The 144179-nt window shown below is 38.1% G+C and overlaps 1 long non-coding RNA gene across 2 annotated transcripts; it reads left to right on the top strand.

Annotated features, from left to right (window-relative positions):
• Positions 1–36314: 36314 nt before the first annotated feature.
• Positions 36315–97349, top strand: LOC144321634 (uncharacterized). Of its 2 annotated transcripts, none has more exons than XR_013387230.1 (2): positions 36315–36414; positions 97037–97349. It is a non-coding gene; the product is annotated as an uncharacterized LOC144321634 (long non-coding RNA). The 2 variants fall into 2 exon arrangements; XR_013387229.1 differs by having other exon boundaries at positions 36322–36414; positions 97023–97349.
• The last annotated feature ends 46830 nt before the right edge of the window (positions 97350–144179 follow it).

Raw genomic sequence — 144179 nt, forward strand, 5'->3', positions numbered from 1 at the left:
CTGTTTTAGAGACAGATTAAAAAAACACATAAGCAATTAATGGTGTTACAAATTGGAGAAGCAAATGGCAGTCCTCTTAATGCTAACCTCTGGTTCCTGCAATAAAGCAGAGATTTGTATAGGTTTCTTTGCAGTGCATCATTTAAAACATCATCTCCTAAGCGCTCATTAGTTCCGTTTTAGCCTAGGTGGCATATGGAAGGTGTCAGTTGTGAATATTTATTGGGATTGAAATGGACTCTTAAGAGGTGAATGCTGAAGGGAAGCATCTTGTGATATTAATAGAGCCCATATAAGTCACCCAGAGGATGACTGATCTGCTGGCCCTTCCCTTCTCTGTAGCTGGGGGGATAGTTCCTTCTGGGGGAGCTGCAGAACAATGCGGGTTATAACAGCCCTGCACCATCTCCAGCTGTTTGGACTACAGATACTTGAATTCAAGTGCAGGTTGGGGAAAAGTTACCTGGCAGAGAAAATAAGAGGCAGGTTTTCCCTCTCATTTATATGAAGAGTTGAACATGGCAAAGAGAGACTTCAGCTTTGGGAGTGCCCATGGGACATACTTGGCCTCTCTCCATTTCTGTGATACATCCGTCAAGACAAAAGGGCTCTTGTCTCAGAAAAAGTGCTCTGGAGGTGAACATGAACACAGCTGAGCTAAAGGAAGAGCTTTCACTTTGATTTCACAAATGCATGGAAGTAGCCAAAGACACTGAAGGTGCCTTGGACTTGCTACGAAGTTTAAAAATATACTGAATCTCTAAAGTGGACATGAGTGCAGTTAAATAGGAATTAATTCATAATACATTATATCAGTTGATAAATGTGTATATTTCTTTTTAATTAAAATATAATTTATTTACAGTAACATCTACCCTTTTTAGTGTGCAATTCTGTAAGTTTTGAAAAATGCATATAGTCATGTAGCCCACATTCAAACTGAAGATACAATAGTCCTATCCACTCCCCCAAATTGTGTGCCCCTTTGTAGTTAATCCCTCAGCCCCTGACAACCACTGATTTGTTTTCTGTCTATGGTTTTACCTTCTCCAGAATGTCTTTTAAATGGAATCATATAATATGTAGCTTTACTAGTCTGGCTTCTTTCACTTAACATTAGAACATTCTTTCACTTCATAGAGCATGTAAGATCTGTCCATATTGTTGTATGTATGAATAATTTGTTTCTTTTTTTATTGTTAAGTATTTATTCTATTTAGATGTACCACAGTTTGTCCATGTCCTAGTAGGGGGTTATTTGGATTATTTCCAGTTTTTGGTAGTTATGCAAAAAACACCTGTGTACATGTTCTCAAGTGAACTGTGTTTTTATTTCACTTAGGTCAATACTTAGCAGTGGAATAGCTGAGTAATAGGTAATTCATGTTTTACTTTATAAAGAAACTGTCACACGATTTTTCAAAGTGGGTGCACATTTTGCATTTCTAGTGCTTCACATCCTTGACATCACTTAATAGTATCAATTTTTTAACTTATAATTTAAAAAAAGATTTTATTTTTGACAGAGAGAGAGAGCACAAGCAACAGAGGGAGAGAGGGAGAGGGAGAAGGAGAGGGAGAGGGAGAGGGAGAGGGAGAGTCAGACTCCTTGCTGAGCAGGGAAGTGGATTGGATGTGGAGCCTGAGCTGAAGGCAGACTCTTAACTGACTGAGCCACCCAGGCACCCCTAACTTAACCATTCTAACGGGTATTTAGTGGTATCTCATCGTGACTTTAATTTACATTTCTGTTTGACTAATGATGTTGAGAATCTTTTACATGTTTATTTGCAATCTGTATATTTTCTTTGGTAGAGTGTTTATCTTTTACCCATTTGAAAGCAAATTGTGTTTTGTTATTCTGTTAGAAAAAAAATGACATTTGGCTTTTTTTTTTTTTTTTTTTTTTTTGCTAAGGTTGGAATTTTCAAATAGTCTGAGTAGATAAACCCACATCCTTACTCCCAGCCTTTAGCCACCAAAAATATACAGAGATCAACGTTTAGTGAAGATAGAGCCACATTTTCTCTGAGACAGTAGAAAACTATATATGGGGCATTTTCCTGGATGGCTTTGGAAATAAAAAATAACTGCTTCCATTTTCTCTAGGGGAGCCTACCACATCCAGTGACATGGGGTCATTAAGTCAAGTTCCCCTTATAGGAGAAGAAACAACCATAGATGGTTCTTTTAAGAGGGTAACTTGTTTTTCCTAGAGCTATAAGACACTAGAGGATTATAGGATTCTGGTTTTTAAAATAGCCCTAAGATTTCCTCAGGGTAAATATTGATTATTTGTGACTTGAAGTCTTAAATCAAGAAAGAAAACATGCTTCAGATGTCACTTTAAAAAAATAAGAAGTTGATGCATCTGTAAGAGTGACATAGCTCTTTCAGATGTAAGATATAAACAGAAGCAACCTGTACTACTTTCCCAATTGAAGAAAAAATAAATATGAAATATTTTATTGTTTTGATGGAATCTTTTTTAATGGACTTCTTTTAGGATTTTTTTCCAGCTTCCTCCTTGAGAACTATGTTCCTTCTCATGTTATTTCTCATGTTTCTCAGGCATGGACCTTCAGAGCCATGTTTGTAGTTCCTAACCCCACACACCTCTGTGGCCAGAATTGATGTAATGAGGGGTAGTTACCTGACTCAATCTGGGCCAACCAGGTCTTCTCTACTATCAAGGAGTCTTAGATGATGTCAATTCAGGTACTATGGCATTTCTTGCCATATGAACTTGGAATTAGGGAAACTCGTTCTATAAAAACAAATAAAAATGAGTCTGATTCTTGGAAAGGCCAAGATGAAGACAAAGACAGACAAAAAATCTGCTGAGATTCCTGATGGTCCAGACCTCAGGTTCTGTCCCTTCCCTAAGTCTCTCTGCACTCAAAAACCGTGAGATGCTTTAATATGCTTCCATTGAATTCCCTCTGAGACTGATAGTAGTTTGAGTTGACTAGTATTATGATCAAGAGTCTGAAGAAGCATAGAGTGATCTTGGCTAGGGAACCCTTTAATCTGAAGTGGCATCCTACAAAGAATTCTGGTGGACTTAATAATGCCAGATAAATAACTGGAATTAAGAGTGGACAGCCAGATTGATGGCAGGTCTCAGTGAAGAATTCAAAGTTTTTTATTGCAAACTCTAGTTGGGTTCCTAGGATCTTAGCTTTGGAATCGATCTTAAAGGTTTTCAGTTCATTTGTCCAACCTTTCACAGAGAGCAGAAGGCCTCTCTCTTGAATTCAGCAGATAGCCATCTGACCTTTAATTATATCAGCTGGCTAAATTCAGGCTCTATAGAGACCTAGAAAGATAAATACTATTTTGTTTTAAACTTCACATTTTTTCCCAGACCCTTTTCCAAATATTTTAAGACAATTACTGCTCTTAGCACTCTCATGGGATGTCTCTTCTCATTCACTCCTAAGGCCATCAGTAGATAATGAAAATTTTTTTGCCAGCAGGCATTCCAGTTTGAATTCAGAAACACTGATCAAATTTACTTCTTGCTTCTTGGTTGTGTGTTGATGACTCATGCTTCCGATGCCTTAGCTCATACCTTGTGCATTGTAGACCATTCATAGAAAATTCTGTGTGCTTGGGGCAAGGACATCTTTGATTGTATGAAAAAGACTCACCTTTTCTTATATCAGAAGAGTCAGCCCCACTACTTGGGGCTGGGTCACACAGGCTAATGGTGGGAAGGAGAAAGAGAAGGCACCTCTGATGGTGCCTCTACATAATAGATGCTCAACCTATTTAGTGAACCCAGTGAATTACTAGAGACCAAATCAAAGCTGTTTTTTCCCCAAACTGGAAAGAAAGCAACCTTGAAGATTGGGATTAGATTTCTCTCCCCTCACTTCAGAACAGTAGCTAATGTAGAGCCTACAAGAATAGCACCCTTTTGTGTTTTGTAGCCAGTTTTAAAGTGTCACAGACCAGCTGGGATTGGAAGTTCTCAGAACTCCGGAGGTTTTGGGCTGTGTCAGACTGATGAATTATGTAAAACCTGTTTTCCCTGAGTATTATTAATCATCCTCAAGCAAATGAAGACATGCTAATTAATTTGTGCTGGTTTTTACCTGCAAATGCCAAAGGAACTAAACCAAATTAAATCTATTCTCTTCAAGACCAGTACCTTGTTAAACACTCTATGACTTATCCAATTCAATTTGAAAGATGTGATTCTTTGGAAACTTGGTTTGCTTGTGGTTTCAGAATCCTAAAGGCTCCCTCTTGAAAGTGTAGCTCAAACAAAGTTTTATGCATATAACCTGAAAAGTGAATGATGGAATTCATTACTATAATTTACAGAGGAGGGATCCCTGGGTGGCGTAGCGGTTTGGCGCCTGCCTTTGGCCCAGGGCCCGATCCTGGAGACCCGGGATCGAATCCCACATCGGGCTCCCGGTGCATGGAGCCTGCTTCTCCCTCTGTCTCTGCGCCTCTCTCTCTCTCTCTCTCTCTCTGTGACCATCATAAATAAATAAAAATTAAAAAAAAAATAATTTACAGAGGACCCAGCAAGCACCAGACTGTATTAGATAGTTTACCTGTGTTATCTCCTGGGTAGGGATTACCTAAACCCAGAGGTAGGTATTATCATTCTAATTGTACAAATAAGGAGACAAAACTTAGAGACTGTAAAAAAATTTTCAAAGTCATACAAGTAATATTAAGTTGAAATGCAAACTTAGGTCGTCTGATTATGTAGTCCAGGCTTTTTAAAACCATATCATACTTCTCTCAAGGAGACAATCCACTGTGTATGTGAACTTTTCATCAGCCAGATGCCTGTGTATATTGTATGCTTTGTATTGCATTTGAAGAATTAGGTCTTCGCATTTTATTTCCTCTATTGGAGAAAAGTTTTAGGGAAAAGAATTTTAGGGTCTTTTAATGATTTTTTATTAGAACAGGATCAAATGTAATACCATTTCATTCTTGCTCTCAACTCCGTGTGTTCTCTAATGTTCCCAAATACCTCATTTCCTTTCGTCAACAATTTAAATACTATCTCTTAAATAAGAGATAATTTTCCATTCATGACCATGAGTTTGCCATTTGTACCATGTGTGCCTCTGAAAGTAAGTGGTCTCTGAGCATCCTAGTAGGAATCTGGGAGGGCCAAGAGAAAGGAACTAAAGTCAAAGATGCTGCACTGACCACAGATGGTTTGCAAGGGAGGGCACTGGGCACCATAGATTTTTGTTTAGTTCAGTGTTACTGGTTCCAAGAAGCAGGGTTCTGGCCTATGTGCCTTGGGTCTTTTGGGGGGCTTGGAGCCTTCTTTCTTTCATGCATGTTTGGCTGGTTGCTAGACATCTTTCAAGGACTCAAACACACTAGAAGTGCTTTTAAGAGGAGAAGCCCTTGGAGCACTTTACTAAGATGAAGAGATTGTGTAAACTCACGTGCACTCTGCTGCTTCTCAGGATGATATGAAAACCATTTTCACTTTTAGTTATTTCGTTTGTTTTGTCCTCCCCAAGTTATAGAAATACTAGTGTTTTCAATAAAGATTTCAGACTTGGGAACCTCTCCTCTTCATCATTTTAAACAACAGATATTCCTATTTTGTCAAAGAGCTGCTGAGACATTCAAAAGCATGTACTCCTGAATCTGTCACTGTGTTATGTAAGGTACATTCTTTCCAAGTCACTTTTTTTTTCTTCTGTGAAATGGGATGATTATTCCTGCCTTAGAGGGCTGTTCTGAATGAAGATTAAATGTGAATGAAATTAGCTCAGGGTCTGGCATACAGAGGATGCTAAAAAATGTTTTTATTTTCTTTTGCTAAAATGAAGGCTATTGCTTTTTATTTCTTAAAGTCTCTAGAGCCCTCCCTTATCATTCCTACCTACCATACATACAAACACACCACTTTGATGTGTTTTCCAGGCAAACATTTCGATGTAGTAGTGCTTGCAAATTGCAGTCAGCGTTAATAAGTTAAAATTTTCCTCCACAGTGAAGAACAAGAGATGTATGAATTAAAATTGCATTATATATTGTTAATTTTTTTTCCTGACTCTTATTTAAACCTCCTTGCATGCACACTTACAAAAACACATACCACCTCCTTACATTCTATGCTCCTCCTTCCCTTTCAGATGTCCTCACGACACATGCTTTTTTCACTGTTGGATGTACTTCTGTTGGAACCAGAAATAGTGAAAGTGTCCTCTCTGAAGTGGCACAGTAATGCATGTGTTGGGTAGCATTGTCAAACACTCACAAAAAATGAGAAAAATACTTCTACTGTCTCATGAGGTAGCCAAATGGGAACATGGCAGGGTTGGTGGGAGAGGAGTGACAAAGGAAAAAAAAAATATTGTTGCTCTTTCTGGAAGAAAGGGGATGAGTAGCAATGGGTGACTCTTTCTGTTCTTAGAGACTGCATTGAGAACGTCATCTGTCTCAGAAAGAAACATTTGTTTTATGAAAACAAATCCCTGAATTCTACTGCTCTCCATGGAGAAAGAGTACTAAACACCCTCACTTTTCTCCCAGAAGTTTCTCTTCTTGCTGAAATGATCTCTTTCTGAAGCATTTCTAAAATTCAAGACTTTGTTCTATCTTTTTTCCCTGAGCCATTATTCCATCAGTTCTACATGCCCCTGGCTTGAAAGTGTCTGGTAATGCCAGCCAGATTCTCTGTGTGAGTGAGGTGCTCACCTGACAACAGAAGATGGCCCTAATGATCCCCATCTCATGATATTCATACACTCTTGTGCAGTTGTCTCCCAGTGTGCTGTGGTTGAATTTTCTATCCAACAGAATATGGCAGAATGATGGTATATCATTTCTGATATCAGAATACAAGAGATGCTGTAGCTTCCAGTTTGGCCATACTCATTCTCTCTTAGATCTTTTTTTTTCTGGGGGGTGGGAGGCAGCAGCTTCCATGTTTTGAGGCCATTCTAGAAGCTCTGTGGAGAAACCAGTGTGGTAAGGAGCGGAGGCATCCAGCCAACAGCCATAGGAGTCAGCCTTCTTGATGCTGTATCTTCTAGCCCAAATCAAGCCTTCAGATGACTTCAGCAGCCCCTACTGGTAGCTTCATGGTAATTGCATGAGAGATCCTGAACCAGAATCATCCAGGTAGGCCAATTCCAGGTTCCTGACTCTCAGAAACTATGAGAAAATGTATGTTTGCTGTTTGAAATCTCTTAAAAAGATCTGAGTTCTTACTCTATTTGTAAGATAACAAATTAGTCTACCACAGTTTTATGGACACTAGTAGAAGTCACTGGACTCCTGAGTCAGAGACAAAAGACTTGTATATTTAAAGCAAAGCAGTCAGTGTGAGCACCTGTTTACACTGTTCTTCTTGCCCCCTAAATCCTATGGAGGTGAGGCAGAACTAGGCAGATAGATGCTGCATACACAGTGGGTTTGCCTCATAGCTGAAGAACTCTCAGCTTAGGAAACCCCAACCTTTTATAAGAGGGCTTCAAGAAAATCTGCTCAAACTTTACCCTGGAGAGCTATGTTATTTTTATTATATTGGACAGCAGACAATTCTGATCTCTGGCCCAGGGGGATACACTGTCTCCATCTTCCAAGGTTGTTTGCTATACAAATATCCTGGAAAAGATAATATGGACCAAAAACTGTCAGTGCTTCTGCTCATAATAAACACAAGGGGCCTAATGGAGACTTGTCTGACAACAGCCACTGAGTTTTGGAATAATTTTCTGTGCAGCAGTAGGTAACTAATACAAGGGGGACACCTGTGTTTGAACCTCACCTGTCAGAGCCACTACACTGATGGCATGGGTAGTATAGTTGTGCCTGTTGATAGAGAATGGGTGCAGGGTCTTTGACTTAAGGAAAGTGCAAGGAAGGTACAAGGTGCTGGTTTTGGAAGGTGACAGAGAGAGAAGAGGAAAGAGAAATGTAGGGAAGTGGTCAACAGATAGAATTGACTGGATTTGACATGCTTAGCTTCCTCTAGAAACAAAGATTTACCTAGGGAATAGATTCGTTAAAGGAGAGAATTCATTACTTAGCATCTTGCTCTGTTAAAAAAATCTCTTTTCATTTTTACTAGTAAACTGCCTCCTTGCAAAACACAGGGATATTTTTTTGTGGTTATTTTTCATGCTTTTCTTCTCTAGTGAAGGAAAATGAGGCACAGTTAATGTTGAGCCAATCCATAGAGAATCAAACTTAGAAAATTCTCTTTAAAAGGTACAGGAAAGAAATTACTTAAAAGATTATTTTTTGTTTATTTGTTTCATTCTATGGAAATGAGGGATCAAATAAGATATCTTGGGTTTTCTGCCTTTAGACAATATCTTCATTTTCTTCATGAAATCAGGGGAGACAAAGAATTGAGAGGGGTTTTAATTTGAAATGATATTTAGTTTTATGTTTAATTCAGTTTTAGAAATATAGTTTTAGGAATATTAAATGACATCCTTCATGGAATATCCAAATGTGTGAATGAACTTTCACTGGCCCAGAAGGAAAAGGACCTATGCTACTCAATAGATGGACTACTCCAGGCTTCCCCCAGGGACTCGCTGATTGGACAGGGCCCAGGGACGCTTTATAAGTTCTACAGTACATAATTCTATACCTAATTTTGCAGATTTTCATCAGGATCTCTCTACACAGGTACCCAGAGCAAGTTATACACTTGATTACCACTTGGAAATTTAAGAGATAAATGCAAGTTCTTTAATCTAATTGAAGTCTTAGTTTCTTTATCTTTTATGTGAGAACTACAGTACTTATCTCTCAGTGCTATTGTGAAGTTTACGGGGAATATAAAAAATAGAAAGGGATTATAGGGGAAAGGAAAGAAAATGAGTGGTAAAAATTAGAGAGGGTGACAAAACATGAGAGACTCCTAACTCTGGGAAACGAACAAAGGATAGTGGAAGGGGAGGTGGGCTGGGGGATGGGGTGACTAGGTGACGGGCACTGAGGGGGGCACTTGACGGAATGAGCACTTGGTGTTACACTATACATTGGCAAATCGAACTCCAATAAAAGAATATTGTATATATTTATTATATTTATAAGTAGTAAAGTAGATAAAGGGTGTATATATATATATTATATAGGTAAGTGGTAAAGTAGATAAAGAGTTTATTATTGTATTTGACTTATAATAAATGCTCAATAAATTAAGGCTAGTATTATTAATCTAAAGATGTCAAAAATGCTCCACCATGGGTTACATTATATCATTTCAAATGCAGTACAGTCTTCTTAGATGATAGCTGTCTCTAGCATGTCCTATTTGATTATATTACAGGTCAGTTCATAGTTCTCATTTGTACAGAGGTCTCGTTTATGTGGTGTTAGTATGTGCTTCCCTTCTCTGGCATATGGTTAAATCTCTCATTAAATGTTGGCTTTTTGATACTAGCAAAATAATAAATCCCATCACCTGACCAAACTTAGAAAAGCCTGGCTATTCTCAAAGCATATTGATTTTAACTTTTTCTTAAACAAGAAGGCTGTTTACAGAAAATTTCCCTAGAGACTAGAGTCCCTAATAAGTTCAACCTGTTTTGTGTCTAAAACCCACAAACTTGGTCCAAAAAGAGGCCAGGACTGTGAGTTATCCTGCAGGTGTGAGGAGGAATGTAGTGCCCAGAGTCTCTGCCCTTTTGCTAAGATCTTCCCAGGGGGCCCCTAGTAGTATAGCCAGAGGCATCATCACTTACACATATTATTCTCAGGGGTTGTCACAGTGGAGAAAATCATCTTGTAATTCTGGCAATGAGAGCAGGCCTTCAATATTCCAGGGGCTTTGTGATGCCGGGTCTGAGGCTGAGGGTGTGACAGATGCTGTGACCCAGCCACATTCTCTTGGCACCCGCCATTCCCAAGTATGCCTGCTCTATGGCTTCTGCAGTTGGGGACCTGCAAATCTTTCCTTAGGGCTCCCTCTGGCTGTGGGAGCCCTGTCAATCCAAGTCTGGGGAAGACAGGAAGTATGGGGGAATTAGCCCTTAGGACTAGGACTTGGTGAATAAATGCCAGGCTCCTTTGCCCCTCAGGTGGGAAAACTGCAAGATGTCTTCTGTGAAGTTTCCTAATGTGAGTGAGGCCCCATCTGCCCATAGTGGTGCCCATGCTTGGTAATGTTTCGTTATCTGCTTCCTTCTCTCTCGTCTTTCACTTCTCTATTCTCTTAACAGTGTTCACTAGGATCACCTCCCAGACAAACTCAAATCCTTGTCTCAGAGGAACCCAGCTTAAAACAAAAGATCTACTTACATTGCCTCACTTTCTCCATTAACAATTATAATTTGCCCTGTAGATGCTCATTGTCCAGAAACCCTCTTCTCTGTATCTCATAGGAAGGAGGGAAAGAAAGGACTTAAAGTCCTAACCAACCACTTTTTGAGTGGTTTCAAATCCTTCATATAGTTTATATCTCGTTTCAGTGCTATGATGTAGTATTTCCATTTTACAGAAAAGGAAACTGAGGCCATAGGATTAAGTATTTTGACTGAGGTAATGCAGTCTTCTAGATGGAAGAGATAAGACTTGATCCCACGCTTTCTGACTTTTTTGTCTAAAATGTTCTTGTTTCCAGTGTATTTCTAAAGCTAAGAAATGGTCAAGGGAGGAATAACGTACATTTCTGCATTCCATGTTATACATTTTTAAAAGGAGCATAAATCATATGATTGTTATTGTTTCATATAATGAGTAGGATAAAATCTAACCCCATCCTATGGCCTGTGCAGTCTTGCATGATCTGGTTTCTACTTATTTCTTTGATTTCACCATGTACCATTTGTCCCTCCCTATGCTGTTCCAGCCAAACAGACCTTTCCCATATTCATGCATGCACCAAGCTCAGCCTATCTTGTGGTTTTTGTCTTTGCTATTTCCTCAGCTTGGAATGTTCTTTAGATCTTTGTAGGGCAACCTCCTTGTCAGTATTCTAGTCTTTTGTGAGTTTGACTTTCTCAGAGAAGTCCCTGACCATCTGAGCCATCTGCTTCCTGCTCCCCTGTCCTGGCCTTGCCCCAGGAATCCTCTATCCATTTTTTCAAGTTTGTATTTAATGTACTTATTTCTTCTTATTTATTTCCTAACCCTATTGATGTGTAAGCTGATCAAAGGCAGGTACCTCTTGTCGTGTTCATTACCATTTTCCTGGGGCCTAGAACAGTGACTGGCACAGTTTTTGTCAATTGAATACATAAATGAATGAAGGTAGGGAAAATTCTGAGTATATATGGGAAGGATGTTAAAACAAATTTTGTGAAAAACTAAGATTTATTTACCCAGCTCTTTGTAATCAGCAGAATTAGTATAACTTGAAAGCAAATGCATCTTGCTGACATTTTGGAACCAGTTCACACGAATTAATACCAATCAGTTTAAGTGTGTGTTTCACAGCATGCCATTCAGGTGAGAAATGCTGTAAAGGGAGAAAGTGGACAGCTTCTTAGCTTCCTTTTTTCTGGCACATTTAACATCATTTCAGTAAACTGGTCTGTAGGTTTAATTAATGATTGTTCGAGGTGTGGAGTAGGAGTATGGAGAAAATCTTAATAGTCTTTTACGTTTGTAATTTACTTAAAGAACAAAGGTATTATTGCGGTTAAAAGGCCCACAGTTTAAGTCCTCCAAAAATATAGGTTTTTTGGCTTTCTTATCTCTTTTATTTTGATATTTGTAGCTTTGATCTATGAGCTTTTTAGGGGAAGTAAGAGGTAGAGGATGATATGCCTGTGCTCATGTATTTGTTTTAATGACATTGCTTGCTTTTCTGATTATGAGATTTATTTATATTCATTAGAAAATTTTGAAAGTAAAGAAAATCTAAAGAAGAAAGTAAAAATTATTCATAAATCTGTTCAGCAATGACTGCCAGCATTTTGATACGCTTCATCCCAGTTGGATTATGGATATCTATGTGTACTATAGTTCTTTGATTCTAAGATGCACTATCTGTTATAAAATGCAATTTGGTTTACTTACAGTATTTCCAGACAAATAATGATACATTTCTTTTTTACTTAAAAATTGGCAATTACATACCATTTTCTTCTTAGAAAATTGAGACCAAATATCCTTCTTATTCTGAGTCTAAAGTTAATTTAAAATCACTTTTGGCCAGCCATAGCTATACAGATCGTTCCTATTAGGTGCTGCTTCCCATTATATGTGCTTCAAATGTTGACCCTTATGACATCTTTGTCTACAGTCTAATGTCAAAATATATTTAAAAATAATGGGATTTTATCTGCATTTCCTATTTGGTTAAACTCATAATTTTTTCTTTATTGAATTACACATGACAAGTTTCTCTTGAAATTCAGCCAGAAGATTTTACTCATGGATTTTCAGTGTCCAAATAATAGTCCTTCATAATGCATGAATCAGGCACACAAATTCTTCCAGTTTTAAAGATGGCAAGATATATTTGGAGAGCTTGGACACTGTTCCCATATGCATTGCAAGAAATGACAAGTATGCCACAATTTAATCTATTTGGCAGCTCATAAGTTCTTTTTGATATAAATTATTAAATGCATCCTAATTTCAAAAAATATCAAGCTAACAACATGCACCATAGAATCAAAGATGTATGATATATATGTAACAATATGAATGTCTTTATTTCAGCATGGGGGTTTTCAAGTCTGCTGCACATTAGAGTCACATGGATATCAAGAATAAATCTATGCCAAAGTCACACCCTCAGAACCTTCCAGAGAGGCTCAGGGAACAATATTTATTTAAAAAGCCACACACAAAAAATGACACTTCTCAGTAATTCCAAGGAGTAGACAGGATTGAGAACCCCCATTTTGAAGGCTGATAGACCAAGATTATTCTTAGGGTAGGAACTGTCCTTATTTGGGAAAGGAAACTGTCCTTATTTGCTTGACAAGCAGCCTGGGACAGGGGGCAAGACGCAGGGAGGACTGTTGTTCAGCATCTCAGCTCTAAAGTTGACAGTTAAGTGACTTACCTTGAAAATGACAGAATTTATTTTATTGTTCTTGAAAGAGGAGAAGTAGAGAGAAGGGAAGGTGAGGAAAGATGTGCCCATGAAATATGCAGCTCGGTGATCTAACAGATAAATTGCCAGTGGACTGGCTAAAAATGATTTTTTAAAAATGGTAATATTTCACGTTCAATTTGAAAGGGTTTGCATATTGTTAAATGAACTTATTATCCACTTTCCAAATGCTTGATTCTATTATACTCTTGAGTGCTTTGTGTGATTTTTTTCCCCCGTGTTGGTGGAAATTGGAGAAGGAGCTAAACTAAAATCTTAAACTCTGGGTTGATGAAGGACAGAACAGAGTAGGAGTCTATTGTTGAAGTGACTGAATATATAATATATAATATAATACTATATAATATATAATATAATACTCTTCAAGGAAATCTTAGAGGGGGTTTTATTTTTTCATAGGGCATGGAATTAATTGTTTAAGCCAATTTAGTTCAATATGTAAATCCAGGGAATCTTCACTTGGCATGCGACTCAATACACACAAACATGTATTCATATTTTAGAATAAATTGGATCATACCGCATACCCAGTTTTGTATCCTGATTTCCTCACATAATATAATGCCATAAACATTTCCCATATCATTAATTATTCTGAGTTTGAATTTTAATTAATACTCCATCTTATAATCATACTATGATTTATTTAAACATTATCTTAAGAGATATAGTGTAGGATGATGTAAGTACTAAGATTCTGCAGCCAGATGCTCAGTCATCACTATACCAGCTGTGGTGCTTGGGCAGGCATTCCCACACCACTGCCTCCATTGCTGACACAATATTATCCCTCACAAAAGGTTTTGTAGTTTCAATGGCTATAAACTGTGCATAAGCGTTTTAAATTTGTTTTTTTGATAATTGGTGAGATTGAACCCCATTTCACCCACTCTTAGCATTTTACCAATTTATTCTCAGATCCATTTTTCCAGCTTGAAATGTTAATTTGATGGATATATGTTCACATTGCTCTGTTGACAACAAAAAATTATGAATCATTAGAGAGAGCAGATCTGCCTCAAACAAAGGATGTTGGTTTGACAAATAAATTACATACCTATTTCTTTGAGGGCAAGTATTCCAAAGTTAGTTACAAGTGGGATCAAACCCACCTGAAGATATTTTGATGAAAAATCTAGTCAAGAATAAGGTAGAGAAATACTTGGGAGAAGAAGAACAGAAAATCAGTGAGCTGCTTAGAAGGTCCTATTAGGATCTTATTAGGGAATGATTTAGAATAACTGAGCATCATCAGCTTCATATTAGAGATGAGCACAGTACAGAAGGTGCTGTCTGGTACCCAACCTGCCAGACAATCTGGCCAAGTTTACTGGGTTATGTGTGGAAACCATGGAAAATAGCTTATACTCCATCTAATGGCTGCTTCTCAGCAGATCATTTCATTAACAAAATCTCTATAACTTATTATTGCTGTATTTTTTAGTGGAGAGTTTATTAAAAAGAGGTTATGCTCCTTGCTTTCACTTTTTAAAGGAAAAACAAGATGATATTTCCTAAGGAAGTCCTTTTATAGAGGTTTGCTGATTCCTGCCCATCCCAAGATAGCTGTACTCGTGTCAGGCTGCAGAATATTCTTATGGCCCTCTTCCACCTCTCTGTCCATGAGGAACCCATTGACCCATACCACGTTTGCAGAGATGTCCTGAGGAGAAAGGGTGCATCTGTGAGCCTGAGAATGAGAAAAGATTGAGAGGAAAACAGAAGAATTGACAGCTACTTTTAGGTGAGAGGGAACAATGGAGGGGGAAATTTATGAGATGTTAAAAGAAAAATCCTCCCTGACTTAGCTGGCCAGTCAGCCAGCGCTGTGAGCTAAAGCAGGAAAAGATGGTGAATGGACTTTCAGTTCAAGAGGGAGGGCTGAGTCTGAACAGGAAGCTTTTAAAAGAGGAGGTGGATGGTCCCAGAGAGACCTAGATACTGTTTGTTAAAGATACTTGGAGAATATAGATTATACTTAAAAATAGCCAAGCTGTACAGGTCAGGCTTCGGCTCAGAGGAGAGGAAAGAGAAGGGCCATGGCAGAGATCAACAGCCTTGGAAACAAACGCTTTCCGGCCAGCCAAAAGGCATGATCAGAGAATAAGAAATAAGGACCTGTGAAGGGTGGAACTTCTGCAAGGGAAGAACTGGAGGCATACGGGGGATGGGTTAGCAAAGACACAGCATCTGGCAAGAAGTCTGGAGGGGGGAGTTGAAGCTGTGCCCTATTGGAGTTTAATAAAAATAATTTATTCTTACTTTGGAATCTTTCAAACCCACAGGAAAGACTCCTGCTCCATCTTATTTTCTGTTTTTACACTCTCACTTTTGACAAAGTGTCCAAAAGAAGGTTGCAGCCATTACAAGTTACCTCTAAATATAACAGCATGTACTTCCCAAATACAGGACTAGTTTCTAGGAAACCACAGCCCTATCACTGCACCTGAGAAAAAAACATTAATTCAATACCATTTCAACAGAGTCCAAGATCAAATTTCCCCAGTGGTCCCTAAAATGTCTTTTGTAGCTGTTTCTCCCCGTCTCCCCAGATCCAGGATCCAATCAAAGTTCATGCATAGCATTTGGCAGTACTGTCATTTTTAGTCTCCCCCAGCCTAGGAGGGGTCATTACCTTCCTTTGGTTTGTTGTTGCAGCTTTGCTTGAGTCTTAAAGTCAGGCTTATTGAAGAATAATTTACATAATTATCAATATATTTTACAAGTTTACTCCTTACAACTCTATGAGTTCTGATAAATGTGTACAATTGTGTTACTACCACCACAGTCTAGATGAAGAATGGTTTCATTCCCCTCCGAAATTCCTTCCTGTCCTTTTGCTGTCAGCCCCTCCTCTCCCTGAGTCCCTATTCATCTGGTTTTTTTTTTTTTCTGTTCCTATCATTTTGCCTTTGCCAGAATTATGACCATCTTAGCTTTCCTTTTTTTCTTTTTTTAAATTTATTTATGATAGTCACAGAGAGAGAGAGAGAGAGAGAGAGAGAGAGAGGCAGAGACACAGGCAGAGGGAGAAGCAGGCTCCATGCACCGGGAGCCCGATGTGGGACTTGATCCCGGGTCTCCAGGATCGCGCCCTGGGCCAAAGGCAGGCGCTAAACCGCTGCGCCACCCAGGGATCCCCCATCTTAGCTTTCCTTTGTAAAGATTCATTTTTTTTCCCTTTGTAATGAATAAGTGAATTTGGATAGGAGGTTACTTTAAGTTCATGTGAATATTTTGTTCTCCAAGAACCTTTTGTTCTATTCACTTCAGCATTTACTGATGATTTTGCCTGAATCACTTCTTATATTGGGTTTCAGAGTGGTCATTTACATTTTATCATTTTTTCCTTATTTTTTAGCTGGCATTCTTTCTTTAAGAGGAGTTTTTCTCTCTTTTTCCCTTTCCACTTTATTTTGAATCTCATGATGGACTTAACATTTTTTCAGGTGTTATAATTCATTACCATCATTGTTCTTTTTTGACTATCAATTATCAACAGTGGCTGTCCCCTTGGGTCAGTTTCCGGGCTCACTAATTTTTAAATACTTCCTTACTTTTTAGTACAACTTTTTCCAGGATCATCTTGTATTTTACCTGTCTCAGACCTGGAATCAGCCATTTCTCCTAGGAATGCTGGTGACTTTTTTCTTAGAGAATAGTACAAGAACTAACTGCTAATTGTGCTTCATCACTATTGAAATTTATTTGTCGTAGTGCCTTTTCAGTGTACAGTTAGGATTTTTTGTTGTTGTTGATACTTCAAACTCAAAATCAAATAGACCCTTACCAGATCCTATTTTATATTTTTTTCTCTTGTTCTTAACCGTATACCGTGGTTCCCAACATAATAAATATATTTTCTAATTTCTCTATCCTAGAAAATTCAAAATGTTTACAGAACTACAATATCATTGCACTATCAAGAATAACACTACTAAGTACAATTCAAGACTACATTATATTTTCCTTGTCTTTAAGGAATACCCAGGGTAAGGACTCTGTTTCTAGGGGGCTCAGGTGAACCTCAGTGCAGGCTTTTGATTTTACTGACTTTATAAGCAGCATAGGACTTGGGAAGACCTCTAGTCTTCTCAGATAGCTAGAGAAGGATCTGTAATTGATTTTTCTTTTTCTTTTTAAATTTTTTTGTAATTAATTTTTATAAATTATCTGTAAATGATTCATTGAAATATATATATTTTTGGTATTCTGATCAAGTTTTACACTCCAATTACGTGAATATTATAATTTGAGACATCATTTGCCTATTAATGTTTCTTGTCTTGGAGATTGCTTCGATATTAATATAGCCACACCAGGTTTTATTTTTGCATCCTTTTACTATCAAACTTTCTATATCTTGCTGTTTAATGTATCTCCTATAGGTGATGGATGTATCTATGCTTTGCTGATGGTGATGATTTCATTGTATACTTAACCTCCAAACTCATGGAGTTGTGTATATAAATTATGTAGAGCTTTTTACATGTCAATAATACCTCAATTAAGTGGCTTAGAAAATATATCTCCTATAAGTGGCTTATAGTTTTTTTTTTAAGATTTAATTAATTAATTTATTTGAGAGAGAGAGAAAGAGAGAGCGTGTGGGAGCATACACGGTGGTGAGGAACAGAGGGGGAGAGGGAAGGAGAGAATCTTTAGCAGACTCCATGCTCAGCAGAGGTGGGCAGGGGCCTTGATAACACAAACCTGAGATCTTGATCTGAGCCAAAACCAAGACTGGAATGCTTAATGAACTGAGCCACACAGGTGCCCCAACATGTAGTTGGTTTTAAAACCTGTTTTCTTCAATCTTCAACTTTTAAGGGTTTCATTCATTTCCATTTAATGAAGTTACTAATACATTTGAGCTTAAAACTATCACTTGACTGTTTTCTATCTGTTCAATAGGCTCTAATGTTTTGTTGTGGCTGTTTCTATTTTCTCTCTTCTTTGTTGTGTTGATGTAATGTTGTCTCTTGCAATGCCTAGTTTTTCAGTTGATGTCAGTCATTATGAATAAAAATTGTAGAGGTAATTTGATGCCCTGAATGATGTTATATTTCTCCAGAGAACTACTTTTGTTTCTGGTAACAGTTAAAATAAGGACAAATTACTTTCCTATAACAAGGAAATGAGCTAATCCAAAGCTGTGCTTTGGTCTTATAAGTGCTGCTCTATTTTTGGTTCACCCTTACTTCAAGGGTATATACCTTGGGGACCCTGAATGAAAACTTAGGGTTTACCAGGACCTCTCTCTTTTTGGTGTATTCTGAGCTCCAATTTTTTTGCATTCCTAGCTCCTTGAAATGGTCAGCCTCTCAAATGCAGCTTTCAAATCAACAAATCACTTAAGGGGAAAACTGGTGTCAAGTGTTGGACTCACCCTCCTGCTGAACCTTTGTTTCTACACTTGCCTTTTCCTGAATTGATTCTGTAGTTCTCTGGTGACTTAACCTGTTAATACCCCTATGTCCAGATTTTTCAGTTAGAGAGAGAGAGAAAGAGAGAGAGAGGGAGGGAGAGATATGAAGTGTTGGTCTGCAGCAAGCTATTTGTTTTATTATGGACTAATTATTCAAGTCCAGGGATATAATGAGAAATGAGTTTTTTCTTCCATATAAGTAGTTTGTCATACTTTGGAATATTTGGCCTGAGAGTATTTTCTTAGCCCTAGGCTCTCTCCATCTTATGTGACAGTGTTCACTTCTTTTAAAGTTAGAATTTTGGCCTGTGACCAGAGGTGATAGAGGCAGAACTGGAGGTCATTATGTAAATATCTAGAGGAACTGTGTTTTAGTGACAGAGCTCAAAGTCAAATCTACAGTATCAGCAGGGAAAACTATCAGTGCCCAGCAGTGATGACAGTGTTTTTTTTTTTGTTGTTGTTGTTGTTTTGTTTTGTTTTTAAGAGAGCAGCCTTAGAACATACTTTGAGGTGTCATTCCTGGCGGCAGCGCCTCCAAATCTAATTTTCAGCCTTGTTGGTAATTCCTTAAATGCTATAAATTGTTCAAACAAATTCCTTTTATAAAGGAAGTCAGGTAGGTAGGATTGATTGCAACTAAGAACCCTGACTTGATATATGAACTTTAGACAGAGAGACAGACTCATAGGGTATAAACATAAGGAGCTTTAATGACCATATTATCCTCTAAGAACCAGAGGCAAAGGAAAGTTACGCTCCCTAGAAAGATGGTGGTTTAGTTGATAGTATTCCACCTCTCTAGACAGGGAGTAGGGTATGCTGACATTAAAGAAGGAATGGAGTAATACTATTCCAGGGGGCTTCAGGAAAAATCAGATTTGTCCTCATGTGGCAGGGGAGGAAGATTAATTCCATTGATGATTCTTAGCACATACAGCAGTGTTACTTTGGGTCCTCCAGGAAGCAGGTGGCAAGAAAGAACTAGAAGTGCAAGAAATTTATTGGAGGAAGAACCTGTGAAGGATAAGTGGGAAGAGTAGGTGGGAAGAGCCTGAGAATATCATGCACACCTGACACCGTCAAAGGAGCGAAGGAAGGACAATTGGTTAGGAAGTCAGACTGTTGCGCAGTTCTGAGGAAGTCTCAGTTAGATTTACCAGGAACTCTAATGCAAAGACTGTCTATTAAAAGGAGTCCTATGTTGGTCAAGAATGGGTGCCTTCTGTAGCCACATTGTGCACAGTGATTGGCTAGGAGCAGCTTAGGGATGGCATGAGCTTGGCATGAATGTTGCAATGGATCCTGATGGTGTGATAGCTGGAGGCCATCAGCCTACTACTCTTCTAGGAGCAGGTTCTCTCTAGAAGGGTGCTCTGGGTAGTGCACTCCCATATGTGTGACTGTCACACATTACTAGCAAGTTTTGGGGAATGTATTCAATTGTCTTAGATGATCTAGGGGGTGTACTGTTGAGACACAAGTAATTCACCAGTCCTTTGAAATATGTACCAAAAGGCAATCAAACTCTGGTGTTTCCAATATAATTAAGTTTGGACTGCTATGTCAAGTTTCTAACTTTCAATTTAGGGCATGAAGTTTCAACTACCTCCACGAACTGTTCAGTAATGAAAAAAGGAAGGACTATTACAAAATGACTTGCCTTGTAATTAGGGTAGGAAGGGTGAACAGGTTCCAAACACCAGGGAAATGGGCATTCAAAATTTATTATATGCATTTGGTGAATTTTGACAAATACGTATACCTATGTTTATATTCTCTCTGGCACTTGGAATTGTCAGAGTTTTTAATTTTAGTCATTCAAATGAGTGGGCAGTGATATTTCTTTGTAGGTTTAATTTGCACTTCCCTGATGAATAATAATGATGAGCATCCTTTTTGGGTTTATTGCTCTTCATATATCTTCTCTGGTGAAATGTCTTTTCACATCTTTGGTCCATCTTTTATTGGATTGTCTTCTTATTTAGTTGTAAGAATTATTTATATTCCAGATACAAATCTTTTGTCAGATATATGTTTTGTGAATAATTACTCCCATTTTGTGATTTCCTTTTTTAATATTTCATCAAATGTGTCTCTTTCTTTTTTTCTTTTTAAAGATTTTATTTATTTATTTATTTATTCATGAGACACAGAGAGATAGAGGCAGAGATATAGGCAGGGGGAGAAGCAGGCTCCCTGTGGAGAGCACCAAGCAGTACTTGATCCCAGGACCCCGGGATCATGACCTGAACCAAAGGCAGACTCTCAACCACTGAGCCACCCAGGTGTCCCTGTCTTTTTCTTTCAAGGACCAAAAGGTTTTTTAGTTATGATAAAGTCCAATTTATCAATCCTTTATGGCTCATGTGTTTTACATCTAATCTAATCTAAAGAATCTTTGTGCTCACCCCTAGTCAAAAAGATTTTTATCTTATGTTTTCTTTTGGAAGGATTGCCTTTTTAGCTTTTACAGTTAAGCCTAAGATCCATCTCGAGTTAATTTTTATATATGTTATAAAGTAAGAGTTGATGTTTATTTTTTCTCAAATGTGCATCTATTGTTCCAGCATTAGTTTTTGAATAAACTTCCCTTTCCTCATTAAATTGCCCTAGAATCTTTGTAAAAAACCAATTGGCCATGTAAATATTGGTTTTTGTTCCCTTCCTTTGATCTGCATGTCTGCCCTTACACCAATACCACCCATGTAGGTTTCTGTTACTTAAAATCATCTATTGAGAGTCCTCTTTACTTGTTCTTCTCTTTTAAAATTGCTTACTTTTAGAATCAGCTTTTCACTTTTACTAAAAAAGCATTCTGGAATTTTGATTGGGATGACACTGTTTCATTGGTCATACTGGGAAGAACTGTTATCTAAACAATATTGAGTCTTGAAATCCATGTATGTTGTATATTTCTCCAATTGCTGAGATCTTCTTTAGTTTCCCTCAGCAATGCTCTGCAGTTTTCTTTTTTTTTTTTTTTTTTTTTTTGCTCTACAGTTTTCAAAGAAGAGCCTTGCGTACTTTTTGTTAATTGTATTCCTAAGTGTTCTGTTTTTTTGGGTATTATAAATGGAATTATTTATTTATTTATTTATTATTTATTTATTTAAAAGATTTTTATATATTTATATATATAAATTTATATATATAAAGATTTATATATAGTGTTTATTTATTCATGATATATATATAGAGAGAGGCAGAGACACAGGCAGAGGGAGAAGCAGGCTCCGTGCAGGGAGCCCGACGTGGGACTGGATCCCTGGTCTCCAGGATCACACCCCGGGCTGAAGGCAGGTGCTAAACCGCTGAACCATGGGGGCTGCCCAGAATTATTTATTTAAAGATTCCATTTAATGATTATTTGCTGCTGTATACACAATATAATTTATTTTTAAATATTGATTTTGTTTGCTCCATCTTACCAACTTAGTTATTAATTGTAGTGAGCTTTATATAGATTTAAGATTTTCAACATAAGCAGTTATATTACCTGCAAAAGGAGACAATTATTCTCCCTTAATAATTTTTATTGCTTTTATTTCTTTTTCTTGTTTTATTGCTGCTTACAAAGTGGTAAGAACACATATCCTTGCATTTTTCCCAATATTAAGGGAAAAGTATTTAATATTTTCTACTATACATACTGTTAACTGTGTTTTTGTAGTTGTCTTTTGTTAGATTGAGGAAATTACCTTATATTCCAAAATTGTGAGAGTTATTTTAAAAAAAATCATTATTGGCTATTGAACATTGTCATATACTTTCACTGAATATTTTATTTTATTTTATTTTATTTTATTTTATTTTATTTTATTTTATTTTTTTCACTGAATATTTTAAAATGATCATATGCTTTTTGTACTTTTCCCTTTTAGTATGGCAAATTAATTGCTTTTTATGTTTAGCAACTTTGCATTTTTGAGAGAAACACTACTTGGACTATCTAGTCTGTTAATTGTTTAAAGGATTTTATATGTGAGAGATAATGGTCTGTAATTTTTTTATGGTGTCTTTTTTAGATTTTCATGTTGGGGTTATGCTAGCATTAAAAAATAAGTTTGGAAGTGCATCTTCTTTTTCTATGTTACGGAAGATTTTTTTTTTTTTTTTTTTTTTTTGTTACGGAAGATTTTATGTAAAAGTGGTATTTCTTCTTTAAATGTTGTATGGAAATTGCCAGTAAAATCATCTGAGTTTTGTTGGTGGAAAGACTTTTAATGAAGAAGTAAGTTTCCTTAATATAGTGAATGAGATGTTTTTGTTCCACTTTACATCATTTGTTAACTTATATTTTTAAAGAATTTTGTCCACTTCAACTAGGTTGTTGAATTTATTGGCATAAAACTGATAATAATATTTCTTATATCTTTTTAATATCTGTAGGGTTTATTCTGATAACTCATTTCCTTCCAGATATTTATGATTTATGTTTTTTCCTTTTTTTTTTTGATCAGTCTAGTTATGGCTTTATCAATTTTATTGATCTTCTTAAAAACAGCTTTTGGGGCTTACAAATAGTCTTTATTGTTTATATAAGTTCTACTTAAATTATTTCTGTAGTTATCTTTATCACATTTAGTTTATTTGGCTTTTCTGTGTTTTAGTTTCTTGAGTTGGAGCCTTAGGTAATTGATTTTAGGCCTTATCTTCTAGTATGTGTTTAAATCTGTAACTCTCCCTGTCATAGTTCATCAGCTTCATTTCACATCTTTATGTTATTTTTTCATTACTATGGAGTTTGAAGTAATACTAATTGTCCTTATGATTTTTTCCTTGAAGTATGGATTATATAGGAGTGTGTTGTTTGATTTACAAATATTTGGGCTTTTCCTAGATATTTCATTATTATTGATTTCTAATTTAAATTCATTTTGTTCAGAGAATATATTTTGTAAATTCTCTTAAATTTAATGAGATTTGTTTTACAATCTAGCAAGTGGTCTATCTGATGAACGTAATATATGCACTTAGAAATAATATAAATTCCTAAACAATTGGGTGTATGGATCTATAATGTCAATTATGTCAGGTTGTTTGATAGCATTTTTCAGATTTTTCTATGTTATTACTAATATTTTTTGTCCATTCATTTTAACAATTACAGAGAGAAGAGTATTAAAGATTGTTATTGTGGAATTGTCTGTTTCTTTGATTCTAATAATTTTTGCTTCATGTATTTTGAGGCTCTGTTATGAAGCATATATATATTACTGATTATTATGACTTTTTGATAAATTTACCCTTTTATTATTATGAAATGTCGCATTTTATTGCTATAATACTTTATCTTGAGATTAATTTTATATAGCTTTCTATTGCTTATTGTTTGTGTGGCATAATTATTTATGTTCATTTGCTTTCATATTGTAGATAGCATATAGTTCATTTTTCTTTTTCTTTTTCGTCCCTTCTGATAATCTCTGTTTCTTAGCTATAGTGTTTATTAGCATTTTATATAATGACTGATATTGTTGGACTAAGTCTACTGTTTTATTGTCGATTTTCTTTTTGTCACCTATGTTGCTGGTCTTTTGTTTCCTGTTTCATGCTTTCTTCTAGATTATTTGAATGTTTTTAGAATTATATTTTAATTTATCCATTGGCTTTTTAAATATACCTCCTTGTATTATTTTTTAGTAGTTGTTCTATAAATTGCAGTACATATTCTTAAAATTTCTTAGTGTATTTAGAATTGATATCATACCACTTCACATAAAATGCGGAAAACTTGAATCCTATAAGTCCATTTATCCATACCTTATGCTTTAGCTGCCATACTATATTTCTGAATATATATTTTAAGCACCTCAAGATAATATAGTTTTTGCTTCAACTATACACATTTTAAAGAAATTAATAGGAAAAACTATGTTTTCTTATTTGCCATGATATTCACCATATCTGTTGTTCTTTATTCTCTCTTAAAGGTCTGATTTTCTCTTTGGTTCCACTTTCATTCAATCTTAAGAACTATTTTTGTTTATTTGTTTATATTTCTTATAATAGGGCTCTGATGATAACTAATTCTCTTAGCTGTGTTTTATCTATAAATGCCATTATTTCACTTTAGTTTATATTCTCTGATTTCTTTTTTTTCTGTGAGTTTTCCCTTCACTTTCTGGTGACTGTGGTGCCCCATACTGATTTGTGGTTTTTCATTACAGAAGTATGGAAGGTTTTTTGTTTGAGTTTGGTTCTCTATGTTGCCTACTGTGATGTGCTCTCAGTATAAAGCCAAAAAAATGGAAAACACATCATGTCCTAGTCTCTCCTCTGAACTTTTGACTCATCTGTAAAATGTTCCTGATTTTGTCTGCTCTGCACAGCCTTTAAATAGTTGCTGTCTGTGTGGAGGTTGGTCTATCAGTTTACTCCATCATGTGAGGATGGGAACTCTGCCTCATCTTAATATAACTATGGTATCCTGAAAAAGTGGCCTAAAAATATAGTGCTCCCAATATTTTAAAATCTCAGAGTTAGAGATTTTTGTAGGGATCTAGTGTGACTTTCCCATTTATTAATGAAGAAATGGAGATTCCTTAGGATGGAATTCATTTATTCCTTCATCAACAAATGCTTTTTTCAGCACTTATTGTGTGCCATTTACTGAGCTGGGTGCTGAGACAATAGAGATGACTTCCTCAAGGGCACCGAGGCCTTGGCAGAGCTGGAACTGGGACTTATGGCTTCTATTTTCTAGTTTATTGTTTTTTTTTTTCTGCTGCTAATGAGGAGAATGAGAGAGGGAGGAGAGGAGAAGCCCTCAGGACATAGACTGTGGTCATCAAAGTGACTAAATTTTGGCAACTTGAATCAGATACTGGGCCACAACAGCCTGAAGTTCTTACAATTTTTTTTTCTGTTAGAGTCAGTCTTAGGATCTCAACCTATGTATGCAGAAAATCTTTCTCTATGCTCATTGGTGGTGGAGTGAGCATGTGAGATGTATCCCTAAAATCGAAGTTCATCCTTCACTTAGCATAGTATCCTCCAGGTTCATCTACCTTGTTGCATATAGAAGGATATCCTATTTCTTTCTTTTTTTAAAAAGCTGAATAGCATTCCATGGCATATGTATATATATATATATATATATATATATATATATATATATATATTCCATGTATGTGTGTGTATATATATACACACACGCACATGCCACATTTGGTTTTTCCATCATCCACTGATGGACATGCTAAGTGAAATAAACTAGTCACAGAAGGACAAATACTGCATGATTCAATTATATCAGGTGTCTAAAATAGTTAAAGTCTTAGAAACAGAGAATCAAACTGTGGTTGCTAGAGGGATTAAAGGGAGGGAAAATTGGAGAGTTGCTTACCAACAAGTATAAAGTTTCAGTTATGCAAGATAAATACATTCTAGAGATCTTTTGTACAATTTTATGCCTAGAGTTAACAATACGGTATTGGGTACTTAACAATTTGTTAAGAGGGTAGATCTCATGTGTTTTTATCATCATAATAAAAATATACATATGGAACAAATAATGGCAACAACAAAAGTGTGTATTAAAGTTCACCTTAGGCAAACTATCTGATACCGCTTGAGGAACAGCAAGTTTGAGGTTTTGAGTGTAATGAAATTATTATAATTTGCAAAAAGAAAGAATTGCTTAGCTTTCTACATGTATATCTTCAGACTTGGATCTTGGCTATTGAGTCACTGCCAGGCTCCTATCCCCTTAGGCTTGTGGATTACTTTAGGCATCCTGGAGCTTCTGTCTTCTTCCTGAGCGCTCACTGCCACATGGCTGATTATGTGCTCCACACTGCAGGCAATAAATAAACCCTCTTGATCATGGGGATGGTTGACCTGGATGACTTTGATTTCTTTCCATGTGAAGACTTAGGAATTGGCTCTATAAAAAAATGCAGAGAAATAGAGGGACAGAGAAGGAGGGCTTAAACCTTTCTGTTGGACTTTTTCAATTATTCATGGAAAATCTATATTCTCTGTTATCGGCTTTAAGTAAAGCAACTTTGTTTTTCCTATTGATCATGCAATTTATTATCTTTATTTAAACTCTTCAGGCAATAAATAAATAGCAGTTGGGGGGAAAGAAGCTTTTCAGAGAAAGTAATTTCTTAGGCAAGTAGTTTAATCCTTTTAAAATTAGGCTTATAAACTTAAGGATGGTATCTGATTATTCTACTTGATTCTCTTTTAAAAAGGACTCTGGTCTTGATTTCTCTGTTTTAGCTGAGATCTTTCAGTTTTCACTTCTCTTTTCACCAAACTCTCTTTCCATTATATTCATAAATTAATCTACAAAAAATAGCAAAATATATTGCAACTGGGAATAAGAAAGCTTCTATTTGAGTAATAGTCTCATTTCTCTATTACTGGCTCATGAATACAGTTTACTTAACCTCTTTAAGCCTTATTTCTATCACCAGTAAAATTGGGACAGTAACATTTGCCCTTTCTTCTCCATGGTCAAATGAAGATTGCAGAAGATAACCATGGTGATGAAAACAGTTTTGTATAGTAGTTCACTGTTTATTAAATTATTTAACATTTTTATTTCCTCTAGGTCTCCTGATGCCAAATCTAGTGGGGTTTTTTTTCAATATAGAATGTATACTATTATAAAATTAGAGAGTTGTATGAGATGTTCTTGAAGTTCTTTTTCTGATTTAAGATTCTGTGATTTTATTACAGCTTTTCATATAGAATTTTTTTCAAGCCAGAGACTGCATAATTTCTGTTGTGCTTTCCTCTTGCATCCTGGATGAACAGCCTTTCCTGTGCCCTGTGTTTTATTAGTGCACCTCATTTGGAGCCATGCTGATATTCTCCTTGTGCGTTTCATCTGTGCCTCCTGGCTTCATTGTCTATGGCTAAGCTATGGTGGGGTTCTTTAGATTTACTCTGTCCTATTTCCTTGCTGGATTGCTGGATAAGTGTCTCCAAGTTTTCTTCATCAGGGAGAAATTCTCATTTTCTGTACTGAATCTCTTTTTCAAAAAAACAAAACCAACCAAAATGTGTCTCTTCTTGATGACAAACATTGGTTTACTACTGTACAGTAATTTATAGGAACTTTAATAGGCTCTATGGGATTGAAAAATCAACAGATGAAGATCTGGTTCTTTTCTTGGGGTGTGTGTACAATTATAATTTTGTTCTTTACTCTTAGGAATGCAACACAACATTGCCCAACATAGGTTTAATATCCTCCAGAAAACCTCAGCTTATTATTCTAAAGCAACACAGGTGCTTTTGAATTTAAATGCATCTGAAACCAAAATCCTCTGCAGATTATTATAAATGATACTACTAAACTATAAAAAGGCCATGGTTCTGTTTCATGCCATAGCAGCATGGTGCTGGTGAGTGATTACAGGTTTTGTAGTTAGAAGGCTTAGGTTTGCATTTTGTTCAGCAACTTACTAGCTTTATGAACTTGGGAAAGTTATTTAGTCTCTCTATGCTTTTATCTCCTTATCTCTAAAATTGGATGATGATAATAATAACAACCTCATTGGTTTGTTGTGATGGCCAAGAGACTACCTAGGTGTGAGCAATCCCAGCTAGACTCATGGCGGAGGAGAATTAATTGCCATAAGATCAATTACAACTGCCAGAACGGATAGCAAACAAGAGGAAGAAAGGAAAGGGATAAGGAGATGAATGGCAAAGACAATGAAGAAATTACCAAGCCTTACAGAATTTAGCAAAGAAAGAACAGCAACAGGGACAAGTTGGAAAGAGTAGATTATGCTGGTTTTTTACTCTGGGCCAGCTCATGGGAAGGGAACTTTGAATGACGGAAAAGAGAGGGACAAGTTGAAAAGGACAAAATGAAGAGAAAAAGGGAGAAAACAATGAAAATAGGTGAGCAGAGAGGAAAGAAGAGCTAAGAAATTCTCTGTGGCCTTTTGGGGTCCAGAAGAGGGAGCTAGAGGCAGAAAAAAAAAGTGAGGTATTTATTGAAATCAGGAAATTGCTTTACGGTTTCCCAGAAAGAGACTGTGGTGAATCTAAGGAATCTCAATGTGTGAATCAATATTGAAGAAGTCCAGAGTTTAGGTGAGTGTCTGTTTAGCAGAAAAACAGCTGATTTTTTAGAATATCTCATGTGAAAGATGGACTGTTGAGGGGATACTATGAAAATGTGACTTGGACTAATGGCCTAAACAACCTATATAGTATCTCCAGGGATGTCTCAACCACTTATTTATTTTTTTAAGAATAGAGGGTAGATGTAGGAGATGATGTGACCTGATTACTGTTGTAATAAATATAGGTTTAGCATTCCCTCTAAGATGTGTGAAAGGGGATTTTTGATAAGTGAGAGGTGAGGATGATCATCTGCTAAGTGTCCTTCATTAATGGCACAGAGTTTTAACTAGTACAAGGAACAGCCAAAAACATCTCCATATGGATTATGTTATTTCCTATATGTGGTGTGTAGCTTGAGAGAGTTCCTCTGCAAAGTGAACTAGAATGTCTGCTTAGGAGTCTCTGGTGGATAAGGGTCTCAAATTACTACTGTGAATATTCTTTTGGCCTAAAGTGAGATTGCAAGATACCCCATTGTTGTACGTACATATTGTTTTTTCTTCAATCACAAGAAAGAATATACAGTACAAAATAAGGTTGAACTGGAGGGTATTATGCTGAGTGAAATAAGTCAATCGGAGAAGGACAAACATTATATGGTCTCATTCATTTGGGGAATATAAAAATTAGTGAAAGGGAATAAAGAGGAAAGGAGAAAAAATGAATGGGAAATATCAGAAAGGGAGACAGAACATGAGAGACTCCTAACTCTGGGAAACGAACTAGGGGTAGTGGAAAGGGAGGTGGACGGGGGTAGGGGTGACTGGGTGATGGGCCCTGACTGGGGCACTTGATGGGATGAGTACTGGGTGTTATGCTATATGTTGGCAAATTGAACTCCAATAAAGAAAATATTAAAAAAAATAAGGTTGCTTTAAAATCAGTATGTTTAGTTATATTAGGCATTCTATTAATTCTGTCCTTTGGAAGAAATTTCTCTTGAAGACCTGACCCTATTCTAATCTGGAATGTATTCTCTACTGACATTTATCTTCAGTATTATATTATGGATTTCCTTCAACTTTCTCTTGGCTGATTCTAGATTTTGTAATGGCATTTCCTTTTTCTTTTCTAATTTATGTCCTGTTTTTGGTGGCATACATGCCCAAGCAGTGCTCTGATAAATGGTACTTAGAAGGAAAATTTTTTAGGACCCTATATGTCCCCAAATATCTTTTTCCTGATATTTTAATTGATAGTTGGCTGAGTATAGAGTTCTAGTCTGAAAATAATTTTCCCTCTGACTTTCGAATGCGTTGCTTCTTTGTCAGTTGGCTGCCAGTATTGCTGTTGAGTAGACTAAAATCAGCGAACTTTATCCCTGTGGCTTGTTTTATATGTCCCATGAACTAAGGATAGGTTTTACATTGACAGAGTATTGTAAAAATCAACCAACTAACCATGTCTTGAGATAGTCAGATTCTTCAAAGAAAATTCTCTCAAGGTATTGTCTAGAGAGTAATAGACTTATTACCACTGTTCTGGGAACAGTGAGGGAAGAGAACTTTGGGATTCTAAATTCAACATATAAAAATTCCCTTAGCTCTGTTTTCAACATGTTTCCTCCTATGCTGGAGGTCTCTCAGTCAAAGGACACTCTGTTTTACTTTTTTCAGGGAACTAACAGTTCTCAAGTGAGGTAAGCAGGGCATTCACTAAGCCGCTCACAGAGGGACAGGAATCTAAGGCTCTAACTGCCTTTAAAACAGACTTCCAGCCCATCATTTTACTTTAGCTCTACTTTGACCTTACTTCCAGTATTTGTATTGCCAGTGTTTGAACTTTTTAGGGGCTTACAGGGAAAATCGAGTTGTTCTTCTGCTTTCCCACTATTAGCATAGGATTCCCATTTCTCAGTTCTTGGAAGTCAGACATCCCACCTGCTTCCAAAAATGTTTCTTTAAGATTTTATTTATTTATTTGAGAAAGAGAGAGAGTGCACAAGCAGGGGGGAAGGGCAGAGGGAGAGGGAGAGGGAGAGGGAGAAGCAGGTTCATCACTGAGCAGGGAGCCTGATACGGGGCTCAATCCCAAGACCCCGGGATCATGACCTGAGCTGAAGGGAGCTGCTTCACTGACTGAGCCACCTACACGCCCTCCCAAATTTGTTTCTATTGTCTTCTGCTTTCTTTCCTATTCTCTTTATCCTTTTAGATTTATGCCTCAAAAATACATTTATTATCATGGTAGTGGAGTTTAGGAGGGAAAAAAAGTAAATGTGTGTTCTCAGTTTCCCATCATCCAGATTAAACAAATCTTAACATTTTGCCATAGTTGCCTAAGATTTCTTTCCTCGAAAACAAAACATTACACAATCAGTTGAAACCCCTTTTGGCCCCTCTCCAGTCTCAATTCCCTGCCTCCCTCCACCAAGAAAACCACCATCTTGAAGTCAGCTTATATCTTTCTTTTCCTTTGCTGCACATGGATGTATCCATTAAAGTGTAGGCTGTTGTTCCAATGTCTTAAAGTTTGAATAATTGGTGTTATATTATGTTCAGCTTTATGCACTTTTCTTCACTCCACATTAACTATCTGAGATATAGGCATGGTGATAGATTTAGCTCTAGTTCATTCATTTTTACTGCTTAAGGATATTCATTGGGTAAATACTGTCAAATTGCACTCCTATGCTTCTACTAATTCATATTCCCACTAGCTGTATATAGGAGCTCGCATTTCTCCACATCTTCTCCCAATACTTGGTTTTATAACATGTTCTTCAGATGTTAGGTGGTGATAACATGGGTTGTATTACCTATGAAAATGTAACATTAGAACTCTATATCTTTTCCAGAGACACACAGATTAAAACAGAAAGTAATATAAGGTCTGGGGATGCTTGAATTCTATTTGGCCTGACTTCTCTGTACCTTAATTTCCTACAATTCTCTTTGATCATGACTGCTGCTATTCATGAGAATACTATGCTTTTATTTAAATGAACAGAGTTTGAGATGTGATAATTTTGGGATTTGGGTACATAATGTAGGGGAAGTGTAAAAGTAGTCTTCAGACAGATGGTGATGCTGGTTCTAGCAGTTCTACTGTCTCTCATTATCTTTCAACTTTCAGATGCTGATGCCAAGGTACTCATTAATCAGTGAGACAGGGCTAGAAGACTAGCTCTTAAGAAGTGGTTCACTGTTTGACTTGTATGTTTCCTGGTGTGAGCACGTCTCCAGAGAGACAGCGCAATCTGGCTGCTGTGATAGCAAAGTCTGTGTATAACCTTTATTAACACAATCAACTCACCGTTGCTAAGGGGGAAATACCTTCCTTCACAGAGATTTTCCTTCACTTTCCGTATCTTAAGCAGGGCTCTGCCAGCAGAATGTAACAGAAAGTTTAACATAGCTTACCCATATTTCGGCTCTTTCCTAGCTAATAGAAATGAAGTCTCAAGACCTCTGGGTATTTTACTAATTTGTTTTTTCTTTTTCAGAGATCACTGAAAATAACATCTAAGAAAGTGAAATATATGGAACTTAAATGACAGACACACCTTATAAGGGAATAGCAGTCATAAAGCAAAAAATATATTTTCAACTTCCTAATTAGATCTTTCCTTTTTAGTATTACCTTCACGACTACATTTCCAGCATTATTTACTTATATGTTCTTTCTTTTTTGTTACTTTCCTTTGTAATTGAACACACAACCAGCTGGATCATATCCAGCAAGAATGCAATTCAGGTAAATAATTTTTTCTGCCATTGACATGCCTGATGCGTTCCCTCTTTGTCTCAACTGAATTAAGCATATGACACCTATACCTTTTATTGCTAATGTCAGCTATTTAATATTTTTTGTTTACTCATATTTATAAAATAATATGGAAAGATATAAAAATTTTAATAATTGCATAAGTAGTATTGTGTACACAATCTTAAAAGGCTTCTGAAATGGAACCATTAGCTGAGAGGTGCTTTGGATATATGAACATATTTTGATATGAACAATGTTCATATCTCAAAATATTTTGAAATTTGGCATGGAAATATATCTCATCTATTGAGATTTGGTGTGGAAATATATTAGTATTACATATTATATGTGCACGCACACACACAAATATGTGAGTTGTTTGAAAAATGAACGCATGAACATCGAGCCCATAGGGACTACCTCTCTCATCCTTTTGTTCCCTTTTGATCTTCTTAAGGCTCAAGTCTTTCCCTTTCCAATCATTGGTATCCATTTCATTTTCATGAAATAATTTATTCTTATCTCTGCTATTCCTGATGCCTTTTACATTGAAGCCCATTTGACTATCCAATGTTGGTCATACCACCAACTCCTTGTGAAGGAAAAATTGAGGGACTTACAAATAAGCCTCAGAGCAACTTGCACCCCAAAGGATTGGGACAGGCTGGTGACGTTAATTTTTTCTGACTCTTGCCTGCTGAACATTAGGCATAAGAAGCCTGAAAGATGACACCAAGGGTCTTAGTGCCCCAAATAGCACAAACAGATAGCATTTTAAGTTCCCATATGTATAATAAGGCATCCTCCAGGAATCTAGAAATATAAGGAATAAGATTGCTGTCTGAGAGTTAAACATTTAAAACAAACAGGTAGTGAATTTTTTCTATAAGAAAGAAAATGACTCCTTTGTTCATAAGACCAGACAGAGAAGGGTGCCTGGGTGGCTCAGTTGGTTAAGCTTCTGCCTTCAGGTCAGGTTATGATCCTGGGGTCCTGGGATTAAGCCCCACATTGGTCTCTCTGCTCATGGGGAGCCTGCTTCTCCCTCTTCTCCCTGCTTGTCTTCTCTCTCTCTCTCTCTCTCAAATAAATAAAATCTTTAAAAAAAAAAAAAGACCAGAGAACTTAGTGAAACTATTAACATATCAAAAGAAGATCTATATCAAGATGTGAGGATGACTAAAGCTATTTTGGAAGAGAGAGAGAGGGAAGAGAGAGAGAGGGAGAGATGCACGCATGGGTGAGGGGGCGGGGGAGAGGGGAAGAGAGAGGAGAGAGAGTCTGTCCAGTGATTTGATATATCTGGTCTCATGATCTGCCTATTATAGAGATAAAAACATGTTATTTCAACCTAATGCTGTTAAGCATCCAACTCATAAAACTAACTCACCTTGTTTTGATTCTGTGTTCACCAAGTTACTTTGTTTTTGCTATTTGGTTTCCTGAGTAGTTAGTGTATCTATAGAAGAGAATACCTGGACCAGTTGGCTAAGTGTATGAGTATTTTGGCATTTTGTTTCACTATAAGTAAGTAAGTAAGTAAATAAATAAATAAGTAGGTATTCTGGTTTCAGATATTAGACTTAGAGTTCAGTCAATTTAAGTCCAGCTCTGAGTAGTGGATTTTTAGAAAATTCGTTAAGGGCATGCCACTCTTTGAGGCTACTTTTGAAATAGTTGGCTGGTGACATACCCCTCAGATCATGGGTATAGTTGATCAAGCATATCTATTGAGCACAATGCCTTCAACCCTAAAGGAACAAAATGTAGCAAGAGAAACAAACTGTCTTTGAGGGATTAGACAAATCAACATTCAGCTCTTTTTTCACAGGACCAAAATGTGCTATATACAGGTAGTCTCCTTGTCACACCTCCACTCTTCCTTCTTCTTCCATGTTTTCTGCTCTCTCATTTCAGTTACTTTAGTCATTTCCATGGGCCAGACTCTCAATCCTATCTCCTTTTCCTTCTCTGAAAGTAGTTGTTAATGCAACCACCAATTTCCACGAAAGACCTCTAGTCAAAGGGCAAATATCAACACCAGGGATTTCTAGTTTTGCCTGTCACAGGAATTAGGGCTTTATGGGACTCAAGGGGGCCCAATTGCTTTTCTGAGGCAGGGTGTAAAGGTCTAGGCATGGGTCAAGATTCTGCAGTTGAGGGGCTTTTTTGGAGCAAAGAGGAAGGCTAGAGGCAATGAGAACCTCTGGGCAGCCTAGGATAACTCCCTTAGACTCTCCCTTCCAGTTATTGCTTTAGAGGGAGAATCATGTATGAGGGGTCAGATCAGTGAGAAGGATTCTTTCAAGACAAATGAATGCATACTGATTTCTTCCTATCTTGATTCTAGCAACATTAGTATCCCTACAGATGTTTTTAAAAAACTAAACAAATGGGGGAAAAATAAGAAAAGAAAGAAAAAGTTCCCAGGATAATGATAATTATTCAAGCATATCAGAAAACATGATCTTCTCAAAATAATAAAAGAAAACAAATTACATGTCAAAAATATGCCAGACATTAAAATTAGGTAATTTTTACCTGACTGCTGAAAATTGCCAATCTTCCTAAGCTCTCTGTCTATCAGAGTTTTTGTGTGTTTTTCTTTGGTCTTTATGTGTAAGATTGTAAAAGTGTAAAGGTCAAGCTGAAAGCCCAGGTGTCAAACCCAGGTGATGAATCTCAAGTGCAGTTGTGATGCTGGTTGTGGGGCACAGTGCTGACCCCTAGGCTTGGAGACTATAGTTTCATATTCTCATCATATGAGGTATTCTAGTCTTCACTGGCAAAATCTCAGAATCTTTTACTAATAAAGCAAAAGCTTCTGTGTCTTGGTTTATAAGTAATTGAAATAGCAAAACTGAATGGATGCTGCTCTTACAAATGTCACCATTCACTCAAAAGATAGGTTAGAGGGATGGAATGACATCAGAGTTTGGCTTCTGAAACTTACTGCCACTGTGAGCAACTGCCTATCCTCAGGAGGTCACCTAGACATAAAGTCATTTACTTGTGTCTCAAGCTCTGCCTCTGGGATGTGTGAGCTCCTGGGCAGGGAAGGCAGCTCTGAACTTAGAGGCAATTCTGAACGTGAGCTTGGGGGACAGATTGCCCAGCCTGTGAGCTCTCTCTCCTTCCTGAGATTACATTCCTCTGCCTACTGCATTTGCATGGTGGGTCTCTGGAACTACATCTTCATATATAGTCCAACTTCCCCTACTCTCCTCCCCTCCAAGACACAGGGGATGTTTGACTCAAGTTAGACAACAAAATCTCTTTCCTGGGAATTGGAGAATTTGAACTTAAGGAAGTAAACATTACAGTGTAGTCTAATACTGACATATGGATGAGAAAGAAAGAAGCCTGTTTCTTCTTTCTCTCAGAAAAAGGCAAGAATAAAGAAGCTTTGCAGAAAAGGGCAGACACAAGAAATGCAGAGACGATACTTCTTCAGATTCTCCAACTTTCCAGTTGCTAGCTTTCGTCTCATTAAGATCTATGTTTTTGCCTTTGGATTTAATGAGACACTTCTATATATCCTTATAATAAAATTCTCCTTTGGTTTAATGCTTGAATTAGTTACTTGTAGTACAAAGAATCTTAATTAATAAAAAAGAATAAACAGAAGATTACAGAGTATCAATGTTTTAGCCTTTCTCAGTAAAAGTCATTTGGCTTGAATTTAAGGGAAGTTTTTTTTTTTTAATATTTTCAATATTTTATCTTCAGGAAATTGGGGTCCATCTTAAAAGCAATATGTTCATTTGAAATGTTTCTTTGTTTTTTTGAGAAACTATTAATAACCCAAAGGGGCATAATCAATAATATGTCAGAATCAAGGAAATGCTATATATTACTGCAATATACTTAGTGTTCCTCTTTTTTATACTGACATTCCTGGATTTCCAGATTCTTAGACTGTAAGAAATGGCTGACCTACTTTGAGGACTTGTGTCAAAATGATTGTGCTCGTAGAATGGTTGGTTTCATTTCCCTAAGACATCTTATTTGACCTGGGCAAAGTTTTCTTGTATTATTTTCTTCTCTTAAAGTGAAGGCAATAAAAATGAAGACACCTGGCTTGGGAATCTTCACCCATCACTGGAGCCACTGCCACTTGGAAGGAGCCGGTTGTCTCCCTGGACCTGAGGTAAGGTTTCCCACTTAGTGATTCCCTTCTTACAGACTACACCTGCATTTTCATTTTTGCCTGCCCCATTGGATGGTAACAAAAATACTTGCGACTTTTCAGTGTTACTTACCTTAAAATTAAAAAAAAAATCAGGAAACTTCAAATATGATATTGTTTAACAAATACAATGACAATTCTTTGAAATCTGACTGCTTTGGTCCTTAAATAGATACCATTACCTTTCATTACTTAGAACTGCCTCTGAGGATGGTTTGCAATTTAAATACGTAAAACCACTAGAATGAGTAATAGGAAAATCAATCTTTATTCTCTCAGATTAAATAAACTTGCTCATGAAAAATACCTTATGTGGACACCAAAATGTAGCTAGAGCTGTTTTTCTGGAGGTCATTAGACAACAGTGGATAAATCTTTTAAAGTAGGTGATTTCTTTTTGTGGGAAGGCTGATCCATGGGAGCCTAGAAATTCTTGAGTTCATATCCACATTCCACTTCAAAGTGTTTCAGTGGGGAGATGGTGGGCTTTGGAAGCAGAGAGGCTTTTTATGAAGCTTGGCTTCTGTAATAGCTGGCTGTATGTTTTCACACAACTCACTTAACCTCTGAACTTCGGATTTCTCAGCTGTGGCATGGTGGTAATATTACTCATTTTCCGGGATGCTTATAGAGATTAGAGAAAGTGAGAAAAACTGACCAGGGTACCACCTGTCCTGCAATGTATCTCCTCAAAATCGATATCCTATGGATGGGTCTGTGTGGTGGGACCTAAACCACAGGTCTAATCCCTGACAGCAAAGGATATTAGGATTAGATTTTTAAAAAATTCTATGTTGAGAAGGTAGGATTCACAATGTGGAGAATTATCAAAAGATTTTGGCAGCCAAAGATACATGTCCACTCTAATATCTTAGGTATGTTAGAAGCATCTTACTCCTATCTCATCAAGCTGTCAGGGCCGATCCTTGTAATCACAGTAATGGCCACAGTCATCAAGATTCCCAGGGTCTATTTTCATCATGTTGCCACCTAAATTAGCAAGACATAAATTGAAAATATAGCTCATGTTTTACCTTTTTAATGATTTATGAAGGTCTTTTCATATTATTTCCCTTTTTTCTCCTCACAAAAGCCTGGAAAATGGTCCTTATGAGCTTCATTCACGTATAAGGAAGTTGATCATCAATGAAAGTATATTTTGTTGAAGGTCATTCAGCTAATAATTGCTAGGTCTAAGGGTGCTATAGAGATTTTACCTAAATTGTTGTTTCTAACTCAAAATTTATAAATGGTTAAGAAAACAGACTTTTGGGTCTGATCCTTGTGGGTTCAGATCCTAGCACTGCTATTTATGTCTGCCACTTAGCCTGCTTGAGCTCAAGTTTTCTCATCTGTGATTGATGGTAGCATCTACCCTGTAAGATTATTATGATGATTAGATAAGATACCATAACTGGAGCACTTAGTGCAGTGTCATGGTAGGAAGTGAGTGACTCCTGTGTGATATCATTTCTGTCATCAGGATAATCATCATTTGTATTCTACCACACCACCTTGAGAGAGTTGTGCATGTATATCTCTCATATCCTCATGAATGTGTACTCCAAACAATCCTAGATAGAGGGAGAAAGCTTGTTAATAAAGTGCTCAGGCAGACAGGACTGTAACTCTATTTACTGACTTTTAAATTACTGCCATTTTAAAGTTGTAAGCAGTTTTTTTTTTCTCTAGGAGGGAATATTTATTCACTCTTGAGCAGATTCATTTGGTTGTGGAAAAGGCCACCAAGTGACTCCTTGAAGGTATTTAGATATGTGGTAAAACTCCACTCTATTTGTGTGTCTCTACCAATTTACAAGGTTTCCAAGGAAACTTTGAGTTCTGATGGGACTTGGGCAAAAGCCCTCCTAGGTTAGAGCTCCAGAAATGTTGTCATAAACTGTAAGAAGAAATTGTCCTAAGAAAGGGAGAAATGTGAATGCACAGTCCCAAGTCAACACCAGGGCTGTGACTGTTGGTGAGTGAATTCCTGGGTATAGTTCCTGGGTCATGATGGAAACTATGCTCCAGGATATAGTTTGCACCAGGGAAAAGATGGGTGAGATGAGATAACTAGGAATATAATAACTGAAATTCCAGGTTGAGTTTGAGTGGGGGCATCCATGGTTGAACCTGATAGTGGGGCCTAAGGAGCCACTACAGGGAATGGTGCTGGGGCCATCAGATTTGAGAACCTCTTTGATTTGGGTGATGACATAGTATTCTAGTAACAATAGTGGCAGTGGAAGCAAACGGGTAAGGCTTCCAATTCCCAAGTTTTTCTAGTGCCAGTTTTAATGAACAAAGCTTTTGTTTCCTACTAGTGCCTTCCTGGTTTGGTAATAGTGTCAACATAGGCGGTAAATAAGTCATTTCTTTGGTTTGATTAGACCCTTACCTTCATTCTTACAGCAGGAGAATCCAGACAGAATCTGAGGACTGAGTAAGCTTATTTGGGAATTCTGGTCACATGGAGAAGGGATCTCTTTGTATGAGTGTAGAAAACTTAGATTTTCTGCTAATCTGGATATGTGGGGATTCAATGGCACTGTAATTTGTATATGAAAGAAAAATGTAGTTTTTTTGTTTTGAGCCCACTCTGGTAAAGTCTGGGTTACATATATAAATAGTGATTATGACTGTGCTTGGGAAACAATCAAGTGCTATTGATATTGAAGATGGTGGTATATCAAAAACCAAGGAAAGTTCTCAGACTCATACTAAACAGTGAAAGTGATGATTTTTAGCACACACAAGCTAAGTGCCACTTGGAATTCAGAAAGTGGCTAAACTGTCTTTTAAGGTTCAGCTGCCAAATGGAAGGCTCACAAGAGGGAAAGAACCACATTGCCCTAACTCTGCATTTCTGGGGTAGCCCACAGTTTGAGGGGTCTGCTGAAAGAGCATGGACTCTATAGTCAATTGTAAATGAATTCTAACCTTTCTGAGCCCCACATAACCTTTCTTAGTCCCATTTGCAAAATGGGAATAAATATCCCCTGCCCTTTTTTTTTTTAGGGAGAGAAAAAGTGGAGGGAGAGACGGGGGGGCAAAGGAGAAGGAGGGGCAGAGGGAGGGGGAGAGAGAGAATCCTAAGCAGATACCATGTTCAGTATTGAGCCTGATGTAGGGTTAAATCCCATGACCCTGAGACTGTGACCTGAGCTGAAATCAAGAGTCAGACACTAAACCAACTGAGCACCCCAGGTGCCCCTAAACATACCTCTTATGGCCCTGGTGTGGTATAACACAGGAAGGGGGTCTAGTATGGTATCTAGCACATGCTGATTTCTTTCATCCCTTTCCCCTTTACTGTGGTCAGTAAGTGCGAGGGAAAGAGGTAGGACTAGAGGCCAGTGAACCCTTTCTTCATGCCACTGGCAGACCTCTGACAGACTTTTCTGTTGATAATTTGATAGTTTTCCCCAACTTCTACAAATGTAACTACTCCTTTGGGGATTGTATCCCTTGAAAATTGCTAGTGGAATTTTGGTGATTTGGACTAATTTACTGGTGTGTTATAGGACAAAGTTAATGGGATCATGGGCTCCATTTCCACACTGACAGTTTGCTTGTCATAAAACAAAAATCTGTTTCAGGCCATTGTCTGCCTTCTTCATTCTTGACAGCTGTGGGCCTACAGTCAGTTGGTGAGGGCACTGCAGTGAACTTGCTGCATGCAGTGAAATTGCATTTATCTTGAAAGGGAGGCTGGGGAACAGTGAGGCTGCATAGTGAGGCCAGGCATGGGGCAGCCTGCCATTACCAAGGGACTAAGTGAACCATGACAGACCCTCCAAACCTGTCATTAAATGCCAGTCCGGGAGGAGGGTTATTTTTCAGTTCCATTTTATAAAAGAAAAAGCTGAAGCTCAATGTGGTTAAATGACCTGTTGAAGAAAATCAGGAGCAGAAATAGATAAAATTCCATGGCTTTGGAATCAGAGAGTTATGTACAAGGCAAGAGCCCAAGGCCACACCTCCCTCTTTTCCATTAAGGCAGACTCTTTCACTGCTAAATTTGTCTTGCTTCTTTAGACTTGCACCGAAATTAATAAAGGTCTACTTTCCTAATTGCACAATCAAAATAAATTATGTCCACAAATTAGAAGTCAAGGAAATTGCATGTGCATTTTGGGTGCTCTGATAATGTCCTGTAGTAAATTGTTTTCATATAAATTGCATGCTTAATTAATCGCTTTCAAAAATGCCCATGTATTTTCCTGCAAATACATCTCTGCCTGCAATTCATAAAATACAAAGACAAATTAAATGCTGATCCCCACATAAAAGTGTCGCCCTTGGTGTATCCTGGCTGCGCTCAGTCATTCTGCCCTCTTTCCAGGGAATGCAATAAACCTGGTGAGCCTCTTCCTTTCTGAGTTGCCCCTGGGTATCTGATTCAACATATTTGAGGTCTCTCTTAAATTACAGCCAGACAAGGCAATAAAGTTAATGTGTGCTCCATAACAGGTTGTGCAGAAAATCTGGCTGGCTCAGGTGACTCCTGAGACCTCTCTCGGGCTGAAAGACAGCTCAAGACAGTGAGCTTTGGGAAAGCTAGCCACGCTAAAAACAAAAATAAATACAATGCTCCCCAACATTCAAAATAAAAAAAACTTTCTAGAAAAATGCATGCATTATTTTGATGAAATTACAGAAAAGTATGAAAAAAAGTTGCCTTCCATAATCCCAACACCCAGATATAATCATAGATCATCATGTCCTCTTTGAACAGAATACTAAATGTTAGAAAAATGAAAATGATCATTGGCCGATTTAGTTGATTTGTTTAGGAAATTATTTTTAGTGATGAGTTTGGGCTTGTGCAATTTTCATTAGTTAGAGAATATGTCCTCTATTTCCAACTCCCACATACAGTATGCCTCAGTAGGCAAAAGTTAATGTTTAGAAACGACCCTAGTGTGGTTTGCCTGCTGCAAATCCTTCTGCTCTGATTTCTAGAAAGGAATTGTGCTAACTAACAGAAAGTGAAGGGAACGCTTTGCTAGATATTAGAATTTATTTGCCAAAAAGAATTCAGTGCCCGAAAGCTTTGTTTTAAAAAATATTTCCACCCATGTTTTTGATACAGGAGCCCTTCCTCTGGCTTCCCCTTCAAGTGACTGCTCACCTAGTATTATCTGAGGGGAGAGGTGACCCAGCAGAGCCACCCTCATCAGCCAGCACAGCTTGCCTTGAGCTGATAATTCTTGCTGCTGGAACTTAAGGGCTTGTCTTTGGAAAGCAAAGAAAACACAAGTTAGAAGGTGCTGAGATGGTCCAGTTTGTAGGGTGTTTGGGCTTAATGTGATTATTTATTCCTATGGAGTCATGACTTGTTCGGTGAAATTGTAATGGAAGAGTCAAAATGAGGATGGAAATCCATTTGAAGTGTTATTTCCAGTGATCGCCAAAAACAACAATCAAAACAAAACTGAATACCCTCCACTGATGTATTTTTGTAGATGTTGTGAACTTAGCTTTGCTTCTGGCTCCAGTGCTAATTCTGGATGCACCATGGGAAACTTGGCTTTTATAGGGACCAGTTCCTCCCTCAAAAAGCAGCATCTGAACTGTTGTTTAGAGTTAAGAAGCAGCCATCCCCACACACCAAGCCAATGACTGTACTGAGAACTGTGGTTGACTCAAGCACCTATGGAGGCAGAGGTCCTTTCAGGCTCTACTAAGGTCTGAAAGGGAAGTTGTTTTAAAGTTGATTCTGCTGTGGGCTCTACAAATGTACCAAAGTGAGGAAAAAGGTGACCAGAGGAAATTCGAGATCAAATTATATATAACTCTCATTCCTTCTCATTCTTGCATAACAGAAAAAGAACAAAATGAAGCGCCAAATCATTAACTATTACCTCAATAAATTATTTTGTCATAAAATGTTAAAGAGTATAAATATTTATTCATTTGAGATTTATGCACGTGGCATGTGCCTGAGCATGTGAGTACACATACATGTTGAATAGAGTATTGATTCTTAAAAAATTTTAAATTGAAGTATAGTCAACACACAGAGCTACATTAGCTTCAGGTATATAGTGATTTGACAACTCTATATGCTCACATGTGTAGCTACTATCTGTCACCAGGAGTGTTAATTCTTTTTTTTTTTTTTTTTTTTTTTTAGGAGTGTTAATTCTTGATAAGCTTATGAAATTAGCAAAGTTTATATTGGGTATTTTTCTAAACCATCTTTTTTTGGTCATTCTTTGTCTTTCTTGGCCTGTTAAGCCCCATATTCCCATTTCCTTCTCCAACCATCCCATCGAAGCTTGTTTTTTGTTTGATGTCAGTGAGTATCCAGTAGATGAAATGGGTGTTGAATGCAAATATGCTCTTCTTTGGAAATTTAAAATCTGTAAGCATGATGTTTTACAATTATTCTGTGTAAAATATCTAGCACAGAAGCACACTAATGCCCATATAAATCCAGTGGTTTCCAACTTGGTAATGTTGGTCCTTCTTACAGTCTGGACCCTCAGGCCTCGTAAGGGTAAAATGATGAAATTTTCTCTGAGGAGAGGTGATTCTCTTTCCACTCTCCCTTTCTTAGGGTGTCTCCTTGAAAACATAATAGGCTCAATAAGAGGCCTGACCTTTCGATTTTACAATGCAAATCATGGGCCTTCTGACCTTTGGAACTGTAAATACATACCTCTGAAATTACTCCCTCCAGAGACGTACAGGAGAAAATGACAAGGTGCATCCATTTATCTCTCAAGCAGAGAGGAGAAATTGTCATTGTTTTTTCCATTCCATTCACTGTATAAATTTGTGTGAAATTCTATCTGTACTCTGTAGTCACTTTTGTCCTATTTTACATGTGTGTAAATCTGATAATGCCTACTTTTTAATAATTGCACTTATTCTCTTTTATATTAATATGGATGAGTCTTTTGTTGGCAGGATTATTTTACTTCCCCAAAAGCCTACAGCAGCTTCTAAGTATAGCTATGCCTGTGGGCTTCTGGGTACTTCTTTAGAAAAGAGATGTTTGAGTGTGGAATGATTAATATTACATGCATTCAGATGGTGATATAGCTGGAAATACATCCCTGTGGTTGCCCATGACTGCTGGCAGGCTCTTACATTTTGGAAGGAGTGAATATGCTTAGGATTTATAGACGTTCTAAAGAGAACCAGTGCTTTAGAAAGAGGAGTTTCAATTACTTTTGGTGCATTGTAGGTACTCAGTAAGCATTTGTCGAATGGATGAATGTGGTGAGTGTGAGGTAGGTTTACTAGAGGTCTGTCTTTTCAAGGTAGTGAGGGACCTCTTGGGACAAGGGCATTGGTGTGATGAGCTTGGCTTTGTTGTAACCCAGTCTTGGTTGTCAGAGGAAAGGGATTTTCCAGGTAAAGTGTGAAGGCTGCCAACTCAAATCTCTCTCTCTGTGGCCCAATTTCAGGAATTCATTTCTGGTTCAATAGAGATAATTTATGTGGGTAAAATATGACAAACTTACTCCACTAAAAACATCACAAAGCAGAAGAGCAGGAGAGAGTCTGTTTTCTGGCTCCTCTTGAGTAGGTTTCACGTAGCAGAGAGGTAAGCGTCATCTTTCCCTTCAGTCTCTGTGGGCCAATGCTTAGCACATTGAGGGCTCTGGTATGGTGCCAGAGGTGACATAGCTGCCTGGTAGGAGGACCCTGATTTGTGAGCACATATGAAAACTTCCCTGGGACTCCTAGAGATATATGGGACACTAAGGGATTATTGCATAGAAGACTCTGGTCCTGTAGCAACAAGTGAAGTCTATGTGATTTGAGTTGTCATTGTCACAGTAACTATTATCATACTTTCAGATGGATAAGTCCAAGGTGAATTTGTATTTTAAAAATAAATATCACATTCTTCCATTACTCTCTTTAGACAGGAAACCTTAGCACTTGAACTCAGATTCCCTTGTATCTGTTTAAACTGCAATAACAAGATAAAAATTCAGGTTTTCTCAATCCCAAGCCTGTTATGAGCACAACAATGCAGTCTGCCTGGTGCTAATGAAAAATAATATTCTGTATACCCTTTTCCTTAGACTTTTAAATTTCACTGTTTTTAGTAGAGACAAAGGAATATGATTTCACCATGATTCTTTAACACCTGCTTCCAAACCAGGATTTCAAGGCAGCTAGTTCATGGCCTTTACCTCTATCTCTCCCGCTCCTCCTCCCCACTTCCATCCCTTGTTAAAATTTTTAACTCCACCGCCAGACACCATATGAAACTGAGCTCCATGCATCTGTTTTTTGTCATCCCAGTTGACAGTATATTTTCAGAACTCTGGAATTTCTGCTGTTGCTTAATCTTATTTCTGGGAGCAGAATCTATGAAGCTAGAGCAGGAAGCAAAGTCTGTACAGTTTTCTCTGGGATTCTGTCCTAAATTTTGCCTCTTGGAGGGGTGGGGGCAGCTGTCAGTTTAGGTCTGTCAGACTATGTACAGGGTTCCCTGGAAATTCCAGCAATAATGGGACAATGACTTGTTAGGTCTCTGACAGTGGTTGAGAGTGGAGGGTTGGGTGGAACCTACGAAGAAGGTGTCTGGTTTGAGTGAGTCCCAGTTTTGGAACAGGATATAGAAAATCAGAACCAGACAATAGTGGAAATGCAGGAAGCATGGCACAAGTGTAAAATTAATTGCAGGAGTTTACTCAGTTGTGTAAGTCAGCTTTCTGAGACCCGTAAATTATTGCTCAGAGAACGCAGAAGAGAAGGCAAATTATTATCAGGCAGGCATATAGCTCTTCAGACACATAATCAATTTAAATAGGATTTTCTGAACAATATACAGTACTGTCCTTCATTCTCCAAGAGGGTGTTTCTTACTGGGAGTGGGAGTAGGTGTAGGGTGAAACGCATAGGCTTCAGTGCCACAAGATCCACAAGTGTCATGAGTATGCTGATTCATGGCAAAATCTTAATGTTTTCTGGCCTTGGCTTCCTGTTCTACAAGATGGGATTAAAAACCACCATATTATCTATCTCCCTGGATTGCCGTGAGGAGCAAATACATTCCCATGTGAAAGAGTCATATGGTAGCCAAATAGCTGATCTGCCAGACCTGATCGGCTTCTACCCAGCTCTCCACTCTCAACCACCTTTAGAGGCCTAAGAAATCCTGGTTCCATGATTACCAGGAAGTTCCAGGGAACCTGGTACATGACAGCCTGAGACTTGACAATTGCTCCCACTCTTGTGCAAAGCAAAATTTAGGACAGGATCGCAGAGGGTTCATAGACTTTGTTTCTTGCTCTAGTTTCATAGATTCTGTTCCTGGATGTCAGCTTAAACAACAGTAAAAATAGTAAAACGCTGCCCTGAAGGTGGTTCTGTGACATGTTGTGCTCATGGATAGAGCCCAAATAGTACCCAGATGCCACCTCTACTCTTTCTTTCCCAAGTGGAAGAGATTCTACTCACTTGAGATATCAGTTGCTTCTTGAAGAACTTGGTACCTTTGGTGGCTTTGCCTCTTTCAGGCCTTTGACCAAATGCAAAATAATTTTGTGGTAGATGTCAACTTTTCATTAAATAAATTGTCCATGAAGTTCCTTAATGGTCAGGTTCACTCTACTCCTCAAAGCCTGTTTCCTCATCTGTAAATGGGTGGTATAATGACCATATGGCAGGCTTACTGGAAGCATTAAGTGAGGAGATGCCTGGCCTGTCAGTATGTTCCACAAGTATTAGTTTCAGTTTGAATCTCTATGTAACTTTTTTCCCCTCAGCATTAAATTTTCGTTATGCTTTATTTTCAGTAGTTAATGAGTGTTTGTGACTCCTTATGTCTGTAGCTAAAAGCTAGATTATAGATTAGTTGTGATAAATACTACTTACCCTAGATTTTCTGCTACAGTGATTTCTCCTTTCAGTATTATCTCTTTGTTCTACATCTTTTGTTCTTTTTATCCTTGTTTTAATGATTCTATTGTATGTGCCATGGGGTTTGTTTTTTCCTTAGAAGCAACACAAACTTTAATGGAACCAGGGACATAAAAGTACTAAATAAAATGAAGGAAAAAAACGAAGGACAGAAAGGAAGGAGGGAGAGGAAGAAAGGAAGGAAGGAGAGAAGGAGGGAAGGAAGGAAGATAGACTGATCTTTTTGGCTCCCTGTGGTCCTGAACTCTTTTTTTGTGAATATTTTTCAGCGAATGTTTATAATTGAAATCAGCTGCTGGGCTTCTTGACAGCTGCCTCTGCCTCCATGTGTGGCTGTTTCCATGGACAGTTTGTTGGAAGGTGGGCTTTCAGGTCTCATCAATAGGGTTGCCCCTTTCCTTTTACCTTGAGCTCCTTTCTTTCAGCCAAGCAGGCTGCTCCATCAGTTGTTTTGTTGGCAGTCTTGCCCCATGCTTGTCCAGCCTGGCAACTCCAAGCTAAGTTTAGCAATGTCCCCATCTCCCTATCCCCACATACTGTTTGTTGATAGGGGGACTGATTGATACAAAATTAGGCTTGATTAAAGACTTAAGTGTAGATTAATATATGAGATCAGACATTCCCTGCTGAAGGTAAATCACCCTCTTTAGCAAAAAGTTATCTATTATCTTGTTCTTAAGGTGGGATATCTGTTCTTGACAGAGGGACAGGAACAACTGTTTGGCTTTACTGTAAGCTCGTGAACTCAGAGAGAGAGCCTTCTCAAACTCAACATAAGGTGAATGTGAAAGGAAAGGTTAATGCCCTTTTCCTTATATGATACATAACTCATTCTACAGTTTGTAAATGCTATAATCATTTCTCCTATTTTTTTTCAGTGTAAATATTGAATGGATGGGTCTTGGCAGGAAGAGGGAACCAGGGTGGCAGATTTTCCTGGCTGCCAGTATCAGGCATCTTAATGATGGAAAATGGATTAAGGAGAAAGCATATCAATACACAAATGCTGAGTCTTATATAGAAACTGAAGCAAGTTGCCAGAGTGCCCTGGGTTGCGTACTCTTGGAGCAGAGCAGCCAAGCCCTGAGGGGCCTCCTAAAGGAAGAGTCAGAAATAGAAGCAGACACACTTGCTGTCAGAAGGCACAGAGTTCTCTGGGGAATGTTGAAAGCGTCAGGGCGACCTATATTTTCCATTTTGTTTCAGGTCTTCTGGTAAGGGTCTTGGAATTCTTGTCCTAAATCTACTTGTCATTTGATTGTAAATGGGCAGGGGTGGAGTGGTGGGGATGAATGTATGTGTGTGTGTGTAGACAGTGATTTGTGTTCTAATGTCCTTAGTGACTGTTAATGTTTCACATTCTTCATTTTGCCTTTAGGATACTATGTGTTTGCAGGAAGACCATAACTATCCAAGGACCATCCTCATTAATCTCCCTATCAAAATATGGCTAGCAGGAAGTACCACCTACAAAGCACATAGCATCTTAAAGGCAAAATGAAGAATGTGAAACATAACAGCCGTTAGGGAAGTAGAGCACACAAATCTCCCTCTGTCACATACACACACATTCATTGCCTCAACCCCACCCTTCTGCCTATTTATAATTAAATGGCAAGCAGATTTAGGATAAGAATTTCAAGAGCCTTATCAGAAGACCTTAAACAGAATGAGGAAAAAGTTATTATATAATCACATAATTTATATAATATATAAATATAAATAGTGTATTATATATACATGCACATGTATAGTTTGTACACAGTAGCTGTTATTGTTAAAGTTAGAGTCTATTTAAATGTATTATTTCATTGTGAAATAAAAAGATGGTGGCTGGCATAGTGAGTTGAGCTTGATTACAGCAAGTCCTGCCTATTTTTCTACTTGTGGGTTCTTCCATGATTAACCTCACTAGTTGCCATATTATGCTCTCAGAGTAGATTCATCAACTGTCCATTACACATTACCACATACAGGTGCACACACACATACACTTAGCCAGTCACATTATCACCTGCTCATTCATGCCAGAAATTCCTTTAATAAGACACAAAACCTGAAGGGACTATGCATTAGCTTCTGTCTACCTAGTGTGACTGTGTGAAATAAGATTTCCTGAGAGCAGTTTCTAAGGGAGAGATGGCATTGGGCGTTTGAGTAGTAATAATGCCTTTCATTTGAATAGCATTTTATAATGTGCAGAATATGTTCACATATCTCAGTTATCCTTACCTGCTAAGATTGGGTCTTTTTGGAGGTTCCTCCCATCTTCCACTAGATTCCATCCTGGAAGCCCCCCTGGAGCTTAGTTGTTTTTATTCCGTAAAGCTGCTGTAAGACTTTAGCCTTTGTCCATCTGTTGGGTATTTCTTCTTTCTAATACAGGCTACTAAAGAAGCCTTCACAGTGACCCTCTCCACTAAAATCATGGTGAAGGCTCCATCCCTCTCCCAAGACTTAGATCACAAAGTCAGTGCATGTAGACCTGTTAGGAAGAGGTAGAGGGATTACTTTCTCAGTTTTTAAAAATGCCTTTTGGAGAAACCAATGTAAGATAAGAATTATCTCAATAGATTTTCCTACCACAACCCTGAACAGGTAGATGCAGTCTTTTGTGAGCAGTTCTCTCAAGTTAAATCATAATGTCAGAGGATAGCAACTATGGCTTTATAAGGTTGGACTACAAGAAGCAAAGGTATCCATATCGCCTGAATTATTTAGGCTCAGAAGGCAACTCTGCAAGCTCCATTGCTGGTCTTTATACACACACACTACCTGAGAGAGTGCAAACTAGGTTTCTCAAGACTGAGGCCTCTATTTCTAAATGTCATTTAGATTGCATCATATGGATAGAGTGAGGGACTTCATATTAATTTTTAATTGAACTTATTTGCCTCCCAAACTTGCTTCTTTATGCTGGTTTATCATGGTCCATGGCATTGCTATCTACTCAAGCAATTGATAAAACTACAGCATCACCTCTGCCATTTTGCTTTTGTTCCAAATATCCCTTGAAAACCCAATTTAATCTTCTCCATGAAGTTTTCCACAAGCACAAGACTTTTTTATTCTTCTATTAACATATTTGTTAACAAGTCCACTATATATGTCTTGATTTCTCTTTCCCTATTGTCTTCCTTCCACTTGAGGTCCTTTGGTGCAAGTCTTAATGCCTTTTTCACTTTTGTATTCTTCTGCCACCAAGTACCTAACACAGTGTCCTATACATAGCCTGGGCTCATGAAGTTTTCTGCTGTTCTAGCAGCAGGTGTTAAGATAAATAAAATAACTTAAGCTGTTCTCATTGTTATCTTGACAGCACTCTGAAATGGCTTTCTTTGACAATCTAGCCTCTCGAAATGGAATGCTTTCTATAGAGTTTAGATTGCAGGGTACCCCCATGATGCCCTGTGCTCCATGTTTATACTGCCTTCTCCCTGCTGTATAGGTCTCTCACTTTCTTCCCAATGGTTGTGAAATTTACAACAAAGGGAGGAGAGAGACAGGAAGGCCATGATTTGTCGGTTGTTGCTCTCATACATTGATTCCCTGAAATGTGTTGTAGGGCTTCTTGTGTTACCTTACAGGAGATGGCTTCCACTACATGCCACCTCCCTGGATAAACTGTTTGCCCTCTTGTAGACACAGGTTTTAAAGAATCATATTGTAGATTCTTAAAGGTATTTATACAAGATGGCCTCCTAGATCCTCAAGATCCTGTTAAATGTGCCACTTTTGAGCTCAACTCAGCTGGGAAATCTTTTCTTTTGTACAAACTTGGGAAAAAATCAATATAAATAGCTGTGAGATACTGAAATGAATCCCCACTCACCTCTGCTGTTTCTTTACATGTCATCTGATTCCTCCTGAAATAAAAATGGTTTTTGCTTTCACGAATATTTTACAACACCAGCTACAGTGGGAACAATTATTTTTCTCTTGGAAGAAAGTAAATGATAATCTCTGAGTTATTCAGATAATGAAGGTGAAAACTTAGTTTCTGGAAGACCTAAGGGTTGTGTGGTTTGGGTTAAAGGATCCCCTGGTGGGTATCTATGGTGACATCTTTCCACCCTCCTGGAATGTGAGTCATGGACTTCTCACAAAATAATGAGACTGTGTAAGCACTGACCTCTAAGACAGCTCATTGGAAAAAAAAAATCCCTCTTCACAGAATGTTTATAAAGAGACTATTTGGCTGTTAAGCAAATACAGTATTTAATAGGCCCAGAGTGATCTGCTTACATGGGAACCTATAATAATCAGAAAAAGACCATAGCAGAACATTAAGAAATTAATATGTGGCTTAGACAAGCAATGATCCTTGAAGAGAAAAACAGTTTGTGGAAGTCAAAACAAATGCCACCTGCCACAGTGACTCTAGGGGAAGATCTAGAGTATGGTCTCTTCTGGAGTAAAAGCAGTTTTCTAGTACCTTGAACAGCCAGCTGAGGTGGAACACTGGAAGAAGGAGTCAGCTCTTTGGTTGTTCCCTGGGTAGTCATCTCGTAAATCAATGGAAATGACATTGTACAAGTTTTAGCAGCTGGTGTTTTTATGCCACCCAGCACATTCCCAGTTCTGTGGCACCCTCTAGATTTACATGGAACCTCAGAGGACCTGTGAGAACCACATTACTCATTTAGTGTACTTACACTGTGTCAACCTCAGCATCCATGTGCTTAATGTACATCACTTTGTCCAATGGAAGGTATACATATCTATAATCTCCATTTTATAGATAAGAAAATGGGAGCCCACAGAGGATAAGAGACTTGTCTAAGGTCTCATAGCTCTTCAATGGTGGAATTAAGACTCAAACATTGGTTCTTTTTAGTTAAAAGCCACTGAATTAGAGCTCTCACTATATGGTGAGCAGAGAAAGGTCAGAGTTGCTGGATAAGTAACTTCATATGAACAAGTCATTGTGATGGTACAGACATGCTAGTGAGATTGAAGAGCATCATCTTTGGTGATCTCCAGGGACAACAGCCTTTCTGAGTTGACGTGAATTTTCCTGACCCTTGCCACTACCACAGTGACATAGAACAGCAGATAGTTGAGTATTTGTTGATTTGAGATGTTTGCCTTCTAAACGAACTTCCATATGACAAAATTCCCACATGAAACAGCAAATTTACAATATATTATGTAATTGCATTCTAGGACAAAATAATTGTGAGGGGAAAAAACTAACATATAATTTTTCCCAGGTGTGACATTCTTCCGTTAATTTGTTCAGGTCACAGACTTTGTTTTGCAAATGGAGATAATGGGTGATGGGGAAAAAAATTAAACTGGTTTTCCCAATAAAGCTTGAAAAGAATGTTTGAGAAGAGACAAGTATAGATGGTCTGGAGCTTGGTAGGGATGGAGAGAGCAGATTTGGAACAGCTGTGATGATGAGTGCTTGGGTGGGGTGTGGAGAAGAAAAGAGAATCCTTTAGACATCAGTTATATCATGGTCATCTAAGCTTTTCTAGAATTGATTTTTGCTTCTCTTGGATGTGGCACTCCTAGGAATTGCCTGTGAGGCATCCAGGTAGTGGTTATTTAAACTAGGTTATTAGAAATGCTATCCTCACCTGTACACAGCCCTTTGTAACTTAGTAAGCATTATCACCCTCGATTCTCACAATAATACTAGGATGTCAGGAGGAGCAATACAAGCAAGTTCATTTCACAGAGGGGTTCATGGAAGTTTTAGAGACATTCCTGCAATCAAAGCCTTTTAAGAAGCCAGGCCAGTACAAGAGCCCAATTCTCTGATACCTCTGCTAATGGGCTCCTCTGAAGGCTTCCTTTAAGAATACAAAAGCAAAAGGCCATATTGGGTCAGTTCAGTGGTTCACCCCACCAAATATTTCATTTGAACAGTCTGGACCCAGGGATATTTTGCAAAGGAGTATGGCAGCTGCCTCTGTAATATCAAAAGTTGAGAGTGCATCCAGACACCTCAAACCTCTTCAACAACCAGTAAGATATTGGGCATCACAAATTTTCCAAACCCTTCTTGAACCTATTTTCATTCTTGGCTTGTTCAAGTCTTTGGGAGTAACAAGTTCCACATGTTTACCACCTGCTGTGTGAAGAAGTACTTCCTTTGGTTATTATTTTAAATGACTGCTTTCCAGGCTTAAGTGCTCCAGTACCCAAATACCTTTCCCAAGCAGTTATAGTCCCCAGGATGCAATGTCTGTCTGGCTCACAGCGCTTGGCATGCACGCTTCTGCTGCTGTTGAGGTACACGTGGTAGTTTTATTTGCAGTATCACAGCATGAGGAAGTGTGTGCCCATGGGCTTGCTTTTGGGGTACAAATACTGCCTATATCCTGGAGTAAAAGTTGGAATGTGACTTTCCCCACAGTGCCCTGACAACTTGAAAATGTTAAAGAAAGATCATATTATGAAACTTTTCCCTTTTCTGTGACTATGTCCTTCTGAAAACCTTCACTGTTCTAAGGAATTCCATGCTACTCCAAATGAAATAACTACAAAATCATACTTGTGTGAATGTGCTATTCCGGTTTGAATCCTTTCTAGCAACTGACCTTGCTAATGTGAACATGTTCATATGGTTAAGATTAATGAGTCAATTATTTTTATACAAGCTATCCCTCATGTAGGCTGTTTTCCTTGACTTGACTATGTTAATTAATAAAAAGCATTCAATCCTCCTTCCATTGCAGTTTGTGGTTAATCAGGCGCAATTATCAATAAGGTTATGGTGAATGTCTGTGTGCTCAGGCACCTCTAATGAAAATAAGATATATTTGGCTATGAAGAGAAGTACTTAAAGTTTCTCTTCAGTGAGTGCTTCCAGAAGGAAATAAGGCTATGGATCTTGGAAGGCACAGGCTGCCATTATAAATATAGTTGTGTTTTTAATTAAATAAATACTGAAACGAATGTGATTGAATATGAGATAATCCATTCATGTGGATATTATTTCATGTCATGCCTTAAATTAATACTTCCTAGGGCTTGGCTTGGCTCTTGCTAGTTGAAGAGTGGAGTGTGCAATAAATACATAAATACACAAAGGCTTGCATGCTCGCATCTACCTGCACCAGAGCTGTGAAGTGACAACATAGCTTTAGGAAAGTCCAAGATAAAATTTCAGAGTTGCAGAGAAATTTGGGTAGCAATTACTTATGTCATCAAAGATTTCCTTGCTCTGTGGGTGGTTGTAAAGAAGTAAATTTACATAAAGCAGTTTGCTTAGTGACTGGCATATAGTAAGCAGTTAGAATATTAATCATATTTATTGTTATTACCAATGTGGGTTTTTTTTTTTTTTTGGCTTCACAAAAAGTCATTTTTCACAGTTTAGGAGGCTGGGAAGTCCAAAATCAAGGTGTTGTCCAATTTGCTTCCTGGTGGTTTGCAGATGGCCATCTTCTCCTTATATCCTCCCATGGTGGAAAGAGAGATCATCTTGTTTATGTCTCTTTTACAAGGGCACTAATCCCATTCATGATAGCTCTATCCTCATGACCTCCCAAAAGCCTCACCTCCAATAATATCCGATGGAGGATTAGGACTTCAACATATGAATTTCGTGGGGATACAAAAATTTAGTTCATTACACAATTATTACCAATGTTCCCTCTTACCACTTTTAATATATGATTTGATTATCATATCATTTGTGAGGACAAACTCATATGTGTCTTAAAAGGGGACACAACTCTTATATGAAATGAAACATGCTTGAAGATGGTTTATTTTTAAGATGAGATAGTTGAAACAAGCGTTTCAAGACCCTATTGTGGTTGGTAGATATCAAGCCTTTAAAAAAGTAGTAAGTTGAATTGATAAATTTCTGGACTTGTGTGTTTTAGGATGGACAGGTGAACTTAGTGAGTGATTAGTTTGGCTTCATTTATAGATTAAAATACTATGGATTTTAAAATGTCATTAGCTTTTGAGACTGAGGATATTTGCAAATACTGAATTGTTATTTAGAGGAGAGATATTTCTTTAAAGCTGTTTTTATATACATATAGAATGAATGGCTGTTACTAAATTTTTACTCCTGTCTGCTGCCATTGAAATTATCTTAATTAAGGACAATGATTCATTGCCCAGGGAGAGGTAAGGCATGGTATGCTTGTGGAAACAAGACATTCGGTTCATCCTTCGGTGTAAATGACTGCTACTAGAACCTTTCCTAGTTGCCCTTCATGATGGGAGAGGGGGAGACAGAAGAAGGATATGAGAAGCTAAAGAAGAGTTTGGGAAGCTGAGGACAGACCTCACAAACTTAATAAGACCAGTTCATTATATCTCCAAGAGTGCAGGATTGCCAAAGAGGTTGAAAAGCTTCCTGTGACATCACTCATTCAGAAGGCATTTATTGAACACCTACTCTAGTCTAGCGTGTGTGCTGAGAGCTGGAGTTATAATAATAAAGCATTGGTAAAGTTCCTGCCTTTAAGGCCTTGCAGTTTATCAGAGGCGGATGGGACAGACGTCTAGGGAAATGCTGCATTAGGTAAAGCAGTGCCACATATAGTGGGACACAAGTAAAAGAATGGTTGATTTGACATGAGGTCGCAGTGGTGTATTACATCCAGCTTGTATCAGTTCATGAGAGCTGACTATGGATATCTCTTTCCAACTATGTGTTCAGTGCTGTCATGTAAGTAGCTTAAAGTCTACCTTAGAGGGAATAGTAACACTGCATCAGCTGGCAAATACTACAAATTAGGGTCCCCCCTCCACTACCTGCAGGGAGCTAGTTGTGAAACATTTATTAGCATGCTATTGCCTGGGGGTGTAGAAGGGATATATAAGGAGAGGTATTACAGAGAAAGGGATTATTGGGCTAAATCTTGTAGAGCAATTAGACAAATAGCCATTGTTGTATTTTTAGGAGAAGAGTTTGAGGAGGTTTTTTTTGAGGGGGATGGGGTAGGAAATTTTTTTTGAGAAAATAGGGGAAAATAGAACTTGTATCAGAAACATTTCTGATGATTATAAACTATAAAGTTTTATTGTTTTTAAAAAAACTTCTTTTGTTTTCATATTCTAACTTAAACTCTAGTTAGCATATTACAGTGCAATATTGTTTTCAGGAGTAGAATTCAGTGGTTCCTTACTTACATACAACACCCAGTTTTAATCATCAACCGATCCCCTGAGGTCAGATTCTAGGCTTTATTCATCTTTGTGTATATATACACATGCACAACCTTGCACATGATAAACAGGCAATAAATGTGTCTTGCATGAATGGAATACATGTTAATATTCCTTAAGCCTCCTCAATTATCCTATCTGGGTGGGCTCAACCATCTTCACTAACTATATGCCAAACACTGTGCTAGGCACTTTATATAATTTCATGTATCCATTTTAGAGAAGAAACTAAGGATTGGAAAGGTTAGGAAATTTGTTGAAGGTCATAGAGCTAACAGCAATAGAAGCAGTATTTAAACCTAAGTTTTTTGCTCCCAAACCCCACAGTTTTTTCAGCTGTCCCATATTTCCCTTCAACTCGGGGGCCATTTGTTACATGTGGATGACAGTAAGTACTTGGGGAGTGAGGGATCATCAGGGACTGTGGACGTGAAGTAGATGGTCTTTAGCTTAAGAATTACTGGTTTAGGGGATATTGCATCTCTGTATTTGACTCTGTTGGTGACATTTACGTTAGCACCTTGGCTGATCTATGATAACCTTTTCCATGGACTCCTAATCTGAAATGCAACTTGACACACTTATATAGTACACCAGAAGGCTGAAGAATGAGGTTTAGATTTCTTTTCCTATCCCACCTTCAATTCAGTTACCAAGAAAAGATCTTTTAGATCAAAACACTATATCTCCCCACCCGCAGAAAAGATGTCAGACAAAAATGTTGAGAGATAATTTTGGATGTGGTGCACTTGAATACTGCATGCAAGGACCAAATATGACAGATATAAGGTTTAGGATTATCTATAAGTCAAAAATGGAATACTAAATTTTGGTACATCAACAGCTTGCTTCATGCTACTTAGCCATCTTATGACCTCCGAGTTAGACTGTACACTATTTTTATTTCCATTTTTCAGACTAGGAAATTAACTCTTACTCTTTAAATCATAACTTGAAGTGACTCACTCACCACTTATGTGTATTGCATTAAAAATTCTCATAATGGTGGAAAAGAATACAGAAGAAAACCTGCACAGAGTTGCATTTTGCAAGTGAGGGATTAGAAGCTGAAGAAGGGATAGGCTTAGTATTAGATATTTCCATATTATAAAAATTTGTAGGGTATAGGGACCATGTGAGTAATTTCTGGATAACCAGTAGTTAAGGGAGCAGCAATTGGGTCCCCTTATATTACCCTGCACTAATAGAGTTCTTGGTTGGAAACCATCCAAGATTACTTTGTTTAAATTAAAGAGACGAGGAGCTTCTGGAGGCAAAGGCTTATGGAATCCAGACAGGTTGGACAACAGGTTCAGGTAGTAATCAAGGGACACACGGAATGGCTGAAGCACTATTATGGGAGGATCCTGCAAAGGATACTTGTTTGCCAGCTGGGGACTCTCTAGTGCTGCTAGCACTATAGTCAGTGGATACTCATCATGCTGATGGATTATGTCTCCCTCAGACACTTGCTTCCCTGTTTCTGGATCCTCTAATCCACCACAGCCACCATGTTTCAGATCCTCTAATCCACCACAGCTACCATGAAAAATCTCTGACTGATTCCACACTCTTATTCATCTATGCATACATATGTGCATTCATTCAGTTTTTTAACTTTTCTTCTGAAGATCTATGGGAGATGGCGTGGGAGCATCTGCTTGGTGTTATCAAGTCACACAGCTGCATTCTAGCTTCCTGGGAGGATAGAGCAGAATTATCTTTCTCTGATTTCCCCAAGAGGAATTGAACTCTGTCTCCTACCAATTCTGTGATTCATCCAAATAGGTGTGGAGTTTAGATGCTGGGCAGTCCTAAATGAGTGATGTTTCCTCTACATATCCTCATTTTTGCATAGAAATGTGCCTAAGAGAAGCTGAGACAGCCTTGTTTATATGGAACACTGTTCAAACAAAGCATGCTGTTATACTAATAGCAATGAGTCTAATTATGACACATTTATTTCTCTAAATCCACAGCCCTCCTGAACCTATTATGTACACAAAGTGAATTTGTGCACGCTCTGGATTTATCTGATTCAAGCGAGGATGCTCACATGCAGGCTAACTTCTTTCTCACTGTGTGGCTTTGCAATTCAGAAGATGTAAAGAGGTTTTCCCTGGCTTTCAGCCTCCCTATCTATTTTGATCATGGAGGTTAATAATGCTGAAAAGCACTCAGAGTATATAAGACTGCTGAGGAAATGAGAGTTCTATGTTTTATGGCTGGGACATGACTGGTAATGTATCTACCAAGAAAGTTGCCATTCAGAATTCAGCAATGAATATTGGATTCTATCATTACTCCACCACTTCTCCCTTCCCCCATCCCACCCCACCCCAATTCCTTGGTTCCCACTCGGAAAGGGAGCATTCAGAGCCCAGCTCTGAGCATCCTGGGGGCTTCTGTCTTTATAGGGCTCTGCCAGTGTTGCACCGTGGCTTACTATCCTGGTTGAACATTGGAATCACCATGAATTATTAAAAGTCCTCATGCTCAGGTGTCCCCCTAAACCAATCATATTCGAATATCTGGAGAAAAACCCAGTTGTCAGTATTTTTTAAAGCTCCCCAGGTAGTTCCAATGGGCATGAAAGATTGAAAATCACTGTGTAGCACAAGCCCCTAATGTCTACATGAACCAGACTGACTTCAGAACGAATACCAGGCTGTAGAAATGGAGACACCCTCCACACTCAGTGCCTACTCCACCTACCCCCACTTTTTAACAGGATTGAAATGGCCATTCCTGAAATAAGTACTATGCAGCAGGACAACAAACATGGATTGCATTCCAGTTTTCTAACTGATGTGGTCCTGGGCAGGTCACTTTAGCACTCTGGTCTTCAGCTTCCTTGCCTGTGGTAATTTCTGCCTCACAGTTATTTGAGGGAGGATTATATAAGAAACTTCACTTCAATTTCTTAATATAGTACCTGATACACACTAAGAGTTTAATAAATCCTAGGTAGCTTTATTATTGTATAGAACTTAAAGTTTTCTTTTTTTTTTTAATTTTAATCTTTTTTTTTTAATTTTTATTTATTTATGATAGTCACACAGAGAGAGATAGAGAGAGGCAGAGACACAGGCAGAGGGAGAAGCAGGCTCCATGCACCGGGAGCCTGACGTGGGATTCGATCCCGGTCTCCAGGATCGCGCCCTGGGCCAAAGGCAGGCGCTAAACCACTGCGCCACCCAGGGATCCCGAACTTAAAGTTTTCAGAGCATTCTCATATCTGCTATTTCCCTAGAATTTAAGCATCATCCTTTGTAATAAACTAATCTGGAATTTACAGCACCATTTTAGAGATAAAGACACTGTGATTCAGAAGTGTGAGTGAATTGCTCATGTTCATTCAAGTGGCATCATGATAGTAGGACTAGGACTTCACTGCAGGTGCTAAGTCCCAGATCAGCATTTTTTTGTTACCCTAAGTTTTCTTGCAGAGGGGGGTCAAATGACAAGGGGAGACAGGATAACATGGAATAAGTGAGATAGGGGAGTGTCTGTTGACTGTAGATGGCAGGAGAAGAGACAGATACAGGGAAGCTCCTATACCTTGGATTTAATTTCCACATGTTGACATTATAGTGACTATAGAATTTATTCAAGAAACTCCTTGATATGTCTCATGCTTCACTGTTGGAACATTATAGGGTTTGAGAGTTGAGTGGGGAATAGTAGAAAGCTGTTGTACCCCACCTCTAGGAACAGAACAGGGGTGAGAGAGTAGCTAAAAAGTCCATTATGTTACTTTGAGTCACTACTATCTGATGTGTGTGTGAGTGTGTGTGTGTGTGTGTGTGTGTGTGATAGTCTTATATAAGCTTAAGAAAAGAGAGGAGAAGAAAAGATAGGAAGTCTAGGGACAGTTGTCAGAGTAGCTAAAAATTCAGCTCTCAGAATCAGTTAGAGCTAGATGACCTATCAGTTATGCCTTGAGAAAATTACCTAATAGCTTTGACACTTGGTGTGCTCATCTGTAACTTGGGGTAATAATGATACTTAGCTCAAAACATTTTATGAAAAATTAAATGAGTGAAATATGTTAAGTACTTGGTCTAGTATAAGATGCACAGTTGGCTCTCAATAAATGTTGGTATAATCAATCAATACCAATCCATCAATCAATTAGGGTTTGGAATTCTAAATCTGGGAACTTGGACATCAGTCCCTGTTCTCATATTTTTAGATCTCAATGTTAGATTGACCTGTATCTCCATCAGTTTCTCCATCCATGTGATGGTAAAAATTTACCATTGTTAAAAATCATTTCACTTATCTTCTCCTTAAGTGCCACTTGAGAAGAGAAAAGTTAGCATGAAGTTGTCTTTGTAGGAGGAAGGAAGATCTAGAGAGTTTTTAGATTTATTATTTAAGCACAAATTCCATAGCCTTAAAATGGCCTGAGGCTAGTCATTATTTTTATAGTTAAAAGTTTTTCTTCAGTTTGGTGTCCCATCTATTTAGTTGAAAAGCATACTTTTAACAAATATATGTGATATTTATGGAAGGGTGTAAGGTCATATTGACATACTGATAATTTCTCAGCTTTCCAGATCTGTTGTTTTATTTGCCCTGTTACAATGTCTCTTGGCCTGTGGCTCTTTCACAAAGTGTGCTAATGGCAGACAGCACTCTATGGGATGCACAACATCTTTTGTATCAGTTTGCATGTTAGACAGTGGTCAGAGCATTCTGAGAGAAAAAGAGACAGCTGACAGTGAATTATGAGCCACCTCCATGTGAAGGGTTATTTTGAGAGGGAGACTGGGAGTCAGGTGTGCTATGGATAAGGCTGAGGGCCTTGGAATTAGCTTCCTCTGGGCCTTATATCCTGGCATTGTCACTTACCAGCTGTGGAGACTGGACTAAGATGCTTCTCTGTACCTCAGATTTCTCATCTCTAACATGGGAAAATAATAGTAAAAGCCTTGTTGAGGATTAGATGAATGAATCCTTTTAAAGTGTTTAATGAAGTTCTTGGTACATAGAAAGTATTTTTAAAGTTGCCTAATTTTTAACATATGTAGAAAGTGATAACTTATTCTTCATTTTCTGGTGCAGTATCAGAACAAAGGGGAAGAATCTAATATTTACTGGCCATCTTTTAATTTTCAGGAACTTTACATATTATTTCTTCAAATGCTCCCCCCAAATATTATGTGATACAAATTCTTAGCCCTATTTTACAGATGAGCAAATTAAGACTCAGAGAGGTCAATCAATTTGTTTAGTGTTCACACAATTAATAAACTATAGACTCTAGCTTTAAACTTGATGTATGTGACCCTAAGCCCTATGTTTTTTTATCCTTACTTGAATAGTTTGTATTGAATGAGATTGGAAAAATGCAACCCATTTACCATTATGATTAGCACCAAATCCAAGACACAACTGATGATTTTATTGAATAAGCCAGTTATAGGGATCATGTAGATCCAGTAATGATTCAGCCAAAAAAAAAAAAAAATGCTTCCTTCTACTTGAGATTAAACAGTCTACCAAGAAATGTAGTAGAATCTGCTTCTGTAAGAATTATTTAAAAACAGGACAGGTGATTTATCTCTGCCTGTTTTATCACTGGCCTTTGAGGGGACAATGGAAAAAAAAACCAGACTCTTGGCTTTTCTTCCTCATCTACTCTATCTCTGCAATATGTTGCATAAAACATTTCTTTCTTTCTTTTGCTAAGCAAAATCTGGGAGTAACTCAGTACATAAAACAGTATAATTGAAACAAGTCAATAGTAATAACTAACATTTGTATAATCAGTTTAGAGCTTCCAGAGCTGCTTAAAACTCGTATCAACTATGGGAAGGAGGATGGACAAGTATTATTACTATTTGCTTTACTTTTCATGTAAAAAAAAGAGGGTGAGAACTTAAAGAATTTACCCAATACCCTGAGGATAATAAGTAACCAAATTCAAACCTGAATCTATCCAACTCTAGAGCCAGAGCTCTCAACCCAAGACCTCGCTGCTCAATGTAGGTCCCTGGACTAGGACTAACAACTACTCCTGGAAACTTGCTAGAAATGCAGAATCTTTTATTCCATCTCAGGCCCATGTAACCCAAATCTACAGTTTGGCAAGACTGCCATGTGATTGGAATATTTGAATAATCTTCTCTGAGAAGAGCTGATTCTTAGGCAATCCCACATCCCACATTTGTAGCATTAGTATTAATCATATTAGCCTGAAAGCACAAAGCTGGCCATAAGAAAGATTTCACTAGCCTTCCACTGAATATTGCCCTCTCCCTCACTTTAAATAACAAAGAGTAATTTACTTTCAAGCATAAAGCAATCTTGTTTTTAGTTTCTCTTGCTCGTATCTTTGAGTCATGTTTTGGGAGTTTTGAACGACTAAATTTGGGTGAGGTGGTAGAGGTTGCTCAGATAGTAGTACTGACCCAGGTGGAAAAGGAGTCCAAGCTACAAGGTATGGAATCAGGAAGTACTCTGGTTCTGCAAAGCTTAACCTGAGAGGGCAACATAATCCATAGCTGGCTTTATCTGAAAACCTTCTACAGGTTTCAAAGCAGTTATTTCTGGCTCCCTTAGAATTGGGATGTACTGAGGTCAGATGCCCCCCATGAGGGGACCCTCTTCAAACAGCATCTGGCTAGCATCATTCAACCCCAGTAGAGCCCCAGAGAGCCTGAGCTGGCTTTCTTTGCCCAATTCCTGGGTTTCTTTTCTTTAAAGAGCCAGCTGTGTTTCTAAGAAATGTGTGCTGTCCAGATGGGCTCTGCCCATGAGTTATATAGCACTGCTCACCCCTGGAAAAAGTGTCCAGGGAGGGCCCAGCAGCCTGCTGGCATTGTGACTCTGGGTAGCAGGCTGTCTTCTTCCTCGGATGTGTCTCCATCCTCTACCAGATGATGCTGGTGAGTGAGGAAGAGCATGCTTTAGCACATTCTTGCCCTGCTGTAAAAACAAGGAATTTATGAGCATGGTGGTTTGAAAAGAGGGCCTGGGGAATCATTACTGAAAGCATAAAAGACTAATTTTCCCCATAAAGTGGCAGCAATAAATGTCCTGTAAATATGGGCCTCCACTGACTCCTTCTTCAAAAGCATATTTTTACCCTCAATCCAGTAGAGTCGTCTATTTCATGTTAAAACAGAGTAAATGACATAGACTCAGTGGCTACTTTTACACACTAGAAGTGAAGCCATATATACTAAGGCAATGGAAGATAACCCAGGGGGGACACAGTAGGCTCTGGCTGCCTCCAGTCTGTTAAAGAAGGAAGAAAGGAAGGGAGGAAGGAAGAAGAGTATGGAAATGAGGAGAGGCTGTCAAAGGAGCAGTGAAGGAAGCCACCAGTGTGTGCAAGTCCAGAAAAGTAGCAATGATGAAATACAGGCATTGCCCTCCTGAAATCTAGGATTCTGGGAGGATTCTTCTGATTTTCAAAAATTAGGAAAAACAGTATCTTCGTAATATCTATTTATGAAAATTAAGCCAAAATCTGAATGTAAGTTCCGTAGATTCTCACCAACCTCCAATTTCTGATTGTGACAGAGCATTTGAAATTGAGTTTTGGAAAACTTAAAAATTTTTGCTTTCTTTTGCATGGTCAGCAGATCAATGAACAGATGCTGAGGTTTTGGGATGTCAGCCAGGAAGGTGATCTTTGCTTTTCTGAGATGTTGAGAGATTGTGCAGCCAGGCAATGGGTCCATGGGGAGAAGATACTGCTCATAGGCTACATTCCTGGGCGGGTGGGGGTAGGGAGTGAAAGCTGTGCTGGCTCGGTGGCTAAGGAGAAGGAAGGAGCAACATGTTCTTTTGTTGTCAGTTAAAGGATCTCTATCAGCAGTTAATACTGGTTTAAAAATGAGAAAAGAGAGTTGGCAAGTAGAGTGTTCTAGATTATTTATCTACACTATGCCGATAAACCTATAAATATTTTTTCTTCAAATTTTGCTTTCTGAGAGTAGGACATGGGGCTGACCAAGGAATTCTAGAATGAGATGTTCCAGGTAATGAGGCTCTGGATGTTAGGTATTGGGGTGGGGAACATAAAATGGCATATAGCCTGCTTTGCTATTGTCATCTCTATGTCACCTGGCTAAAAAGTCCACCTTAATAGGCAAAATGACACAAAGGTGGGGAGAAACAACTAAGACTATGGACTGTGAGGTCAGACATGCTGGGCACATATCTCAGTTCCACCATGTAGCAGCTAGGTGATATCAGGAAGGACATTTACTTTGCCTGTGCTTGAGATCCCTCATTTGTAAAGTGGGGCTAATAAGAGGGTTGGTGTCAGAGTTAAAGGAGTTAATATTTGTAAATGATTTATAATAGTGCACATAACTTCACTGACTGTTGAAGTTGGCTACTAAGTTATTATGAGTTATATATCCCACGTGCTAGGTATCACATGGAGGAGAATATCTCTTATAATAAATGGGCTATGTGTTTTTCCACATATACTTTGGAGGCATTGCTGACACAAGATTGTGTTTATTTTTTGATCAGTGAAAAACACAGATTTTTTTCAGATGAACTCAGTGAGTGATAATATGATTCTGACAAATTGGCTTCTCCCACCCCTACTTTATCATTCTCATGCTTTTAAAGTGACATGACTTGAGATGATTGAGGATTATGTATGTCCTACTTCATGGGTTTTCTGGTGACTGTGCTTAAATTCCTGATACTTGAGTTTTGATTTGTTCTACTTTTCCATTTTTCTAATGTTCAAACTATGATCTGTCCTCTTCCCGAGGTGCCTTCATTTATCGGCACTTTCTCAGCTGCCTTGCAGCCTGTCCTTGCCCTGCAGGACTCATGTTTCCTCATTCCACAGTGGGAACACATCTTAGCCTCCACTCTCTCAATCAGCATCTTTGTCCTCTTCTTCCTTCATGACATTCCGTCACCTCCCATGCTGGAGTCTTGCTTGGTCTTCTGTCTCTTGCAGGAGGAACCTCTGTGAGACTGTCTCTGAGAGATATATGAGATATTAGGAGGTGAGGGTAGTGCCCTACCAGGCATGATGTAGAGGAGGTTGGTGCTGGGGCAAGTTACTTCTGTTTCTGGGACTGCCACACCCACACTTGCTTCTGTGTGTGAATGAGGGGAGTGACAAGCCTGCCACTCTGGAGTCCTGGGAAACAGGTTGTGTTAGAGGTGTCATCAAGTGCTTCAAGCTGTTCTTAGGATTACAGGGGGTTAAAACAAAGGGTAGGAGATGTCCCTCAGCTATAAGAATGTAAACAATTACAAACCTGTTTTGTTAAGAATGAAAACAATTAGGAAAATCATATTCTAAATTATTAATTATGGTCTATAAGAATAATAGGAGCTTAGAGATGGAGAAAGGGCTGGAGGCTTCAAAGAGAGTGAGATCTGAAGGATGAACTTGCTTTAGGTAGGGGGACTTGGGCAGAAAGGAGGAGATATTCTAGGTGACAATGGAATGTGTAGGGTGTTTGGAACAGTGTCCATGCTGGTCTGAAGGGCTCCAGGTGGGGTGAATGGTTATAATAATAGCAAAATTCACTTAGAGAAATGTAGTGCTTCTGTTTCCTAAGCAAATTCACATGCAGTATCTGCCTGGAAATGTAATTGGTTAGGTTGGAGATCATAGAGTTGTGCTAAAGCGAGATCATAGATCGTGAAAAAGTGGAGTCAATGAGTTTGGTCTGTCTGGCTCTCTTACCCTGAATTCATGGATTCTTTGTCAAGAGGAACCAGTCCTAATTGAACTCTTTTTCAGGTATCTGGGATCTTGGCCTTAGTTTACTGGCTCTGTGCTTCTATTTCTCTTCTATTGCCTTCCTTCTGCTTTGTTTCCAATAACTCACCATGGATCCAAATGTGAGCTCAGGTAGAGAATGCAAAAGACCTGTACCAATGCTCTTTCTTTCATTTGTTTACAAAGAAAGGCCCATCTCTTTATAAACTATTGGAAAAAATGAACACTTTTTTTTCTATCTAGGAAGAAGCACCTGCTAGCATAGTGGGGTCTTGTTAAAGAAAAAAAAAAAAAAGAAATGCATATATCACCTTAACTCCATGTGTTATTATTAGCCATCATTTTCAACTTCTCAGAGTGCTGTCACCCACCCCCCAAGGACCTTCATTGGACTGATATTGGCACTGATTCAGATTACATTAGTGTAAATTTGAGTTTTCCACTGCCTGCTGCTTAATAACTATCAGCAGTTCTGTCCCCATAGTATCATTAGCACCTTCTTCCTCCAGGTGCTGACTAGGGGCTGCAGAAAGGCCCCAAGCCTACAGCAATTTACACCTATTGACTCTCCCTGCAGCTAATTCATCTTCATGATCTGTCAAATTCTTCATTCAATTCTTAACTCTCTCGCTACTCTTATGGAGTTGGCTTGTCCAGAGTCCATTGATTTTTGAGCCTTATAATAAGGTTAGGGAGGCAAGGGACTTCGCAGATCATCTTGTTGACATCTTCTGCTTTCTAGATGATATAAGTGAAGATCAAAGAGGTTAAGTGATTTCTCTGAAGTCATACAGGAAGGAATTGAGGAGGGGCAGGGCCTACACTCTGTTTCCCCTAATTCTCATTTCATATTTTTCTAGTTGCCTTGACTGTAGCTTGGGACTCTGCAGGCACCCCCATGACCTAGCCAGCTTTTGGACATGTGGTCCCTTGAGATAGAGGCCACAGTATTGAGGGTTAGTCTCTAGGTTGAACTGTCACTTTTTAATATAACTGAAAAAAGCTACAATCAGTGGTTGCAGAAATTTTTATAACGTTGTAAATGTGTTATGCTCACCTGATTGTACATACTAAATTTCTATGGAGTCTGTATATGTTATCATAATGGGTCAAATGGTCAACCTTCACTTTTTCTTTCCTTTTCTCTCTGCATCTGCTCAGTCATCAGTCCAGCTGAGCACTTCCCTTTGAAAGTATTTCTTATATTCTTTCCTCAGTTCCTCCTCTAAAATCTCTCTCCTGTTTCAGATCCCAGTGAGCAATATCATCTTAGCTGGTATCCCTGAGCCCTCCACTCTTGACTCTGTAAGCCTGTCTTCCACACTCATTCCAAAGTCATGGTTTAAAACCAGTCCTGTCCTTTCTCAGCACATCTTATAGGTGATGACTTCTCACTTAAACACAAGTCTCTAAATGGGGCTACCAAGACTCTCCAAGAGGGTGTATGTGCATGGATGGATTTTATTTTACTTATTTATTTTTTAATGGATTTATTTATTTACTTATTTGAGAGACAGAAAGAGAGAGGGAGAACATGAAGGGGAGGGAATGAGAGAGAGGGAGAGAATCTCACACAAACTCCCCACTGTTTGTGGAGCCCAATGTAGGGCTTGATCTCATGCCCCTGAGATCATGACCTCAGCCAGAATCAGGAATCAGACACTTAACCAATTGAGCCATCAATGTGCCCCATGCATGAATGGATTTTAATTTTTTTAAAATTATTATTTATTATTTTTTTAAAATTTTTACTTATTTATGATAGTCACAGAGAGAGAGAGAGAGAGGCAGAGACACAGGCAGAGGGAGAAGCAGGCTTTCTGCACCGGGAGCCCGATGTGGGATTCGATCCCGGGTCTCCAGGATCACGCCCTGGGCCAAAGGCAGGCGCTAAACCGCTGCGCCACCCAGGGATCCCTGAATGGATTTTTAAAAATCAGTTTCCGGGTCTTTAATATCTGAACAAGTTTGCAATCACAAGATTCTTCTACTCCTTACAAAACAAAGATAGGCTTTTTACTCATCCTAAATCTTACTTTGGGGATCCCTGGGTGGCTCAGTGGTTTAGCGCCTGCCTTTGGCCCAGGGCTTGATCCTGGAGTCCTGGGATCGATTCCCACATCTGGCTCCCTGCATGAAGCCTGCTTCTTCCTCTGCCTGTGTCTCTGCCTCTCTCTCTGTGTGTCTCTCATGAATAAATAAATAAAATCTTAAATTTTTTTTTATCTAAATCTTACTTTGGTACATAGCCCTAGGATATAAAAACCTGAATATCAAAGGGATAAATTGAAATATTGGTTTTTAGGAAAAACTTCCTTTAATGGTTAATCACTATACTTTGATCTGTCAGCTGAAACAGTAAAAGGTTAATGATTCTAATTCTTTTGAATGTAACTAGAATGCATGGGGCTATCACATTTCTCCAGATAATTGTATACAAACTTAGGATCCATATTTTACATTATTTCTCTCAGATTTAGTGTGCTTTATCAATGTGGTAGTTAAAATCTATTTATCAAATCATAAAATACAATATTTGTTTCATAAGTAGTCAATTCTCATTTTATAAAATGTTTAACGTTTTCTATGGCCTTTTGTTTAAAAAATAAACCTATGATGAAAAGGTTTAAATATGTGTGAGGGGCATTGTGGATTTTTCTTTCCCCAAATTTTCATTGTGACAAAATTTTAAGCATGCAGAAAAATTCAAAGAATTATACAGTAAACACAGTATATGCACCACTTAGACTCAATAAACCTTTAATATATTTGCCTTATCACATATACAGCCATTCATCTATGTACCCATCAGTCCACCTTGTTTTTTCCAATCAATTCAAACTAAATTACAGACATGAGACACACATTTTTTTGTTATTTTAGTGGGTATATGAGCAGAAAAAGTTTGGGGACCATGGACTTATACAAGGGAGCCCAAATACCAAAAGGAGCTGGTTCTCTGTGGTGGGCAGGACGGAGTCTTTGATAGACAGTGGTTATCTTGTGCTTCCCTTTTTGCTTTGTCCTTGGAACTTGCTGCATCCAATGCTCTAGTAACATGAAACTGGTTGAAGTTCTCCTGCACCAAGGTGATTAATGACTCTTTGTCATGGTAGCATAGACTATTCTCTCTGCCTGGGGTTTCCTCCCTGCCTCCAGGCTTCCCTGTCTCACTTCAGCACATCCCTTAAGACGTAGCCTAAGGGGCACCTTCTACATCAAAGAGGCTTAAAAAAAAAAAAAAGCTTGTTGAATTCTACTGAATATGGCATGGGGAAAATTATTTCCTGCATTACATATCAGGTGATCTGAAAGTAAAACCCTTCCCTCAAAGTTTTTTTCTGCAGCTCTCATATTTTGTTGTAATGTATTTTTCCTCTTGCTCCTATTAGCAAGTAAGAACTACCTGTGACCTGAATCTCTTATAATTTATATTTGTATTAAATTATATTAATTACTATTAACTACATTTAAATATGTTTGTATTTATATTCTTGTATTCCTTGTCTTTTTAGGGGCGGGAATCCGAGGTCCAGGTCTTACCAATACCAGCAGTGTAGCTTTCCAAGGTCATTTCATTTTTCTGGATCTTAGTTTGCTTATCTATTAAATGGAGGTAGAAATACCTGCTCCACCTAGCTCATGAATATTTTCTTGAGTATCGGATATATGTGAAATTATATTTCCAAGTGCTTTGGAAATAGGAAGTGGTGGATATTCCAGGTATTTATATGCCATATGTAGCATTGCTGCTGAAGGTCAGTGGTTTGGACACCATGGTTTTGTTCATCAGCCTGTACAATCATTCTGGCCACTCCCTCACCCCTCACTTCTCTTTTCCTCTCAGTTCTCCCACATGGTGGCCCTTTTCTGTCTAATCTCAGCATCAGCTGAATCCAGTGAGTGCCCTCCATATCCATGACCTAGTGAGAGCCTGCAGAGAGGAGTGTGGAGTACTCTGATCACAACCAAATTTGGGTCTCAGTGAGAAGTTTTATAGGAAAGCTTTACTACATTTATGTCGTGCAATCCCTGGTGACAATGAACCATACCTACAGTCATGTCTGTGCCTATTTCTTAGCCATCGCAGATCAAAGATATCATACTTCCTGGTGTCAGTTAGGATTCCCTCAGTACAAGTAGCAGAAATCTGAAGCAGCTGGCTGAATTGGTAAGGACATTTATTTCCTCATACAGCATGAAGTGGAGAGGCAGGGACTCCAGGATGGGTTATTAGTTCATTGATGCGGTTGTTAAGAGTCAGTCTTCTTCTATTTCCTGCTCTGCTGGCTGCTCCAAGTACCAAATCCTGACAAGATGATATTCAGAGACAGAAGAAAAAAATGGTCTCTTCAGTTGCTCCAAGTCTTGCAGTGTCATTGGCCAGAATTGTATCACGTGTTCCTTCTTGAAGAAACCACTGGTTGGGGGAGGACTGAAGATATATGAAAGGCTAGACTAATCAGAATCCACCCCTGTACCTATGGATAGGACAGCCCCTGTTCAGGATCAAGGCTACTTGAACAAACAGGAAGAAAGAGGATAGATTTTGGAGAGGCAACCAACAGCAACTGCTAAATGTCTTCTTTCTAAATTGGCTAATAACCTAAGGGAAATTGGGGAGTTTGGTTCTGCAGAAGGATAGTGCAAGCATGTTTTGCTGGTCTATTTTTTTCTTCTCCCCTTTACTCCATCTTCCCTCTTCCCTCTTTCTCTCTCTCTCTATCTCTTTTCTCCTCTTCCTCTTCTTTCTCTTTTCATGACTGGGCATTTTGACCAATTATTACTATTTTAGCTACCAAATTACTAACCTCTGCAATTCCATCAACTTATATTATCTTTTCATTTTATCATCTTAAAATATTTCTTCTTCAATTTGCTCTCTCAGATCTTCTCTCAGAATTAATGTCTATCTCCTATGTACTTCCATAGCATGCTTTGGTTAACTCTTAACACAGATTCCCTTCTGCAAAGCTATTTTGGTAAAATTTGTTTTTCCAACACATAGTGAACAAATAGAGCTCAGGGGTTATTGGTTCTCATTTCAGTTCCCTGAGCACCTTTCCAGTGTTTCATACATAGCAGGTTCTTAATAAATGAGTTCATTTGAGAAAGGGGCTTTTGTCTGTGGCCTTGTATAGAGTAGATGTGGTCAGGAAGTAGTCTCTTCATTCTCTTTTGATAAACTTAACCATGACATTGGTTCCTTTGCTTCTAGATGCTTTTGTCAAAGCTTTTTTTTAGACTAGCCTACAACCCTTCTAAGGATTAAAAACCAAAAAATTAAAAGGCTCTGTGATTTTCTTTGGCCTAATATAGAGTAGGTTTCAACCAGATGCATTGATGGCATTCCCATCCTTGTGATAATCTCCTCCAGTGGATCTAGCCCCCAGTTTCTGAAAAAGCTTTCCTTGAGATGAAAACAACTATTTTCTTTAGTTTGGGGGTTGTTTTACTGCTTCTTTTTCTTCTTTATTCTCATTGCAGAGGGGTTTTTTTTTTTTTTTTTTTTAAACCACTGAACTTTGGCTTCAATGAACTTTGAAAACTCAGCCCCCAAAGCTTAGCTCCTTTAGGAAGACTATGCTTTGCATTCATCCTGAGATACAGACCTGAGCAGCCAAGAAACTCCCTTGCAGGAATCAGGGCTAGCATAACACCAGAGGGCAGTGATATACTTCAGTGGAAAAGATTTCCATTTCTGTTTGTTTTAGCTTCTCTTTTCTTCAGAGCTGCTCATGACTGTAAACACCTGACACATGAATGTCCTTTCCAAGTAAAGATTTGGTTTGTGATATACTGAAAGAGTACTGGATTCATCATGGGGCTCTACAGGATCAGGAAGGTCCTTTGAACTGATATATTCTCTTTTTTTTATCTGAAAAGTTGATTGGTAGCTATTGAGTCTGAAATGGGAAAGAGAAAGTTATGATGCGGTTTCATTCTATTCTTGAATGGACACCCCCATAGGTCATATGGGAGAGACTAAGAAAGAAAGAGAGGGAGATGTGTTCCCTGGTACTCTAACATAGTGTGCCCTGCATAGAAAGTGTACATAATAGCTAGGTTCAAAGAATAATCCAGGAAATTCTTCTTAATCCATAAAGTGCCTCAAGTTGTAAAGTATCCTATGTCAGTGTAGAACTGTAGTTATGGAATGTTTTGTGTTTAGTACTTATATAGTACTTTATTTGACCTTAATAATACTGAATGCTATATTACTATCCTCATTTTATGGATGAGGAACTTCCTAGTTCACAGTATCCAGCAAATAGTAAGTGTTCAGTAAATGTCTATAGGATGAATAAGCAATCAGAAATAGTATGTTCAGTATCACATGGTATTGTGGTGAAGCTGGGCCTTCAGCACAGGTCTTCTAAGTCTCCAGTCTGTCCAGGGATCTTTCCATCTCCATGTTTTTCAAGCTTGCTCATGGAAAGACTTCAGTGTTGGAGGGGAGCCAATGAATCAACTGTGTCTGGGGATATAGCTTGAATTTGTTCTCTGAGAGATTTCTTTAAAAAGTCCACACTTTATTGACTTAAAATTTATTTTCCTCCAAATAAATGTAGACATGCATGTTAGAAAAGAGCAACTCAAACAATGCAAATTTATATAAAGTAATCACAGAGTTAACTGCCATTTACAGATTTTGTGCACATCTGGGTTTTATTTTAAAGGTTCATGTGAATTTAGCCTTCTATCCCATATACTCATCTACATGTCATGTTCCAAATGACTTATCATCAAGTACAGCTGATTCAGGGAAGATATCCATGTGTATCCCATGACTCTGGAGTCCCTGGTATTTTATGTCTTGCCTCTGTGGGAATAGGGAGTATCCCAATTTGAGATCACTGGAGTCCTGCTGCTGCTTCTGCTTCTTAAGACTCAGCATGGATTATGAAGACCAGCCTAGAATTAACCATACAAATGACACTGTTCCTAGGGGGAAATATATGCTCAGTTCTCAACAAATGAATGTTTGGAATACTAGCTGGGGACTGTGTGTCTGTGATCTCAGAGTAGTTTACTTTCAATCTCAAACTTTTGTGAATCCAGATTACACAGGCAAGCTATCAATTCCTCCTTTCCTGCCTGTCTCTCACTGGCATCTCTGAAGATTGGGAGAGGAAGCCTGATGGCAATGCCTTGTGTTGGCTGCCACAACACCACAGGCTCACAGCCCTGAAAACAGCATGCCACCTACCATTCCATGCTATGATTCTCTCATCAAACCTCTCCAGCTTCTCTGAGTCCTAATCCACTTTGGTGTTTCACTCACATCTCCTTCTCTCTGCAACTGCCTTAAAAGTCAGTAGGTAAAGGTCTTTGCAGAAAGCAGTGAGGGTTACACTTTGCTGTTTTTCAGTTATACTTGTGTAGTCAGAAAAATGGGCTCCAGCTTTGAGTCAGGAGTAGGTGAAAGTGGTGCTTCCTCCTTTATCCTCATCTTGTTCTTACCTGCTCTTGCTGAGTATCAGTTTCTGAGGATAGAGCTCAGACTTTCTCATCTCTCATTTCTTCTCCCATGTCATCCCTCAAACTGGGATGTAGCAACAGGGATGGTCTGACTTCACTGGGGGAGGAAATCACTCTTATTTATATTTTGAAAGGGGGGAGGGAGGGAGGGAAACAAAAGGTCAGTTCAGTGGGAAATAAACTGAGAAACATCCCCTCATTCCTGACTCAAGAAGATAAGTATTGTGCACGTGATGGAATTTTGGATAATTCTCTTGCTTGATTATGTCCCTGCACATTTCCGGAAATGGCCTATTTGTCTAGTCATTGCCTCCCTATTGTGTTAGGCCCATCACCCAGGCATGCCTTGGATGATTAAAAGCAGCACATGTACTAGGTCAACAATAACACAGCTCTTCTAAAAATATGCATGCGTCCACTATGGTGTCATTGTATTGAGAGCCAGGAAAATGAATTCTACTCCCAGGAGAAATAAAAGGGAAAAAGAATCAACAATGTGATTATAACTCACTTTCCCCTTAGTCTCTCTTGTATGTTTTAGAGTTTCTGGCAAATATTTTTCCTTCTATCCACTGTCTTGGTACTTTTCATTAAGAAAAGCTAGTACCTGCCAAATGGTGTGGTCCTGTGATCAGAAGAGTATGATTTCCTCTCATCTGTTTTACAAGAAGGCTTTTGAAGTGGGGAGAGTTTGTGTTTAAATTAAAATGTCACTGACAAGCATGGGAAAGTATTTAATTAATGTAATGACCTTCTGTTAATAAGGGGAAATATGACCTGAGAGTCATTGGAAGAAGCTACCTGAACTGCGGTGAAGTCCACTAAACAATCTGGCTCAGAAATAGTAGTGACCTGGAAGGAGAAGAATCAAGAGGACAAGTAACATTTATTGAGCACTCACTATGTGTGAGGCACTGGATTAACTTTAAGGATTTATAGCCATTAACTCTGTAACTCATCCTGTGAGGAGGGTATTCTTTCCCCCTTCACTTTATAGATTAGGAAACTGATGCTTCAGACAGTTCAATGGCTTTCCCAAGTCACATAGCTTGAAAGAGGGTAGAGCTGAGTTTCGCACTCAATTCTGGTGGACTATTCCCATTATAACACATAGAGAGGCAAGTGTTAATTTAGTATTTGTGATAAAGTTAAACATATATAGGCAAGTTTCATATGATGTAATTTGAGGATTCACAGGAGAATCCGTGTTACAAAATACTTTTTCTATTTGTCTAAAGTTTTACCATTAGAGGTATATTCTCCTGGCTTAAATGTTAATTTTTAAAAATAACTGAAGAAAAATATTAAGGCCTTGATGATTTACAATTTGATGTTTAGTGCTCTTTTAAGAAAAGGCCAAATCTTGAGAAAATTCATAGCTGCCAGTGGGCCAAGATGGGGTGGTGGAGATGGGATGGTAGTGGCAAGAGCTATGCCAACCAGTGATAAGCAGAGGAAGGGACCAGCCATGTCACTGCTTAGATACTGGAAGTGTTAGTAAATTAGTAAGAAATATGGAGGTAGAAATTTTATAACTATTTCACAAATTTTTAGGAGCTCAGAGTCCTCAAAGAAGTGCCTGAAATGCTGGCAGAAAGAGGTGAGAACTTGTTCCAGTAGAGGCTCAGACTAAGTGTATTGGTGGGGATGGAGGACAGGGTTAGGATGAGATCATCCTCTCTCCTAAAGTCCTCTTCTGAATTCTGCAGAATCTGTCACCAGTACCCTCTAGCCACCCTCAGGTTCAGAATCTAGGCCATTTTTTTCTTCTGGTCTATTACTTGCTCCCTTCCACAATAAGCTCAGGTGCGTGTGCACACACACATCCTTCTTCGCCAATGATACTTTGAGATCTACTAAAATCTTGTGCAACTGATGGTGAATGGCTTTCTTCAGGTTTTCTAGTACATAGCACTAAAGTGTCTATAGGTGGCACTCTTAGCTCTGATCAGAACTCTCCCAACAGGAATTTAAACAGGCTGTGGATAAAGTACAGATGAAGCTGATTTTAGCCATTGTCCTGGCTCTAAGACAATGAGGCCAAAGTAGGGCTCAGTGTCCCTTTGGCACCCAGAGGGGCTTTCATCAGGGTATTCCCTCAGGCTAGACCCCCTTTACCCAATCTCATTTACCAGTATACCATCTCTTTGCTCCCAATTTCTGAATAGTTAGTTAACAGCTGTGTGTTACTGTGGTTCGACCTTAGGGTTCACCACACTAGCTATCCCCTGGTAGAAATCCTACGTGTTTGAATACCTTGCACTGTGATTTTGGTTCCCCACGGAGATCCTGTCGGTGGGGGTACAACCCTCTGGGTACACCTTCCTCCTTGAGAGCAAAAGTTGAGTAAGCACAATCACTATGAATCTATACCATCCCACCCCCACGTCATTGATGACTTGGTAGAGTTTCTAAGCCAAACTTGAGGTAGGGTGGCTCTCCACTTCCCTTTTAAAAACCAACCAACCAACCAACCAACCAATCAACCAACCAACCAACCATCCAACCAACAACAAATAGCAACAAGAAACCTTAGAAAGGATAGGGGGGAAATCCTCAATTCTTTCAACTGCATTTGTGGTTCAAATAGAAGCAGGGGATGCTATAACTGTTCTGACAGGGATTGAGAGTATTTTTATGTTGACAGACGCACACACATATGGGAACCACCTGTGGTACCACTTTAGAAGGAAGACTTCCAGTTGACCAGGTCATTAAAGCCAGGTGTTCTTTTTTGCATGAGTCTTAACCTCCATTTGGGGAGAAACCTTATGTTTCGCTCAGACCAGATTGGTCCCACTAGTGAGAACAGGCTTGTGCTTTTGTGGAAAGAAAGACTATCCAGTTTTTGTTTGTTTGTTTGGTTTGTTTTTGTTCTTGTTTTTTAAAGCCTGGTGTTTATTGAGAGCTGATGACAATGGATATGTTTTAGACCTCTAATTCTGCTTCTGTGGTCTCAGAAGACCTGGAAGTGGATGTTAAAGTTTATAAGCTGCCAGTGGCCCAGAGCCCCAATTTGGGGGAAGTAACTGATATAGTGAGTAAGATGGTGCAGAGTGGGAGAGAGTTATATTGTGAATTCAAGTTTGAAAGAGAAAAAAATGAATATTTCTTCTCTACACCTTTCACTGTTCTGATTTTTTTTCTGTTTATGCTACCAGCATTTCCTCAAAGCTAAACATTTGAATTTCCTGCATCCTCCTTAACCTGTATTTTTTGTATCTGATCAGCAGTCCCGTTTTACTTTGTCCTATAAACACACAAACACATACATCCCTTAGCTTGAGTTAACATCCCTGAAGCAGTAACCCTCAACCACTGAGAAAAGGGAGTTGGTGAACATATACAACTCTAACCATGCCCCTCTTCCCCAATGGGCTACAGAGTGTTGGCTGAACAAATCCTGTGCTTTTCCACTTCTTCCTGAGTTGTTTCCTCTGACCTGAGCACCTTCCTTTCCTTTCTGTGGATAAAATCTCCATTTATCTTTTAAGAACTCACAATTTATATCTCTCCTAATATATAAATATATGCTCCCTTACATGATCATTTTTATGCATTTGCCTCATTTCTTATAGAAGACTATCAACTCATTGGAAATATGTTGTCTTTTATCTTTGCATTTATCATAATGCCTGGCACTAGTAGGTGCTCAATAAATATATGTTGACTAATACTAAAGTGGGTGGTCAGGTTGGAAGTTGTTCAGTCTGCACATGTCTGGTTCCTTACTGCCTGACACAGTGGAGGTAGAACATTTCTAATTCTCAGGACTCCAGTAGATCCAAATCTGGTTCTTATTCAGTTAGTTGAAAGATTTCAGGTATTTTATGGAATACCTCTGTTCTGCAAGTCTAAAAGCTGAGAAGCAGAGTTTGATTTTTTGAGGAGAGAGGGGTGGCTTTAAATCAAGTAATTGCTATACCTGTGGTGCCCGAGCCTTTTGTGTTATAGCTGGAGCTGACCTTTACCAAATGTATTTTTAGTGATCTCAGAGCACATTACAACCTTTCTTTCACACCATCTTGAGTGAACCAGAATGGTTACTAGGGGATTTTAGAGGGATCCCTAAGTGGGGTTATATAGAAAGGATTGACTGATGGAATATGTGTGACTTGTGCATGTCTCTAAGGGGTCAGTCATCACACATACTGTCCTCCTTTTTTAGAAGCTAGAATCACTAAGATGGTCCAAGACATGCTTGCCAAGACTACAGGACTGCAACATTAAGAGTATCTCTGCTGTGAATAAATGCTTCAGTTGGGTCCCTGCCTTTCAGCCTGTGCTGTGTTCATCACAAATGGCTACCTGGAGGTCAAGCTCCTAGGGTGAATAGTCAGAACACTGCAGTGAACTGTTCATAGGGTCCCAGATTCCTCAAGTTGGGAGTATGGGGTGGACTTGAACCCTTCACAGGCCATTCTAGCTTTTGTTGTCTTATGTACATAAAGTGAGACTATGTGTGTTCTATATGGTGTATGGTTCTAAAGCCTTTTGAGACATAATAAGACTACAGTTCTAAATTTCCTCAAGAGAAATAAAATGAAAAAAAAAGAAATAAAATGATGTCTACAGTAATTTTTGTCTATATACCTACATATCACAACCAAGGGGAGACAGAGTTTTATTTTCCCTCTATTATTATTATTATTATTATTATTATTATTATTATTATTATTAATTTTATTTTCACCGTTCCTCATATTTGTATGCTTCTGAGGAAGAGAAAACTTGATTCCCAGCAAGTCTGGGAGTTATATTTCTTTCTTCTACCTAGACTTGGATCATGTAGCCAAAAAGGAATCTTCATTTTGGAATCATGAGTCTTTCCCCTTCTCTTTGAATATTTACACTTTAATTTATAAGTTCTAGTAATTGGATGGTGGTCTGTATTTTTTTCCTTTAGTTTTATTGAGGTATAGCTGACATATAATGTTATATAAGTTTAGTACAATGTAATGATTTGATATATATATATAATACAAAATGATTACCATAATAAGGGCAGTTGGGATGCCTAGGTGGCTCAGCGGTTGAGCATCTGCCTTTGGCTGGGGTCGTGAACCTGCAGTTGCCGGATCGAGTCCCACATAGGGCTTCTTGCATGGAACCTGCTTCTCCCTCTGCCTCTGTCTCTGCCTCTCTCTCTCTCTGTGTCTCTCATGAATAAATAAATAAAATCTTTAAAAAAAATAATAAGGGAAGTTAACACATCCATTACCTTACATAGTAACAATTTTTCTTTTTTTGTGGTGAGAACTTTTAAGTTTACATTTTTAGCAACTTCTAGGTATATAATACGGTATTATCACCTTCAATCACCATGTTGTACATGTTGTAAATTCCCCAGAATTTATTCATTTTGTGACTCTGTACCACTGAGCAACATCTTTCGATTTCTCCTAACCCCTCACCACCCCCCCCCCTTGGTAATGATTCTTTGTTTCAGGGAGTTTGACTTTTTTAGATTCCACATATAAGTGATACCTTACAGTATTTGTTTTCTCTGACTTATTGCAGTTAGCAAAATGACCTTAAGTTTCATCCATGTTGTTACAAATGGCAGAATAATAATCCAGTGTGTGTGTGTGTGTGTGTGTGTGTGTGTGTGTGTATCAATCATATTTTTTCTTTATCCATTCATCTGTGGAGGGACACTTAGATTGTTCCCATATCTTGGCTATTATAAATAATGCTACAATGAACATAAGGGTGTATGTATCTTTTTTGAGATAGTGATTTCATTTTCTTTGGATATATATCCAGAAGTAGAATTGCTGGATTATATGGTAGTTCTTTCATTTTGAAAGGAAACTGCATACTATTTTCCATAGTGGTTATATCAATTTATGTTACTATCAACAGTGTACAAGTGTTCCCTTTTCTCCAATCCTCACCAGCACTTTTTAGCACATGTCTCTTTGATAATAGTCATTCTAACAGGTGTGAGGTGATAGCTCATTGTGGTTTTGATCTGCATTCCCCTGGTGTTTGGTGATGTTGAGGCCCTTTTCATGTACTTTTTGGCTATTTGAGTATCTTCTTTCAAAAAATGTCTATTCGGGTCCTTTACCCATCTTAATTAGATTATTTGTGGATATTTTTGCTATTGAGTTGTGTGAGTTCTTTATATATTTTGGATATTAAACTCCTTATCAGATGTATGACTTGCAAATATTTTCTTCCATTCTATTGTTTGCTTTTTCATTTTGTTGATTATTTCTTTTGCTGAGCAGAAGCTTTCTAGTTTGATGCAGTCCCACTTATTTTTACTTTTCTTGTTTTTGCTTTTGGTTTCAAATAAAAAAAAATAATGCCAAGACCATGTCATGGAGCTTATTGACTGTGTTTTCTTCTAGGAGTATTAGGTTTCAATTCTTTTGTTCAAGTCTTTAATCTGTTTTGAGTTAACTTTTGTGTATGGTGTAAGATAGTGGTCTAGTTTCATTCTTTTTCCTGTGGCTGTCCAGTTTTGCCATCATTTACTGAAGAGAATGTCCTTTCCCTATGATATATTCTTTAGATCCTTTGTTGTAAATTATCAACCATATATGCATGGGTTTATTTCTGGCCCTGTATCCTGTTCCATTGATCTATGCATTTTTTAAAAATGCCAATATCATATTGCTTTGATTATGATAGCTTTGTAATATAGTTTGAAATCAGAAAGCATGATGTCTCCAGCTTTGCTCCTCTTTCTTAGAATTGCTTTGGCTATTCAGGATCTTTTGTGGTTCCATATTAATTTAGGATTGTTTTTCCTATTTCTGTAAAAAAATGCTATTGAATTCTTTTTTTTTTTTTTTTTTTTTGCTATTGAATTCTTGATAAGGATTTCTTTGAATCTATAGATTACTTTGGATAGTTTAAATATTTTAACAATGTTAGTCGTTTCATGAGCATGAGATATATTTACATTTATTTGTGTCTTCTTCAATTTCTTTCATCAATGTCTAATAATTTTCAGCATACGGATCTTTCACCTTTTTGGTTACATTTTTTCTTGAGCATTTTACTATATTTGATGCTATTGTAAGTGAAATTATTTTAGTTCTTTTTCAAATAATTCATTGCTAATGGATACAAATGCAAATGATTCTTATATGTTGATTTTGTATTCTGCAACTTTACTAAATTTGTTTATAAGTTCTAATCTTTTTTGGGATGTGTGTGGAGTCTAGAATTTTCTATAAATAAGATCATGTCATCTACAAACAGAGACAATTTAATTTCTTCCTTTCGATTTGGATGCTTTTATTTCTATTTCTTGCCAGACTGCTGTGGTTAGGACTTCCAGTACTGTGTTGAATAGGAGTAGTGGGAGTGGGTACCCTTGTCCTTTCCTGATCTTAAAGGGAATGCTTTAGGTTTTTTGCCATTGACTATGATGTTAGCTATGGGTTTGTCATATATGGTCTTTATTATGCTGAAGTATGTTCCTTCTATACCCATTTCTTGAAGGTGTTTATCATGAATGGATGTTGAGTTTTGTTACATGCTTTTTCTGCATCGTTAAGATGATCATATGATTTTTATCTTTCATTCATTAATATGATATATCACATTTATTGATTTATGTATGTTGAGCCATCCTTGCATCACAGGGATGCATTCCACTGATCATGGTGTATGATCCTTCCAATTTGCAATTGAATTTGGTTTACTAGTATTTTGTTGAAATTTTATCCATCTATATTAATCAAGGGTATTAGCCTGTGGTTTTCTTTTCTTGTAATGTCCTTACCTGACTTTTGTATAAGGGTGATGTTGGTATCATAAAATGAGTTTGGTTGTATTCCCTCTTCTTTAATTTTTGGGAAGAGCTTGGAAAGGATTGGCATTGATTCTTTATAAATGTTTGGTAGACGTCACCAATAAAACCATCTGGTCCTGGCCTTTTTTGGGAGAGGGAGAGAGGTTTTTGATTACTGATTCATTTTCCTTACTTTGTTTATAGTTTCTATTTCTTCCTGATTGACTTTTGGTAGGTTATATGTTTCTAGGAATTAGTCATTTCTTCAGTATAGTTGTTTATAGTAGTCTCTCTCTTTTTTTAAAAAAATTATTCATGAGACACACAGAGAGAGAGAGAGAGAGAGAGAGAGAGAGAGGCAGAGACACAGGCAGAACAGGCTCCATGCAGGGAACCTGATGTGGGACTCAATCCTGGGTCTCCAGGGTCAGGCCCTGGACTGAAAGTGGCTCTAAACTGCTGAGCTACTCAGGCTGCCCCTATAGTAGTCTCTTATAATCCTTTATTATAAGTTGTAATCTCTCCTTTTTCATTTATAATTTTACTCATTTGGTGCTCTCTTCCTCCCTTGATTAGTCTAGCTAATGGTTTTTATCTTCAAAGAGCCAACACTTAGTTTTGTTAATCTTTTCTGATTCTTTACTTGATTTAATTTTATTCTAATCTTTACTATTTCCTTATTTTTCCTTGTTTGTATGACATTCAATGAATGCTAGTTCTATTCTTATTACATCTTGGGCATGAGGGTGACAAAACCTTGATAACACATGAATATGTTCTGACATCATGGAGAATTTTGGAAAACACTTGAGGTTTAATCTCCCTAAAAACCTCAAAGAAATAATCTTATATAGTAAAATAATAAATAACTTTATATTCTGACCACAAAATGCTGTTTTAGGCCCCAAAACTATCAGAGGGGGAAATGTTGAAATTTATAAGAATTTTCTCATTGAGCCTGGAACCCAATTTTTTTTTTTTAAATGATGGCTAGAAGCAGGAAAAAGCTGCTATTCTGAAGGTGTCAGCAAGTTTCCTGCTTCTCTAGAGGTTTGAATTCACCGTTGAGGGCAGATTTCTTTATTGTTCTGGGAAAAAAACAACCAAAACAACAAAGACAACCATTTTCTGGAACTTGATTGTGCAAAGATAAATCAAAGATCCTTTTTAGATATGGGAATCTCTAGGCCAGAAGTCTCAAACAAGTAGTCTACTTCCATCAATATGGTTTTTTTTTTTTTTTTTTTAAGATTTTATGTATTTATTCATGAGCGACACAAAGAGAGAGAGGCAGTGACATAGGCAGTGGGAGAAGCAGGCTCCCTCCGGGGATCCTGATGTGGGACTCAATCCCAGGACCTCAGGATCATGACCTGAGCCAAAGGCAGACGCTCAACCACTGAGCCATCCAGGTGCCAACTGTCAATATGTTTAATCCACTAATGATGTTTAAAAACATCTAATATACCAAAACTGGGAGATGTCACATAAAGCTTCATATTTTCCCTGAAAAGTCAGAACAATCTGGGCACATATCCTGGTGTTCTCATGTGGAATCAATGACCTTGAAACTAGATATAGGCCACTCCCTCTTTGGCTGACCCTTTGGGTTGCATGGACATCACTGACCCTTCTTCACTGGTTTGTGTTATCTGTCTTGGATTTGTAAGAATGTGAGTTTGGATTCTACATGTATACAAGAAGCAGCTAAACTGTTTTATACAGTAACATAAAAGGTTATAGTTTATATCTCCTGAAGCACAGCTCAGAACCCTCTGAAAACCCTCTAAGTATCTCCATTGCCTTACCAAATAAGGCCCCAAATTCAGTGCTCCACGATCTGGATACTACTTTTTTTTTTTTTTTCATTTCCTTTCCCCCCTCTATTATATGGTTCCTTCTATGCACTTCTGTATTTCCTCACACCCATGACTTTATTTGAAACTAACAGCAGCCACAACTACTGTTACTGGGTGCTTATGTGCCAGGCCTAAAAATTAAGGCTTGTTTTATTCCATTCAGACTGCTACAACAAAACATCAAGTCTGGGTAGTTTTTGAACAACAGAATTTATCTGTTACATTTCTGGGGGCTGAAAGTCTAAGATCAGGGTGCCAGCATGGTTGAATGAGGGCCCTCTTCCAGGTGTAGACTTCTCACTGTGTCCTCACATAGCTGAAGGGGGCAAGAGAATTCTCCAGAACTTTTTTTTATGAGGGCACTAATCCCACTTGTGATCTAATCACCCTCAGAGGTCCCACCTCTGAATGCCATCACATAGGGCATTAGGATTTCAATACATAAATTGTGGGGCAATACAAATATTCAGACTGTAGCAGGGCTATTACTCCCATGTTACAAATCTTGAAATTGAGATCAAGAAAAGTGAGATAAGGGATCCCTGGGTGGCGCAGCGGTTTGGCGCCTGCCTTTGGCCCAGGGCGCGATCCTGGAGACCCGGGATCGAATCCCACGTCGGGCTCCTGGTGCATGGAGCCTGCTTCTCCCTCTGCCTGTGTCTCTGCCTCTCTCTCTCTATCTGTGTGTGACTATCATAAATAAATAAAAATTAAAAAAAAATTAAAAAAAAAAAAGAAAAGTGAGATAAATTGCCAAGGTCACACAGTGTAAAGTAGCGATGCAGGGATTTGAAGTTTGATATGTCTGATACCACAGCTCACTGTTTCCAAGATACCATATTGCTTTGCTTTGTTCTCTGCTAGAAAAAATCCTTCTCCTTGCTACTATATTCTTTTTTTTCTCCCATTTAAAAAATAAAGATTTTATTTTATTTATTTGAGAGAGAGAGAGCATGAGAGTGAGAGAGAGTAGAGGGAGAAACAGACTCCTTGCTGAGCAGGAAGCCTGAGGCGGGACTTGATCCCAGGACTCTGAGATCATGATCTGAGCCAAAGGCAGATGCTTAACTGATTGAGCCACCCAGGTGCCCTTTGCCACTGCATTCTTGCTAATCTATCAACTTTCTAATTTCTAAGTTGGTCAAATACCAACTTTTACAATAAGCCTTCTTGATTTCCTCTACATTTCCACTTGCCCCATATACTCCCCCACTGCAACCACCATATTTCTAAAACAGCCTCAGCTAAATTGTGTCTTCTTTTCCTAAATAACCAGAGAAATTGGTGTTTACCTCATGGTACTAACTACATTTGATTATGTATTGTTTTGTTTTTTAAGAACAATATCTGTGTCCATGTGCCCCCAAAATACTTAGCACGTGCTTCATAGGTAGCAGAGCTCCAGTATATGTTGGGGGTAAGAAAAGAAACTTAAAGATGGTTGTTACTCTCTTCTGTGTCTGTTCATTTTGTCCTGTAGCTTTCCCAAATTACAGGCAGCTCAGTTTGTTTGCCACAGCCCAAAAGAGCCAATTGGAAATGATAGCCAATTCTGCTGGGTGATATTCATTATGACAACAATTAGGCACAGAGTTCACCTGCTTTAAAGGAAGACAACTCCTTATGGCATAGTCTAAGTTAAAAAATATGACTTAAAGTTGTTGCAGTAATTATATTGAAAAGGTCTCTTTGTATCTTTTGTGGGAACACTCCAGTGTCCTCTGCCCTGGGAGTAAAGGATACCTAATTAGTCCCTTTTCTTTATTTCCAGCAAAGCAACTAGGCAGCCCATTGCTGTCTGCATGGATTTTCCAGGCAGGAAAATTTCACTTGTTAGGATCCGGTTCACTATATTCCCAAGTTACAGAGCCTCTTTTCCTTGAGATAGGGGTGGGCACCCTTCTCTCTCTGCCATTGGCTGGGGGTGGAGGACAAGAGTAGTTGGAGGTAGAGCTGACTAATCTTTATCTTTACAAAATATTTCTGTATAATTTTTGTGAAGACCTCTTATAAGGTTAGGATGCAACCTTCCTTACTATCAACCTCTCACATGGGGAGAAAATGTGGATCATGTAGCATTACTATCTCCAAAAGAAAATGATTTACCCCAAATAACATTTTTTTCCCATAATTCTCTTTTTAAATCTTCAATTCCCTTTTACATGTCCTAAATGTGATGACGAGTTTTGGAATCATGAAGTTAGTTTATGTTTATATCCTGTGTAAGTCCTGTGTCATCTTTTATGAATCCAATTATCTTTATATTAGGTGGTTTGATGTTGTCCAACAAATCTCAGATGCTCAGTTCTTACTTTGTTTTTGGATTTCAGTTTGGATAGTTTTTATTTACTTTTATTCAAGTACAACAATTTTGTAAAAAGATTTTATTTATTTATTTTCGTGTGTGAGAGAGACAGAGAGACAGAGAGAGAAAGGAAAGGGACAGAGGGAGAAGCAGACTACCTGCTGAGCAGGGAGCCCAATGCAGGGCTGGATCCCAGGACCCTGAGATCACAACCTGAGCCAAAAGCAGACACTGAACCATCTGAGCCACCAAAGTGCAACAGGTACAACAATTCTTTCCTTTACTGTGTTCTATCCAATATTTAGCCCTTAAAATAAGTTCTTCATTTCTTTTCTTGTATTTTTCATATTTGGTGTTTCCATTTGGTTCTTTTATATTATCTCCATCTATCTTCTGAAATTCTCTTTTAATGCATATTTTTCCACATTTCCCTACGTATTCTTTTAAATATCTATTTAAAAGTTCTTTCCTGGTAATTCCAAATCTTGGTTATTTGGGAACCTGCTTCTATTGATTATTTACTCTCTTAACCATGGATCAAATTTATTCTTTGTTTATGTGTCTTATAAACTTTGATCATATGCTGGATATTGTGAACAAAAGAGCAGTAGAGACTGAATTAAATAATATTTACCCCTCCAAAAAGGCACATTCTTTTTTTTTTTTTTTTTTTTCCTGTCAGAGCTTTACTATGGGAAGCTGAATCAATCCACTGTGTAATTGTTCACTTTTACCCATCTGGGCCTGGGATTTGTTGCAACTTTAGTTAAATTCAGTTTCTTGTTGGCTTTAAGCGTTTTGAGGTCAGAGTTAAGAACTTACTCGTTGTCATCCTGAAACCTTAGTCATAAAATTCTAGAGATCTTTCTTTGCTTTAGAGAGGAGTTACCAGATTTCTGAACTGTGATTAATTTCTCTACCTTACCTGTCTGGATGACAGATTTTTGGGTCACTAGTGAATTCCCTTTGTTTTTTAGTTCCATCCCTGGCTGTTCGAATTCTGGGGAGATTTCTTTCTTTCTCTTGCCCTGTTTCTCGCTTTAGGGGGATTGATTCAGTATACTAGGTAAAGGCTTGGATTGCCTCCTGAAGCATCTTGAAATATTTCTGTCAGCTCTCCTGCCTGTCTCTAACCTTCAGTAAGTCATCACCTTGGACTTGAGAAATGTCCCGCGTGCCTCGTATAGGATTTGTCTCAGCTCTACTTCCCTGCCTTCAACTGTCAGTGTAGTAAACCTTTGACTTTGAGAAGGCTGATAGAAGAGTTGGCAGGTGGGGATAGACTCACTCTATGGCACCTCATCAGGACTTTAATTTCTCATGGTAATTCACATACAGCCTTTAAGTTTGTTAAAAATATAGCTTGTGTGTCCTCACCCTCATCTAAGAGAACTTCCTTTTTCTCTTGCCTCTTTGCCAAAGATAAATGCAGCTTATGTCTCTTGTAGAAAAGGCTTCAGTTTCTAGAGTTTTCATTTTAGTTTTTAAAAATATTTTAAGCTTTTTGACATGTTTTTAAAAACTATACTTTCATAGCTTATCTATTTATTTCTTGTTAGACTAAGAACTAAGCCCTTTTCACTTTCTATATTTGAATGGGAGGCCAAAGGTGAATATTATTCTGGTCTATAACTGTACCATAATTAATTCAACCAGCTTTCTCCAAAAGCTGAGTATTTAGAATTATTCCAACTTTTCACTATATTAAATAACTCTGTAATAAAGATCTCCATTTGTAAGTCATAGTCTCTATTTTCTGAATATTTCCTTAGCATTGATTCCTACAAGTGCTGATTAGGATGGAAATGAGGGGAATTTCAGAAGTGCTGATAATGTTCTGTTTCTTAATCAGTCTGCTGGCTTTTGGGTGTATTTATTCTGTGAAAATTCCTTTAGCTGTATGCTTCTGATTTTTTTCCTGATTTTCTTTTTTTTTCTTTTTTTCTTTTTCTTTTTTTTCTTATTAAACTTCAATAAAAACTTACATAAATATTATAGGATTGAAATTTCTTATACATTGTTTTTCTGAGAATTATCTATTAATGTTTTATAGAATGATGATTTAGACCAAATCATTGAACTTTTTTTTAACTTCATTTTCCTCATCTATAAAACGGGACAATGAACTTTATCATATACTCATGTGTAAGCACTTAAAAATACTTTGAAGACTTGGAAATTGTATATAAATGTAGGAAACATTTTTATGTTTAACTATTTGTCAATGTGATTCACACACAATTCTAGGTAACATGGAACATCTTTGAAAAGATAAGTCTCTCAATGAGAGTGGTAGTGTGTGAACTTTGGGAAAAGTAAAAAAAAAAAAATAAGTAGATCTGTATTGGCTCTTTGCATAACTTTGCAGTCATTGAAATTTGTATTTAGCATTTTTGTCTATCCTGAAAACTCTATCTGACTTCAAAGCCAGTGTTCCTCCCATGCCTCCTTGTTCCTCATCTAGCAGAGAGAAGTTCCTCTGTAATAGTGGCTGCCCTGACTCCTGATTGTAAAGTGCTGCCATTTTGTTCATTATGAGTTTGTACACTCCTTGTAGATGAGTCAAGTGAAAGCTTGTATGGTTTCACTTGCTTCATTTATATTGATTATTGGGCAAAAATTAGTATAAACAGAACAATAGGTTAATCTGTCTTATAGAGTATTTTAGTGATCATTTGCAAGGAATGAAGTTAGAATTAGTCAACCTAGGTGAAAATATCAAGTATTATGTGTACCACAACTTAGACCTTCAGTCAATGAAGTGCTCTTCTTTATCTTCCTAGGACTGTGCTTCCTTTTGTGCCAGTAGAAATGTGCTTCTTAGAGTTCTCTTTCTAGCCTCCCTGCCCTAAAAAGAATTCCTGCTGGTTAACTAACCATGGAGGATGGGCAAAGCAGAGGGGGCCAAGCAGTACACACTGCTAGGAAAGGACTGTGTTCTTGAAGCTGGTAAAGTACTTTCAAGCACACTCTTCAGAATACACAGTGCTGAGTGTAAGGTATCATTACTATAAACTTGAGGAAAGTACGGCCTAATCATAGTTTACAAAGGAAAGGGGAGGAGAAGGCTGCAATTCACTTTTTAAAAATTGATGGTGTTTTCTCTGAATGACACTTTTTTCCTTCCAGGTTTTTTCTTGACTACAGCTTCTCAGTAGCTGCCACCAACCTTATCAAATATCAGAATCTTTGCACTAGATGAGTATTTAAAAGTCCTTTGGTCCAGTTGACTGAACATCTGTCTCTAGTAATGGAGATGATATGGTCTCCATTTGGGGACTTTATAATGTTTACCAATCTTCCAACACTGAACTTGCTTCTTGGAATCATAAGCCAGAAAAGTTAGAAAAAAATGTTTGAGATGATTTAGTTCACTGTTCTAATTCTCTGGATTCTGCACCTGAAGCTCAGAGAGGTCAAGTTATTGGTCCAATACTTCTGAGTTAGTCAGAGTCCAGGGATAGAACCAATTCTAAATACTCCTGACCCTTGGCAATTTCCAGAACTGGCAAAGAAACCCTGTCATTTTATTGGTGATTAGTCAGCTTGGGCTGCCATAACAGATTACCACAAACTGGGTGACTTAAACAACAGAAATTTATTTTCTCTTAATTCTGGAGGCTAGATGTCCATGATCAAGGTACTGGAAAATTCAGTTTCCAGTGAGGTCTCTTTTTTAGGTTTGGGGATGGTCAGATTCTTGGGGTATCCTCACATGTCCTTTCCTCTGTGTGTGTTTGGAGACAGAGTGAGAGGGCTTTCTGGTGTCTCCTCTACCCTTTATTAGGGGTAAATCCCACTGAATTGCTGTCTCACCCTTATTACTTTATTTAATCCTAATTACCTTCCAAAGACTCCATCTCCGAATACCATCATTTTGAGGGTTAGAGCATCAACCTATGAACTTTGGGGAATTTAATTCAGTCCATAACAGTAATGAAAAGCCTTTGTATTTTTTCAAAGTGAAAATCTAACTGCTACCATACATAGGAGAAGGGCCTGGATCTCCAACACACAGATTCCAACTGTGAAGGGTTAAAATGAGGTTAGGTGTTAGAAACATTGAAAAGATGTGGAGGTAACTCTGAAGAGAGCAATAAGACTATAACAAACAGAAAAAAAGATTAAAAGAGGAATGTACAGCAGGTCTAGCCAATGATGGAAGAAGACCAGTGGCTAGTGCAGACCTGGATTCTGACACCTTCTGGACAGCATCTCCTCACTCCTCTTGGCTTCCTTCCAGTCTCACTTCTCACCCACTTTACACTCTTAGAGAACTGAGGCTGCCCGGAGGAAGCTACGCAAATCTCTTCTATTTCCAAATGTTTCTGTCTATTCTCCTCTGAGTATGCCTCCCTCTTGCCAAGATTAACATCTCCACCTATATGCTATTTTTACACTCACTTGCATTTCTAATTTTTCTGTAAAGTAGTCCTCTCTTTTTGTCTGCTCCATTTAATCAAGTATCTGTTCCTTTTGCTTCACATTCCCTTGTAAGCTTAGAACACCAGTTCTGAATTACATACTGGGAGCTCAAAGATAGACAAAATATAGCCACAACTCCTGAAGCATTCAGAGTTCAGTGTGAAATATGCTAGTAAGGGCACAGATCAGAATACTATAGATTATAATGGAACTCATAGAAAGTAGTATCAAACTTTTCTAACCACTCAGTTAATCCACTATTTCATTCTACCATTTTCTTTTTGCTAAAAATTCCCTGAAATGTCACCAGATACTCAAATAACCTCTTAGAACAGGCCTTTCTCACTCTTCATTCTATTTAAACTTTGTGCAGTATAACATACTTTACCTCATAGCCTCACCTGGGAGTGCTTGCAATAGGTCCTGTTGTCCTGCTGCTGCTCTGTCCTCTCAGTCACATCGGCTAGCTCCTAGTCCATGCTTATACATAGGATGTAGAAGCCACCTGAGGTTGTGTATTGAGCCCACTTTTTATCTCCCACTACTCTCTTCCTCTCTCCATGGGAAGCTCCCATTGATTCAATTCTTACCTTCCTCCCACTCTCAGACCTGAATTCTGACTACTTGCTGCAAGTTTCCTTATAGTGCCTTAGAATTTTAAAACTGAATTAATCTCTCTCCTCAATATCTTCTGATCAATTCCCACTTCTATCTTAGATTCTGAGTTATTTTCAACTTTGCCTTTACTTCCTATTTATGTCCAATCACTCATAAAGCCCCTTAGACTCTACCTCTTCAATGTTTATATTACTATTTTTCTTCTCCTTCCTATTACTACTCTATTAAATTTAGAGCTTTAGTGCATTTAATCTTGTGTAATACATTAGTCATCTAAGTGATCTTTTTTCACTCCAAAACATTCTGGAAATGGTTTCTAAAGTGATTTTCTGATTATTGTCTCTTTCTTGTTAAACAACCCCACAACCTCTAATAATCCTCACTGACTAATATTAATTATCTCATCTTGATGCTCAAGTCCCTTTAATAGTGTGAACCAAACCTATCATTACAACTTTTTCTACCCTTACCTTGTATGTCTCCTTGTGTATATTCCAGGTTAATGCAGGCTCAGATGTTCACACTTTGAGTTTTCCTCTTTCTATGCCTTTATTCTTGCCCTCCTCTCTATTAGGATTGTCCCATCTCCTAGTTTTTCTTGTAATCCTATTAAAAATATGATGTTGTTGACACCCTAGCTTCCACTCACCTTATAGTATAGCAATGGGGAATTATATATTATAATTATAATATAACTATATATTATAGAGGAGGGGTGGAATGGATGGTAATTTGTTCAAGGACCATGGCTGAAGTGACCAGAGTGGGTACGATGTGACCCACATTGGCATAATAAGGAAGAAAAGAAATAATTTTAACCTATGATTGGGGCAGAGGTGCTTAATTTCCACTATGAACAAGGAAGCATATATCTCCAATTGTTATTTTTTATAATTTTAAAATATTTATTGATTCAGACTTCCCAGAAACATTTTTTCAAATCACCAAAAGCCAGTACTTTTCTCTGCTCTCAATGCCAAGCCATTTTTTCCCATTCAAATAAGGAAGTAGCAAATATGTTAACAATTAATCAATTTACGACAGCTATGATTCTCAAATGCTTTTTTAAAAATACAAGTAAGATCAAAGTTGCAAACCATATGTAGTGATTAAAAAACCTGAACAAGCAAAGCCTTTCTCCAACTGACCCAACAACCTTTTGGTTGGATTTGGCCTTTCCAGGCTACAGATGACTTTGCTTAAGAGCCTTGTACAGGTTGGAGGGGTCTCATTGATGTTGTTCCCACCATAATCACGGATGCTAATGTCAGGGGCTGCCATCGACAGCACTGGCACAGACAGGAGACATCCTGCTGATTCCCTCTTACTCCTTAACAGATTTCTCTTCTCCACTCTCTTCATCAGCTTCCTCTTTTTTTCTTGTAAGAATCCTGGCTGTTCAGTATCAATAAAATGATTTTCTTCCCCATTCGCTCTTTCTTCTATTTTTTCTTCTTCGTCAAAGGTTTCTTTATCTTCAGTGAAATTCTTCATCTCTTGATTGTTGAAGTACTCAAATACTTTTCCATTTTGGCCTTTCTTTGAAACAAACTCATCAGATAGTCCTAATGCTTTTAGGGTGTTAGAATAACGCTTTTCGGCTGCCATTCTTGCATTTTTTCTGAGCAACTCTTTCAAACAGTAGCGGCCTGTTTTTTAATTTTTCTTCTCTTTCTTCTAGTTCTTGTTGGTATTCTCCCATCCTTTCCTTTTCACTCTTTCTGAGTGATTTGACTCTGGATTTAGACATCTGAGCTAAACTTTGATGAGAGTCATAAGCTTTAGCCCGGATTGTCGGGAGTTTCTGCAATTCTTTCATTCTTTGCTTCTGCTTAGATAGGATCTGATTTCTCTCTTCTTCCAACACTTTCTTTTCCTCAAGTGATCTCCTTGTGGCTTGTTCTCTCCCTCTGGAAGATACTGCAATCATCTTATAGTCATAAGGGGAAACAGACTTAGAAAGCAGTTGTTAGAACAGTGGAACAGAAATGTTATTGTAATATAATAGATGATACCATTGAGTCATTGAGCCAACCAATTGAGAAGCCTGTTTTACCTCTGGATTTGTATTGATGAAAAAAATCTTCTAATTATTTAAGCCAGCTCAAATAGGAATTTTTGTTGCTTACAATTAAGAATAACATAAAAAAATATACTCTAATCTAGTCTTAAATGCTTCTTTGCCCATGGAACATCTAAACTGAGTTATTTTAAAACCTATAATAGTATTTACCTTTTTTGATGAGATGGCATATACTTACTATACTTTTAATTATATCTATGGATAATCTTGATTTATCCATATATGAGGCCCTCTTATTTAGGGAATGTATTTTCCTTATCCTGTGTCCCCTGAACACCTACTGCTGAACGCTGTGAAGGTTGTTGAATGGGAAAGATTTTAGTGTAGTAAATGATCCCTGTCATTTGCTAGCTCTGTAACCTTGAGAAAGTCAATTTAACATATCTAGATCCTAGTTTCTTCTTATGTAAAATTAAAGAATTATAAAACAATCTCCAGTAGTCAAGACTTTCTTCTTTAATGAAAATTTGTAAGCAAAGACAAGAAAGACCAAGAGAGTTGATTCCTTTTTCTCATTCTTAATTCAGACTATAGCTATACATTTCGTAAGCATGACCTACCTACAAAAAGAACATTTTTTTTTCTTCAAGGAGAATTCTGCTGTCCTCTGAGAGCATCTGGCTCAAATGGCAGCCAGCACTTAAAATAGCATTTTCCCCTGTAAGTCCTATAATGTGGACTCACTCTAAGGATTCAATGAGATATCATTACTTAGTCCAAGTACTGAAGCAGGTCAGATGGCCATATGGATTTATCACATGGGCTAATGACTGTCTACCTGGGATTAAGAAGGGATTCCACAAGAGAAGTATCAGTACTCCTCACAAAGTCTCTGCAGATCTACCATACACCTTGGTAAATGTGTGTGTGTGTGTGTGTGTGTGTGTGTGTATGCGCTCATGCACAATTTACCAATTATTGATAACTTTCCAGTTTCCCCATCTATAAAACAGAGATTTTTGCCTTCCTAAGAACTGCCATGAGGATTAGATGAGGTAATTTATATATAGTGTCTAGTACATCTGGCTAAATTGTGGTTACCTTTGGTTATTTTTAATGCCTTAATATTTGTTAGGGGAAAAATGGAAGCTTGCAATGGCACCCAATGAAATTCAGAAAGCAAAGGGCCAGTACTATGACAAGAAGCCACCCAAATAGGTCATCCAGGTTTCTATCTGCTTCAAGGAAAGGGATAAGAAAAAGAATATTGGGAAAATCTGATTTAGGATCCATTGCAGGGAATCATGGTTGCCAAAGGGCTTTGAACTTAAAAGTGAATTAGAAATTTTTGCTAGGATAGGCAGATGGGCAAGCAAAGCTTGAAATCCTGTAGTCATCCAACCACCATGCAACTAATGAAGAAACCAACGTTATCCCTTGCATGGAAAGAGGGATATTAGTAAACACATGTGACTCATTCCACACTTTATAGAACTCTTCCTTATTGCATTATGAGTTTCACTCAGTCTTGTGAAGTAGATAGTGCAGGAATTAATACTTTCCCTTTGCCATGTAATAAAAAGGACAATGTGAGGATAAGGGACTTGGTAATTTTCATATATTGGTGAGATATGTTTGATCATGAATGTCCTCTTATAATTCATTGGCAGAAACTACTCTTCATCAGTTCTGGTTTCTACAACTTGCCTATTTTGAACAAAGAAGGTAAACCCAGTTGCCCTCTTCTTTCTTTTCTTTCCCTTGACTATGTTAAGTTCTGGATGAATTTATAACGGCTGTTGGGGGTGGAGTGTATCTGTGTGTGTGTGTGTGTGTGATTTAGAGACAAGATATGCTATTATTTCCTATAGATGCTAACCTAATCTGTGTGTTTCTTCTTGTTGTTTTCTCTTGAGCACAGGAACTCTTTTTTCATGTCATGGACTTTAAATCTTTAAGCAACAGCAAAACTGTATTTCCACTATTTTTCCAGGAATCTTCCTAGCCATTATTAGGAGAAAATGTTTTGTTCCTATGTATAGACTTTCCTTCCATATGGAGGAACCTCCATTCTTTGTAGCCCTACTGGACTCTCTCTACTCCCCCTCACTGACTTCTCACATGATGAGATGGAGAAGGGCTGACTTATAAGACCAGTGATTTTAGAAAGGAAGCTAAATATGCATAGTCCAACCTTTCTAGTAGAAAGTTTCCTATAGGAAGTACACATTTTACTTTCTCTCTAAGCAGATGCCCAAGCCTGTTAAAAACACTTCCTTATACAGGCAACTGCTTGAATATGAACCATTCAGGTATAACTGAAACCAATATGAGAATATGGTGAGAAGTATCTTTCCAAATACAGACCTTTTAGGCATTGGAAGCAGGACAATATTTGTTGTTTATAAAGCAAATGCCAGCTGAGTTCTGTATGTACTTTAGAACACCAAAGAAGCTGCCTTTAAACTGTCAGTGCCCGATGTCTAGATCGACAGTATAAGGTCATCTGTGCACAATCCCATTCTGGAGTCAGGGCTGAGGAGGTTGATGTGAGAAGGCTACAGCTGAGTTGGAGTGGTTTGTATGCAGGCTTAAGAATCATCAACCATCATTTTGTCCCAAATTGACTCCTGGTTAGTTAATTACAAATAAGGGAAGCACAGTAACGAGAGTCTGTTTTTTAGGCTTCAGAAATTCTTTTTTTTTTTTTTTTAAGAGGCAGGGGAAAAAAGGCATAACTGGCATAACACTGAAAATGACTGCTCATAAGAGAACACAGATTCTGTGTCACTAGATAGGACCTTTACTTCATCCAGTGCTGGGGTGCCAGAACATGAGGCCTAAAAAGAAAACTAGGAGGCTTTGAATATACCATGTAGAAAAGAAAGTTCTTTTCAAATAACATCTGGTGACAGTTGCAGCTTTTCAAAGAAAACTGCTTTATCCTCTGAAGGAAAAGACAATATATTTTTTCTTTAAGATATAGTTGAATATATAATGCCAAATATATAGTGTCAAAATTAATCTCTTGATGAATTTAATGTCCAAATGAACTTAAGTTCACAGATCCCATATTTGAGACACCTGGCATAGTTTAGCCAGCATCTTGGCAAGACTAAAACCAGTAAGGAGAGCATAATCGGTAGCATGGCAGTTCCTGGGGAAGTCTGCCCAGGATTTGCATCTTGGTGCTGCTCTTGACTAGCCAATTAGATGACCTTGGGCAAATTCCTGGAGGGGGTGGCTTATTTTCTAAACATGGTGGTGTAAGGCCAGTGCATTTCCTGCTTTGAGAATTCAGGCACAATAAAGACTTGGCATTGAATTAATTTAAAATCAGAGGTTCCAAAGAAACTACATATATTCCAGTGAGAGCCATTGTGCTGTTGCTGGTAAAGGGCTCCTAACTCTACTCAGGGATTGAAAATTCCTCTGCAACTCAGCTGACCAGAAGAGGAAATAGAGGAGAATGAATTTCAACTGTAGTGTCCTGGGACCTTTACCTCACAAGGACCTTTACCTCACAAGTGTAATATAACCTGCGACTTTAATTATTTGAGGTTTCAACTTCCATGGAAATTTGATTTTTTGACTCTAATTACTCCTTAAAATTTGGTAATAGCTATTTATATTAAAATTTGAGGCATATTATTGCTGATATTTCAATATTGTGGTATCTTATTTGTTTTATTTTTGGAGTATCATGTTAATTGGACTTGGGGAACAGGAAGTAGTGAGTGTTCTGGATGTTTTGGTAAGACACATGCACACAGTTGGGTGGGAGATAAACTTTACCCAAATCAAGTCTACTACCTAACTCTAGGAGCTAGGCATGAACTTGGTAGGCAGATTTGAAGCACAGACCACATTTGGAAATGTTCCAACTCATTTATCATGTGACTCATGAGGCTACCAATTGAATAGAGTACAAAAAAAGAGGGGTCTGTACAGTAGTATCATTTTTCAGTATAAGTATAGCTGGTTGTATCATGTGACTCAGTAGATCCCAAATTATTATATCCCAGAGGTATCTTTGACAAGGTCTCTGGCAAATCCCAAAATGAGAGTGATAGCACAGACCCCTGGAGCAAAGCCATGCCATCTGCAGCAGAAAAGTATTCATTGTTTGAGATGCAGTTTCTGGCATGCTCCTCAGTCTTATGGAGGACATTTAGTAATTATACAATTGGAGCTGCTCATGATGAGTTGAATATTGTCAGAACTATTAGGTAATAATGTCAGGAAAACACAGCAGCAATCCATTGTATGATGGAAATTTTATACTCAGGATCAAGCTTGAGAATGTCCAGTGGGCACAGCTTAATGTACTGGTGGCCCAAACCCCCAAGTCACCTAGTCCTATTGTGCTGAAGTCTTTTTAACTCATTCCTATGGCTTCAGGGAGTTCTTAGTATCCAAATAATTAGGGAGAAAGTACCCAGACCTCGATCAAAAATGGCCCAATTCAGTATGGACTGTTGCTGAACTATAGCTACATTTAGGAATGGACCACTAGGAATGGTCCTGGTGAGGGGAAAATCTCTCAGTGAGAAGAGCTTTGACCATTAAATTGGTGGACAAGGAGAAATGCTCTAAAGTAAAGATAATAAATTCCTGGAAAATTGTCAGTGGTTTTGTAAATTAGTCAGGACCCTGGAAAGAGCAAGATTTGAAAAGTAGGGACAAAGAGATATAGAAAAAAGGCATGTAGATAGTCTCATGGGAGTAGCACAAAGTGTGCAAATCTTTGTGTCTCATATCAATGCCTACCAGACAACATCTATCACAGAGGTGGTGCTAAATAACCAGGTTGAATAGATGTCCAGTAGAGGTATGCAAAATTTCATTTTTGTAGAAACTAGTACTTGTGTAATGGACTAAAATAGTAAGGGTGGCAGAGATGAGTCTGTGGGTAGGCACAACAACGTGAGCTCCCTTTTTCGAAGGCAGATCCAACTGGTACTGAAGAATGTTCAAAATATCAGTAGTAGACTAATGATGAGCTCTCATTATGGTACCATTCTTTGAGGAAATCAATTAGCCACTTGTTAGCAATTTGATTACCTTGGATCTCTTCTATCTGAGGAGTACAGAAATTCATTCTTCCTTGGTATGGTATTTACCTTAAACTTATGAAATGTTAAATGTGTGTTATATCTCAATAAAGCTGGAGAATATAAAAGAAATTGTGACCACTTTGGAGAATCAGTGATGGTAAGGAGTTCATTTAAAATGTAGGGCATTGTAAGGGATGAAGTATAGCAGATGTTCTCAGTGCCCACCTATATCTCTTCAAACCAGTAGCATCTACATGTTGTTGCTTGATGTCTTCCTCTGATGCTTAGAAACCACTCTGCAGGTGTGCTCACAAGCTGGAAGTTGCAGAGGATTACCAGTTTCAGGAAGCAGCCCTCAACCAAGCCTGATGAAAGTTGATGTGTCAGTGCTCTATCTCCCTTACCTCACACATGGAATAGCTCTGAAATGCCTGTCCTGCACCAGCTGGAGCTCCCCTGGACATTGAAACTTCATTTGCCCACACTAAGAAATTTGCATGATAACACATATTGGCTATCACCCCATCCTGTATTGGCTGTGACCCCATCCTTCCTGTCTCTCTCCACCCCTTAGTTTCCTGGGATCACTGTTCAAATAAACTTCTTGCACATGAATCTTTGTCTCATGGTCTACTTCTGGGTGAACCCAAATTAAGATAATACCCAATATATATATATATATATATATATATATATATATATATATATATCAAAATCAAATATAAAATAGCTTTATTCCATTTTATGATGTGTTTATACTATAAGTGTCCAAGTAAAGGTAGATAGATCCTAATTGTGTTTAGACATTTGCTAAAGGCCTAAACAATGGAGGGATGTTTATTTGGCTAGATCAGTGTTGGGCACATTTTTTCTATAGGCCAGGCTTATATTTCTTATATTTCAGGCTTGTAAGCTACATACATAGTGTCACATATAATTCTTTGTGTGTTCAAAATTTTTAAAGTATTTTTTATAACCATTTAAGAAAATAAAATCATTCTTAGTTCATAAGCTATACAAAACAGACTGTGCATCAGATTTATCCCATAATCATTTGCTAACCCTGGCCTAGAGAAAAACAAATAGAAATAAGGAGATGCTAATTTCACAACATAACCTTGCCTCACATGTGAGGAGTTGAGTTTCAAACAAGTTCTCATTCTTTGATTTGATTTGTTTTCATGAAAATAGCTAAGGCTCTTGGCTGTGGGACAAGAAGTACCTAAAACTTGTAATGATCTGAGTTTAAGGAAGACAAAAATATATGGATTGAATTTTCCTCTAAAACCACATGAAGGGAGAGAGTGTTTGACATAGCTTTTTGAGGGAGAGAAGAGGTTATTATTTTAACAAAAACATTTGTGAAATAGTTCTAGAGACTCAACAAACCAAAAGGGTGATTGACTTTGCCCTTAGGAGTCATTCTGCACCTTAAGCCTACACCTCAAATATATTGATTTTCAAAGTACAATTTTAGCTTTTAAAAACCATCACCAGTGTGTTCCACTAAATATATTGAGGGAAGAAAATCCAAATGTGGTGATTTATTTGAAAAATTCCCAGATTGAGGGAAGGTATCTCTTGAAATGGTGGCCTGAGGGTAGGAGTATATTATGATATATTTAGTAAATGATGTTGAGAGAAATTGCAGAGGACTATATAAATTGGAATTGGAGAGGAAATAGAAGGCGAGAAAAGTATTTTCCCTGTATGAGATTTACGGGCCAAGAAATAGATAGATTGGGAAAGAAAAATTTTCCTTTTGTTCCCTTAACACTGAAAAACTAATAGCCTTTGGAAAACTGAGGTAGAGAATGATTTTCACCTGTTAGGATTTTGCATAGCTCCTCACCATTTCTCCATAGCACATTGTATGGCGATATATTTTCCTGTTTTCATTTCTTGTTCATCACACAAAATAATATGAATTTCTGAACTCTGTTGTTTGCAGACAAGCATGGTTTAAAATCACATCCATTCTTCTTAGAAAGTGTTTAGCTGTAGTGGCCCTTATGGGAGTGAGTGCAGTTGTCCACAGCTTGAGTGAAGATTTTGTGTTTCTGCTTAGGAGTCTTGACTTCTAAGGCAGAGGGAATTATGACTCAATATCATTTTATTGACAAGACAGTCTGAAGCATCCATCCTCTCAGACTTTGAAATGTTTACTTGACTCATTTCATCCAAAATCATGGGGGCCAGCAGAATATGATGGCCAGAATTCTCAGAAAATGCAGAAATCACTGATGAGTTTGATACTCTCTCCTTCAGCTCTTATCTCAAAGCTATTAATATGCCACAAAGGGATGAGCTGGATGTCTGGCTCCTAACAGATTTTCTGAGGGAAATGATATGATCAGAGAACAAGGCAAAAGGGATAAAAGAGGAAGGAGAGAGCACTGCAAAGAATATGAATTTATCGTTAGTAGATAATCAACCTGTGAGCAATTAAAGGTTATCTACATGTGGCTCTGGGGAGGGAATTTCATGATTTCTTAACTTCCTTTTCTTCTTAATCTAAGCGTCCTATTACATCATGGAGCACTGGAATGAATCAAGGGGTTTGGGCTCTTTGGAGATTGTGATAATTCCTACAGATCACTAGAGAGAACTATTTGTTGTTAATATATCTTATATCTGTGAGCCTCAAAATTTGTCAAGAACTATTTATGGAGAATTTTCTATGCACAGTCTTGGATAAAGTACACTAAAGGGGAAAAAATAAGCATACTTTATGGTCTCCCTGAGATGCTTTGATATTGTTTAGCCTTTACCAACACTGTTTCTTTCCAGCTGCCCACCTGGAAAATGCTTACTCATTCTTCCAGATTGAACCCTCATGTCACTTCCTCTTTGAAGTTTTCCACAATCCCCTCAGAAGCAAATGCCTTTTTCTTTGTGTTCACAGTGCTGGCAGGCCCTAGTTAGACCTTCCAGTTATTTTCTGTTTTGTTATCAGTTTCCTCTGTGTACTACAGCACCTGGCACAGAGTTTGAAATAATGTCAGTTCCGTTAATGGCCAACAGCCTAGAGGCCTAATGTAACTCACACACATTTGGTTTTATCTGAGCAGTCAGGAGTTACATTTTTTTGAATTAATTGCCAATTCAACACAAAGATCCAAATTTATATTACTTGAAAAATGGGAAGATACAAGAGTGTTAAGCTTATTCTCTTGCATGAAACAGTTGGTTGAAGCTGAGAAGTGGCTATTACATGTAAAAAGGAACAAGTGTTTTCTAGCTGGCCACAGTGCCCAGTGCTCCCTCACATCAGCTTGACCTAGAATGCTTCATTTATTTACATGATTTACCTGGTCCCTGTAGATATTGGAGATTGTACCTTTGTTTCTCAGAACTACTTGTCACTTCCTCCCCTAAGTCAGCCCAGTCCTTATTCCCCCATTCAGAAAGTAATCTATATTCTTTGAACTCCTCTCAGTTTAGTGATTCTTAAAGGAGAAGAGACATATGCATATCAGAACCATTTGGGATGCTCTTTCAAAATATGGTTTTACACTCTTAAGGTAGTAGGAACATATTTGAAAATCCTCCACATATATACCTCTTACCTACTTTAAGAACCATTGAATCTTGTCTTTTATCATTCTCTTCCTAATATTACAGTTATTAGGCACATGGCTTATTGCCTCTACTAGATAGTAAACTCCTAAGGGCCAGAAGTTGGTTTATTTTATCTCTGTCTTGGAAAATGTATTGAATATAGCAAATATTCAGTAAATATTTTTTGAATGAAAAGTTTAAGTACAGTAGAAAAATTCAGGGAAAGGAGATCCTGAATTGGCAGAGGTAACTGTACATGGGCTTCATGGGGTATAATGGACTTGACCTTCACCAAAACCATATTATTTTTGGTGGTAAATTCCAAATCACTATTCCCCCCCCCCCCTTTTTTTTTAAAGAAAAGGTTTATTTATTTATTCATGAGAGACAAAGAGAGAGAGAGAGGCAGAGACACAGGCAGAGGGAGATGCAGGCTCCATGTAGGGAGCCCGATGTGGGACTTGATCCCAGATCCTGGGATCACGCCCTGAGCTGAAGGCAGATGCTCAACTGCTGAGCCACCCAGGTGTCCCCACTATCCCTTTTGAATGCAACTCCAATATAATAGTCTGCCTACAAGGCTAATTTCAGAAGAGAGTAGTTAAGGCATTGAAAGAATCTTATTTCCTCAGAGAAAGCTGCTCTATGAAAGAATCTTCATACCATAAAATATTTGACATGCCCTCTGCATCTTTATTGAAATATCTGTCTTTATTGAAAAAGGAAAAAATAATCAAGTACCAAATGTCACTGAGAGCAAAGGACCCACTAGAATACTTTATATATATTTTTTCTTGTCCATATTGTTCATGACTAAGACTTTAAGGAGCATAGATAGCTGAAACTTGTTGGATTAACATACTTAAGACCACATGAATGTTACATTTTTTTTTAATGAAGTGTGCCTTGTTTCTATTAAATTCTAATTATGATTACTGTAAAAGAAAATGAAGTCTCTTTAATTGCCACAAGAGGGAGATATATAAATAACAGGCTAGGCACTTGACTTGCTTCTGTTTAGTACTTAAGCTTGATGAGTTCCACATTCTAGAGTCCTCTGAGAAAAGAGAGTAAGAGAGAGGTTTTATGCTTTATATTATCCCCTTATTATGAGATACCAACTATCTTTTCTGCTCTGTAATTACTTCATTCTGCTCTAGTGGATTCAGCATCCATAACCTGTTTATAAATAAATGTATTAGTATATATAGGTCTACCTCACTTTTAGCAAGTTTTATTTGAAAGAATTCTACCTCTGGTCAATGGGTTCATTGTACCAGTATACTTATGTGGTATATATAAGACCTCGGGCTAGGTAGAAGAGATGCAAAGGAAAAGATGCAGAGGATCCAACACCATAACACAAGGTGAATAGATTTAGTGACAGAGCAAAGGAAGTAGTTATTTCTGAGAATTTCAGAAGAGGTGAGCTATGAATAATGAGTAGAGGTTGTACAGTATAAAAGTGAAGGAAAGGGCAGGGCATTTCATGGATATTGTAGGCAAATTTAAAGAGACTCTAAAGTGCTAAGCTTTTTAGGAGAAAAGCAAGTTACTAGCATGGCTGAACTGAAGGATGCATGGAGGGAATGAAGGGGAGAATGATTAAGAAGACTGGAGAATTAGGTTGACATTTTTGGTACATATGGGGTATAGCTTTATTTAATTCTAACTTCCTTTAGTGAGCCTCTCTCTACTTCAGATTCCAAAAACCTAAAAGTCTGAATTTCCTGAATCTTTTGTAGTAGATAGATTTCATCAGATGTCCTCCCATGAAATTTTTAAAGAAGTGACATAGAGTTTATCTTTCTGCCACTTCTGGCTGTATCTGTTTGCAATCATGGTGGGGAAGGTTTTGCATTTTCCCAGAGTCTAGTCTCTGGCTCTTTGTGGATGTTGAGAGATTGTCATGGTAGTAGTGATTTTCTAATCCTGAAATTAAACTAATATATTTTAAAGTCAATGGTTTGAGTTGGAGCCTTGACTATCTGTGTTCTTCCTTGTGACTGAGGCAGCAGTAGCTTTGATGGGAAAATTCTATTGTATTTCTGGGAAGCATTCCTGTAGAACTGGGGTAGAGCCTACTCTTTCAGTCCTTCTAACTAATTTGTAAACTTCTAATCTCCTGGATTAAAATTCTTTCTGTTTAATATGGGTAGTATGGTTTCCATGTCCTGCAATTCTCATGCAATTTTGTCCTGAGGATAGAGTGAAATCATTGAAGGATTTTCAAGTAAGAATGACATAACAAGACTTGTGTGTCAGAAAGCTTGGTCTACTGACAGAATAGAGTATGGATTAAATGGGAACAAAATTGGATAGGGAGTTATTAAGACATGGTTGTATATCATGAGCATGATCAAGAAGCTGTTGTGAAATGCTAACACAGTGGTGCGCTTCCAGGAAGGGCCAGCTTCATGGACTTGTCACATAGGACTACGTGCATAGAAGGCCCCAAGCTTCGGTTTAATGTCCTGTTATCACTGTCTTAAAATTATTAGTCATTTAAAAAATATTTTATTTATTTATTCATGAGAGACAGATTGAAAGAGAGAGAGAGATAGGCAGAGATATAGGCAGAGGGAGAAGCAGGCTTCCCACAGGGAGCCCAATGTGGGACTCGATTCTGGTACCCCCGGATCACGACTGGAGCCAAAGGCAGACGCTTAACCACCAAGCCACCCAGCTGCCCCTTATTGGTGATTTTCATCTTTGAGTTTGGGTTTTACAAATGAAGTCTGATGAGACAATGGAGCATGAAAGCCTCAAAGCCTTAGTTCGTGTTGAGTCTTCTCACTTCCCTGGGATAGGGCCCTGGCTGCCCAATCTTCCTGCTTCCTGTGCCCAAGACCTACTCATCTTTTGATTCCTCATTATTGCTCAGCTGCTGCTGCCACCTCCTATACCTATCTACTTGGGGGCCTGGACTGAAGGAAGATGGGAGTCTGGTATGCAAGGTTCCATGATAATATGGTGGGCAACTTAGAGGGGTGAGCCTCTTGACCACCTCCTATTCAGGTATTAAGTGTGTCCTGGCATGGAAGGTATAGCATGTCTATTCCTGTAGGAAGGGAGGATTGACTTCTTTGCCTCCAGCCCAAGATCAGACCAGTGACTGGGAGGAGAGGAACCCAGCAGTTAGTAGGTTGTGCACACTCCCAACAATTATTACTGTGCCTAACACACAGTTATATTAAATAACAAATAAATATTATCATACAGGTCAGCAAACAAACAAACAAACAACACTGAAGAAAGGAAAAAATTTTATATTTTAAGAATTTTTTTTTTATAAATTTTTATTTTTATTTATTTATGATAGTCACAGAGAGAGAGAGAGGCAGAGACATAGGCAGAGGGAGAAGCAGGCTCCATGCACCCGGAGCCCGACGTGGGATTCGATCCCGGGTCTCCAGGATCGCGCCCTGGGCCAAAGGCAGGTGCCAAACCGCTGCGCCACCCAGGGATCCCTATTTTACGAATTTTAATAGCACTTTTCCCTTGCCTTTTGGACAAGGTATCCACATTTCATTTTTCACTGAGCTCCACACATAATATAGCTGGCCCTCCCTCTAGGTACAGCACCTACAAAAAAAGTCTGACCTTTAGCACTGAATAATCTCCGGCTTATAAAGGATTTGTGGCTTATAAGGCAGATTTCAGTCACCTTATATATCAGGACGTGTTATACTACCAAAAACAGTGGGAGAAGAGGAAAATAAAATTCCTTCTATTTTATCTGTAGACTTTGTGTGTGCAGAGGTGTAGGTGTGTAGGTGTGTGTGTGAGGGCAGAGAAAGAATGAGGGAGAAGAAGACAGAGAAAGAGCAAAACAGAAGATTCACGGGAGAGGCAGGTTCACCTCCTGTGCAAAGACCTAAAGGAGAAAAAGGACATTGGCCAAGAGCAGGGGGAAAGGTTTGTATCTGGCATAGAGATGAGAATGCTCCTTCAGAGAAAGAAGGGAAGGAAGTGATAATGGATGAAAATAAAAGTGATTTTTAAGGGTAGCTGGGGTATATATTTTTTATTTCTTAGTTTTGGTTGCATGAAAGTGAATAAGATTGGCAATTAGTGGATAGAAGAAAATAGATGTTTATTTTTTGTATATTTTTTATTGGAGTTTGATTTGCCAACATATAGCATAACACCCAGTACTCATCCCGTCAAGTGCCCCCCCTCAGTGCCCATCACCCAGCCTGCCATACCCCTGCCCACCTCCCCTTCCACTACCCCTTGTTTGTTTCCCAGAGTTAGGAGTCTCTCATGTTCTGTCACCCTCACTGATATTTCCCACTCATTTTCTCTCCTTTCCCATTTATTCCCTTTCACTATTTTTTATATTCCCCAAATGAATGAGACCATATGTTTGTCCTTCTCCAACTGACTTATTTCACTCAGCATAATACCCTCCAGTTCCATCCATGTCGAAGCAAATGATAGATATTTGTAGTTTCTAATGGTTGAGTAATATTCCATTGTATACATAGACCACATCTTCTTTATCCATTCATCTTTCGATGGACACCGAGGCTCCTTCCACAGTTTGGCTATTGTGGACATTGCTGCTATAAACATTGGCTGAAGGTGTCCTGGCATTTCACTGTATCTGTATCTTTGGGATAAATCCCCAGCAGTGCAATTGCTGGGTCGTAGGGCAGATCTATTTTTAACTCTTTGAGGAACCTCCACACAGTTTTCCCGAGTGGCTGCACAGTTCACATTCCCACCAACATTGCAAGAAGGTTCCCCTTTCTCCACATCCTCTCCAACATTTGTTGTTTCCTGTCTTGTAATTTTCACCATTCTGACTGGTGTGAGGTGGTATCTCATTGTGGTTTTGATTTGTATTTCCCTGATGGCAAGTGATGCAGAGTATTTTCTCATGTGCTTGTTGGCCATGTCTGTGTCTTCTTTGGTGAAATTTCTGTTCACCAAAGAAATTTTCTTTTGCCAATGTCTTTTGCCAAAATGTCTTTTGCCGAAAATGGGTAAGTTTAGCTGTGGGAAATGGGAGAAGAGACAACCTGGAGATAAATAAAAAACTCTAGAAAGGATTATTTGCTATTTGGGACAATTTCTTGATTTTAAAGAAGGGGTAATCCTAGGCTTACTACAAAGAACCAGCACCTTTTATGTATTAGAAGTAATTTTGTTTCAACAGACTCCATGTGATACCACTTCCTTTGGAATATCTATTGCTTAAAGTAAAGAATTTTTAATTTTAAGTTTATTTTAAAATTTTACATGATTTCAGTGGATTCCTAATTTGTCCTTTTGGATCTCAGCTTTTCACTCTGCTTTATCTTGCTTGAATTTCCAAGGACTGTGGGTCACAGCATCTACTAACAGCTCTCTTTGGCTCATGAGGCTTGCTTGTTAAAAAACAAACTTTAAGGGCAGGCTTTAGTTGATGTAACTGGGTAGACCTTACTCGGGGTTGGCCATGCTGGAAACCATATCCTGGAACTTTCTTATTTGTCAACACTGCAGCATTGACCCTTTTTACTCAGGCTTTATTCCTGAGTGGCTCTCATGAATTGTTTCTGCAACAAAATAGCCCTTAGCATATTCTGTGAGGCCCTCTGAACATTGCTCTGGAAGAGCGCAAGCCTCTGCATTCTGTGGCCACTTAGTGTTTCTCTAGGGTTAATGGTCCTATTGTTTTTGATCTTTACGAAGAAAAAAATCTGTATTATGCAAGACATTTGTTTTAGCTCCCAGGTGTCAACATGGGACCATTTTTATACCATTAGGAAATCCATCACCACTATCTTTAAAAGTCAATATTTTTATATGATGGTAGAGACTAATTTGGCTATTTTTCCTTGGCCTAGAGGGGTGGGTAAATAAAATATCTTCATGGTCTATGTCTCCTTATGAGTATTTGTATATCTTCACAGAGGGTAGCATGTGTCTTAGTTGGTACTCTTTGTATGCAAGCATAAAACGCCGCTGTAGTTAACTGAGGGGGAAAAGGAGTATTTGTAGTATGAATGCTGGATAGACACCAGAATCTAAGCATAGCACTCCCTAGTGGTTAACTCAAAGGGAAAGGGGATGTCTGTAGCAAAGGAAACTGGGTAAATTTCAGACTCTAAAACAGAATTGAATAGTTGGAACTTGTCAAGGGCAGGATCCAAGATTGCTCTCTGGAACCAGGTGTAAGGAACTAAAGGACAAACAAACTCTTCTTCCAGGAACTTTCATTAGAAAGACTTACTTTCTACTGTTTTCATCTTTAATGACACACATGTTTTGCCAGGAAAGCAAAGTGTGGTTTACCTCACACTGCACACATAGCCACCCCTTGGTTAGGCACATGGGACAGATTTATTGACAATTCCACCAAGATTGCCCCCAGTAGGACAGATGACATTCTCAATTGAAAATGAACATCAACTATGTGTCAGGCTTGTTTACATATGTTATCTCATTTAACCCTCATCATGAACACACACCTTATGGGGTGTGTATTATCATTGTTTTCCAAAGAAAGAAACTAAAGCTCTAGGAAGTAATCTTTGAAAAGATCAACAAAATTGATAAACCTCTGATCAGACTCATTGAGAGAGAGAGAGAGAGAGAGAGAGAGAGAGAGAGAGAGAGAAAGGACTTAAATACATAAAATCAGAAATGAAAGAGGAGAGATAACAATTGACACCACAAAAACACAAACAAGTGAAAGAGAATATTATGAAAAATTATATGCCAACAAAGAAGTATGTCCAACCTAGAAGAAATAGATAAATTCATAGAAATATAGAACCAAAACTGAAGCAAGAAGAAATAGAAAATTTGAACAGACTGATTACCAGCAATGAAATTGAATTAAAAAACTCCAACAAACAAAAGTCTAGGAGCAGATGGCTTCACAGTTGAATCCTACCAAACATTTAAGGAAGAGTCAATACCTATTTTTTTCAAACTATTCCAAAAAATAGAAGAGGAAGGAAAGCTTCAAAATTTATTCTATGAGGCCAGCATCACCCTGATACCAAACCAGATAAAGGCAATATTAAAAAAGATAACTGCAGGCCAATATCTCCAATGAACATACATATAAAATCCTCAACAAAATATTAGCAAACCAAATAAAACAATACATTAAAAAAATCATTCATCAGGATCAAGTGGGATTTACTCTGGGGATTCAAGAGTGGCTCACTATTCACAAATCAATCAACAATGATACATCACACCAATAGGAAAAAGAATAACAAACATAGTATCACTTCAGTAGATGCAGAAAAATCATTTGACAAAGTACAACATTGAGTCATGATAAAGAGCCTTAACAAAGTAGGTTTGGGAACACCTGGGTGGCTCAGTGGTTAAGCATCTGCCTTAGGCTCAGGGCAGATCCCAGTCCCACATTGGGCTCCCTGTGGGGAGCCTGCTTCTCCCTCTGCCTATGTCTCTGCCTTTCTCTCTGTTCCTTTTATAAATAAATAAATAAAATCTAAAACAAACAAACAAACAAAAAAAAAACAGAGTAGGTTTGGAGGGACCATACATCAACATAATAAAGGGCATATATGAAAATCCATGGCTAACGTCATACTCACTGGTGAAAAAGTGAGAGATTTCCCCATATGATCAGGAACAAGAGAAGGATGTCCACTCTCACCACTTTTATTCAACATAGTACTGCAGTACTAGAAGTCCTAGTTACAGTGATCAGACAAGAAAAATTAATAAAATGCATCCAAGTTGGTAAGGAAGAAGTAAATTCTCATTGTTTGCAGGTGACATGACACTATATATAGGAAACCCTAGAGACTCCACCCAAAAAACTACTAGAACTGATAAATGAATTCAGTAAGGTCACAGGATACAAAGTCAAAGTAAAGAAATCTGTTGCATTTCTACACACCAATAATGAAGCAGCAGAAAGGGAAATTAAGAAAATCCCACTTACAGTTGCACCAAAAATAATAAAATACCTAGGAATAAAAACCAAAGAGGTGAAAGACTTATACTCTAAAAACTATAAAACAGGGCAGCCCGGGTGGCTCAGTGGTTTAGCGCTGCCTTCAGCCCAGGGCATGACCCTGGAAACCCGGGATAGAGTCTGTTGAGTCCCACATCGGGTTCCCTGCATGGAGCCTACTTCTCCCTCTACTTGTGTCTCTGCCTCTCTCTCTCTCTCTCTGTTTCTCATGAATAAATAAATTTTTAAAGATCTTTAAACAAATTAAAAAAAATAAAATAAAAACTATAAAACACTGATGACACAAATCAGAGATGACACAAACAAATGGAAAGATATTCCATGTTCATGGACTAGAAGAAAAATATTGTTAAAATGTTTATGCTATCCAAGGCAATCTATATATTTAATGCAATCCCTATCAAAATACCAATAGCATTTTTTCCAGAATTAGAAGAAATAATCCTAAAATTTCTATGGAAACACAAAAGACTAATAGCTACAGAAATCTTGAAAAAGAAGAACGAAACTGGAAGTATCACAATCCCAGATTTCAAGGTATACTACAAAACTGTAGTAATCAAATCAGTATGTGCTGGCACAAAAATAGACACATAGTAATCTATGGTACAGAATGGAAAGTCCAGAAATAAATCTACAATTATATGGTCATTAGTCTTTGACAAAGGAATCAAGAGTATGCAATGAGAAAAAGACAATCTCTTTAACAAATAATGTTGGGAAAACTGGACACCAACATGCAAAAGAATGAAACTGAACCACTTTCCTACACTATACACAAAACAAATCCAAAATGGATTAAGGACCTAAATGTGGTACCAGTTTTCTGCACAGCAAAGAAAGCAATAAAGAAAGCTGAAGGAGAACCTGCCGAATGGGAGAAGATATTTGCAAATAACATATTTGATAAGGGTTAGTATCTAAAATACATAAAGAATTTGTAAAAAAAAAAAAAAAAAGAAAAAGAATCTGTACAACTTGACACCCAGAAACCAAAAATTACAGTGAAAAAAATGTGAAGACATGAATAAACATTTCTCCAAAGAAGACATACTGATGGCCAACAGACACATGAAAAGATGCTCAACATCACAAATCACCAGGGAAATGCAAATCAAAACCACAAAACCTGTTATGCCTGACAGGATGGCTAAAATAAAAAACATAAGAAGCAAGTGTTGGCAAGGATGTGGAGCAAAAGGAACCCTCATGCACTGTTGATGGGAATGAAAATTGGTTGCAGGTACTGTGGAAAACAGTATGGAAGTTTCTGAAAAGATTAAAAACAGAAGTACTATATGATCCAATAATTCTGCTACTAGGTATTTATCCAAAGAATATGAAAATACTAATTTGAAAAGATACATATGCCGCTATGTTTACAAGAGCATTATTTACAATAGCCAAATTATGGAAAACTCACACACACACACACACACACACACACACACACACACATATAGGAATATCACTCAACCATAAAAAGAATGAAATCTGGCCATTTGCAACAACATGGATAGATATAGAGAGCATATTGGTAAGTGAATAAGTCAGTAGAGAAAGACAAATACCATATGATTTCACTCATATGTGGAATTTAAGAAGCAAAACAAATGAAGAAAAAGAGACAAAAAAAAATTAGACTCTTAACTATAAATAATAAACTGATAGTTACCAGAGGGGAGGTTGGTGGGGAGATGGGTGAAAAAGGTGAAGGGGATTAAGAGCACACTTACCTTGATGAGCACTGAGAAATGTACAGAATTGCTGAATCACTATATTGTACACTGAAACTAATAATATAACACTATGTTAGCTATATTGGAATTAAAATGTAAAAAATTAAAAAAAATACCTTAAAAATAGAAAAGTTCTGAGAAGTAAGTAAACGTTCCATGGTGACAAAAAACGAGAGACTAGGACCAGGATTCAAACCAAAGGTGAATGACTATGCATACTGGGAATGTATCACCTCATGTTACTAATTATTAATTAGTAGAGATGATGATGATGATAATGATTTTAGGGACATAATAAATGTTCTTCTCTCCCTTCAGATTTGTTTGGTTACTTAATAGGAGGCACTTACAAGGATTTATGGGCTGAAATATCCCTTTGTCCTATCAACTAAATGCATCATCACATGCCTTTTTTTCATAGGAGAGGCCTATAAAGCCTCACTCTGGGTCCCCTTATATTTGACATGATTCTAGAAGAACCAAATTTTAACTTCAGAAGTGGACTTAATTGAATCAGCCATTATAAAAAAACTGATAATAATAATAATGCTGGCCTGGGAGAACAATGGATCCAATCAGACATCAGAACTCAAAAGACAGTAAGAGGGTACCATTAAGCCTAAGAGCAAATGTCATTTGTATTTCAATAGACCCAGAGGGATTCACTGCTATTAAACCACAGGACAGTCACCATTGTTTTAAAAGAATATTAAATTATGCTAAGTTTCTTCCATCTAAAATGCATGGAAGGACAATATTTATTCCTACCCAAAGTGGAGGTGCCATGGCAGCTCCCCAGTGTGCTGCCCTGAGCTGAGCTCCCACAGGGAGCTACCAGCACAGAGTGTTCCTATAAAGATAAACTTTCAATGAGTTAATGCCCATTTGTCCTCCTCTGTCAAAGGAGAACAGCATCAAGGGCCAAGCCCACGACAATATACTGTGGTTTCTGTTAACACACAATGGATTTTTAAAAACATGTATATTTCTTTTTTTAGTGTTGAAAGTGCTCCACACACATACCATGAATTTATCTTACTTCAGTGGAACTGAAGATGAGGTTTCAAACCTTATTTCCTACTCTTTGAACTCTTTTACTCTCTATATATCCTTTTTAGTAGCTCCTCATCTTTTAGTGAAAGCCTTTGGCAGTCTTTACTGCATTCTTTCTAGACTATAAAATTACGTGTAAGGAGAGATCACATTTTGGCCATCTTTTTTTTTTTTCATGGCTTGCTTACTTTTCTCCCACATATTTCCTTCTTTGACTATTGCCATTGTAAGACTTTTAAATGCTGTCAGTTGGCCTTGGGGAACAATAGAAGGATGCTATTGTGACACAGTTGTCAAATACTCTATCGTGTTGTAAAGGGATCAAGCTGATCATACTAAAGAAAGGATGATGCTTTGGGATGGGTTGAAGCTAAGTACAAGCTAAGTAGGAGGAAAGGAGAGAGAGATGCAGAAAACACTGGCCTCTGGACTGGGGGAGCCTGGAAGGACCTGTGGCAAAGGTAGAAGATAAGGAGTAGGAAAATGAAGGTCTTCCTAGATGAAAACATAACAAAGGGACACAAGTTTCGTTGGTGAAAGTTATTATGCCAATGGCAATTATAAGAAGCCATAGTAAGTGCACACTAGATAAAAATCTTTATGGCTACAGTAGTTGGGGTAGACTAAACTGCTCAACAAATAGATGCCACACAAATTGGCCCAGGCAAATTAAAAACTTGTTTCTTGCTTATGTAACAGGTCAAAGTAGATGCTTGAGTAGGCAAAGAGCTCTTCTTCATTTGGCAATTTAGAGACCCAGACTCCTTCCTTTTTGTGGTTCTGCCATCTATCCCCTGGGATTTAGTCATTGTTTGCACCCACATGGTGAAAAGAGAATGGAGAGCCACCTGCTCACTTAAAAACTCCAGCCCAGGGCAGCCCTAGTGGCTCAGGAGTTTAGCGTTGCCTTCAGCCCAGGGCATGATCCTGGAGACCTGGGATCGAGTCCCACATCGGGCTCCCTGCATGCATGGAGCCTGCTTCTCCCTCTGCCTGTGTCTATATCTGCCTCTATCTTTCTCTCTGTGTCTCTCATGAATAAATAAGTAAAATCTTAAAAAAAAAAAAAAAAAAAAAAAAAACAAAACTCCAGCCCAGAAGGGACACACATGACTTCTCACATTCCACTGTGGAGACAACTGAGCCATGTGGCCTACATTTGTAAGGGGGAAGGGAAATATAATTCAGCTGGGGCTCCAATGAAGTCCAGGTATTGTGGAATGAGGGAAGAATAGGTTTTCATGGACAGCTTATGGTTTTTGCCACCATGGCTCAGGGAGTAAGAGCACAACCGTAGAGTTCAATAGATCTGTTTTAGAATTCTTACCTGGTGATATTGGTCAGTTATGTAGGCTCTGTACAAACCTCAGTAACTTCTTATATAGCATAGAGATAATAGTAACATCTACCTCATAAGATTACTATGAGGATTAGGTGAGATAATTAATATAACCCATTTAGCACAGTGCATGATAAACCATAAACATTCAGTAAATGTTTGCTATTATTCTTCATAGCTATAACCCAAATAAGGGAAAGCAATTGACATTTATTCTGTACCTACTTTAGTTCCAAACTGATGATAGACAATTTACACATGTTTACCATATAATTCTCAAAACAGTACCTTGAGATAAGTATTATCTGCTTGTTATAGATGAGTGACTTAAAGCTCAGAGAGGTAACTTAGCTAGGATATAGGAAAGCAGGATTTGAGCCAAAGTTTATTTAATTCCAAACTTCATATTATTTCTACTAAGCATACAAATGAAGGGGAAAAACAAATGTGGGGTGAGGTGAGGCAGATAAACAGAAGAAACAGCTAAAGCCCGAACAAGAGAGTGGCATTTATTTGAACTCAAAACAAGGGCCTTAGAGAAGAGGGACACAAACCTTTACCATCAACCTCTAATCTTAACCCATAGTTTAGAGGGGGGACCTTTAAGCCAACAAGGGAGGAAGAGTATGTACCTTAACAAGAGTTAAGATCTGTTCAAAATTAGCATGCAATTGTATTTGTGTTTATATTCTACCTCTAATGTGTTCAATCTACTGTCTGGGACTCTCAGGCATGGGTCAAATTTAATGGTATACTTGAAATTTTCATGTGCTATTATTATTGGGATCATTTTCAGAGAAGATGGAGCAGAAGAAGTTTGGACACCCAGGTGCGTACTCATTTAAGGGAAAAGTCTCTCAGGTACTTCTGGAGGTAAATGGGTAAATTCTGTATTCATTTATCAAAGACATACTCTCCCACTTCATCTTTAGGCATAATAACTCAGGTCAGTTTTCTGGTATTCCCATCCCTATAGGCCCTTATATAACCCCTTTAAATGTACAAATCAAACCCAAACTGAACATGTTCTTTATTACAGGGCTTCTCAGAGACTTTGCTATGTTAATTTGTGTTAGATAAATTTACATTGTGAAGGTATAGTTGGCAATATTTGCCAAATCTATCTTCCGTAGAGACTTTTGCTTCAGGGAATACACTTTGGGAAACACTGCTCTAATATATTTCATTGGCTACTGATATAGAATGATCTGAGTTTTGAGACTTTGAAAAGCATTTGCTGTGTTCTTAGAAAACACATTTTCTGAAAGTTTGTGAAATTTCTTCCACAATACTACCAAGGCAAATCCCTTTAAAACACCTCTCAAGCTACTGTATATGGAGGCACTAATTGCCTTTGCAGCACTTTCTCCTCTTTTTCTCTTGTTAGGTCAGCAGTGTGCTCTCTTTCAGGGGATGAATCATGAAGAGTTTAATCAAGTAGTAGCAGTCCTCTTTCCAAATGTAAGCACTGGATACAGGTTAGTCATAGAACACTGCTCTGGTCACTACGGCAAAGAGAAGTGTTCTTGGGTATCAGCAAAAATATTTTCTTTCACTAAAAAGATAGACTTGGGAAGAGCAAATCCCACTTCTGCCTGTTTCCTCCTTCTTGCCTTGAACATTATTGGGTAAGCATGTGCAAACATCACAGGATGGGATGAGATGTCTAGGAGAGTTGAAGACATTGCACCAATAGCTTTGCTATATTTGATCTAGTCCTAGAACCATCCACTTGGGAGATTCCTATTAAGTGGGATTACATAGATCTGTTTTGTTTAATTCACTTTTATCTGGGCATTCTCTTACCTGCAGCAGAAAGAATTCTGATACTTAAGATATATGTAAGCTTGTAATGACAAGCTTCACACTCCCCAGGCACGGCTAAGGTTGTGCTAATACCTACCACACTACCTGCAGGTTCCCTTCCTTTCTTCTCCCTCTTAAAAAACCATATTCAAATGAAAGTGAGAATAACACTACTGCATGGATCGCTTCGCAATTACATTAATTTAAAGAACAAGAAAATTAGTTGCAAATTTTATTACTTTCAATGCTACAAGTGACAAATGATGTGGGGACACATCTTACTACTGAGTGTAAACATCAGTGCACTATAATGTTGTGTTTGAAACCTCTGATACAATCACCTCATAGATTGTGGTTGTCAAATTAGCCTTATAGATAAGGATCCTAAGTCTAGTCCAGAGGTTAGCAGACCTCTGCAACGAGCCAGATAGTAAATATTTTTGGCTTTGCTGGCCATATAGTTCTCTGCCACAACTACTGAACTCCACCTTTGGATTGTAAAAAGTTACAGATTATCATTAATGGGCATAGCTGTATTCCAATACAACCTGATTTACAAAAGTAAACAGTATGCTGATTTTGGCCCATGGGATATAGTTTGCTAACTACTTTTTTAATCTGCCATTTGTTTTCTTCCTTACTACTCCATATTCTCTGGCTGGTATTTGAAAAATAGTATAGATTTGTATAGATAAGGAACTTAAAGCTTAGAAATTAAGTGACTTGTCTGAAATCTGGGATTTGACCCCAGTTCTGGTTAGCTCCTAAGCCATCCCTCACACTCTCCCTCTATACCTTATTTGGGCCCTTCTCTGCATATCAGAACAGGCCCATGTTGGAACCAGAAATCCACTGTGGTGGTATAGCAAAGACACCTGAATGACTCCTTGAGAAGAATGAAATTTCAATCTGCTCATTGAAGATTGAAGAGCTAAGTTATGGTCCTTCTTCTTCAACCTGGGAATTATTTTCTCAATTTATTTCTAGAAATAAGAAGGTTGTCTTTTTTTTTTTTTTTTTACCTTGGACCTGCCTGGCTAGAATCTTTTTAGGTTTGTCAAATGCTGACATGGGCTCTGCCTTTGAGTCTCACAGCCCAAGGAAACCAGCTGTCCTTGCATGCTAACAAGACAACATTTTTCTTGGTTCATTTGTTCTCCAACCTGGGCCACCTCTGAGCCCATTTCTGACAAAGACTCTCCTTCCCTACAGGCCAGCTCCTATCCTACAAACTCTGAAAGGGCCTCTGAAGCCAACACTGTTTACCAATTTGTTCTTAGAAGTGTCAGAACTGTAATCAGATGAGGTCAAGCAACAATTCTCACAGCTGTTATAAAACATTGCTAATTGCTCTACAGGCTTAATAGAAAACACAGCGCTGTAGCCTGGAAATGGTAATTATTGTGACTCAGGTTTGTTGGCCTAAATTCCCTGGCTGAATGTTCCCTTCCAGCCAAAGGGAAAAAAATTTTTTTAAAAAGAGTAAAACATTAAATATCCCAACTTTAATAATAATAATAATACAGAACCATACAAGTATTCGTGACATAAAGAGTCCCTGATTTCTAAAATTGTGATCCTTTGTCAAGAAGGTAGTGTAGAGGGGCACCTGGGTGGCTCAGTGGTTGAGCGTCTCCCTTTGGCTCGGGTTGTGATCCCGGGTACTGAATCCTAGGATTGAGTCCTGCATTGGGCTCCCCACGGGGAGCTTGCCTCTCCCTCTGCCTTTGTCTCGGCTTCTCTCTGTGTCTCTCATGAATAAATAAATAAAATTTTAAAAAAAGAAGGTAGTGTAAATCTTATGAGTGAAAAGAAACTCTGAAGATTTGGATTCTCTACCCCATGTTAAGAAATATTGATTGCAACCCACAAGAAGGCTTTCACTTAACCACATTTTAAAAACCTTTCATAAATATTGCAATAAAGTGAAATTCATTGCTAGTTAAACTCTAACACCAGTATGAGCTTATTTATCATCCAGATGACTGAGCTGCTGGGAAGAGGAAACAGAGGGACAGTAGGGGATTTATATAGCACATCTTGAAATATCTTTCTGCAAGGTAATAAAGGCCATGCTCCACATTCGAATCTAAAGGCCAATAAACAATTTTCAGAAAAAGAAAAATAAAGATTGTGGAAATAGAGTACACTGGGAAATTCTATCTACACTATAGTCAATTATTGCAGTGTTCAGCTTTATTATAAACTTTTTTTCCCCATTAAGCATAGCTTGTCAGAAATCCTATACCAAGGGAATAAAATGTCAGGATGGTGTCCAAATCATTATAGTATGTTCCTCATAATAGATTCTTACTTCTAGAAACTCTAAATGATTTGTGACAGTGTTCATGGCATTTGAAAGTAAAATTAGTCAAGTGAGATTTTTTAATGAAGAATCTTTGATAAGGAGAGCTGTTTGAGTTAAGCCTGCTGACACATATACCTGAATTTTTTTTTGCATGCCATGCTTTCATTCACAAAGTGAAAAGTCCTCTCCAAATCTGTACCATAATGTATCTTGGAATAGGATATTGCTTTAATAGGGTTTATATACCTGAAGTCATCAAAATAACAGCAGTTTAAAAAGAAAGAGAGGAAAAATTATTGGTAAAGAATAGAATTTCCATTTCATTGAAGGAAAATTTAGCTAGTACAGTAGAGTCCTGGCTTATGCCTGCCAACCTGATGTAATGACAGTAGTGCCCTCTTTCATGCTTAAAAAGATCTCAGTTTGGGAGCTAAGTAATATGATCATCTTACCTCTGGATGCACTAGAATCAAAGGAGGGAAGCTAGTAATGTTGCCAATTAGTTCCCTCCAAGGCCAATGGGCCAATTACTGGGGGATGTGGCAGAAATTTCATGACAGAGGAAAAGTTAACCTGCACAATCAGTTACCTTTGAAAGAACCTAAAAAACTGGAGTCACTGGGCGGCCAAATTATCTTTATAGTATGAGAGGTTAAGTCCCTTTCCACTGGAAACGCAAAGAGCTCTGTCTTTGCTGGAGATAGGAGAACTTGGATCCAGCAGCTGATTAGGAACCATAGCACCGTTTATAGCAACAATACAAGAGAACAGGATGGTATTAAGAAGTGGCTGAGATAGAGGCAGTGGCATTCTATGCCTGAAAGCAAGATCAGAAAGGGTATGAGCCAAAGAGGATATTATGGGAAGAGAAGAAGAGAATCTCTTTCTTAAAAATATATACACCCCTAATTGCCTCTAAAGGTAAGAACTATAGCTATTGTCCCCAATTTGAATGTGTGTGTATATAAGAGGGACTGAGAGTGAGATAGAGAACAAAAATGAAAAGAGAACAACCTGAAATCTGGCATTGTGATGCCCCCAGATATGGTTTTCTTTTTTAAAATTCCCCTGGCTATTCGGGGTCTTTTCTGATTCCACACAAATCTTAAAATAATTTGTTCTAACTCTCTGAAGAAAGTCCATGGTATTTTGATAGGGATTGCATTAAACGTGTATATTGCCCTGGGTAACATTGACATTTTCACAATATTAATTCTGCCAATCCATGAGCATGGAATATTTTTCCATCTCTTTGTGTCTTCCTCAATTTCTTTCAGAAGTGTTCTATAGTTTTGAGGGTATAGATCTTTTACATCTTTGGTTAGGTTTATTTTATTTTATTTTTTTTGACTTCTTCTTTGCCAATTTGTTTTTTTTTTTTTTTATTGGTGTTCAATTTACTAACATACAGAATAACACCCAGTGCCCGTCACCCATTCACTCCCACCCCCCGCCCTCCTCCCCTTCTACCACCCCTAGTTCGTTTCCCAGAGTTAGCAGTCTTTATGTTCTGTCTCCCTTTCTGATATTTCCCACACATTTCTTCTCCCTTCCCTTATTTTCCCTTTCACTATTATTTATATTCCCCAAATGAATGAGAACATATAATGTTTGTCCTTCTCCGACTGACTTACTTCACTCAGCATAATACCCTCCAGTTCCATCCACGTTGAAGCAAATGGTGGGTATTTGTCATTTCTAATAGCTGAGTAATATTCCATTGTATACATAAACCACATCTTCTTTATCCATTCATCTTTCGTTGGACACCGAGGCTCCTTCCACAGTTTGGCTATCGTGGCCATTGCTGCTAGAAACATCGGGGTGCAGGTGTCCCGGCGTTTCATTGCATTTGTATCTTTGGGGTAAATCCCCAACAGTGCAATTGCTGGGTCGTAGGGCAGGTATATTTTTAACTCTTTGAGGAACCTCCACACAGTTTTCCAGAGTGGCTGCACCAGTTCACATTCCCACCAACAGTGTAAGAGGGTTCCCTTTTCTCCACATCCTCTCCAACATTTGTTGTTTCCTGCCTTGTTAATTTTTCCCATTCTCACTGGTGTGAGGTGGTATCTCATTGTGGTTTTGATTTGTATTTCCCTGATGGCAAGTGATGCAGAGCATTTTCTCATGTGCATGTTGGCCATGTCTATGTCTTCTTCTGTGAGATTTCTGTTCATGTCTTTTGCCCATTTCATGATTGGATTGTTTGTTTCTTTGGTGTTGAGTTTAATAAGTTCTTTATAGATCTTGGAAACTAGCCCTTTATCTGATATGTCATTTGCAAATATCTTCTCCCATTCTGTAGGTTGTCTTTGAGTTTTGTTGACTGTATCCTTTGCTGTGCAAAAGCTTCTTATCTTGATGAAGTCCCAATAGTTCCTTTTTGCTTTTGTTTCTTTTGCCTTCGTGGATGTATCTTGCAAGAAGTTACTATGGCCGAGTTCAAAAAGGGTGTTGCCTGTGTTCTTCTCTAGGATTTTGATGGAATCTTGTCTCACATTTAGATCTTTCATCCATTTTGAGTTTATCTTTGTGTATGGTGAAAGAGAGTGGTCTAGTTTCATTCTTCTGCATGTGGATGTCCAATTTTCCCAGCACCATTTATTGAAGAGACTGTCTTTCTTCCAATGGATAGTCTTTCCTCCTTTATCGAATATTAGTTGCCCATAAAGTTCAGGGTCCACTTCTGGATTCTCTATTCTGTTCCACTGATCTATGTGTCTGTTTTTGTGCCAGTACCACACTGTCTTGATGACCACAGCTTTGTAGTACAACCTGAAATCTGGCATTGTGATGCCCCCAGATATGGTTTTCTTTTTTAAAATTCCCCTGGCTATTCGGGGTCTTTTCTGATTCCACACAAATCTTAAAATAATTTGTTTTAACTCTCTGAAGAAAGTCCATGGTATTTTGATAGGGATTGCATTAAACGTGTATATTGCCCTGGGTAACATTGACATTTTCACAATATTAATTCTGCCAATCCATGAGCATGGAATATTTTTCCATCTCTTTGTGTCTTCCTCAATTTCTTTCAGAAGTGTTCTATAGTTTTGAGGGTATAGATCCTTTACATCTTTGGTGAGGTTTATTCCTAGGTATCTTATGCTTTTGGGTGCAATTGTAAATGGGATTGACTCCTTAATTTCTCTTTCTTCAGTCTCATTGTTAGTGTATAGAAATGCCACTGACTTCTGGGCATTGATTTTGTATCCTGCCACGCTACCGAATTGCTGTATGAGTTCTAGCAATCTTGGGGTGGAGACTTTTGGGTTTTCTATGTAGAGTATCATGTCATCGGCAAAGAGGGAGAGTTTGACTTCTTCTTTGCCAATTTGAATGCCTTTAATGTCTTTTTGTTGTCTGATTGCTGAGGCTAGGACTTCCAGTACTAGATTTCAGGTTGTACTACAAAGCTGTGGTCATTAAGACAGTGTGGTACTGGCACAAAAACAGACACATAGATCAGTGGAACAGAATAGAGAATCCAGAAGTGGACCCTGAACTTTATGGGCAACTAATATTCGATAAAGGAGGAAAGACTATCCATTGGAAGAAAGACAGTCTCTTCAATAAATGGTGCTGGGAAAATTGGACATCCACATGCAGAAGAATGAAACTAGACCACTCTCTTTCACCATACACAAAGATAAACTCAAAATGGATGAAAGATCTAAATGTGAGACAAGATTCCATCAAAATCCTAGAGAAGAACACAGGCAACACCCTTTTTGAACTCGGCCATAGTAACTTCTTGCAAGATACATCCACGAAGGCAAAAGAAACAAAAGCAAAAATGAACTATTGGGACTTCATCAAGATAAGAAGCTTTTGCACAGCAAAGGATACAGTCAACAAAACTCAAAGACAACCTACAGAATGGGAGAAGATATTTGCAAATGACATATCAGATAAAGGGCTAGTTTCCAAGATCTATAAAGAACTTATTAAACTCAACACCAAAGAAACAAACAATCCAATCATGAAATGGGCAAAAGACATGAAGAGAAATCTCACAGAGGAAGACATAGACATGGCCAACATGCACATGAGAAAATGCTCTGCATCACTTGCCATCAGGGAAATACAAATCAAAACTACAATGAGATACCACCTCACACCAGTGAGAATGGGGAAAATTAACAAGGCAGGAAACAACAAATGTTGGAGAGGATGCGGAGAAAAGGGAACCCTCTTACACTGTTGGTGGGAATGTGAACTGGTGCAGCCACTCTGGAAAACTGTGTGGAGGTTCCTCAAAGAGTTAAAAATATACCTGCCCTACGACCCAGCAATTGCACTGTTGGGGATTTACCCCAAAGATACAAATGCAATGAAACGCCGGGACACCTGCACCCCGATGTTTCTAGCAGCAATGGCCACGATAGCCAAACTGTGGAAGGAGCCTCGGTGTCCAACGAAAGATGAATGGATAAAGAAGATGTGGTTTATGTATACAATGGAATATTACTCAGCTATTAGAAATGACAAATACCCACCATTTGCTTCAACGTGGATGGAACTGGAGGGTATTATGCTGAGTGAAGTAAGTCAGTCGGAGAAGGACAAACATTATATGTTCCCATTCATCTGGGGAATATAAATAATAGTGAAAGGGAATATAAGGGAAGGGAGAAGAAATGTGTGGGAAATATCAGAAAGGGAGACAGAACGTAAAGACTGCTAACTCTGGGAAACGAACTAGGGGTGGTAGAAGGGGAGGAGGGCGGGGGGTGGGAGTGAATGGGTGACGGGCACTGGGTGTTATTCTGTATGTTAGTAAATTGAACACCAATAAAAAATAAATTAAAAAAAAATGAAAAGAGAAAACTGGGTTGGACAAATGACAATTTGCTGGTGATTAATTTGGAGACCCACAAAAGATACTGAGATGGGCAAATATCTCTGTGAGTACCAACCAGGCTGAAGGGAATAGGTGCTAGAAACAGACTTGACTTTAAAATCAGTTCAGCAAACAATGCAACAAAGCTTAGGGGGAAAGAATTTTGCTATTTTATTTAGAATCCTGTGTTTAAATCCTGTTGTTTTTTTTTCCAAGTGCAAATTTACTGCCCAGCAAATTCAAATAGTAAAAAGAAAGAGAGAAGTAAAAACCCAGATGATAAGTAAAGCAGGTATAAATATAGACCATTAGAGTGGGGCACGCTTTCATGGGGACAGATGACCTTGGCCTAGATAAGACAAATGACATAGATTTATGTCCCATACATAAGGACCGAAGCCTCAAAAAGTTACTTAGTAAATATCTGAGAAGTAGATGCTTGTTAGGCTCTTTTTTTCAAGGGGATTTGTTGTGTCTAAACAATTATCCTCCAGGAGAAATCAGAATCCAAGGCTTCTAGCCTGTGTGAACTAAAAGTTTGAATTTACATAGCTCATATGGTATAGTTACTCCAGGCAAGAAATTAACATAAAAACATAACCAAAAAAATTGGTAAGTTAGGGATCCTGGCAGAAAGAAGTGAGACATACTCAAATTACAGGGCTCATAGAATTCCCAAAGGTCAGCAATCTATAGTGAAATTGAGTTCACAATAAAACAAAACAAAACAAAACAAAACAAAACAAAACAAAAACAACCAAATCTGAGTTCACAGATGGTATGAAAGAAGATAATCAATACTGTAACACAAGGGAAATAATAGAACATATTGGAAAAGATTATACATTAATATACTTAGAATAAAGAAATAAAAGAAAGACCAGAAACTATAATAAAAATGAGTGTAAAATAATAGAGCATATAGTAAGAGGATAGGCAAAAAAAAAAAAAAAAAAAAAAAAAACAGTTTTGAAAGAAGCTAAATAGAAATTGTGGAAATAAAAAATAATATTTGAAATTAAGATCTCTGTGGGTGAGTTAAATGATAGATTAGATACAACTAAAGGAAGATTAAGGGAATTAAGAGATCAATAAGAGGAAAAATACCCACAATACAAATCTCAGAGATAGAAAATATGAAAAAGCAGCTAAGAGATTTGAGGGAGAGCATGAAAAAATATAGTGAATTTAATGTGAGTTCTCAGAAGATAGAACAGAGGAAGAGTCCAAAAAAAAAAAAAAGTCTAAAAGAAATTATCCATATTTGAAAAAGGAATTGAATCCTCCAATGGATGGGGTGCCCTAAGTCCTAAACAGGATAAATAAAAGCATACACACAGTGTAGGGAACTAAAGACATCAAAGAGAAGGATCTTAAAATCAATCCAAAAAAAAAAGGTATTTTCCCTGATAGAGGAATCATAACTAGATTGGTATACTTCTCAATAGCAGAACATGGTGGGATAATATCTTCCTGTTTTCAGGGTAAACTCCATACATCACTTAAAAATGAGGATAAAATGAAGATATTTTCAGAGAAAGAATTAAGTAAAGTGTTTACTATTCATAGACTCTTGCAAGGAATTATTAAAAATTACTTTTTAGTTAAAAAAAAGAACAAGAAATGATTCCAAAAGGAGTGGCAAGTAGGAAAAGATAGTAAGGATAACAATTGTAAATATATAAATAAATCTTAACAAGTGTTAAATGCAAAAATAGAAATCTTGTAAGGGATCCTCATTTTAGGGATAGAAAACCAGATGGAACCAAAATACTAAAAAACAACATGGAAGAAGGAGTGACTTGAAATGAAGCATTCATAAGTCCTTATATTATAAGAAGATAGTGATTAGTTTTAGACATTATTGAGTCAAAAAGACATTATTGACTCAAATTATTGAGTCAAACATAAAAAATTAAGGGTAACTCAAAATAAACATAGAATGTCTGTTCTGATACCAATAAAGAAGGTAAAAAGAATAAATAAATTTTATCATTCTAGCAGGAAGAATGGAAAAGAGAAAGAAGCAAAGGAAATGAAAGTGAATAGAAAGCATGAAATAATTTAGGAACCAAAGCAATGCAAATTATATGAATTCATATATTAAAAGAAAATGTCTTACATTATTCAATAATCAAACAAAAAGAAAAACCAAATCATTAGTAAGATGTTTGCAAGAGGCAAGCTAGTGACACTGATGGAAACCAAAAGTATAGAAAGATCTGCCAGGGATGACAATAGCTTTTGATTGGCTACTCAGCAGTTATTATTATTATTATTAATTATTATTATTATTATTATTATCTAAATTTTTTAAAATTCAGTTTGTTAACATAGTGTATTACTAGTTTCAGAGGTAGCATTCAGGAATTCATCAGTTGCATATAACATCCAGTGCTCACTTCATCACATGCCCTTCTTAATGTCCATCACCCAGTTCCCCCAAACCCCCTCCCCTCCAGGAGCAACTCTTAGTTTGTTTCCTATGATTAAGAGTCTCTCATGATTTGTCTCCCTCTCTGATTTCATCTTGCTTTATTTTCCCCTCTCTTCCCCTATGCTCTGTTTTCTTAAATTCCCCATATGAGTGAAATCATATAATTATCTTTCTCTGATTGACTTATTCCACTTAGTATAATCCCCTCTAGTTCCATCTATGTCATTGCAAATGGCAAGATTTCATTTTTTGTTGGCTAATATTCCATTGGATGGATATATATATCATATATATATATATATATGATATATATATCACATCTTCTTTGTCTGTCTTTATTCATCTGCCGAAGGACATTGTGGCTCCTTCCACAGTTTGGCTATTGTGGACATTGCTGCTATAAACATTGGAGTGCAGGTGCCCCTTCAGATCACTACATTTGTATCTTTGGGGTAAATGCCTAGCAGTCAGCAGTCATTTTAGATGTACTTCTCAGCCATTTTCCTTGATGTCAGAGCCCTTATCTCACTTTAAAAGATGCAAATGCTGGCTTTTCAGGTGACCAGTGTCTTTTGAAAACAGTATTGACCTGTGCAGGTTTCCTGGTCTTCAAGTACATGACTCTTGCCTAGATTATTCAGTAGCCTTGTCCATTCTGACATTATGTTACTTCCTCCTCCTCACCCCATTTTAAAAAGTGGAATTCTATGTTTACTATATTATTTTACTACCAGAAATTTAATATTTATTTTAAACTATGCTATTTCATTGCAATTGTTTTCACTAATATTGTAGTTGCATAGGCTTCCTACTAGATGCAGTTTCTAGGAAAGTTGTTTTCCTGATGTAAAGGCACAAAAACTCCTTCCTGTTTGGAACACAGATGCCTGTTGGTGGGGGTCATTATGCTAAGGATAGTAGAAGACGCTAGAAGGAGCCGATGTCCTTTTGAATTCCTCAAGCAATGGAATTAGCCTTAAGCTGCCTGCCTCTGGACTTGTTAAAAGAAAAAAATGTCTGGTTTAAGCCATGCTGGTTGAGTTTCTCTTTTATTCAACTGAATATAATCCCAACTAATACAAGCAATATATTCTAAATATGATTAGGCATTAATGAATCATAATTTGCATTTTGATAGAGCTCAAAGACTTCAACATCCCCCTTTAAACTTGATCTTCCCCAAAACTCTGAGGTGAGTGAATATTTGGTAATTTTCTCATTTTTTAAAGAAAGATTTTATTTATTTATTTATTTGAGAGAGAGCAAGAGAGAGAGCGCATGAGTCAGGCAGAGGGGTAGAGGAAGAGGGAGAAGCAGGCTCCCTTTTGAGCAGGGAGCCCAGGGCTGGATCCCAGGACCCTGTGATTATGACCTAAGCCAAAGGCGATACTTAACTGAGACTCCCAGGTGCCCCTTGTTCTCATTTTTTGAATGACATTATTTAAGTTTTGACAGATGAGTGATTTTTCTCAGGGTCACATAGCCAGTCTTTGGCAAAGTGATACATGAACCCGCATGTCCAGGTTTCTCATACAGTGCATTTCCACACCACCAACTGATAGGGAGGTATGCATATTTGCAGTTAAACAGAAGTTTACCCACATGCTCTCACCAACTCTCAGTTCAAACCCACAGAATAAAGCTCATATAACTGTTGAGATCGACTTTTCATGGCTAAATATAAATAGCCACCCAGAATAATAGGTTTCATTCTGGTCTCCCATTACCAGCAGGGTTTGCCTCTGCTTGGGTGGGCCAATTCCCAGCTACAACCTTATAGTGGTACGTGCACCAAGTGTGTGAGCTGTGTTGGGGTTTCTTTCTTCTCTCCATCCCTCCTTATAGACCATGGCCTCTATTCAGGTGAGATGATTCTGCTTAACAGAATATTCTTGGTATGGTTTTCAAATAAATCAATACTTCCTATATAAGAAGAAAAAGGAATCATATGGAGGAGTTTTTTTTTTTTTTTTTTTGTGGGATAAGTTGTTTGCAAATGTAAAATGTGTCACTGAGATTTTAAAATCAAACTTCCAAAGCTCTTTTCAGAGTCAGAAAGTTTTCTTTAAGAGAGAAACACAGAGTTTAGATCAATACTTTTCAGCATTCAGCATACAACAGATTCATCTGGAGGACTCAAGATAGAATGTTGGGTCTCACTCCAGATTTCCTGATTCTGTGGTGGTCCAAATATTTGCATTTCTGACAAGTTCTTAGATGATGCTGATGTTGCTGGTCCAGGCAGAGCTGAATTAGACCCACAGAAATCCATGCATGTTGGAGTTGGAGGAAGAATGAACATGTCTCCAGCCCCCTCTTAGATATGTCAGATGGTTTGCCCAACGTTACATACCAAGTTAATGGCAGACTCTACCTTAAACTCTAAATTTTGTAATGTCCACTTAGACTGGGACCTTTCTACATTCATTGCTCTGCTGTTCAGCAAATTTATGGATTTGCTTTATTCTCTTCTAGAATATAACAATAATTATGGTAATATATATCACATATACATACATAATATGTGTGTATATGTTTGTGACTTTTTAGCAAGACTTATGATGTAAATTCAATTTGAACGTTTATGTTAATAAGGCAAACAAATAATTCAGTGTCTCAGAGTGAGTTTCAAATTCTTCTGTGCTTTGTAATAACCTAGTAAGAAAAATACAGTTTTCCTCTTTATTTCATCATTGTACATCTGAACTATGCTTACCTCTGCTTAGTTTGCTCTTTTGCAATCCTGTACTCCTAAAAGGTGAAGAGTGGGAGTATCTTAGATGAACCAATGTTTTTACAGGCACTTGAGCAACCCAACCATTTCTTACTCACTGGAACATTGTTGTGCTTCTTAGCAGGCAGCAAGTGATTGCCTAAACCAGGGGTCAGCAAACTTTTTTCTGTAGACAGCCAGATGGTAAATATTTTAGGCTTTCTGGGCCATGCTGTCTCTGCCACAGCTACTCAACTCTGCTGTTGCAGTGTGAAAACAGTTATAGACAATACATAAATAATGAGCATGGATGTGTTCCAATAAAACTTTATTTGTGGAGACTGAAATTTGAATTTCATATTTTCACATGTCACAAAACAATATTCCTTTTTGGTGTTTTTTCAAGTACTTAAAAATATAAGAGGCATCCTAGCTTCTGGGCCTTACAATGGGCAGGCTGATTTTGGTTCTAAGGCTATAGTTTACTGACTAGTAAATCCAAGCTCTTCCTTCCTCACTCCCTCTCCCACAACCTCTTCCTTCCCCTAGGGGGTTTAGGGGCCTCAGTGCATTTCTTTTTTTTTTTTTTTTTAGTGCATTTCTTTATTGCCATTAAAATTCCATTCCTGGTAGTTAACGTGTAAAAGAAGATTCAATGTGAAACAAACTAAAACCACAAGATGTCACACCAATTTGGCAAAGATAAGTTATAGAAGAGGTTACAATCTATGTTAAATCGGGGACACTTAAAAAAGAGCTCTCTCACATTGTGGAAAATTGGTACATTTCCAGAAAGGACATCACTTATTTGTATACCTCAAAGATTTTAAGCTCATAGTTTTTTATGATTTAAGATTATGAGTAATCTTGCAGATTATTTCAGAGGAGAACTCATCCTAAAGAAATAACCAGGGATAGGAGCAAAGGATAGTTGTTTCCTAATGGTCAAAGGTAGGGGGAATTATGTTTACGGAAGTGTTATTTATAATAATAAAAAATTTGAGTCTAATGTCCATCCATAGGTGAGACAGAGCAGAGGTTGGACTAGTGTCCCCTCAAACCTGATAAAAAAATCCAGTATTCCTTGAGTGTCTCCATAAGGAAAACCAAAAAAGCAAAAACACTACACCTCTTGAGTAGCATATCTTACTGGAATACAGAAGGAGGATGCTTACTAAAAGAAGGATATTTACTGAGCCAAGTTGGACCCCATCATTGGTCTTTCAAGGACTTTTCCCCTCATTATAATACAAAAATTGCACCCAAGGGTGGAGATTTAACCTGTTAATTAGACATGTGATACAGGAAGAAGCATGACCTTTAAGGACATATGTGCTAATAAATCCTGCCTCTATAGGCTTAGACATGACCCCTTTCCCACCTAAATTTCTTTAAAATACTCTTCCTGACCTCTCCTCAAGAAAGCCAGGCTGAGAATACTTTCTATTGTGCTGCCTCCCTTGTGCTGGAATATAAGCCCTGATAAAGCTTTGCCTTGGAACTCTGTTTGGCCTCTCATCAATTTCTATTGTCTAGAGTCCAGAGCCCGGTTCAGTATCATAGGGAACTGCTAATAGATTTTAGTATATCCATGCAATATTAAGAATGACAGTCTCCTTGTGTAGTATTAAGGGTAATGTTTTTTCTTGTTTACACTTTTCCATCTTCTTCAGGTTTCTTTTTTTTAAAGATTTTATTTATTTATTCATGAGAGACACAGACACATAATAGAAGGAGAAGCAGGCTCCCTCTTGGGAGCCTGATGTAAGACTGGATCCCAGGACCCCGCCCTGAGCCAAAGGTAGATGCTCAACCACTGAGTCACCCAGGCATTCCTTCTTAAGGTTCCCACAATAAGTATACATGACTTTTAAAATCAAGCAAAGTAATAATTATTAACAAATAAACAGATTGAAACAATTCCATAGAATAATTAGAATTAATATTTTCTATGCCTTTAGCTTTTTTGTTTGGGTTCATGATGGCTAGTGTTGATCTGAGGACCACCAAAGTTCTGAATGTACCTCATCCCATTGGCACATATGTGAACCTTCCAACTCATTACACTTGCTTTTTCACCCTGATATCCCATTCTCTCATATTCACATCTCTGTTCTAGCAATTCCTATGCTTATGACAGGAAGCACCTTTTTTCCCTCTGCGGGTACAATTCTACTGGGAATAAGGTGCTTTTCTATTATCAGTTCTTACAATGCTCCTAGTGTTTTCAACTCTTTTAATTTGAACTGGTTCTTTCATTTCCTATAGCCCTTATTTTTTGAGGAAATCCAGTTCCCTGATGCTTGGGTCAAAATCTTAAGTATACAAATAGTTCTGTAATCAAATGATCTTTTCCTTCTGCAATAGAACACTTACTTTCTATTGAACATGGGCTCCTCACTTTACTTATTCTATATAGGGCAGGATGCCTGCCCAACTTGGAACTTTCTTGAGAGTTAAGTGGGAGCCTTTGTGTCTCCTCCTTATTTTCCCTAATATTTGATTGTGTTATTTCTGTTTCCTACAAGAGATCTGGTTAGGTTTCCATGAAAATGAGTCCTTGAAGGGAATAATTAACAGAATTAAAAGATACTTTAAACCAGCATTTTCTAACATTTTTTTTTCATCATGGAAAACATATAAAATGAAGATAATTTTACAACACACTGGAATAAATGAAGAAGCATGCCTGAGGTTGGAAATGCCTGGTCTAGAGACTTTTGCTGTCCAAGACCATGCTCAGTCATCATAAAGGTTGATAAAAGTCTTGGCACACTTATGACTATTTGAGACATACCAGAGTGCCATGGTATAGCAGTTGGGATGCTCCTTAAGGATCAGCTAGTCCCTCCACTCTCACTCCCTTTGCTTATAGATTAAGAAAATGAGACTTATTCTCAGACCTCAATGGCACCATGAGGCTGAGACATTGAGCCACTGATTTCAGGAAATGGAAGAGCTGGGGACTGGAAGGCACTCTGTCTCTCCATCTTCATTCATTCATTTAACCTCCTATTTAGAATTTTCTAAATCTTTTGTTTTGTTTTTTGTTTTCCCCTAACAAATACTTGTCTTATTTTAATGACAGATTCCAAGCTGCTTTCAAAAAGAAGTAGGGGAAAAAGTGGATCTAACTGTTAAATCATATAATGTTTCTCCTGCTGGCAAGGTAAGGTAAAGCTGTTATGCTTTTTTTTTTTTCTTATAGATTTGGTTGCAGAAACTAAAGATTTGTCTCAGTTGTAGATCTGGGTACTTATATAAAGCACAGAGTTTATGCAAAATACAAGATGAACTTCCTGTGAGAAGAAAAAACTAAGGATCACCCACTTAGGATAACCAGGCTCAGAGGGTTAGTTAAAAAGACCAAGTACCCTCTGCCCCTGACCAAAGTGACTGTTCTCAGGAAACTAAGGATCACCCACTTAGGATAACCAGGCTCAGAGGGTTAGTTAAAAAGACCAAGTACCCTCTGCCCCTGACCAAAGTGACTGTTCTCAGGAACCTGAAGGAAGCTACTAAAAGTAGCTGAAAAAAACTCCTGATGGTAGTTCTCAAATGGCTATTAACACCTTTTCTTGAATGCTGTGGAAGACACAGAAAGCAAAGCTAGCACTGCAATTCTCCACTCTGGAGATCCAGTCATTGAACCAGGGACTTTGGCTTTTGCAAACATCACCAGAGACTTTTGAAGTACATTTCAGATTCTTTGCCTTTAAAAATAGACGATAGGCAGAGGGGCAGGGGAGGAGGTGTGAGTCTCAGGCTTCAAGTGAATGAGATCATTCTGCAGCCTTCCCATTTCCCAGACTGCAGATGTCATAAGGTGAGAATGAATCCTCAACTTGTTCTGGTTTCCAAGTTACAATCCCTCTGCTTTTTCCCTATTGCCTTTAGGGAATCTGTGCAGTCTGCAAAACCACTTGAGAGACAATCATTCTTACAGACAGCAGACACTTACATTACCCCACTGAAACTCTCTTATCCAAGAGTTGAAAGCTCTTACGCATAACAGGTTTAAGTATAAACATGTGTTTTTGCCATTCATCACTCCCCCACCACCCCTTTAAAGAAGCCGTATGTTATCATATTCTGGGAGGCAACACAATCTACAGCAGGTGGGCTCTTTAATTGGCCTGCTAGGGGAGAAGCTGAAGTTGGGTTCAAAAGATACTGACCTTCTGGGTTTGGTTAGCAGGAGTTTGTGAATGAGGTTATAAAATCTAAACAGAGAGCTAACCTGCCTCTCAGATCCATAGGGGAACAGTCGAAGCCAATGTGATATTTCTCAAGGGAAGTGATAGAATGTGAAGAGGTTGTGATATTGAAGGTCAATAATATTTAGCTATAAAAATAATCCTATTTATCCCCACAACAGTCCTATGTATGGCCCCATGGGATCACTCTGAATCTTTACATTCTTTCATTCATCTGCCTTCTGGGAACACTCTAGGGCAGGGCTGACAGTGACTGAGCATGTGGAGGCTTGGGGGTGTTGGCTAAGCCACCAAGGTTAATGGCAGAGCCAGCACATCCTTGCTCTCATATCTTGGTTGTTCCTATTTTGATCAGAAACTAAATCATAAAAAGATAATGTCAGAGCAGTGTCTACATAGCAAAGAAAAGTTGTGATAAGGTGATGGCTGATAAGTTTTATCAAAAGCAAACACTGTAATTCAAGGCCAAATTATCCTTTTAGGTAGCCTACATCATTGAAATTAGCTGGATGATGAACAATTTGCTTTGTATTCTTGGAGAATCAGCTCATCTGTTGTGAATGCTTTCAAGATAGGATTCTTAAAACTCATTAACTCAACTAATATGTATTGAGTGCTTGCTCTCTGCAAGGTGCTGGAAACAAAACAGTGAGGCAGATTCAAGCCTTGCTCGCAGCAGTTTATGGTTTAGAAAAAGAAATAGATTTGTTAACAGGTCATTTAGATTCTTTCTGATAGTTGTTATGGGAACACATAGAAGAATACTAAATAAAACCAGTCTTGGTGTGGTGGTCAATGATGGGAGGGGGTAGTTCAAGAAGGTTTTCTAGAGGAATAGCTAAGCTGAAACATGAAGGATAGATAAGAGTTACTTGGTTGAAGAGAAAGGAAAAAGAATGGTCTAACACTGGGTGTCTATTCAAATGTCTGGGGGTGGGGGAATCGAGGAGGATGCTTCTCAGGACCTGCCAAGAGTTCAAATACATGAGGCAGAAGCAGTAAGGGACAAAATCATCAAGTATCTTTGTGTCTAGTGGTTAGTTCCATTCTACTTAGACTGTAGACTAATCCCTTTTAGCCTAGAAAACTCCATTTGGGGTTTACTACATATTGTTTCTATGCCATGTTTCTAAAACTCTGTCCATTATCTTAATGTAAGGAGATATGCATTATGCATTAATGGTTTGGTAAAAGGGACATTGGTTAACCTTTTTTTTTCCCAGAAAAGAAAATAAGCATCTGGTGGAGACACCTGAAACAAAAATAGAGATGAGAGCTTTTGGGTATCCACATTATACTGAGACAGGTGGTGTCTCAGGATGAGACAGCAGAAAGTTTCAAAGTTTTCATAAGCAACCATTGTTGAGAATTTAGCTCAGTCCCTATTTTATTGTATCAAATTTTCAGATTACATGCTGGTATTAATTTCTGGAGGGAAATATTAAGGATAAATGATAAGGTTTCCAGATGGTTATAATGGTAATTGGCATGAATTTTATGTAAGTGAACCACATTTTTGCAGTTTTATCCTCCTGCTTTTGTTAGTGCTTTTGGAATAATAATCATTGTTATTGTTGGCAGATTTCCCAGATTCCATCTTTAGTTTAACAATAGCAACAACAACAATAATAATATCTGATATTAGTAGAACACTGTACAGATTGCGATACAGGTTTATAGGCTGGCATTCTAACCTCTCCCATTTCCATTATGCATGCCACCTGCATGTACATGTGATTAAAAGATAAGTCCTGGATCTAGTTTCTCATAAAGTGTCTAGGCCATAGTAACATATTTAAATGTGCCTTGGATTTGAAACCAAGGTCAATGGTTTTTATTTTCTCACCTAAAAGTTCTGTTTCTCATTACGGCAAATTATTGGCTTCCTCTGTTATATCTTTGAGAAGCATCAGTTTCTACTACACTGCCATTAGTTGCAAAGCCTCTGATTTACCCAAGAGGAGTAGAAAGGAAAAGAATGGTTTAAGACTTCTGGGACATGGAGTTATTTTTACCAAGATCTGAATTTTCTGGTTCTTTACTAGGTTACTTACATGAACCTTGCAACCATCAAAAGAACAGAAAAAAAGAATCATGCTTTATTATTACTTTATGTGGACCATTTATTGAAATATATGTTAGGTATGTTGAGAGATTATTTTAATTTTTTTAAGAAGGCTGCAGGTAGTTAGTTCTGTATTTCCATTTCTAATGAAACACTTTCAGAGATTAATTGCTGACATCTATACTGCCATCATAATTGACACATGTGGTTTCCAAGCCTCTTTCCACCATGCCATCCTCTAAGGTTTCTCACTCCAAGGTGATTTGTTTCAAATCATCCAGAGCATTTGATGTGCTAAAACTCATTGGAACCTCTGAACATCAGGTTGGAGGCTGCAGAACTAGAGCAAAGGGAAATGCAAAATCACTCTATTAAAATGACAAATATTCCAGATGTAGCTAATTAGTATGATAACCTATGCGTAAAAGAGAATTGTAAAATTAGTGAGATCAGCCTTGCAATGCCATTAACCATATTATAACTCTTCACATGATTTTCCCCTACCATGAAATGGTCTTGCAAATGCCTGATCTCAATTTGCTTTATCATATGGTGCAACTCATCAGTGCCACACGCTACTGTGAATACTGTGGTTCTCACAGTGGGATATTTTTTATCTTTGCAAATTGGTAAATTAAAATAATTTCACCTAGGGTGATGCTGCACCAAAAATATGCTGGTGACCTTGACAGCAGCTCTATTTTTTCCCTGTCACTTTCTTTTCTATAATTTTCTTTTTCATTTCTGTTCTGAATCACCTATTCTAGAATATAAAGACTCAGACAGATTAAGAGGCCAGTCCTGTTTATCCTGGCAGCTTTCTCCAAGAGGTAGGCAGTAGCTTTATTTGACGGAATGCTGAAGTCAACAGGCAGCAGGTTAGAGTTAAGCCATTACAGTTCTTCTAAGAAGGAGCATTTGGGGGCCAGCAGGTTTGGAAAAGCTGGGAGAACAGAAGCGCAAATTACTTCTACAAATTAGGCTAGAGACAGTCAGTACATTCAGCGGTTGCCAGGAAGCTAACACGAGGGAAGAAAGGAGCAAATTCAGGTTCTGTGATTGCAGAGAGTGTTTGGGGAAGGTGGCTGCTAGTTTGATCACGTTGGCTCCAGCAAATGACAGTACAGCTCCTTCCAGTGGAACTTAGCCTTCCACTTGCTCTTCATCGCTCATCTGAACAATTCCTTCCTCTGTTTGGTACATTTCTACCTTGAAGCCTTTTATGGCAATTCTATCTTCTGAAAGGATTTCAAATTAGAGCCAGAAAGCATGTGGTGCTGGAGGCAAAAGTTCTAATTAATGAATTTGGATTTTATGAAGTGTGTATGGGAAGAGGAATTGATTTATGTAAAATGCGTTTTGACCCATGATAGCCTGTGATGTTTGCCATCATGTTACATGTTTTCTGATATTACTTTGAGTTGAATTTGGTTTGTCACAGTTCAAGAGGACAGAATATGCACAGTGTCTCATCTGAGGGGCTCTCAGATGAAGGAAAGATAAATGAATATATAAATTGATCATGCCTGAATGCAATTAAGATATGCCAAAATAAGCTGAGATCTTGTTTTAATCATAAATTAGGAATAAAATGTAGTTTGTAGGGGAAAGATGCATGCACTCATTCATTGACTCACTAACTCATCAGATCATTCACTCATTCATTTTACACATAGTATTCATTTTATAAAAATCTATTTTGTGCTAGGCACTGTGTTAGATTCTGAATATAGAGTGGAAAGTGAAATAGAGATGGTGCTTGCCCTCAAGAGTTTATATTCTAGTGGAAACAATCAATATCAGTTTATAAATTGATAAAAGTGAAGGTAATTTTCAGGGTTCTTAGATGGGTAATATTGAGATAATGCAGTTATTAAGGAAGATCTATTTGGGAAGACCTGCAGGAAAAGAAGGAACCATGCCAAGAGCAAGAGGCAGAGAGTGGTACAGAGGTGGATAGTTGGGACAAACGCTCTTAAGCTGGTGGGATCTTGTGTTGTTCTAGGACTGAAAGAGGAGAGCATGACCAGAGTGGGCTAAGTGAGGGGAGCCTGGCCTGGGAGGGGCTGGACAGCAGAATACACACCAGATTGTGCAAAGTTGTATATTTTGACAACCATATTGTCAAAACTTATTTGTAAGATTATTGCAGGAAACTTGGAAAACCTTTATTCATAGAAAGAACATTATATATGATCAGCTGGACAACCTGTAAAAATTTACTTGTAATATGACTACAGCCATATCATCACAGATTATAGTTTCAGTAGAACAGGCATTGTACAGTTTGTACTTCTAAAAGCTCCAGTGCACACCTCCTCCATAGTGATTCCAAATATGAGTTGACTGTTGTTCAAATCAATGTTCATCATACTTATATGCTAAAGCCTGCCATTCCTATTCTACTGGTAATTTTTTCTGTTCTTTTAAAAAATTTTATTCTGTTTTGTTTGTAATCATTAAGAATACATTTGGAGTTTTACCAAATGTCTTCTTTTTGTAATTATTAAACTATAATGGTGGAGAAATGTTTGTTAAGATAATGGGGATGGAGTGTTATTTTAATAGCTGTTCTCTTAGGTTCCTTATCCCTATGCCTCAACTTCCTTCATAGCTGGGGCCCCTCATCTTCATCTGTGGCTCAGCCCACATCTGGGTTCAGTCACTTGGGTTGCCAGATGTAGCAAATAAAAATACAAGATACCCAGTTTAACTAGAACTTCAGATAAACAATTTTAAATTACATGTCCAATACAATACTAAAAATGTACTAATACTAAAGAAATTGTTTATCTAAAATCCACATTAAACTGGGCATCCTTTTATCTGGAAACACTAGATAATTATGCTCTCAAGTGGATATAAGACTTAGGCCACGAGGTTAGTGGCTTAGCTTTATTCTTGCTTCTCTGCTGGCTTTCCTCTGGGCTCATTCAGTAACTGGACCATGCCTTGTCCCCTCTTTCTGTTGTGCCCAAGATTGCGAATCTGAGAAACCACCGAGGAGCCGACACCGATGCAAGTACATGAGGGTTTATTTACAAGCTCCAGCTTGGGTCCAAGTATACCCGACACAGCGGAGCAGGGACTTGGACTCTGAGGCTAAGAGGTGTAGCAGTTTTATAGGGTCCAGTGGCCAATGAGATTGTAACACACACAGAAAGTTGCACAGTCATGTCGGTCCACACGCAGGTAGCCAACTGAATTACAATTTACCCTATAGTGACCGTTTGAACTAGCCTATCTCTCTGGTCAGAATTGGTGTGCAGGTTTGGTGGGCAAAAGGCTGGGTTTACATTCTAATGAAGCGGTATCTGGTAAGGATGTGCTCAGCGGCTTGACTAGGGTGGGGCAGCGCCTTAAGCAATAACCAGGTCATGTGGGGGGCATACAGGAGATGGCGGGTGTAGCACAAAATGGAGTTAGTCCTGCTCTGCTTGTCCAGGGGTAGGGGATTTTTGTTAAATTCCTTGGGTCCCACACTTTCTTGAGTGACTTTTGATTCTTTACATAATATCCTAGTTCTATGAAAAATTGGGGTTGGCCTTTCCTACTCATGCCTCAGGTACTGGAATGCTGTACCCAAATAAAATCCCTTGGGTGAGTCCCTATCATTTGCCTCCATGCCTCCCTGATGCCTTCATATGGAAGGAACCATAGTGGCAGTTCAATATGCAGAGAAAGGAAAGAATAGGCATTGGAGGTAAAGTAAGTTGAACTCTTCCTGCCTGTTCTCCTGTGAAAACTTGGATTTAATGTCTCTGACCTTCAGTGTTTTTAATAAGTATAATGGAATAATTGTGTTATTATGTGAGTTTTACTTTGTAGTTGCTCAATAAATGTGAAAGATTGCCCATCTGCCATGATTAGATACAGGTTTACTTCTAGGTCTCTTTATATTGTTTGCCTGTTGAATGTCTTCCTGTTGACAGAGGCTGGGGATTCCCCCGCACCCAATATATTTAGGGTTCTATGAAGTCCTCTATGGATCTGATTGTATTCATCAGTATTGGGAATTTGTTAAATCAGTGAACAAAATACCTCAGCCACTTATCCTGTTTGTCTGCCTGGTCTCTGGATCCCAGCTATCTAATAATTCCTGTCTCTAGATATGGTCTCACTCAGCCCCCTAATATCTCAGGTTTCTGTGGGAGTCCCATAATCATTTCCTTCCTCCACCAGCCCTTAATGATCAGTGGCCAGTTGGAGTGTTGATCAGGCTGGCCTTCTTGCAACAGGAGGGAGCCCTTACTGTCTTCCCAAGATGCTCTCCAAATCTGGTACAAGTCTGCCCTATCGATGGATTTTGTTTGCCTCTTACCCGCACACCATTTCTTTAAAAAAAAAAAATTATTTAAATTCAGTTTGCCACCATATAGTATAACACCCAGTGCTCATCCCATCACCTGCACCTGCATTTCAACTTCAAATCATTTCTACTAACATTTTCTCAGATCTCAGTGTCCATCTGCCATACCTTTATACCTGTAACTTTGTCCTGTAAGCCCCTCCTCATTCATGTGCATGCTTGGCTGAGAAGGTCCAGCAGGCAGTAGTGTTTTGCTTTTTTGTGTCCATTGTAGATGCTATAGGCCTTTAGATACTCCATGTCCAACACTGTCCTAATGTGATTCTGGAATGTGCTTTGTGACTAACTATACCTAGCCTATTTGATGTTTGCATTCTAAGAACAACCATTGGCATTTTAAAAACTTGAACTTTTATTCTTGGCTCTGAGGTCCTACTCTTTAACTCCAAAATTCTTCCTTAACCAAGACAACTAGCTGGTAGTAGTACTGGCTATGTGTATGTCACCTTGATGCTGTGTTCTGAAGCTAGGAGAGTCTGGGGAATATGAGAGACGACCTCGGGCTATTTATCTTTAAAATCTCTTTTAGCTTCTTCCAGTTCCTGGAGAAATAACTCCCCAGGGGGAATGGAGACTCACCACCTGCACTTCAGCTGTCTTCCCATTTCTCACCCTTTACTAACTTATTTTGTTTTGTTTTTTAATGTGATAGAAGCTAAAGAAAAGAAAAACAAAGCATCACATTACAGCATTGGGGATTAGAGTATAGAAAAATAAATCCCCAGACCCCATCCTCCCACATAAGACAATAACCTCATACTAAACTTCTTGTCCTTTTACTTCCTATTCAGAAGTAGCTACCTTTCCAATTAATGTTTAAAACAGTTAAAAGTTCCCCCTCTAGGCAATTCTACCCAGAGATAGCTTCTAGCTAAGGGAAGCTGGTAATTTGCATATAAAGACTTCTTTTAATTACTCCTTAAAACCTCCAATTTTTATAAACTCCCTCTAACATAAACTGCTACTGTATCCTTTTGCAAAAGAATCCTGTGAATCTAATTCTAGGGGAATCAGTGTCCTGATCAGGAAAGAATTTTCCACATAAATATTGACCCCCAACTGCCAAATTCCTTTCTTGCTTTTAAGCTTTTCTGAACCTCTTAGATCACTTTTTCTAGCTCCTAGTAAGGGTCTTTACACTTAGAACAAAATTTACCAATAGGTTTGCTTGGATTGGATTAAGGCTCTTTACTTTTCCCATGTCCAGTTTAATCATAGTTGTTCTCTCAAGGTCTCTCCACCTTGGCACCAGTGATATTTGGGATCAGATAATTCTGTATTGTGGGTATGGAAGGGAGGCTGTCCTACACAATGTAAGGTGGTTAGCAGCCTCTCTCACCTCGGTCCACTAGATATCAGTTTCACCCCTTGGTGGGACAACTGAATATATCTCCAGGCATTCCCTGGGGAACCACATCACTTCCTGTTGGGAAATCTGGTCTAGCTGGATCTAGATTAAGTTGAATCGGATGAATTATATAGTGGAAAAAGGGAGAAAGCCCATTTCTTGATACATATATTTGCTTTAGGTCCTTTGTAATTTAATTCCTCCCCTCCTCCATCCTGCTTATCTTGAATATCTCTGTTCCTAATATGCAGAAGTGAGTATCTGGAGATACTAGGACTTTTGTTCTTGAGAGACAAGGAAAATTAAATCCAAAGAGTACTCAGGATGAGAATTATCCAGTCTGGAAATGAAACAGAGAATGAATATGTCCTCTCAAATTTTCTGTAACTTACCCACAGCTTCCCTTGGAAACCCATGTTTAGGAGAGCTTTACATCCCTATGCAACAAGAATGAGAATAATGTGTCTTAATTAAATGAGTATGTACTATATTCTGAATTTTCTTGTCATTTAGGTTTTATTAGTTGATTTTCTCAGTAGTAAACATTCGGTGGGTTCAATATTATGCCCATTTCACAGAAAGATGAGAATGAAGAAACTCAGAAAGATGATCTAACTTGTCCTAGTTCACCAAGATGGTAGGCAGCAGAGATAGGTTTCAAATGAAGATGAGCAGATTACAGAAAAATTTTTGTCATACTTCAACATGTTCTTTATTGTGCTGGTTTTGAAATTCTCAAGCTGCAGGTAACGGTCTTGCCATCTTGGAAACTTTGTGTAAGATAGTTTTATAATAGTTCTCGTTTTAATATACCAGGAGATAATATATGCATATCCCTCTGCCAGTCCCCCCCCCCCCCCGCCCATTTTTGTAAAGTAGCTTTTGAATGCTACTGAGGCTTTGTGGCTGTCTGGTTAAGGACCCTTTTGCCTACATAATTAAACTGTTTTTTCCACAGTTGGTATTGTTCATTATTTTCTGCACTTGTTGGCATTAGAATAAATAACTCCCAATGAAGATAACCTCATAAAATTCGCAGAGAGGATATATGTTTGGTTGAGAACATATGTCGGTTGAGGTGTACCTGCTTACTATCCAAATGTTTAAGCAATGATAATAAAAGAAGTTTCTGTTATGTTACATTGCTGGAGCTAATGTTCATAGTGTTCATTTCCAATGGGGCATAATACAACCTTGCAAATAAGAGAAGACTATTTGCCAGCCTTCTTTTTCTCTGCAGAATTATAATGAAATAATTATACTCCTCTCCTTCCTGGCATACAATTTTGAATAAAATTATAGAATCAGAGAAGTTCAAAACTGCAAGAGTAATCTATTTCATGTCTAGGTCAGCCCCCAATAAGGCTGCCATGTCTCAGAGTAGTCACTTAAATTTTTAAGCCTCATTTTTCTCATCTTAAAATTGGGAAAATATTACACTTCTAATAAAGCTGTCAGAATGAAAAATGAGTGAATATATGTGAGACTACAATGTAAATACTAAAATGTTATATGATTTTAAACTTAGCAAATATATAATGAGGAACAACTATTCAAGCCACTTTCCTAGAGACCCAAAGATGAGTAAATAGAAACCTCTAACTTTAAGGAGCTCTTCCTCTAGTGAAAGAGGGAGACATACAGACAAATGACAGTATTGTAAATTATGCTGCAAGCCCTGTAAGAGAGGACAACAGAAACAACAGAGGAGAAAGTAACAATGTCTGATGTTGAAATGCTTACAAAGGAGGAAGCATTTGAACTGGGTCTTGAAAGATTAAGGTTTGGACAGGAAAAGAAGGGAAGATGTTAATCTAGTTCAAGAAAACAACAAAAGCAAAAGCATAGGCATATGGGAATGGATCGAATATTTGGAGATTGAAATGCATTTAGTGTAGCTGGGTGATAAGACTCAAAAACAGTAAATGAGACTCATATTTGGAAAGATCACTCCAGTGGCAGGCAGCATGGTCATGTATAGAATAAAACAGGGGAAGTTGGCACATGGATTAACCAATTGGTTGGTTGTAATAAGTCTGTTGGAAGAAGATGACAGTATCAGGGTTTGTTGTGTAGATGAAAAACTTAAGCAATTTTGGAAATACGTTTTGGTTCTGGGCTGTTTCCCTGACCACAAATACATGTGAGATTAGACCACATGGCTCAGATTCACAAGGATTATAGATGAGTAGGAGTTAAGAAGATGAAGGTAGTAGAAGTGGGGTATTTACATGATATTCCAGGAAGAAGCAACCACGTGGGTAGATGCTCTGTTGGTAATAATGAAACCACAAAGTCAACAGCAGAGCACAGAGAGAACAGGGAATGACTAGTGAGAGAGAAGACTGGAGATGTTGGCAGGGGCCAAGATTACACATGGTCCTGGATGTCCAAATTGGGGGGTTGGGCAATGTCAGAAGAAAGTAGGGTCATACTTTGCTTTGAGGCAGGTCTTAAATGTCTGGGTCACTGGCTCTTTGGACCAAAGACCTTTAGTAATAACCACTAAATTGGGTGGTAAAAATCTTCTAAATTCTAAATTTAAGTCCAACAGTCACTTTCCAGAGTATCACATAGTTGTGCCAAAAAAGGTCAAATGTCTCTGTTGTGATTTGTCAGGAGTGTTCACTTGGAGATTATGTCACAGTCTTTCATCCTCCCTGCCTCCTCTCCACCCAGAGCTGGCACCCTCTGCAAATGAAAGTCAGATGCTTTGAGCTAGTTCCAACCTGTCCCTTTCCTTCTTACCTTTCTTTGTGATTTGCTGTTGTTATTTTCAAGGTGGTATGTGAGGGCAGGATAGGGTGTCAGTCTCCCCTTGAAACATTTGCTGAAAATGGAAAATAAGATGCACTGTGACATTTTAGCTAAGAGACCTTTCTCTGGCTTTGGGAAAAGCCAGCTGAACAGGCACTCATTGTCACACAGTCAGAAGAAAACCACACAGTCCAAATGTCACCTCAGAGCTTGTTTGCTGTTACATTTTCAGCGTACATTTGATTATTCTTCCTTTTTATTTTTAAGGATAAGGGGTCAAAGCCACTCCAGCTCTGCTGTTCTTCTCATAAAAGTCTCCCTCCCTCTTCTAATAAAAGCCACCCACATGAAAGCAAGTCTTGCACAGCTTTTTCCTCTTTCAAATTGTCAAGAGTACATTTGCAAATGCATATGTACCTAAATGGTGCGATTCACTTAAGCTTATTCATATTTTTTTCAGAGAAATTGACCAAAATTGCCAAGGAGATAAAATCACATTTTGGGCATTTCAAGTCTTTTGTTCTAAGCACTAACTTCTAGTGCTCCCTTTCAATCTTTTGCTTCTCATACCTTTTAAAGAGGCAAAATGATGGAATTGGAAAGAATAAAAGTGGAAAGCATTCAAACCTGCCTCTGCCTTGGCATCCTCCTTTACCTGCTCATGACTTAGGTCAACTTCCCTCATCCTCAGTTTCCTCATTTGTTAAATGAGGATAATAGTAGCACTTGCCATATGGAACTATATTGAAGATTAAATAAGAAAATATGTGTGAAACACCTAGCCTATTGCTAGTAAATGTTTTCATAAGACCCCCGACCGAGTTCAGGGTAATCACGTGCAGGCCAGGGTTTCCAAAAGAACACGAGTAACTTGGTCTGGATGGAAATGGAGGGCTCCTTTGTTCTTTGGCACCACTGTGGCCAGAGGAAGCATGGGAGGGTGTTAGAGTCAGAAGAGCATGGTTCCCACTTGAGCTCTTGGCAAAGATCCGGGGATACAGCAGGGATCCAGGCTAACAAGGTCCTGCTTCCCAAAGGCTTATGTTCCTGTGGGCCTCATGGAGACACTGTTTGAGTGCTGAGGAGGAACTGAGCTGAGAGTAAAGGCTTTATCTCTCAATTCTGGGGCCCTGGGCTTCATTCTTAGTTTGCCATTGAGCAGTTCTATGCTGTGGGCACAGCTCGTGCCCCATCTTTCTCCAGCAGATCTACCTAACTAGGTTGTTGGGAGAATTAAATGAGGCAATATTAGCTAACACTTAACAAAACCTAACATTTTTTTTTTGAGGGCTGATCATGTGCCAGGCACTGTTTTAAACACTTTAAATGCATTAACTTATTTAACTCAGGACAATCCTGTGAAATTGGTACTATTGGTATACTAATTCTATAGATGAGTGTGAAGAAACAGAAGTTACCCAGGTTACTCAGGGTGTAGTTGGAAGAGGCAGGATTCAAACAACCTAGCTGGCTTCAAAGCTATGCTCTTAATTGTCTGCTGTCTAGACAGTGGCTCTCAAAGTATGGTCCCTGGACTGGCCATCAGAATTACATGGTAACTTTTTCAAGTAAAGGTAACATAGAAAGATGTGCCCTATTTTGTACTGGGGCTCTTGTAGAACTCCAGAAACTGTGGTTGGTGTGCTGAGGCTTATCTAATATGGAGTCTTCATGCCTTCATGCACTGAGTGTGATTCATCTCTGCATTTCCTCAGCATATTTCACATAGTAGGCTCTCAACAATGTGATCCTGATTGACTGGCATTCCAAGGAAAAGCTGTGGCTAAGTCCTGTCCTCCTAGAAGAAAAGCTACCTCAGAAGCTTGTGGTTGAAGACTGAAGCTTGGCTCATCCTTGGCTGGTTTTTGACTCTTCGTTCCTTGTTTGGCCACTCCTCTTTGAAGAACAGGTCATCACTGAAATTTAGAGGAAACTTTAAAAAGATGTTTCTCAATTCTCAGAGCTGTGGCTTCTCTGGCTTTTCTTTTCTCATTCAGGATCTCCCCTAGATGTCTAGGAACACTAGTTACCTAAAGGCTTGGCTGCCGGCACCTGGCTGGGCCACTGGGCAGGGATGCAAGACACCTGGCCGGAGGGTTTCAGAGAATTCATTGCGGCAGCTGTGTGGCCTGATTGCTCCAAGCCCATTATTCATTTTGCATAATTGTTGACCTTTCTGTCTGCACTCTCCATGGAGAATTTCAAACCATTATCCAGAGCACAGATGAATATCTGTAGTGCACAATAGCACAGGTCACTGTCAGCATCCACCTTATAATCCCTCTTGGCAGCAGAGTAAGGGAGACAGAAAGGCCTACTTACAAGGGTAACTCCAGCTCCAGCGAGAAGCTCCAGGAGTCAGGCAGCTTTGGAGAGATTAGACAAAGAAAGCCCACTCATGCCACTTGTGGATGTTGCCTGCATTGTTCTTGAATTCTAGTCTGACCATGACATCCTCTGATGATCAGTTGTACAAAGCCATTCATAATTGGATTCCAAACTGCCTTTTTATCCACAGTTCTCTGTGGTTAGTGTGGTAACCCATATGCAAATTCCCCAGAAAATCTATACTGCCTCTTGCCAATGGACCTTTGCACATGCAGTTTGCTCCTCCTAGAATGTTGCTTTCTTGACTGCTAATCTTCTTCTTTTTTTTTTAATTTTTATTTATTTATGATAGTCACACAGATAGAGAGAGAGAGAGGCAGAGACACAGGCAGAGGGAGAAGCAGGTTCCATGCACCGGGAGCCTGACGTGGGATTCGATCCCGGGTCTCCAGGATCACGCCCTGGGCCAAAGGCAGGCGCCAAACGCCTGCTAATCTTCTTTACTGACACTTTTCAGCTGAATTAGTTTCCTTGTTCTGTCTGCCCATAGCACCTTCCTCCATCTCCCATGTTGCATCATTTTGTATATTCTCACGCCTCTCTCT

This window comes from Canis aureus, chromosome 10 (genome assembly GCF_053574225.1).
Source record: "Canis aureus isolate CA01 chromosome 10, VMU_Caureus_v.1.0, whole genome shotgun sequence".
Taxonomy (NCBI): Eukaryota; Metazoa; Chordata; class Mammalia; order Carnivora; family Canidae; genus Canis; species Canis aureus.